Source organism: Bufo bufo, chromosome 5 (genome assembly GCF_905171765.1).
Source record: "Bufo bufo chromosome 5, aBufBuf1.1, whole genome shotgun sequence".
NCBI classification, from domain to species: domain Eukaryota; kingdom Metazoa; phylum Chordata; class Amphibia; order Anura; family Bufonidae; genus Bufo; species Bufo bufo.
In genome coordinates, this window is record NC_053393.1 from 35667951 (window position 1) to 35789846 (window position 121896).

A 121896-nucleotide genomic window follows, 5' to 3' on the forward strand; every position below is an offset into this window, starting at 1 on the left:
TAGCAGAAGCCTGAAGGTTTTGTGCCAATATTGACTGGGATTTGGAACTGTTCACAATTCCCTCTAGCTTAACTAAGGCCCCAGTTCCAGCTGAAAAACAGCCCCTTGGCATGATGCTGCCACCACCATGCTTCACTGTGGGGATGGTGTTCTTTTGGTGATGTGCAGTGTTGTTATTGCGCCAAACATATCTTTCGGAATTATGGCCAAAAAGTTCAACCTTGGTTTCATCAGACCATAACACCTTTTCCCACATGCTTTTGGGAGACTTCAGATGTGTTTTTGCAAAAATGTAGCCTGGCTTGGATGGTTTTCTTCGTAAGAAAAGGCTTTCGTCTTGCCGCTCTACCCCATAGCCCAGACATATGAAGAATACGGGAGATTGTTGTCACATGTACCACACAGCCAGTACTTGCCAGATATTTCCTGCAGCTCCTTTAATGTTGCTGTAGGCCTCTTGGTCGCCTCCCAGACCAGTTTTCTTCTGGTCTTTTTATCAATTTTGGAGGGACGTCCAGTTCTTGGTGATGTCACTGTTGTACCATATTTTCTCCGCTTGATGATGACTGTCTTCACTGTGTTCCATGGTATATCTAATGCCTTGGAAATTCTTTTGTACCCTTCTCCTGACTGATACCTTTTAACAGTGAGATCCCTCTGATGCTTTGGAAGCTCTCTGTGGACCATGGCTTCTGCTGTGGGATGCGACTAAGAAAATTTCAGGAAAGACCAACTAGAGCAGCTGAACTTTATTTGGGGTTAATCAGAGGCACTTTACATGATGGCAGGTGTATGCTGACTCCTATTTAACAGGATTGTGAATGTGATTGGTTAATTCTGAACACAGCTACATCCCCAGTTATAAGGCCTGGTTCACACTTGAGCGTTTTACAGCGCATTCCTACGTGCTGTAAAACGCTCAACAGGCGAAAACCCATGTTTCCCTATGGGCATGGTTCTCACCTGCGCATTTACAGCGCGTACGAACGCGCTGTAAAAAGCCCTACGCCCAAAGTAGTACAGGAGCTTCTTTGGGGCGAATTGTCACGCGTAACACCTCTGTTTTTCATTGGACGCCTCTGTGGTCAATCGCAAAAACGCGCTTACGACGCGCGTTTCCTATTTCTAAAAACACGATGTGAAAACGTCCGATCAAATACGCTCAAGTGTGAACCAGGCCTAAGAGGGCGTGCACACTTATGCAACCACATTACTTTTGTTTTTTTGGTTTTCTTCCCTCCACCTAAAAGATTTCAGTTTGTTTTTCAATTGAGTTGTACAGTTTATAGGTCACATTAAAGGTGGAAAAAGTTCTGAAATTATTTATCTTTGGCCTCATGCACACGGCCGTGCCGTTTTTTTGCCGTCCGCAAACTGCGGATCCACAAAAAAAACGGAAGCCGCCCGTGTTGCCTTCCGCAATTTGCTGAACGGAATGGGCGCCGGCAATGTAAATGCCTATTCTTGTCCACAAAGTGCGGACAAGAATAGGACATGTTATATTTTTTTTTTTTAACGGGGCCGCGGCTGTGTAGACTTTTTATATCCACTGTATACAGTTGAGGCCATTGAAGAACATATGGAGAAGTGAAACCTACACCCAGATAATTAAGGCTCAAACTTTTGATCTGAGATAAACATCTCAGATGTAATTAACCCCTTAAAAGGGGTGGTCTCATCTGAGACATTGGTTGATTATCGTTAGGAAATGCCAGCAATGTCGTACAGGTGCAAGTCCCACGTCTGGGATTCGCACCTATCTCCAGAATGGGGCCCTTGAAGTGAAAACTTTGCAACGCACATGTGCTGTACTTAGTCCACACAATTGTAAATGTATGGCATGGGTCTAAATCTAGCAGGAGCAGGGTGGCTGTCAGGCAATGCCGCTGGACCTGGGCTGTGTCTACTCAGAGGGACCTTTCATTAAGGAAGCGCTCATTACTATGCAGGAGGTGCGGCAAAAGTAGTGCTGGCTGTACTCACCGCTCCTTGTGGGTGCCTTTGGGGACAGCTTGATGCTAATGTCTGTAAAGCGCTGCGGAATACAGTAGCGCTATATAAGTGCATAACATAAATTCTGGGCGGTGTCCGGACTGCATAAAGGGTCAGCACGTAGTGCCTGTCAGTTCATAGTGCAGCGCTAAGCCCGGAAGACCAGGAAGCGGTGAGTGCAGGAAGACCGCTCAGGAGAGTGATAGCGCAGTGCAGAGGAGTCTGGGGGTATGATCTCAGGTCTGATGAAAAATATGTTAACGATAACTTAGGTTCACTACAGGATAAGCAATATATGTGCACAGTGACTCCACCAGCAGAATAGTGAGTGCAGCTCTGGAGTATAATACAGGATGTAACTCAGGATCAGTACAGGATAAGTAATGTAATGTATGTACACAGTGACTGCACCAGCAGAATAGTGAGTGCAGCTCTGGAGTATAATACAGGATGTAACTCAGGATCAGTACAGGATAAGTAATGTAATGTATGTACACAGTGACTGCACCAGGAGAATAGTAAGTGCAGCTCTGGAGTATAATACAGGATGTAACTCAGGACCAGTACAGGATAAGTAATGTAATGTATGTACACAGTGACTGCACCAGCAGAATAGTGAGTGCAGCTCTGGAGTATAATACAGGATGTAACTCAGGATCAGTACAGGATAAGTAATGTAATGTATGTACACAGTGACTGCACCAGCAGAATAGTGAGTGCAGCTCTGGAGTATAATACAGGATGTAACTCAGGAGAAGTACAGGATAAGTAATGTAATGTATGTACACAGTGACTGCACCAGCAGAATAGTGAGTGCAGCTCTGGAGTATAATACAGGATGTAACTCAGGATCAGTACAGGATAAGTAATGTAATCTATGTACACAGTGACTGCACCAGCAGAATAGTGAGTGCAGCTCTGGAGTATAATACAGGATGTAACTCAGGATCAGTACAGGATAAGTAATGTAATGTATGTACACAGTGACTCCACCAGCAGAATAGTGAGTGCAGCTCTGGAGTATAATACAGGATGTAACTCAGGATCAGTACAGGATAAGTAATGTAATGTACACAGTGACTGCACCAGCAGAATAGTGAGTGCAGCTCTGGAGTATAATACAGGAGGTATCTCAGGATCAGTACATGTGTGATGTAATACAATTATACTGTATATTATATATAAACTAGTATTTAAAGGGAACCCGTCACGTACTGCAGCTTTATCAGTGGTCAGCATGGTACAGAGCAGTTTTGTAGGAAATGATTCTGTAAAACTTGCATTTCATTCATTTGAATCAATTCTCCTTTTATGCTTAGGAGTCCAGTGGGCGGATGATTGACATTTATCTCTGCATGCAAAAACATACAATGAAGACTGTCAATCATTGAGTAGGACCGCCCACTGGACTCCTAAACACTAAAAGAGAATTGATTCAAGTGAATGAAACACATATTGTACGGCATCGTTTCCTACAAAACTATATCACAATCTGCTCTGTAACAATCTGCCTGCAGATCAGACACCATTTTTAACACTCTATGGCCTCAAATCATCTCTGCCAAGAGAGCAATACACATAAACAACATATAATCGAGACACACAAAAAATAAAGATAAAACAATCCGCCCTGTAACGCAGCTGAAGGATCGTCCCTTTTATAAAGGCTGCGTTCTTTGCTCTGGGGCCATAGCGTCGGGTAACACATGTGAGAAGATAGTGAGACGTGTTAGTGGTTCTGCAATGACCAGCCTCCGCTCTTCCGGTTGTGTCCTCATACCTGCTGAGGTCATTTATTATCATGTACATATGACAGAAAAAGGAAATTACAGCAATCGTGAATTACGCAGGGCAAAATAATATTTGGATATAGGTTATATACATCTATTTTTTAAACACTGCAAATAAGAAGAGTAAAATTGCAGATAAAACATCTTCCGTGAGCCCGGGCGCTGGATGGACCTCACAGGAGGATACTCTGGTCACCTGTAGTAGTCGCATTTTTGGCACATTTGATCCAATGCACGCTTATGTAAAAATGATGGTTAAAGCAGTATTGCAGTAAAGGCCCCACCGTACCAATAATGGGGGGCAGCAATAGTCACCTGTCTTTCCATGTATAAAATTTATAGTCTTGTAGAAATCTGGCTGAGAAACTCAGGGGCGGGGCTTGAGTTCAGGGGCGGATCTCAGACGTCTTGGTCAGCATTACAAGACCAACTAGGATGATGTCTGCCGCATAGACAAAGGCAAAATGTTTAATGTACCGTCACTGTCCCTTTAAAGTTATTGTTTCACACACTATAGCACTGGAATGGTGAAGAGTATGTCTCTGATGTAGGGAAGGACAGGATCCACTAAAAAGAGGAGTTAAAGGGTTTCTGTCACCCCACAAAACTCTTTTTTTTTTTTTGGGATAGTTATATTCCTTATAGCGCGATATAGGAGAATATAATGGTCTTACTTACTTTCATGTGGCCGATTCTTTAGAAAACGAAGTTTTATAATATGTAAATGAGGGCTCTACCAGCAAGTAGGGCGTCTACTTGCTGGTAGCTGCTGCAGAAATCCGCCCCCTCGCCGTGTTGATTGACAGGGCCAGCCGTGATCTCCTCCTCCGGCCGGCCCTGTCAGTATTTCAAAAATCGCGCGCCTCTGGTCATTCGGCGCAGGCGCTCTGAGATGAGGAGGCTCGTCTCCTCAGCACTCCCTCAGTGCGCCTGCGCCGATGACATCACCGAAAGAGAAGACGTCATCGGCGCAGGCGCACTGAGGGAGTGCTGAGGAGACGAGCCCTCATTTACATATTATAAAACTTCGTTTTCTAAAGAATCGGCCACATGAAAGTAAGTAAGAGCATTATATTCTCCTATATCGCGCTATGAGGAATCTAACTATCCAAAAAAAAAAATGAGTTTTGTGGGGTGACAGAAACCCTTTAAGTGTTGGTGGGATATATTTCAGGGGTTGTGTCCTTTTATATCATACCGCTAGGATATGCCATAAATGTCAGATAGGTGAGGGACCCACTCCTATTTCCAGAACGGGGCCCCCTGAAGTGACGGAGAGCACACTGCGCATGGAGTTCTGAAAATAGTTGAGCGAGTCCCGTAGTGGCTATTTTCGGAAGTCCCATAGTGGTGAATGGAGAGCGCATCGCGCATACAGTCGCCTCAACATTCACTCAGATGGGACTGCTGGAAATAGCCAGGCTGGGCTCAGCTACTCTCTGAATTAGGGGTCAGCTCACTTGAGCAGTGCACTGTCCTTCACTTAGGGGGGGTCCACTCTGGAGACAGGAGCTGTTCCCAGACCTAGCAGAACGCCACCAATGTCCGAGATAGGCCAACACCTTTAAATGATTCGAAATGTTTCTGGATATGTAGTCTATACACAGAGGATTAATGGTTATTTTCTAGGTAAAGATCACGCTCTACTTGCTCTTAAGCTTGATTGCACCTAATCATACATAGTACTACTTAAAGGGGTTGTCCAAGGCCGTGCCAGCGCCGCCTCCTCTTCACTGTTTACCTTCTCGCCGTTGGATCTGTAGCGGTCAGCAGGTGTAATTACACGTAACCGCCCCATTCATTTCAATGGGACGGATCGCTTCTATACACTTGTATAGGAGTGATCCATACCATTGAAATGAATGGGATGGCTTGGGTGTAACTACACCTGCTGACCGCTGCAGATCCAACGGCGAGAAGGTAAACAGTGAAGAGGAGGCGGCGCTGGCACGGCACGCGCCTTCTCTTCAAACGGCTGATCGGCTGGGGTGCCGGGTGTCGGACCCCAGCTGATCTGATATTGATGACCTTTCCTGAGAATAGGTCATCAATAAATATAACTTGGACAATCCCTTTAAAGGGCGTCTGTCGGCAGTTTTGTCCCTATGACACTGGCTGACCTGTTACATGTGCGCTTGGCAGCTGAAGACGTCTGTGTTGGTCCCATGTTCATTGCTGAGAAAAATGATGTTTTAATATATGCAAATGAGCCTCTAGGAGCCGTTACCTAGATGCTCTGCTCTCTCTGCAACTGCTGCAACCTCTCCAGTTTCAATGACAGGACCATGCAATGTAAATGTGATCATTAATCCCTGGCCCGATCAATCAAAGTGCAGAGGACGCGGCAGTTGCAGAGAGAGCAGAGCCTCTAGGTGTAATGGTAACGCCCCCGTTGCTCCTAGACGCTCATTTGCATATATTAAAACATCATTTTTCTGAGCAATGTGGACACATAGGAACATGGGACCAACACAGATGCCTTCAGCTGCCAAGTGCACATGTAACAGGTCGGCCAGTGTCATAGGGATAAATCTGCTAACAGGTGTCCTTTAAGAAAAACATGTACTAAGCTGGAATATTACAAATAACTGCAACACTGCTTTACGTCAAGAGCAAAACAAAATCAGCAAGGAAATGAAAAAGGGGGGCGTTGTTTTAAGGAAATTCTGAATTCGGATGTAATACCACCGCCCCTTCAGCAGAGGAGAGCACATCTTGTATCCTTATCCATGGAAAGAAAAGTCACCATATGAAGAGTCTGAAGAGTCTCGGCCACCTCTGGTTTATAATCCTTGTGAAGGATTAATACTAAATAATAATATAATATATACTTTATTTATAATGTCAATAAAATCTGTACAAACTTTGTATCCTAAGTAAGAAAATAGTTCAACCCGTGGCCGCAGCCAAATCCCTCCGTCTTCTCTTTCGTCATACGGAGCAGAGTGTGGCGATTTGCTGAACTTTGCCCATGTCTATTAAAAGCTGTTTCATGCGTCTCTTTAATTGCGGCAGCCTCGTCAGGGGGTCGGGGGGCTCCAGTTCCCCAGTGAAGTCCAGCCAGCTCTCTAGGACTTGGAGGGAATGACAGACGTTAATGTCAGGCAGGAAAACAGCCAAAAATGTCTAAGGCTACTTTCACACTAGCGTTTTTGTTTTCCGGCATTGAGTTCCGTCCTAGGGGCTCAATACCGGAAAAGAACTAATCAGTTTTATCCTAATGCAATCTGAATGGAGAGCAAACCGTTCAGGATGCATCAGTTCAGTCCCTCTTACGTTTTTTGGACGGAGAAAATACTGCAGCATGCTGCAGTTTTCTCTCCGGCCAAAAATACTGAACACTTGCCGGAATTAATTTACATTGAAATGTATTAGTGCCGGACCCGACATTAAGTGTTCCGGCATGCAGAGACCTTTAAAAATGCAAAAAAAAAATTTACTAAATTATACTGGATCAGTTTTTCCGGATGACACCAGAGAGACGGATACGGTATTTCAAAGCATTTGTCACATGGATCCGTCTGACAAATGCCATCAGTTTGCATCCGGATTGCTGGATCCGGCAGGCAGTTCCGGCGACAGAATCCTCTGCCGCAAGTGTGAAAGTACCCTAAAATTGTTAGGGATGGGAACTGCTGCCAGGACGTCCCTCATTGTCTTGTACACCACCGTGAGATGGCGGGCAAGAGACAGCATAAGAGGGTGAGGGAGTGGGAGGTGAGAGAGAGAGAGAGAGAGAGCGAGAGAGAGCACATGAGGGCATACAAGCCGGCGAGAGAGAGAATTAGAAGAGGAGGGATGGCAAGAGCGGGTGTATAACTGAGTGAGAAAGGGGGCGTACAAGAGGACGAGAGAAGGTGTACAAGAGAGCGTGAGAGAGGGGGGAAGAGAGAAGGCACAGCAGAGAAGATTTATAGGAGGGCACACACGATAGAGAGCATACAAGAGGATGAGAGCGGGTGCACAACAGGACATAAAAGAGAGCGTGCAAGAAACCACACAAGGGTGGACAAGGGGGAAAGAGAGCGTAAACAAGAAAGTGCAGGAGAGGGTGCAAAAGGTAAGACATGAGAGGGAGTACAAGAGGGCAGGCAAGAAGGCGAGGAGGAGCATACAGTACAAGAGAGGGGCAGTGAGAAAAGGCAACGGTATATGGAAGTGACAACTAGAGGATAAAGGTGTGAATGAGAAGAATGTGGAGGAATGGAACGCATGAAAAGACCACGGACGTACCATCTACTTCCTTCTCTATGAGGTCCATGCGGCTGGTGACCTCATTCTGGACACTTTCTATGTGGGTGAGAAGATTGAGCTGCCACTGGAGGTGAGCGTCCAGCTGCTCCTCTGCTGCTCTCCTGTCATTACACACGTCAGTCGATACCACCTGGAACAGAAGGGTTCATTAGTGTGATGGACGAGACGAGGGAGACGAGGTCGGCTGAGGAAGCTGGCTGACCGCTATCTAAAGGGCACGGCCATGTTACCCCAACTCAGAGGTTCACCCAGCTTCCCTTCTCCTATACACTGGACCAGGAACATGAGGTGCTGTTTGTGGGGGCCTCACACTGGAGAGCCGCTATGGCTGCGTGTGACACGGAGGGAACAGTGCGCTCATTTCTTTAACAAAAGGGCAACTGAACGCAATTTCCAATTTAAAAACATGTTTTAATCTGCCCAGAATTTCGGGTAATGCAGCATCCACTATGTCCAATTAATGGAGAAATAAAGAAGTTTTACCGTATAAACAGGTGACTAAAAAAAGTCATTATAAACAGATCAATATGACATTATCCAATTAAGGCTACTTTCACATCTGCGTTTTGAGATCAGTCATAGAATCTCAAAACCGGAGGAAGACGCTTCAGTTTTGTCCCCATTCATTGTCAATGAGGACAAAACTGAACGGGCCGGCGTGCACCAGAATGCATTCCGTTCCATTGAGTTGCATTCCCATGCCGCACACAAAAACACTGCAAGCAGCGTTTTTGTGTGCGTCTAGGGATACTGATTAAGAAGTATCCGGCGTAAAACACAATGTACGTCAATGGTGCCGGAACCGTTGTCTCGGACACAAAAGAAAACAGATCCAGCACGCATTGACTTACAACGGTTTTACTGTCGGACCCGTCTTGGTCATTTTAGAGATAATACAACCGGATCCGTTCAGATCAGATGCAGCCGGTTGTGTTATCATAACAGAAGCGCTTTTGCTGATCCCAAAAAAGGAGATTTTTGTAAAACTTACCAGTAAAATCTCTTTCTCGCTCTTCATTGGGGGACACAGAGACCGTGGGTATAGCTATGTCCTCTAGGAGGCGCTGACACTAGATAAAGCTGTTCGCTCCTCCCCTGGCAGCTATACCCCCTCCAGCCTGGAGAGAGAGCTTCAGTTTGTGTACAAGCCGTAGGAGAAGCAAGCCAACCAAAGAGAAGACACGGAACACCAACCATGCCAAGGGACCCAACGGGGTTCAAACCAGCAATAGCCACAACTGTGGCCGGACAACAATACTGGGTGGGTGCTGTGTCCCCCAATGAAGAGCGAGAAAGAGATTTTACTGCTAAGTTATACAAAAATCTCCTTTTCTCGCCCATATTCATTGGGGGACACAGGAACCGTGGGACGTCCGAAAGCAGTCCACAGGGAGGGAAAAAACCAGACCCATGGAAGCAAGCGTCCCTGCAGGCATCTAAGAACTGTCACCTGCAAGACCGCGCGGCCCAAGGCAGCGACCGTCGATGCATAAGTATGCACCTGGTAAACCCTTGTGAACGTGTGTAGGAGGACCCGTAGCCACCTTACACAACTGTGCAGTCGAAACGCGATTCCTCCCAGCCCAAGAAAGCGCCCACCGCTCTGGCGGAGTGAGCCGTGACACCTAAGGGCGGAACTCTGCTCCGGGCGCGATATGCCTGAGCTCTTGCAGGCCAAGCCAAACGTGCATTCGCCACCTCGGAGGCCGCCATCCCTAGCGAGAACCCTCCGAAGACAAAAAGGGTGTTCGTACACCAGAAGGGACTGGAGGCAGCCAATAATGATCAGAGCTCTGACCACGTCCAATAATGTAACTCCCTTCCGTAGGGAGTGAAGGAAGGACAATTTCTTCATTGATATGGAAGTCAGAGACCACCTTTGGGAGAAGAAGGAATGGGCCGGAGAACCACCTTATTCTTGTATAGAACCAGAAAGGGTTTTCTGCAAGAGAGCGCCCCCAACTCAGACGCCCGTCTGATGGATGTGATAGCCACAAGAAACGACTACCTTCTAGAACAGGAGCTGGAGTGAGATCTCCCGCAAGGGCTCAAAAGGGAGAAGACTGGAACGCTGAGAGAACTAATTCAGATAACCAAGGCGGTAAAGGACGGTACGGAGGAACCGTATGTGCCACTCCCAAAGGAAGGTTGTCATGGCACCAGAGAACCAGAGGATGGTGGAAGCTGCCCAAGGACAGAAGCACCAACACCTGACCCATCAAGGTACTAAGGCCTAAACCAAGGTCCAACCCTGATTAAGAAGGATAGGACCGTGGGGAGAGAAAACGGAGTGAGGGGATGTCCCGGCTGTCACAGAAGCCCAGGAAGGACCTCCAGGTCCTATAATAGATCCTGGGCAATGCAGACTTCCTGGCCTGAGTCATAGTGCTGATGACGTCCGCTAAACACCGTCTCCTCGTCAGAATGGCAGTAACAGTCACGCAGTCAGCAAAATGCTGATGTAAGAATGCACCTTGGGAAGAAGGTCGTCTCTGAGTGGCAGTGACCAAGGGACATCTCCTAGAAGGAGAACGAGGTCGGCGTACCACGTGCGACGGGGCCAATCCGGAGTGACTAGGATTTGTCGGAATGCCCTCCATCATGATCTCCCGTAGAACCCTGGGTAGGAAGGGAAGGGGAAAAAAACGTATGGAGGGAGAACTCCCGCCAAGGAGATATGAGGGCGTCCCCGCCGCATGCTTCCGGAACTCTTGCTCGGGAGAGAAAGGTGGAAGCTTTCGTGCAGATACCGTAGCACACCCGGACTAATGGAGGAGTCCCTGTAGAAGGAGGGATGTGGAGGCGCCACAGCCTACCAATCTGGACCGGAGCGTGCCTGGAAATGGAAGACTACTAAGAGAATACCCCGTGCAACAGATGAGGGAAGGTAGTAACGCAGGAACTACCAAGACATGCGGGGTGGCCATGAACCATGAGCCAGAGGAAGAAAAAGACAGGAGAAGAATAGGCTAGGTCTAAGCCCATTTCCCGTCTGAGACCGGCGCTATACAGAAGTAGCCAAGGAATAAGTGGCTGTGCAAAAACTCCGCCTGAGGAGGAAGGCAGGCAAGGGGAGTCACACCGTATTGCTAGCCCCAGCAGAGGGGGGGGGGGGGGGGGGGGGGGGTGGGCCACCCGCAGAGGCCACCGAATTTAGTGCTAGAAGAGTCCACCACCTGACAAAAGAGCTGTGCAGCAAGAACCCAAATATGTAGTGGTAACTCAATACCGCTCCCACAGTAGTAGCCGTCGCTTGCCCCGTCAGCGCAAAACTGAGGTTGAGGTCTGACAATCCGTAGAAGCCAGGTACCATACCGCCCCAGTTAAGTAGAGCTAACCTTAAAGACTCTACCTGGAAGGGCGCTGTAGAGGAGCAACTGCCCAGCCAGCGCTGGGCAGTTGGCGAGTCCTGCACCCCGTTGGAGTGCAATATATTGCACCTAAGTAAGGGGGGATGCATACCGCACACAATGTAACCAGTGAAAATGTCATCACGCCACCTATAGAAGGGGCTAATGCATATGGCAGGTACCGAACCCAGAGGAGATGCGATTCTGCCACCTACAGAAGGGCGCACGTATACGCCCGGCACTGAAATCAGTGTTATTGTACTTAGGCCACCTAGGCAGGGGACAGTGTATAGGGCCAGTACTGCATCCCGAAGAGGTGCGATTACTCCGCCCATGGAAAGGGGGAATGCATACAAGTACTGCAGGCCACCCTAGACGCAATCCTGGGAGACTGCTTCGGATTCACATCAGGGCCTGGATCCGTGATTCCTCCCCCCCCCCCCCCCCCTTAGACTGACCCTCTCTGGGGAGTGTCTGAGTGGGGGCCTGGGAGGAAGGGTGGGGGTGCAGGGATATTCGAGGAGAAAGATGTCCTGCTGTGATCCGCTTGCGCGCAGGTCTACCCCTCAGAATCTCGCCCCTGACCGTTTCGGACTGCACAGGTGGGGACTTATCAACCAAACTACCCAGGGGGTGGAATGGGAACTTCTAGAGGTCTCTCCACCAGATTGCGCAGGCGGTGCATTATCAACCAAACGACCCCGGAGGGTGGATTGGGAATGTCAGAGGTCAACTATTGAATTGCGCAGATGGAGAATTATCAACCAAACGACCCCGGAGGGTGGATTGGGACTTCCAGAGGATCTCCACTGGATTGCGCAGGTGGAGAATTATCAACCAAACGACCCAGAAGGGTGGATTGGGAATGACAGAGGTCCTCCTTGATTGCGCGGGTGGAGGATTGTCAGCCAACGGCCCCGGAGGGCGTATTGGGAATTCTGCAGGGGTCCCTGTATTGCGAAGGTGCATGCAGAATTATCAACCAAGCGGCTGTGTAGGGCGGACTGGGACTATGAGAGGTCCTCCTGTGACCGGGACAGGGCACGGGCCCAGTCTGGTACCGCACGGTTATGATGTGCGCTGAGGGGGGCGGGGGCCCGTATTGAATGTTCTATTATAATTTTATTTTTATTTTTTAACATGACTGGATTAAGTGGAGGAAGGGTTAAACCTTGAATATTAAGAACTGCACTGTTTATCTAACCCTTTGATGACCCTGTGCCGGCCTAATAAGAAATGGCTGGCCAGGAAGGGTTAAAAGTGCCTGAGACCAGGGCGGTACTCAGCTGGCTTCTGGGGGAAGGGACAGCTAGGCGGGAAGAATTCGCGCCAGCCTGCGGGCCCCCCCTCCCCTGGTATGAAGTTGCGGCCTAGTGCTGCAAAGCCGGGCCAAGTTAATACACGGCCGACTGTAAAAAGAGCGCCCTGAAAACACTGACGGACGGCCGGAGGAAAAGAGGGGGGCTGGAGCGGAGCATCCTGCTTCCGCACAAATCGCCCACACCGGCCGGTGGTGCCCGCCCCGGGAAGGAACAGACGCTAAAGCCTGCCGCTGGAACCTGGAGTCGGGCAAGGTAGCCAAGCGGAGTCCCCCATGCCCTACAAACACTCAGCGGCGCACGAGGCGACCGCGATAAGTTCGTGCCGGCATTAACCCTTTCGGAGCGGCGTGCTTGGCGCCCGCTTCCGAAAGGGGTGGAATATGGTGCTGGGTAGCGGGGAGTAGGAGCCACTACGCTCCTCTCTCTCCCGCCGAGTGAGCAGTCCTGAGGAGGAAAATTTTCCCTAGAGGCCAAACTATTAAGCCCCTATGAGCCGGACCTATGGAGGGGGATGAGGGGGACTGCCTGAGGGGTCTTGTGCATACCGCACACCAATAAATAAACGCCCCAGGCAGCCTTGTGTGTCCCCTGTAAGACATAAGTTGTGGCCTTGTTACTGCCCGCACTAGTTAACCCTTGGAAACTATGCCAAGGGGGAGGGAGGGAGGGGGTTAATACTTACCTAGTCCCGTGTACTCACCTCATCTTCTGTCTTGCCGCCATCTTCACCCTTCCTCTGGTCCAGCAGGGTCACCCCTTCAGCTACTGGCACCGTAGTGGCAGGACGCTGGAAAAGGGGGGCTTGGATGGGTGACCCCTTGGCTGGCGGGATGCAGGGGAGCTAGGCTGCCCTGGTCCACCTTGTCTTCTGTGGGGGAGGCAGCAGTGCGGGTGACCGACACTGGCGCAACTCGACCCCGGGAAAACAGGGAGGTGAGGCGTCTTGCCTCCTATTGAAAAAACGGAAGCTCTCTCTCCAGGCTGGAGCGGGTATAGCTGCCAGGGGAGGAGCTAACAGCTTCTGCCTAGTGTCAGCGCCTCCTAGAGGACATAGCTATACCCACGGTTTCTGTGTCCCCCAATGAATATGGGCGAGAAAAGCAAAAACACTGATGTGAAAGTAGCATAATACGTCTATCTACGGTGCTCATTCGCGGTCTTATTCTCCAGCGCCATGTTTTTGCTGTAGAATAAGTCCTGCATACGTTTTTTTTTTTTCCACTGCTTTCAATGACTTCTAGGCTCCTGTCCCAATGGCCAGGATCAGCTTAACCCACAATCAAAGGGGACTGCCCTCTTCAAATCGTGTTCACCTGATTTTCCAGTGATACAATGGAGAACTGGAAGACCCCTGTGTCTTCAGCCCTGGGAACCTAGAAAGGACCCAGCATGAAACAAGCTTCATACAGCCACGTCAATGAAAAAATAAAAAAAGTTATCTCTGCTGAATAAAAAGAGGGGAAGATGGAAAAATTCAATGCACCGTTAAGGGCTAAAACTGCGCGGGTATTAGGCTACTTTCACACTTGCGTTTTTGATGGATCCGGCAGGGCTCAGCAAAAACGCTTCCGTTACTGATAATACAACCGTCTGCATCCGTTCTGAACGGATCCGGTTGTATTATCTTTAACACAGCCAAGACGGATCCATCATGAACTCCACTGAAAGCCAATGGGGGACGGATCCGTTTTCTATTGTGGCAGGGAAAACGGATCCGTCCCCGTTGACTTGCATTGGGGGTCATGTCGGATCAGTCTTGTTCCGCATCCCAGGACGGAAAGCAAACTACAACATGTTGCGGTTTGCTCTCCGGTCTGGGAACGCAACTAAACGGAACGGAATGCATTTAGGAACATTCCGTTCTGTTCAGTTCAGTTTTGTCCCCATTGACAATGAACGGGGACAAAACGGAAGCGTTTTTTTTTTCTGGTATTGAGCCCCTATGACGGATCTCAATACCGGAAAACTAAAACGCTAGTGTGAAAGTAGCCTTAAGTAGGTAGAGGCATACTGCCAGCAGACATGACATAAATCTCCGTCCAGTGTCTCACCTGCTCCGTCCTCCTTTCTACACTGATATGATCTGATAATCGTCTTTTCTCCTCTGTGTAAATACTGCTCTTGTGACCGTCCACTATTACTCTGTTATTATCCCCAGACTTTCCGGTGTCGTTTGGCGTCTTGTTTTCGCCGCCGGAGACATGGGGCTTTTGGTAGCAGTGCTCGTTGGCTATATAGGTCTCTTCCGTGGCATCCAGCTTGTTTGTTGGCCCTCTAGGGTTCTTTCCACCTTTTCCTTTACTTCCTTCCCGAGGCTTCACTGGACGGGACCAAAGTCTGAGGTCAGGGTGGTCTGTGTTCCTGCAAGTCAAGTGGTGACACAAGGATAATAAAAACAAGGACTATTCGGTGTAATTAAAATGGATTCAGATTCATCCTGCACAACACAAGTGAACCAGACTCTTCATACGGATGTCAGAGGGAGGGATCTTCTACATGGGACCCGTTTATGTGAGCCAGCGCAAAGCATGTGTTTGACCGACTGTATGTAATCCTTTATTTCTCCTCTAGTGGCCACTGTAGGGAAAATGAGCAGCTGATGACAGTGTCTGAAAGAACACCTTCCCTAGCAGGGCATATAGACCCCATAAATGGAGGAGGGTCCCGTTATTAGCCATTAAACCTACACGCAAATTATAAAGGGTGAACGGGTAACAAAAAGCCTTAGGCCCCTTTCACACGGGCGTCGCGTGTGAGGGACGGATAGGATGCGGGTGCGTCGCGGGAAAATCGTGCGATTTTGTCTGCGAGTTGGGTGAGTTTTGTATGCGATTGTGTTGCGTTCTTCAGTTTTTTCCGCGCGAGTGCAATGCATTTTGCACGCGCGTGAGAAAAAACGGAATATGGTACCCAGACCCAAACCCGGACTTCTTCACTGAAGTTCGGGTTTGGTATCGGTGTTCTGTAGATTGTATTATTTTCCCTTATAACATGGTTATAAGGGAAAATAATAGCATTCTTAATACAGAATGCTAAGTAAATTAGGGATGGAGGGGTTAAAATAATAAAAAATATATATATTAAACTCACCTCATCCACTTGTTCGCGCAGCCCGGCTTGTCTTCTTTCTTCGCTATTATTTTCCCTTACAAGGCTATTTTCACACTTGCGGCAGTGTGATCCGGCAAGCAGTTCAGTCATCAGAACTGCCCGCCGGATCCGCCAATCTGGATGTGACTGAAAGCATTTGTGAGACGCATCCGGATGCGGATCCATCTCACAAATGCATTGCGAGAACGGATCCGTCTCTCCGCTTGTCATGCAGACAGACGGATCCGTCTTGTATCTTTTTTTCACATTTTTACCGGTCTGCGCATGCGCAGACCGGAAGGACGGATCCAGCATTCCGGTATCCTAATGCCTAATACATTCCAATGGGGAAAAATGCCGGCATTCAGGCAAGTCTTCCGTTTTTTTTTGCCGGAGATAAAACCGTAGCATGCTACGGTTTTCTCTTTTGCCTGATCAGTCAAAAAGACTGAACTAAAGACATCCTGATGCATCCTGAACAGATTACTCTCCATTCAGAATGCATGGGGATAAAACTGATCAGTTCTTTTCCGGTATAGAACCCCTAGGACGGAACTCAGTGCCGGAAAAGAAAACCGCTAGTGTGAAAGTACCCTAACCATGTTATAAGGGAAAATAATAATGATCGGGTCCCCATCCCGATCGTCACCTAGCAACCATGCGTGAAAAAAGCACAATATAGAGCTTGCTGCCATTTTCACGCAACGCACAAGTGAAGCGTGAAAGTCACCGCTCATGTGCACAGCCCCATTGAAGTGAATGGGTCCGGATTCAGTGCGGGTGCAACGCGTTCACCTCACGCATTGCACCCGCGTGGAAAACTTGCTTGTGTGAAAGAGGCCTTAGGCTAATTTCACACTAGCGTTTTTGCTGAATACGGCAGGCCTCAGCAAAAATGCTTCCGTTACTGATAATACAACCACCTGCATCCGTTATGAATAGATCTGGTTGTATTATCTTTAACATCGCCAAGACGGATCAGTCATGAACTCCATTGAAAGTCAATGGAGGACGGATCCGTTTTCTATTGTGTCAGAGTTAAACGGATCCGTCCCCATTGACTTGCATTGTGGGTTGTTCTGCCCAGCTGAGTTAGGGAATCATTACAGATCACATCTGCCAAAGTCTTTGTATTTCTCAAGTGTTTTATGTTGTTATAGCACCATCTAGCGGTGTTGAGTTGTATTACACTTTGTTTTCCTGTTACAAAGACTACTGCATTGTGGGTGGTGCAAAGCATTGTGGGAGTGCAAAGCATCCTGGGAAAGAGAAGTCTCCAGTCTTCAGGACACATCAGCAGTGCTCTCCTTTTGCATATCTCCTTCCTTCTTAAACTTCACCATCCTTGTAAAGCATATCTGGTAAGAGATCTACCTTTGTTTCAGTGATATTATGTTATGCAGAGCTGTTCAGCTAGTTGTAATTGTTACTCAGGGAGTTGTTACTACTGTTAGCTAGACATGTAATCCTATGTACAGGCAGCCATTTTACCATGTGCTTCAGTATCAATGTAATGTTATAGTACATGCTATCCATGCTTAATACTGATACATGTTATTTGTATTCTTGTAGTTTTACCAAACAATCCTGTTTTACCAATAAACAAGTTAGACTACAAAGAACAATCCTCTTATTTGGAAGACAGGAATGGTTTTCTGCTGAATATCAGACTGCGCACTGTGTGAACATGTATGAAGACAGAACATGGGTCATGCCGGATCCGTTTTGCTCCGCATCCCATGCCGGAAAGAAAACCGCAGCTTGCTGCGGTTTCATCTCTAGCATGGGAAAGCAACCAAATGGAACGAAATGCTTTTTGGAGCATTCCGCTCTGTTCAGTTAAGTTTTGTCCCCATTGACAATAAACCGGGACAAAACTGAAGCGTTTTTTTCCGGTATTGAGACCCTATGACGGTTCTGAATACCGGAAAACTAAAACGCTAGTGTGAAGATAGACTTGGGTGACGCGTCATTATCACTTACTGCAAAATCCCAAATTTTAGTTGCAATCCATGTAGTATCTCAGTCACGCCGTACACGTCGGCCAGGAGGTGGTGCGTGGATACAATCTTCTTAGCATTAAGGTAGGAGTAGTTCTCGTTTATGAAGGACAGACCGCACATGCGACCATTATTAAACCAGTCTCTGTCGTACTTGTATTTTGCGCTCCATCTCTGACCTGAAAAATTAAAGCCAAAGAAACGGAGATCATTAATCGGCAGCAAAATTAAACTACTGACTGAATCAAGGGCTTGCAGGCCACAAATATCCTACTTACCACTGAACTAGGTATCTGTGTGTAAAGTCGCCCATACACTTTATATAGTTGTCAGTCATACGCTTGTTCTGGTCCAACACCTATCTTTTCTCACTCTAACACATGCATGCCTGGCTCAGCTGAGCATGGATGTGTTCTGAATGGTAAGCAGGGAGAAAGCTGCTGCCAGATCCCTCTGATGGCAGCTTATTCTCCCCGAGAAAAGAAAATAATTGGGCATGTTGAAATCCAAAAGCCCAATCCTTATCTCCCTGACATCTGCCATCAAAACAGAGTCGGTCATTTCCATACAGAGTGAATGGAGCGGCAGCACACATGCTCGACTCCACGCTTGAAGGAACAGGGCCCCAGCAGTCGGACTCAGAGTTATCAGCTGTAATCTGTGATGAAATCCAGCAGCATGTGCTCATTTTCCCCACAGCGCCACCAAAGGGGAAATGAAGTATTACACAGCATGCACTGAAGTCAATGAGCTGTGTAATGCCTGGAAGCTTTTGTTGGAAGTCAGGAGACTCCTATTGTCCCCAGAGGTGGGGGTCCCTATGGATTTGTCAAATATGTCAGGAGTGGGAAAACCAACTTTAATTTTTTTTTTGCAACAGCCAAGACTGAATACAAAAATAAATTAAAAAAAACATCATACTGTGGAATATAGCATATGAAAGAGTTTTACAAAGCATTGTTCACAAGTTGCAGAATACAATCTACACAGGACTGTAAGCATAATGTAGATCGTGTGTTGTAGATTCGGCTTCTTTATCTCATTGCAATGCAAAGAGCCAAGGCATAAATCTATATGTCATCCATGACAAGCCTCCGTGCCGCCCCTTTTCTTCCCTCGGTTCAATGCAAATCCCATTCCAATCTGGGTGGGACGAGGCCGGACGGGGCGCATGCTGCCTGACAACCCCAATGAAAACATGGCACAAGAATCCTTTCCTCACCTGGTGGGTCGCTGCACACGTAGCAGATATACTGCTCGGGAATACTGTCTTCCAGCAGCCCCATGCAAATGCTGTGCTGCCAACATAGACATTCCTCGCACTACAAAATAGAGGAAATACAGAACGGTTATGTAATATGGACTCCCACTGCAAACAAATCCACACCGCATTATAAGTGAACATGTCAAATAACTATCACCCACGTTCTTATATTTCTAGTTATAATACTGTACATGATGTCAACCCCCCCCAACTTAACTGCCGCACCGAGAGGGTCCATAATTCTGAAGGGATGTTAATAACTAGCTTTAGACTCCACGGGAATGGTGTTATTGTGTATACAGTGAGCGACAACCAAAATGTTACCATTTAAAGTGTTTGTCCGGTTACTAATATTGATGGATAGGTCAAAATCAAATCTGAGGGGGTCCGACTGCCGGCACTCCGCGGCGATCACTGCGTTCTCTTCGCTGTTTACCTGCGGCGATGAGCAGTGTAATTACATCTCCTTTGTCTCATTCACTTGAAAGGGAAGTAGCATTTGTAGTTACACTCTGTCCAGGGAAGAAAACACAGCGGTCGCAGGAGTGCGGTCGCAGGATCGTCCGGGGTGCAAGCAGACGGACTCTCCCCGTCCAGTTACTGGACATCCCCTTTAACTCTAGGTCGGGGATCTGGAGCTTTGTTTTTCTAACATACATCCCCAAATCCCAGACAAAAGACTGAGTTATTAGGTTATATTATATCTATTAGAAAGTTACGAGTTCAACCTAAACAAGATTTTGGGCCTAAAACTGGAAGTGGACATTGACATTAGAGCATGAACGATCGCTGTTCTTGCCATTGGAGCAGAATGCAATAAATACCACAGACACAACAGGTCAGATCAATGATCGCTTTTCAGGTCTATTATCCTGGTTAAATGAGAGCTCTATGGAGCCGATGCTGCCCGTCCTTATATCAGCTGGCACCAAAGCTGAAGGCTTTTTCTGGTTGTATAGGGAATCCATTAGGAGGGAGGTCACTCCTGACGAAGTCCCTCAAAACGTTGCAAAGTGGAGTGCTACTGCCCCTGTCTTGAAGGAACTTGCCCAGAGAAAGAGATACTGACTGAGCGTACAGGTAGGACGCCATCTGATCCAGCAGAATGCTGCACACAAAAAAAAAAAAAGTAAGAACAAAAACGGAGTCTGTCAGAAGTTCTGATCCCTCGTAACTGCTGACAGCACTAGTTTTTACATGGTGTGCAACAATCCCGCAAGTGCCTTCCGGGCAGTCCATGCTAAGGTGCCCTCTGCTGCTCCCACAACCCCTTTAATCTGTGTGGCGGCTGTAGCGTTCTACATAGTTGTCACTCCAAGCAAAGGGGAGAGGCTGTATAGCAGCTCGACGCAGAGGGCACTTCAGCATAAGGGTCCAGGAACTTGTGGGCGCGGGGCCATTTCTGACCTATAGAGGCTGAAAATGTGTCAGGACCACGTCCAGCTGGAACAGCGCATCACATCTCTCTTTCTAACACGCCATACAGCTGTGCGGACGGGACTGGGTCAGGACCAGCTTTCAGCTTTGAAGCGAAAAACTATGAAAATTAACTTTTCACTAACAGCAAGCAGAGATAGTGAGGAATATATAATATATATATATATATATATATATATATATATAATATCGGGAACCCACCTGAATCATGAAGCCGTTCTCTTCGTCCATCTCGCACACACATCGGACGATCTCGCCGACGCCTTCCTCCTCATCCTGCGACTCCTCAAAGTTTGTAGAGTCGAATTCCTGATTGTACTCGTCCCCGCTGAGGATCAGGCTCTCGGTAGAGGAGTCCTCGAGGAATTCCATCTCAGAAAGGTCTGGTCAAAAAGAGACAGACAGCTGACTGCGGCGACTATTGCCAAGGCTACAGATAATACTGCGGCGACTAGTGCCAAGGCTACAGATAATACTGCGGCGACTAGTGCCAAGGCTACAGATAATACTGCGGCGACTAGTGCCAAGGCTACAGATAATACTGCGGCGACTATTGCCAAGGCTACAGATAATACTGCGGCGACTAGTGCCAAGGCTACAGATAATACTGCGGCGACTATTGCCAAGGCTACAGATAATACTGCGGCGACTAGTGCCAAGGCTACAGATAATACTGCGGCGACTATTGCCAAGGCTACAGATAATACTGCGGCGACTATTGCCAAGGCTACAGATAATACTGCGGCGACTATTGCCAAGGCTACAGATAATACTGCAGGAATGTCTAAGGCTACAGATAATACTGCAGGAATGTCTAAGGCTACAGATAATACTGCAGGAATGTCTAAGGCTACAGATAATACTGCAGGAATGTCTAAGGCTACAGATAATACTGCAGGAATGTCTAAGGCTACAGATAATACTGCAGGAATGTCTAAGGCTACAGATAATACTGCAGGAATGTCTAAGGCTACAGATAATACAGCAGGAATGTCTAAGGCTCCAGATAATACTGCAGGAATGCCTAAGGCTACACAACGGCATCCGCCACCTAAATGCAGCAGTGGTAGCATGATAGCGCATGCTGCAAAATGGTATCTGATACACTTAGTGCCGCACTTCTTCTACATTTTCCAGATCTCATCTTGCTGTCAATGAGGGCACACATGTGTTACCTACTTTCCTATTCTGATCACTCGCACAGACTATGAGAGAGGGAGAGCGGTTGGATACTATACAGGCCTCTCAGTCTCTGGATAGAAACAAGAATGTTTCTATTCAGTGACAGCAAGTATAGATCATAAAAATAATAAGGTACAGAGACACAGTAGAGGAGACTTATTAAGCAAAAAAACACCAGAATACGGGATTAGGTGCTGTGAGCCAATAATATTAGGAGTTTTAGACAGTATTTATGCCTTATTACACATAAATAGAAGAGAGATAGAGAAAGATAGAGATAGAGTGATAGAGAAGGGGATAGTAATACAGAGAGAGACGGAGAAAGATAGAGAGCCATAGATAGCAACAGAGAGAAATACAGAGAGAGGGAAAGAAAGAGAGGTAGATAGAAGAAAAGAAATACAGAGAGAGAATGAGAAAGAGAAATGAGACAGCGATAGATAGCAGTATAGAGAGAGGGACAGAGATAGAAAGATACGGAGAGAGATGTATAAAGCGACATATAGATAGAAGAATCAGAGAGAAAAATAGAGATTGATAGAGGAAGCGATAAAAATAAAGAGATAGAGAGACAGAAACAGATATAAAGACAAATATATATATATGAGAGAGAGAGAAACATAAGGAGACAGAGCAGAATCTGCTGGTGGATGGGGTTTTGCGCTTACTTTCTCCAGTAAGATCCACGGACAGGATGGCACACGGGAACTGGAAGGTGCTATCCTTCACTGCCAGCGTGTTGTTTGGGGCAGTCACGCTGGAGGACGAGCGGATGACTGGAGAGGAGCTTCTATCCAAGAACTCCAAGGAGCCCTCTTCATAGTCTGAATGTTCTGTAGAAGGAAGAAATCAGTCCTGTAACAATCCGTCCTTTTATACAGCTTATCCCACAGAAACGCTCAAAAATACACACAATTACCACATTTTGGCTGCTTTAATACGGGAATTTCTCGATTTTGGGTCGATATTCTCTTTAGGTTCAGGTCAAGAGGCTCACCGAGGTCTAGCCTCCAGGGTGCTGGAACAAAACTAACTCCTACTAAAGAAATAACGGAGGACTGCACCTTCCTATACATGCAGAAGTATCAACCCTATAAAATACCTAGCTCTTATTATAGGAAGGCACGTGCACATACTGACCACCAATGGGAAATATATAATAGTCCACAATCTGCATCCCCCACACAAGTTCCAACAGCCTCAAACCAGTACCTGCCCAGTACTTGCACTGGCTGAGTATTAACACACATTTTCGAACTGGATATTCGCGCAGGAAATCTGCAGCGTAATACAGTATCAGCTAAGTAGATGAGATTTTAAAAATTTTCCAGGTGGAAATTGACCTGCGGTGCTGATTCTGCAATGCAAAGGGAGAGATGTGGGGCAAATCCTCATCAAAATCCAGGAGCAGAAACGCAGCGAACTCTGCATACACTGCCGTTTGCATGCACCCTAAAAGTCCCATCTCCAAGCTATGTCCACCTTCCCAGCCAAGTATTTCTCCATAGTCCTGCTGAATCTAATATGAAAAATCAAGCAACTTTACAACGGGTCTTATTTAATGATTTCCTATCTTTATGTGCAGACAATGCGTCTCTGGAGCACGGTCCTGCGAGCCTTGCAGTCCTATACTTCCTTCCTTGTAACTGCAGGATCAGACTACGAAGTTAGTTTGTTGTCTGTTACCATGGAAACAAATACGTTTGGATGGGAAATGTGCAAACAAAACAAGAGAGTTTTAGTTTTTTTTTTATTCAAACCTGTGACAAAGTTGTTTCAATTTTTCTTTTATATGCATTGAAAATGGTTTGAAAACCTGGCCTTTAGGCATTTATGACACATCCATAGGATATGTAACGAACGCTGAAAATTCGTATATACCGCTTTAAGCAGAGAGGGCTGGCGGGTAATAAGAACACATATTAATACCTACTTTTCTTCTTCTTCTTTTTCTTCTTCTTCTGTTTGGATTTTGAGTGATCCTTCTCCTTCTTCTCTTTTCTCTCCTTATCTTTTTCTTTTTTCTTACCTGCTAGGAAAACAGAGGGTTAATCCCATGTCATACTGCTGGGATATGAGTGTGCATGAGGCCAAAAGCTGAGGAACACCGCTCTGTGCGCACCGGACGCTTAGGCTAAGTGCACACGATCAGGATTGTGTGCGGATGTTCTGCGCAGATTTGCCTGCGGAAAATCCGCACCGCAGTTCATGTACATTGTACTCTATGAGAATTTGACATTCTCATGCACACGATGCCGATTTTTTTTCTGCGCAGATTTTGACCTACGATGAGGATTTTAAAATCCGCAGCATGTCAATTTATTTTATTTTTCCTGACCGAATTTTCTCCACTCATTTCAAAGGGGAAAGAGTAAAATCCGCACCAATTGACACGGATTGACCGCACAGATTTCCCTGCGAACACCTGTGGATTTCAGGGCTTGAATACAAGGGCAAAGTTCACGCCCTTATTGCACCAAGGGCCTAATCTGCATATTATCATAATTCGGGAGCAGAGTCTCGGATCAACATAACAAAAACAGCATTATAATCAGCTATATGTCTATGCAAGCAGTTGGATAGCAAGGTTGTGGGTGACAGATTCTCGTTAACCCTTAGGATACCGAAGGTATTTTTTTTTTTCCGTTTTCATTTTTCTTCCCTATCTAGGTTATATCTACTGAGCTGTGTGGGGGCTCAGTTTTTGTCTGACAATCTGTAGTTTTTATTCATGCCATTTTGGAGTGTGTGTGACTTTTTGATCACATCTTATTAAATTTTCTTGGGTAAGAGAAGCAATGAATAAAAGGCAAATTGGCCATTTCGACTCTTTTTCCATGACGCCATTCGTGGTGTTGGAAAAATATTTTTATAATTTAGGCTACTTTCACACTAGCGTTCGGGTGTCCGCTCGTGCGCACCGTTTGAAGGGGCTCACGAGCTGCCCCGAACGCATCCGTCTGGCCCCAATGCATTCTCGGTGGAGGCGGATCCACTGAGAATGCATCCGCCTGCCAGCGTTCAGCCTCCGCTCCGCTCAGCGAGCGGACACCTGAACGCTGCTTGCAGCGTTCGGGTGTCCGCCTGGCCGTGCGGAGGCGAGCGGATCCGTCCAGACTTACAATGGAAGTCAATGGGGGCGGATCCGCTTGAAGATGACACAATATGGCTCAATCTTCAAGCGGATCCGTTCCCCATTGACTTTCAATGTAAAGTCTGAACGGATCCGCTCAGACAACTTTCACACTTAGAAAATTTTCTAAGTTTTAATGCAGACGCATCCGTTCTGAACGGATGCGAACGTCTGCACTATCGGAGCGGATCCGTCTGATGAAACATCAGACGGATCCGCTCCGAACGCTAGTGTGAAAGTAGCCTTAATAGTACAGGCGTTTTCAGCCGTGGTGATACCCATGATGTTTATAATATTTTTTGTTATTTATGCATTATTGCCGATCGTGGTCATTAGCCGCGTGTCTCTGCTGTTTGAAACAGTAGAGACCTGCCGCCATTGACGCCAGCTGCGAACGGGCGCCATGTCTGCCCATCTCTTGTACAGCGATTGCAGCGAAGGGTTAAGTATTGATGACCTAGCCTCAGGATAACCCGCATCCTCCACAGAACAGCTGAAGGGGACTGAAATGCAATACCAAGCATAGTCATTATATAACCATGGCGCTGTGCTTGGCATACTGTAAAAAAGTGGAGCACTGCAGCCCTTTCAAACAGCTGATCGAGAAGAAAGCATGACACCCACCCATACAATACCGATGACCTAATCTGAGGATAGGCCTTGATATTTAACCCCTCGAATAATTCTGTCTATCTTGGGAGTAAAGAGTCTGCACTGATATAACACGTCTTATCGTGACTATTAATCACAGTCACTGCTCCATCACAATGCCGCGCCTCTACATTTAAAGGGTCGGTTTTCTCATTAGATGGAATAGGTCAGTGCTTTTTCGACAATGATAAATATGTTAAAGGGGTTTTCAGGGGCTACAGATATTGATCACCTTATCCTCAGGATAGGTCGTCAATACCAAATTAGTGGGGGTCTGACAAGCAGCACCCCCACAGATCAGCTGTTTAGGGCTGCGGCAGCGCCGGCGGCTAGCAGAGTACGGATCAGAAGTTGAAGGCTCCTGCACGGTGTAGTATCTGGCACACTGAAGCTCTGCTCCTTGAATGGAAGCTGATCGGCAGTACTTCGGTTCGGCCTCTACACGGTGTATGGTGCTGTCCAGCTGTGTAAACTGTATAGATTCTGGCGCTGTCGGCAGCCCGTATCAGCGGGATGGTGGGGGTGTCAGGTACTCACCAATTGGAGACGGATGACCTGTGGACCTCTGGGCGATAGGTATTCATTACTTATTTCATGTATTTATATAGCACTGACATATTCCGCAGCGCTTTACAGACATTACCATCAAACTGTCCCCAACAGGGCTCAAATATAGGTCATCAAAAGATAAAACCCGTTAAGATAACACAATCCTCCTACTAGAAACTAAGGAGGAACATGAGAACATTACCAGCAGAAGAGGTTTTGTCTTCAGACTTAATTTTCTTCTCCGATTTAACGACTCCTGTGGATGATAAAAAAGTCCTTTCTGTTACTCCAGGCACAATGTCGTGCAAGGCTAGCTCAGCTGACTGCAACGGTACCTTTCACAGGACTCCTGCATAACAGAAACCGGCCAGATCCATCATGCTGCTCATAGACTTCTATATATGACGGAATGCAAAATGGAATGCCTCTTAAAGGCTTCTGTGGTGCATTCCGTCATATTCTACGATAACTGAATCCATAAGAGAATTGCCCCAGAATCCAAACTTGAAAACATCAAGTTTGTTCATCCCTGATCCAGAGTTACATCCTGTATTATACTCCAGAGCTGCACTCACTATTCTGCTGGTGCAGTCACTGTGTACATACATTACTTATCCTGTACTGATCCTGAGTTACATCCTGTATTATACTCCAGAGCTGCACTCACTATTCTGCTGGTGCAGTCACTGTGTATATACATTACATTACTTATTCTGTACTGATCCTGAGTTACATCCTGTATTATACTCCAGAGCTGCACTCACTATTCTGCTGGTGCAGTCACTGTGTACATACATTACATTACTTATCCTGTACTGATCCTGAGTTACATCCTGTATTATACTCCAGAGCTGCACTCACTATTCTGCTGGTGCAGTCACTGTGTACATACATTACATTACTTATCCTGTACTGATCCTGAGTTACATCCTGTATTATACTCCAGAGCTGCACTCACTATTCTGCTGGTGCAGTCACTGTGTACATACATTACTTATCCTGTACTGATCCTGAGTTACGTCCTGTATTATACTCCAGAGCTGCACTCACTATTCTGCTGGTGCAGTCACTGTGTACATACATTACATTACTTATCCTGTACTGATCCTGAGTTACATCCTGTATTATACTCCAGAGCTGCACTCACTATTCTGCTGGTGCAGTCACTGTGTACATACATTACTTATCCTGTACTGATCCTGAGTTACATCCTGTATTATACTTCAGAGCTGCACTCACTATTCTGCTGGTGCAGTCACTGTGTACATACATTACTTATCCTGTACTGATCCTGAGTTACGTCCTGTATTATACTCCAGAGCTGCACTCACTATTCTGCTGGTGCAGTCACTGTGTACATACATTACTTATCCTGTACTGATCCTGAGTTACATCCTGTATTATACTTCAGAGCTGCACTCACTATTCTGCTGGTGCAGTCACTGTGTACATACATTACTTATCCTGTACTGATCCTGAGTTACGTCCTGTATTATACTCCAGAGCTGCACTCACTATTCTGCTGGTGCAGTCACTGTGTACATACATTACATTACTTATCCTGTACTGATCCTGAGTTACATCCTGTATTATACTCCAGAGCTGCACTCACTATTCTGCTGGTGCAGTCACTGTGTACATACATTACTTATCCTGTACTGATCCTGAGTTACGTCCTGTATTATACTCCAGAGCTGCACTCACTATTCTGCTGGTGCAGTCACTGTGTACATACATTACATTACTTATCCTGTACTGATCCTGAGTTACATCCTGTATTATACTCCAGAGCTGCACTCACTATTCTGCTGGTGCAGTCACTGTGTATATACATTACATTACTTATCCTGTACTGATCCTGAGTTACGTCCTGTATTATACTCCAGAGCTGCACTCACTATTCTGCTGGTGCAGTCACTGTGTACATACATTACATTACTTATCCTGTACTGATCCTGAGTTACATCCTGTATTATACTCCAGAGCTGCACTCACTATTCTGCTGGTGCAGTCACTGTGTACATACATTACTTATCCTGTACTGATCCTGAGTTACGTCCTGTATTATACTCCAGAGCTGCACTCACTATTCTGCTGGTGCAGTCACTGTGTACATACATTACATTACTTATCCTGTACTGATCCTGAGTTACATCCTGTATTATACTCCAGAGCTGCACTCACTATTCTGCTGGTGCAGTCACTGTGTATATACATTACATTACTTATTCTGTACTGATCCTGAGTTACATCCTGTATTATACTCCAGAGCTGCACTCACTATTCTGCTGGTGCAGTCACTGTGTACATACATTACATTACTTATCCTGTACTGATCCTGAGTTACATCCTGTATTATACTCCAGAGCTGCACTCACTATTCTGCTGGTGCAGTCACTGTGTACATACATTACATTACTTATCCTGTACTGATCCTGAGTTACATCCTGTATTATACTCCAGAGCTGCACTCACTATTCTGCTGGTGCAGTCACTGTGTACATACATTACTTATCCTGTACTGATCCTGAGTTACGTCCTGTATTATACTCCAGAGCTGCACTCACTATTCTGCTGGTGCAGTCACTGTGTACATACATTACATTACTTATCCTGTACTGATCCTGAGTTACATCCTGTATTATACTCCAGAGCTGCACTCACTATTCTGCTGGTGGTGTCACTGTGTACATACATTACTTATCCTGTACTGATCCTGAGTTACATCCTGTATTATAGTCCAGAGCTGCACTCACTATTCTGCTGGTGCAGTCACTGTGTACATACATTACTTATCCTGAGTTACGTCCTGTATTATACTCCAGAGCTGCACTCACTATCCTCAGGTCGCTGAAGAACATTTTTCGGCCTTTCAGCTCGGCTGATAACAGGGAACAGCAGCGTACATTTAGCTGCACGGCATTGGGTCTTTAAAACATTAACAAATGGCGTCCTTTACCAATGTCCGGCTGCTTGTCTTTGTCATTCACTTTCTTCATTATCTTTTCCTGCAGGCGATCGGGCGGTTTGTTTTCCGCTGCAGTGGCCGATAACGTCACCGTCATTTCCGTGCTCAAGACGCCCGAGGACTTTTTCTTCTTGCTTCCTTTAGGCGGCTTCAAGTTGTTCGGCAAAGCCAGGGTGGTGTGTAAGGAAAGTGCGTGGGACTCCAGTGCTGCGAACGAGAGGACAAGGTCACTGATACTGGCGCCAATAAGACAACGGAAACAATCAGGATGGAAATGTAAAAAGGATAAAATACACACATTTCAAAAAATCGATTGACCCTTTTCGGTGTCAATCAAAACTGAAAAATATCAAAGATTTTTTCTACATGTTCCAGTTTATTTTCCACCTTCTCTCTACAAACCTAAGGTCAGACCTGTCTCTGGCTGTAAGGCAACTGGCTGCAGCAGAAGCCCTCCACCACTGCCCCTTTGACTAAGCCTGCTCCCCTCAAACATCTGCCCAAGAAAAAATGGAGGGATCACAGAAAATTAACATGTTCTCTGCAAATACTTCTTCTTCTGGACTATAATGAGTCATTGCTAGGTCACAACAGTTTTTCGGGACTTGGATATTGATGACCTATCCTCAGGATAGTCCATCAATATCTGATTGGTGGGGGTCGAACTACTGGCACCCTCATCGACTAGCTGTTAGACGGGGTTGCGGCGCTCGGGTGAGTGCTGCGGCCCCTTCCTCGACCTGGGATGTCTAGTCCATCGGTCACATGGCCTACGTGCGGCTCAGTCCCATTCAGGAGGATGGGATTGAGCGCTGTACTGGTATACGACGAAGAGGGCAGAGCTATGGCACCTTCAAAGACCTGATTAGAGGGGGTGCCCCCATCAATCTAACATTGATGAGTCACTAATAATGAATTCCAGGATCGGTCATTGATATAAGATGGGCAGAGGTCTGACACCCGGCACCCCTACTAAGCAGCCGCCGGGGCCATAGACTATACAGTGGATGGAGCCAGAAGCAGAAATCTCCATCCACTGTGTAGTTTATGGCGCTGGTGGCGGCCCGATGGCTGGCCATACATTTTAGATACAGATGTAGCAAACAATAACCTGAAACTTAACACATCAAACACACTGTTGCGGCAAACTTTTACCTGACACTTAACCCAACCAAAAATCACAGAAAACAGCACGTGACCATTTGCTGCAACTGCGTATTAACCGTGTGAAGTGGCAAGTTAACGTTTGCTACACCTGTAGCTATCGGTCAATGCTCGTTCGGCCAGCAGCTCTCTGTCTCAACCGCTCCACACAGATGCTTGTTTTGAATGGTGGGAGAAGGGAACAAGCCGCTGTCAGAGACACCCCTAGCGGCTGCTTATCCCCTTGAAAACAAAAGGATCAGGCTGACCCCCATCAGGAGTCGGTGGGTCCCCATACACATTAGATGCATTTAAATGCTCGACAACTGCAGGGTTGCTGTCTCCTTAAATTCCATAGGTTAAAAGGGTTTTCAGAGACTTCTATACCGATGACCTATCCTCTAGCTAGTTCATCATCAGTATCTGCTCGGTGGGGGTCCGACACCTGGGACCCCCGGCAATCAGCTGTTTGAGAAGGCGCCCGTGCTCGTCCTTCTCTGTGCTCACAGCGCCGTACATTGTATTCTATTCACTTCTATGGGACTGAGCTGCGCCTAGGCTATGTGACTGATGAACATGACATCACTGGCCTAGGGGAAGCTGCGAGACGGCCACAGCGCTACTGGGGGTGCCGCTGACTTCTCAAACAGCTGATCGGCGCAGGTCCAAGGTGTCGGACCCCCACCGAACAGATACGGATGACCTATCCAGAATAAGGGTCATCAGTAAAGAAGTCTCGGAAAACCCTTTTCACTATTAGACCAGACGAGGGAGTTCAATGCGAGAAACTCGCAGTGGGAGCTCCCGTTCTGACCTCTGACAGGATCACACAGCAGTACAATGATTCACAATGCTGTGTGTCCTGCGAGACCTGGAATCCAGTGGGTTACACTGACATAATGCCATCAGTGTAATTCAGTAGATTCTAGGTCTCTCAGGGACACACAGCATTGTAAATTATGATATTACTGTGTGACCCTGTCAGAGGAGCAGAGGTCAGAACGGGAGCTCCCACTGTGAGTTTCTCACATTGAACTCGCTTGTGTGTGTTTGGTCTTAACCCTCTGAGATACAGACGCAGATCTATACTCAGGTCGACCATCAGGGATCAGCAACCTTCGGCACTCCAGCTGTTCTGAAACTACAACTCCCAGAATCCTCCTTTCAATGTTGTGGGAGTTACAAGAACAGCGGACCAAGTGTGCATGCTGGGAGTTGTAGTTTCACAGCAGCTGGAGTGCTGAAGGTTGCTGATCCCTGCTCTATATGGTGATCAGTCTTGGAAGGAAGGCCCTGGAATCTGGCTGCAGAGGAAATAACATGACAGACCTGTACATGGAGAAGACGGGTCTGAGGAGCTGTACAACCACCATCCCATGTGCTCCAGGAGACCTCTCTCCTTACTATTAGAGGTCGTCCGCTATACCCAGCAGGGGGCCTCATCTGCTGCACCCTAATATATAGATACTGCACACGATACTGCACACAAGTATTCTGCCAGCAACAGCCGACTGCAGGGATACAAGGTGCTTCTATTAATGGTTTATAACCTAATTTCACCAAGTTCCCAGGCAAAGACATTAAAGGGGTTGTCCAACAAAAAATATTCTAGATTTTTCAAATCAGCACCTGGATCTGAACACTTTTGTAATTACGTGTAATCAAAAGTTGAGTATAGCCACTGAGTTATTCAATAAAATGTATATGTATAGCGCCACCTGCTGTTTGTTCTTTTTCCTATTTCACTGAGATGGCCGCACATGCTCAGTGTCATCCGTCAACTGCCCCCTGAGCTGTGATAGGGAGAGAACTGCAGCGAAATGGACACGCCCCCGAGCTGTGATAGGGAGAGAACTGCAGCAAAATGGACACGCCCCCTGAGCTGCAGCAGAAAGGACACGCCCCCTGAGCTGCAAGCTTGATATAAATCTAGCAGAGCCTCGAATGTGGAGATCTCTGGATCCATGTGAGGTACAGGGCTGGATCTGGTTTTGTTAGAAAGAGATTGTCATGTCCTATGTGATATCCAATTTTCATTTTTTTACATTAACCATTGGATAAGTATTTTTTAGGGAGTTCAATACTGATGACTTATACTGAGGATAAATATCAGGGTCTGTGGTGCTCCGGTGAGCGCTGCGACCTCCTCACAGCATGCAAAGCACAGCGCCGTCCACTGCACAGTGGCTGCATTTGGTATTGCAGCCCAGGCCCGTTCACTAGAGTTAGACCATGTGACCGATGAACATGACCACACTGGCACAGGAAGAGGCCGCAGCACTCACTGAAGCGCCGGTAGTCAGACCGCCATGATCAGATACTGATGACCTATTGTAGAGGATAGTCCATAAATACTGTAGTCCTGGAAAACGCCTTCAATGCCTTGTGAAACCTGAGAAAAGGCAGAAGGATGTAGCAGTGCTGAATTAGTCACTTGTCACTTCATGGACTGAGCCTTTCATCCCTCCTGATAATGGGCTGAGTCAGGGTTACTTACTACGTTTTCCTGCAGTCCTGTGTAAAATCACAGTGTGATACAGCGAGTTAGACCAAATGAAAAACACAGCTCTGCTACAGTCGACAAACCCGGGGCTGCTGAACCCATATGGAGCTGCCGAGTTGCTTGCTGTATCAATGTGAATCAAGTAAAGCACATTTCAGTTTTAGATGGTTAGAGTATCATAATATCCTCACAGCAGCACAGAGTGTCTACAGCAGCCGCCGCACAGGGTTCACGTATGGGGTTTTGCCAAGTGCATGAGGCTTAAAGAGGATCTCTAGCCTCTCCTGACAGGTCTTAGTAACTACCTGCATCCGCCATTAAATAGTAGAGCTGTATCTTAGATCTATGTGCTGTTCCTCTGTTATTGCTCCTGGAAATGTATGAATTGACAACTGCTTATCAAAAGGGCAGTTTCCCTACAGAGTCTTGTTCAGAACGCACAGACATATGTTGTAATGTATAGCCTTCTCAATCTATTATAGTTCACAGAATTCACATGCACAAAAAAAAAAGAAAGGGAAAAATTGCGCAAGAACGTGAAAAAAAAGAAAAATAAAGAAAAACAAAGCTTTAACTGCTCTTTTAAAAAAGGTAACAGACATGACAAAAAACATTAATGGGACATACAAAAATCCCAGAAGCAGCGCCTCTCTTATGCAAAGGAGGTGCCTGGTATTGCAGTTTAGCACCTCTGAAGTGAACGGAGCAGAACTTTGGACACGAAGCTGGAATAATCACCCCAAAAAGGGCCGCATTCTGAATGGGCGCGTCTAATTTTCCATCATCTTGTTAAAGGGATGGCAGACGACACCAGTGAGATGACGCAGAGAATGCACACAAACGTATTTTGTCCGTTTGTTTCTTTTTGCGGCCCGTATGCGGAACGAAAAAAAAAAAAAAAAGGAAATTAATCCCATGTGCATTCCGTATGTCTGCAAGTCCGTTCCGCAAAAAAAATAGAACATGTCCTATTCTGGTCAGGCATTGTTACAATGGGTCTGCAAAAAAACTAAACGGATGTAACACGGATGTCCTCCGCTTTTTTTGTGGACTGTAAAGGTCCATTCACACATCCGTAAAATGGGTCCGCATCCTTTCCGCGATTTTGCAGAACAAGTGCGCCTGGACCTATTCATTTTCAATTGCATTTGCGGATCCGCACTTCCGTTTCGCAAAAAAATAGAACATGTCCAATTCTTTTCCGCAATTGCGTACAAGAAAAGGCATTTTCTATGAGAGTTCCGGCGATGTGCGGTACGCAAAATGCGGAATGCACATTGCCGGAGTCCGTGTTTTGCGGATCCGCAAAAAACGCATACGGACGTGTGAATGGACCCTAAAATACATACTGTCACGTGCAAGAGCCCATGAGCTGAGGCCCATGGGTCCGGATCTCGAGACCCACAACACATAGCTGATTTGGCCGGGTACGATGTGGCTGGTGCCCCGTTTCCCTGGCATTGACAGAAGGGGAACGTAGCATTATATGGCAACCAGTTAGCTGAATGGCGCTCCTGTAATAAACAGGCGTCTGGCGTTCGCCAGAGATGGCCACTAGTCTTTGATGGCTCTCTGCTCTGGCTCATTGGGGGGGCGCTACCCTTTTAAAAATGTATTCTACAAGATTACGCACGGTAAACATAGGGTCAGACCTGCAGGCTGCCCAGTGAGCACAGGAAAAACGGTGCGGCCGCCCACAGCGACCATCAGGTTAGAAGAAGCCAATAAAGTCTTAATCAAAGACTCAAAACGCCGACCACCTAAGAATCGGGGACAGTGAACCCCGTGAGTATATTCCCTACGGAAACAGGATCACATTCAATTTCGCAATATTACAGAAGAGACGATCAGTCTTCCATACAGGATGCACATCACGTGGCAGTGGGAACTATAACTCCCACAATCCTCCTCCATCCTTCCTTCTACAGCACGTGCTTTTAGCACCAAGGCCGGCAAATCTCATGTACAATCAATGGGCTCTTTTTTTTCCCCTCCTGCACGCGAGATCCGCGCAATAATGGATGCCGCTATGTGAAGGCTGAGGAAGCGGTTAACCCTTTGTTGCATCTCGCCTTTTAGAAACCGCTCGTTATAGCTATGGCGACAAAATGAGGAGCTTCACCCAAGAAAGCCTGAATTGGTCAATTCCTATTAACTCGTTCAGGTCCGTGGAGTGAATATCAGATTTCCTTCCAGCACGCCCCAATAGGAATCTCCTCTTTGAGTCAATATTCTGGCATCTCTGTGAGAAGACGGATAGTTCTGCCTGGTCCTTCCAGCGATATCAGCTCCGTGGTAAACCTCGCTAGCGGACTGATTATACCCTGATCTACGTCTCTGAGGATTGTGTTCTACAAGGGGATGATTCTTCTGGGCCTCATCTTAGGTGAAAAAGTGGAAATTGTAAATCAGAATTATTCCTCCTTCCAGACGTCAGTCTTCTGAGGAAAAGACCGCACAGGCAAAGCCAGATGCAGCAGCACATTCAGAAAGCCTGGGGCCTCGTATAGACTTAACCCTAGCATACTACTTCATCATCATCATCATCAATGCCTATTGGTCTCAGGATGCCAATAAGATGACACATGAATTCAATCCAAGACTCCACTGGGCGAAAGGACTTTTACTCGTTACTATTCACATGCTAGAATAAGAATTTGAGGCAAAAGAAACCAAAAAAAAAACACTGAAAACCACGAAGAAGAAAAGAAAGAAAACGGCTAATGAGGTTAATGACCTTGAAAGAAGAGAACGTTGTATTCTACTGAGGTATGAAAGAAGAAACCTCTAAGAAGAATTATAGGTTGTAAGAAACTCCTCAACGAATTGCCTTCATGTTGATCTTGCCACCTGGAGACCATGTTTTTTGGCAGAATCTTCTTCAAGCTTCTCATGTGTTTATCTCCTTCTATTCACTCTTCTCTAATGAGTTAGGTCTTCTCATAATTAGTCCAAAAATGTCAAAGGTTTGGCAAGGATCCACTTGATTGATTACTTATGGACCATGGCATCAAAAAAAAAACAAAAAAAAAACCAAGGCTTTAGGGTTCCCAAGTCACAAAGCAGCAAGTCTTCTCCAGGAGAACAAAACCTTAGGAGATACTCTGAACTACCCTGGATCTAACTAAGGCTTTCTATGTATAACATCTTAACAATTCTTGTGCGTTGTGCCCAGACTGGACCGTTCTTCTCGATATAAACACTTCTTCACATCTTTCATCCTTCCTCATCTCCGTGTTCCTTGTATCAGCAGGCAAGTATCCTAAGAATAAGTCAGACCTAGGTGTTGTCTTGTCTAAGACATTGGTGGCATATCGCTAGGATATAACACCGATGTTAGATAGGAGCGTGTCCCACCTCTGGGACTGGCTCCTATCTCCAGAAACAGGGACCTGAAGTGAAGGAGAGTGCACCACGTTACCCCTAGTTTGCTACGGGCAAGCGCGCTCAGCTATTTTCAGAACTCCGATAGCAGTGAATGGAGAGCATCCCACGCATGTGCCGTGTGCTCTCCTACACTTCGGGGGACCCAGAGGCGGGATCCACTCCTATCTGACATTGCTAGCATATTGTAGGGATATGCCACCAATGTCTGAGATGACACAACCCCTTTAATACTATATTAAAGGGGTGGTATCCATGGGGTGATCAACTGATCACCCCTAGTCCCACCCCCGAGTAATACAAGGTTGGTTTGAGTATGCCAGAATGGGAGTTGCTCAGATTAGCTCATAGAGGGGTGTTTCCGGAGCTAGGAAACCCCTCTATGATGTATATATGCCCTATAAGGCCATATGGGCTAGGGGTCTGCTCACGTGTCACCCCTTTAATATATTTCAGTCCAAACTACAACCACTTGTAGGTCGTTTATCGGTCACAATTAATAGGTCAGTGATATCCTGAATCTGGAAAACCCCTTTAACATGCTTTACATGAGCAGAAGACAACAAGTGGTGGAGGAACCTGGAACACAGATGTAGTATGCAGAGGGTGACGAATCAATGAAACTGGGCATAGAGGCAGCAACCAAGCACATGAAGGGGGGTGCGAATGTTAAGCACAAAAAAAAAACCTTTAACTTTCAGTCCGCCAGATACGGTCATTTTGGATGTTGTGCTGTGTGGTTGCTTCTAGATGACTTTTTCCCTTTCAGTGTTGCACGTCACAGGTTAATGTCACGTTTCATTAAATGATTTATATATGAAACAGAGATTAATGACAATAAGGTGAGGTCTGGAGGACAAATCCTAATAGTAGAAAGTCGCGCATACCTAAAGAACAGACACGACACAATGCAAACACATCAAGGCTATAGACATGTGTTAGTGCTGCAATGTTTAGTACGTCATTCATTTCAGACCCCCGATATGGAGTCTGTTGTTGATGTTTTCCATGTGGCTGTGCCCCTCCGAGTAATCCATGCTGGATCTTTGTGTCCAGGGTGCTGCTGTCTTCTCCCTGTAAACTGCCTTGTGTGCGCGCTTCCTCCCTATCTAAAGCCTGTGCGAGTTGTCCTTCATGGATGTTTTCCCTGCTCTCCACACTCTGATCTGCTGTGTGCAACATTCCCCTACCCCCGCATCTCAAACTTTATTCACACATCAGTGTTTTCCACCAGTTATTGTGAGCCAAAACCAGGTGCAGGTCTGAAACACAGACCAGGTGCAGGTCTTTTCCCTTATAACTTATCTCGGTGTAGCCTCTGCTGCTGGTTTTGGCTCACAATTAGTGTTGAGCGAACTTCTGTTTTAAGTTCGGCGTCTAAAGTTCGGCTTCCGGTTAGCGGAGAATCCCGATATGGATTCCGAATTCCGTTGTGGTCCGTGGTAGCGGAATCAATAATGGCCGATTATTGATTCCGCTACCACGGACTACAACGGAATTCGGAATCCATATCGGGATTCTCCACTAACCGGAAGCCGAACTTTAGACGCCGAACTTAAAACAGAAGTTCGCTCAACACTACTCACAATGACTGATGGAAATCAGAAATGAGATGTTTATGGTATGAACTGTGGATGCTCCATGTGCAGTACAGCAAAATATTGCGGGCTCCTCTGACACGCATGTTCCCCTTGTATGATTCTAGTATTGTACCAGGAGACCCAACTCCTCACAGTGCAGAAAAAGTGAACTGCAGCTGCAGCCCCCCCTTCACTCTAAAATGCTTTTATTTGCTGTGCAAAAATGTATGTGAAGAAAAATGGCATTACTGTTGGAAAAGTCACTTTGTAATACATCTTATGTGTACAAAGTTCGATGCATTTACTTGTTCTGCTGATTAATGCAGTAAAATATATTATAACTGTATACTTTAAAGGGGTTATGTGAGTATACACTTTTCCCTTTTCCTATGCATCCCCTGCCAAGTCCTGCAACTTAGGGCTCACTCAGAAAAATGTAAGGACTCTGTGCCCGTGCTGCGGTCTGCAATACACGGGCAGTCATGTGCACTCAGTGGTGTGGAAGCGAACCCACTGACTTGAACAGGTCCGCGATTCACAAGATACAGCAAAAGATAGGACATTTCCTATCTTCTGTGGTGTGGACACACGAACCCAAAAGCACACGGAAGCGCTTCATACTGCTTCTGATCCTTGCCTCCGCTCCACAAAAGATAGGACACGTCCTATGTTTTGCCGTAATCTTGCAGATCGTGGAACCATTCAAGTCAAGGGGTCTGCATCGGCAGCACAGAGTGCACATGGTTGGTGCCCATATATTGCGGACCCGCTGTTTGCGGTCCGCAATACGGGCACGTAGCCCTTACGGTCATGTGAATGGGGTCATATTAATATGCTTGCACATGGGAGAGTGGTTTTGTCACTGCGCCCTCTGACATCATGACCAGGCCTCTCATGATGCCTTCCATCATAATCTCCGGCTGAATGGTCATCATGACCAGGCCTCTCATGATGCCTTCCATCATAATCTCCGGCTGAATGGTCGTTATGACCAGGCCTCTCATGATGCCTTCCATCATAATCTCCGGCTGAATGGTCATCATGACCAGGCCTCTCATGATGGCTTCCATCACACCATAATCCCCGGCTGAATGGTCGTTAATAATCCCCGGCTGAATGGTCGTTATGACCAGGCCTCTCATGATGCCTTCCATCACACCATAATCCCCGGCTGAATGGTCGTCATGACCAGGCCTCTCATGATGCCTTCCATCACACCATAATCCCCAGCTGAATGGTCGTTATGACCAGGCCTCTCATGATGCCTTCCATCATAATCCCCGGCTGAATGGTCGTTATGACCAGGCCTCTCATGATGCCTTCCATCACACCATAATCCCCGGCTGATTGGTCGTTTTGACCAGGTCTCTCATGATGCCTTCCATCACACCATAATCCCCGGCTGAATGGTCGTTATGACCAGGCCTCTCATGATGCCTTCCATCATAATCCCTGGCTGAATGGTCGTTATGACCAGGCCTCTCATGATGCCTTCCATCATAATCCCTGGCTGAATGGTCGTTATGACCAGGCCTCTCATGATGCCTTCCATCATAATCGCCAGCTGAATGGTCGTTATGACAGACCCATGTGATCTTGGAATGGGTTGGTCGACGCTCTCAGTCAACAAGTAGGGTCGGCCACTGCTTGTCATATCAAAGCTGTGTGGGAGGAAACAGCAAGGGGATGATGGGGGACGTAGTGGGCAAAGTTTTTGGCCCAGGGAAGGGTGTAACAGGCATTTACATTTCTGGCTGATCTCGCAGAGCACAGCAATATGGGAAGTGTTGTGGCTGCAGCTCATCTACGCCCACAAGTTTGGGAAGTTCGAACACGGAGCCTGAAGTGAAGAGGACGTGAAGAGGAAAAGTGAACAGGTACGCTATTATGCTGTGTGGGAGACTAGACGAGGTTTACACAATTAAATGGCATTTTTCAGAATCCTGCACAACCCCTCTAACTGGATATTATACTGGATCATTTCAGCTGCATGTATGCAATCGTTAGCTAAATAGATTTTAAGAGAACTGGTATAATTAGCATGTTGCCGGTCATAAAAGAGCTCGATGTGGCTGATGACCTTAAACTAAAATGTAACATTTGCCAAGAAAACTTACTTTTCTGACCAATTAGACATCATTAAGTAATAGAAGAAATGCTTTACCTGTAATACTATACATAGTAGCAGAGAAAAAGATGCAAACATGGCCGGGCACCTACCCAAATGTGCGGAAGCGTTCCAAGGCTTGGGATGTGCTGTGCTAGAAACAAGCCATGTGCTTGTAAAAGGCAAAGAGTATTACCTGATGACGTCGAGGCTATTCTGCCATCAGCTATTGCTTTTGGAGAATAGGTTATCATTTGTAAGGGTTCCTTTTCTTTAGTGGGGCAGTGGTAGGTGGATTCTGGGATAATGGGAGTTTTGATTTCCACGTTACGGCTTAGGTCAAGTGGTTCAAGCGTCTCCTGAGGCACAAAGGCAACATCGGGTACTAGATAAACAAAAGAATGTGATAGAGTATTACAATAGGACGTCCTGCGGGACACACGGCATGACATTCTGCTGATTACGTCGGGAAAGTCTTTGGTGGGTAAAACTAGAACTGGGAAAGCGCGTCTGCAGAAACAGCAATATTAAAAAACTCTTCAAGAGAGTGGTGAAGGGACCGTTTTCTTTTGCCATGTCAATTTAAACGTGTCAGGCCACAAAATACTCATTTATTGATATTTTTCTTCATTGTAAAACAACAAGCAAAGTCATAATAGTTTCTTACCACTCTCAAAGACTCAATAATAATAATGAATACAAAAAATTATAAATAATAATAATAATAATAATAATAAAAAAATAATAATAATAAGTCATATTAAACATATACAAAACAGGTGCAAAAATAGGTAAATATTTTTACATTACTCTCTCTCCCTCCATCCAGAGAGAATCTACAAAATAAACTAAGAACATCATACAAAAAAAAAAAACTATGGTTTATAATGTCAAAAATGATCTGGTGTTGAAATACATTGTAAATGTGTTTTTTTTGTTTTTTTTTAAACCCCCCCCCCCCCCCCAAAAGACTATAAAAAAAACTGGAATAGATGTAAAAAGAGCTGAAAAATGTAAAATTATAAATTATTCAAGCAAAAAAATAAAAATAAAAACAGAAACTGGCTTTAAAAATAAGTTGAAAATATCTTTGACATTATGGAACTGGTGTAAAAGAGGTTGAAAATATATTTTTATTATTATGAACAAAAAAAAGCTTAAAAGACTAGAAACGTTATAAAATGAGGTAAATTATTAACCAAAAACGTCATACATAACAATCTGAAAACAGGTGCAATATAAAAATTGTTAATATTTTTAAATCACTAACCCAAAAATCAAACAAAAATAAATAAATCTGAAACTGGTGTAAAATACATTATTTTATTTTCAATGATTTTCAATGATACACCCGCCGCGCGGCGGGTGTATCAGCTGTGAGGGAGGAGGGGCTGGGGGCCGGCATCTGCTTTTATAATGACAGAGGGACCCGTGCAGTGACTGTATTCTACTACACGGGCCCCGCTCACTGTATATCATCGTATCTGTAATTGTTAATTGTTATGTATATAATCGGGTAATCAGCGCCTGTATACTTACAAGTACAAGCGCTCGGTAGCAGAGAGGAGGCAGGACGGGAGGACGGGCGCTGGCAGCGTGAGTCACTACGTCACGCGCCTGCGCCGCCCACTTTATGAATGAAGCAGGCGGCGTGGGCGCATGACGTAGTGACTCACGCTGCCAGCGCCCGTCCTCCCGGCCTGCCTCCTCCCTCCTCTCTGCTACCGAGCGCTTGTACTTGTAAGTATACAGGCGCTGATTACCCGATTATATACATAACAATTAACTATTACAGATATGATAATATACAGTGAGCGGGGCCCGTGTAGTAGAATACAGTCACTGCACGGGCCCCGCTGTCATTATAAAAGCAGATGCGACCCCCACCCCCTGTATTGAGGGTCATTCACTACAGGGACACTGTTATGGAGGGGATCTGTGGATGACACATAGCATAAGATGCAATATATGTGTCATCCACAGATCCTCATAACAGTGCCATCCAGAGACCCCAATAAGAGTCACCCACAGATCCCCCATAACAGTGCGTCACCCACAGATCCCCCATAACAGTGCGTCACCCACAGATCCCCCATAACAGTGCGTCACCCACAGATCCCCCATAACAGTGCGTCACCCACAGATCCCCCATAACAGTGCGTCACCCACAGATCCCCCATAACAGTGCGTCACCCACAGATCCCCCATAACAGTGCGTCACCCACAGATCCCCCATAACAGTGCGTCACCCACAGATCCCCCATAACAGTGCGTCACCCACAGATCCCCCATAACAGTGCGTCACCCACAGATCCCCCATAACAGTGCGTCACCCACAGATCCCCCATAGCAGTGCGTCACCCACAGATCCCCCATAACAGTGCGTCACCCACAGAACCCCCATAACAGTGCGTCACCCACAGATCCCCCATAACAGTGCGTCACCCACAGATCCCCCATAACAGTGCGTCACCCACAGATCCCCCATAACAGTGCATCACCCACAGATCCCCCATAACAGTGCGTCACCCACAGATCCCCCATAACAGTGCGTCACCCACAGATCCCCCATAACAGTGCGTCACCCACAGATCCCCCATAACAGTGCGTCACCCACAGATCCCCCATAACAGTGCATCACCCACAGATCCCCCATAACAGTGCGTCATCCACAGATCCCCCATAACAGTGCGCCATCCACAGACCACAATTAGTTCAAAACCCACCAAAAGCACACCTTTTGGTTCAAAATATTTTTTTTCTTATTTTCCTCCTCAAGAACCTAGGTGCGTCTTATGGGTCGGTGCGTCTTATAGGGCGAAAAATACGGTATATATAAAATAATTTTTTTAAACCAAGACAAAAGCTGTATAAAAATGGAAATGATGTAAAAGGAGTTGAAAATATTTTTTAAATAAATCATTAACCTAAAAAAACTTTAAAAATGTTGTAGAGAATCAGTTGAAAATTATTTAAAATATAGCCATAAAATTGTGCAAAAAAACACAACTGAAAATTATGTAATATAAGCTGAGAATTTTTTTAAATCATAAATAAAAAATCTGAAACTGGTGTCAAACGAGATTACATTTTTTTTAAATTATTAACTCAAAGATTATATAAAAAAAAAGAAAAAGCGGAAACTGGTGTAAAATGCATTGCAGATAGTGAAAAACTATTTTTTGACCCTGACCGAAGGGCACGCATGAAATGTATTAATTACCCTTAGGTATGGAAAGGTCTTGCGGAGTTTCTGTGTAACTTAAAAGGCTTTGTCCCTCACTGAAAGGCATGCGGAGAACGTCACCAGAGGTTTCCGATGTAAGGCGCCGCGATCTTCGCCTTTGGTTGTTACGCCCAGAAGGCCGAGAAAGATTTGAGTTGTGCGGCGTACCTATAAAGAAAGAGCTTTCAATGATTATGAAGTGGAACAAATAATCTTTGTCGGGTAAGTAAACTAAATTAGATTTCCAAAAAAGAACATGCACAAAAAAAAATAAAAAAATCTAATCGAACAAATTAATTACAATTTTCCAGAAAAGAAACCATCACCTCAAAGATAAAAGAGCAGAAAGTCAAGATGAAAGTAAAGTTTTACCTAAAGTTAGTAGAATAAACAATTGTACATCTCGTAATCTACACAAATAACGAAACATAATTCACATTACTATAAAAAAAAACATCAAAAATAAAATTATTCAATGCATAATATTAAAAAATAACCCTGAAAACTAAAAAACGGACACCAGGAATGGCCTACCATTGTTCTAAATATTGCACTTTTTTTATAATGTAGCAAATAATGGATACTTTGTATCTATTCCATGTTTTTGTTTTTTACTACAATTGCTACAGTTTGGTTTCTAACTACACGCGGTCCATCGCAGCCAATACACAACATGGGTCCATCAGCTAATGTGTGTTGAGGTCTTCTGAAAGACGGATCGGGCATGTTGGATTCTACAGCTAGATAAGCTATGAAAAGGCATGAGAGATTTGGGACAAACTCCTTCACAGAGGCAGATACAAGTTAACTAGGAAGCCTCATCCTAAGGAGGGCTCACATAGCCCAAAACAACTTCCTGCTAGTGCTATGAATCCGATACTGGGTGTGGAGAGGCGCTAGTGCACCTTGGATGGTTTACTTCATTAAAGGGGTTATCTGGTAAATGATAATGATGAGCTACCCTCAGAATGGCGGGGATCAGCCGTTTCAGGGAGCTCTGGGGAGCGCAGCCTGCTGTGCTTGGTATTGCAGCTCAGCTCCATCCACTTCTATGGCGCTCAGTTGAAGATGTGACCGATGTATAGTGGGAAGATGCCGTGGCGCTCACTGAGTGCCCAACCTCTTCTTACAGCTGATCGCTGGGGGTCCTGGGGGTCGGACCCCTGCCACTCTGATATTGATGACCTATCCTGAGGATTATCAATATCTATTCCTGGATAACCCCCTTAAGAATTTTTTAGTACTTTGGCAACTGTGTGTTACCAGTTGGGGCCATGTCCTTACAGTCTGATATTGTCCAAGCAGTGCTGCCAGTATAAGACTGTGAAGGGACACGCTCCTCTGACAAGGAGAAAGGCAACATCTACTTGTCAGTTTGTTCTAGGAGGAATAACAGAGTGAGCCACAAAGCAGAGCTCCAAGTACAGATGCTCCAGAATGGTTATTACATGGACAATGCTAAACCTGACCCGTCAGGAGAGGTGACAGCCATGCTTATATGTGACCATACACTTTAAAGAAAAATGAGCAGAACCAGACAATTTTGGCCGACTAATGTTATGGTGGTGTCCAGACTCTAGACGGGGGGGGATCAGACAAGTTTGATTACAACATGTCCGATCCTTTTATCCCATGGGAAGTGTCAAGCAATCAGTTAGGGTAGTTTTACAGCTCGGATTATCAGATTTGGCAGGCTGTTCCAGAAGAGACCAGCCTGCCAGAGTTCACCGGATCTGGCCTAGTCGGATACGGCCATTCACCGCCGGACCCTTTGATTATAACGGGATCTGGCTGTTTTCCAGCAAAATACTGGACAAAAACGGTTGCATGCCGGCTGAAAACCGACACTTATGCCAGACAGCAGCCGGATCCCCTTATAGTCAAGGGGATCCAGCCATGAACATTGAACCTGATAAACGGAGGTGTGAACCTACCATTATTACCATCGCCCCATTCATCAAAAAACATGCATGCTCGGTCCAGGGGGTCAGGATGAAGAGCTGTTTGGCAGACAGGTAATAAAAGGTGTTGTGCCACCTGAGATACATTGCTAGGAAACCACACCTATCTATAGAACAGAGCCCCCAAGATGAACGGGCGCGAATCGCGCATGCACAATGTGCTCTCTATTCACTACAATGGGAGTTCCGATAAAACAGAAGAGAATGGGAAGTGCTCTGCGCATGCACAGTCATCTCTCCATTCAGCGCTATGGGAATTGAGGAGATAAACTGCTATTTTTGAAACTCCCACAGAAGTGAATGAAGGGCGGCCATACGTTTGGATCGCTCTCGTTCATTTTGGGGGCTCTGTGCTAAAGAGAGGAGCAGGTCCTAGAGGTGGGACCCACACCTATCTCGCATCGCCATGTGCCACCAATATCTCCGATGACAGAACCTCTAACATCATAGGGTGACTTCACGTCTTTCTGTACATTATATACCGCCCTGTAACCGACCCTGCAATTCAACTATAAAACACTGTCTGAACACTTTTTATTGCGACAGGAGGAAGGAGATTGGATACAAATGGCAGATCCTCGCCTTGGTTTAGCAGTGGGTCAGTAATGGATAATGACGGGGACTTTTTACACCCTGAGGCCTCCACAGACTCCTGTTTGTCTTTCTTGCTGCGAGACTTCCCGGAAGACAAAGATGGCGGCAACAGCAAGGGTTTCGCTGCCGTACTAGAATGGCATATATCTGCTTCAATTTGACTCTGGTGTTTGGGAGTAATGGCCTAGATGGAAAAAAAAACATAAAAGGACAGTTATATCTGCATTAAACGGGGTTCAAGGCTTAGACAAGAGATATCCTATGAAGCAGAGAAGTGAAGAGCAAGAATAAAAGCCACAAGTAATAGGGATTTAAAAAAATATTACACTTAAAAATAATCTACTGTAAAAGAAAAAAAATGGCGTTTTATTGATTACTTTTAATGAGTAATTTTATTTGTAAAAGGGTTTTCCTGAATTACAATATTAGGACAGGTCACCAATACCTGAAGGGCTGGCAATCCTCCAATCAGCTAACTGACGGGGACAAAGCTCTGTACATTTGATATTGGCTGTGCCTGGTATTGCAGCTCAGTCCCCTTCACTTAAAGGGGTTTTCCACTAAGTATGTTCTATATCATGCCCCCCACCTGCCTACTTAAAAAAAAAAAAAGATTTATACTTGCCTGCTCCACATCTCTCCAGTCCTCCGCTGTGATCTTCCTGTCCCCACTCTGTTTACATCTGGCGGTGCATGGGCATAGTCACATGCACAGCTCCAGCCAATCACTGGCTTCAACAGTGATGTGGTCACAAGCAGCATGTCACTGCTGAAGCCAGGAGGCGGGCTACGGCAATTACAAAAAATACAATCATTACCAGAAAACCCCATTTAAATGAGACTGAGTTGCAGTGAGCGGTCATACCAGGAACAGCCACCCCAAAAATGTATGGTGCTGTGCCTAGTAAACAATGGCACTCGATGGAGCTGGTCCCCCAACTATTTAATATTCTAAGTATAGGACACAAATATTGAAGTCCCAAAAAACATTTTAGTGTTAAGAAAGAAAGCCAGAAAGAAAAACAAAGAAAGAATGAAAGAAACAAAGCACATAAGAAAGAAAGAAAAAGCACGAAAGAAAGAATAAAAATGAAAGAAAGCCAGAAAGAAGACGAGTAAGAAAGAAAGTAAGCACAAAAGAAACAAAGCAGAAAAGAAAGAAATCACAAAAGACAGAAAAAGAAAAAGCACAAAAGAAAACAAAAGAAAGCCTGAAAGAAAAAATGAAAATTAAAGAAAGCCAGAAAAAAGACACGTAAAAAAGAAAGTAAGCACGAAAGAAACAAGGCACAAAAGAAAGCACAAAAGAAAGAGAAAGAAAAATAAAAAGCACGAAAGAAAGAATAAAAATGAAAGAAAGCCAGAAACAAAACACGCAAGAAAGAAAGTAATCTCGAAAGAAACAAAGCACAAAAGAAATAAAGCACGAAAGACAGAGAAAGAAAAAGCACAAAAAAAAACTAAAAGCATGAAAGAAAGAATGAAAATGAAAAAAAAAAAAGAATAGCAAGAAAGAAAAAAAAAAGAACAAAAAAACAAGAACAAAAGAAAGCACAAAACAAAGAACGAAAGAAAAAGAATGAAATAAAAAAAAGGAGGAAGGAAAGACATAGGCCCCTTTCACACGGGCGAGTATTCTGCACGGATGCGATGCGTGAGTTGAACGCATTGCACCCGCACTGAATACCGACCCATTCATTTCTATGGGGCTGTGCACATGAGCGGTGATTTTCACGCATCACTTGTGCGTTGCGTGAAAATCGCAGCATGCTCTATATTCTGCGTTTTTCACGCAATGCAGGCCCCATAGAAGTGAATGGGGTTGCATGAAAATCGCAAGCATCCGCAAGCAAGTGCGGAAGCGGTGCGATTTTCACGCATGGTTGCTAGGTGACAGTCTATTCACTGTATTATTTTCCCTTATAACATGGTTATAAGGGAAAATAATAGCATTCTGAATACAGAATGCTTAGTAGGTGGTCAATTGAGGGTTAAAAAAAAAAATTTAAAAAAATTAACTCACCTTCTCCTCTTGTTCGCGTAGTTCCCGGTCTCTTCTTTACTTCTCAAAAGATGAACTATCGGCTAGGACCTGTGGTGACGTCAGATCACATGCTCCAATCACATGGTCCATCGCCACGGTGATGGACCATGTTATTGGAGCATGTGATCTGACGTCACCACAGGTCCTTTAGCCCACAGCTCATCATTAAAGAAGTAAAGAAGAGACCGGGAACTACGCGAACAAGAGGAAAAGGAGAGTTAATTTTTATATTTTTTTTTAACCCTCAATTGATCACTACTAAGCATTCTGTATTCAGAATGCTATTATTTTCCCTTATAACCATGTTATAAGGGAAAATAATAACATCTACACAACACCGAACCCAAACCTGAACTTCTGTGAAGAAGTTCGGGTTTGGGTACCAAACATGCGTGATTTTTCTCACGCGAGTGCAGAACGCACTACAATGTTTTGCACTCGCGCGGAAAAATCCCGGGTGTTCCCGCAACGCACCCGCACATTTTCCTGCAACGCCCGTGTGAAAGAGGCCATAGGAGGGGACTTTCAAAACACTGCACAACCACGGAAAACACAAAATAAAGCATCACAGTGAACCGTGGCCCACTTTTACCTCCAGCACAGGTCCAATAACACTCTACAAATGAAACGTTACGCCGTAGAATTATTTACAACAGTTTAGATAAAGGGGTTCTATTTTGATTGATGAAAGCTATCCGCACACAAGACTATGACACGTCACCATATCACTGAATTCTGACTGTACACGTGGCCATTAAAAATAAAATTTATATACTTTGAAAATTGAACAAGTATTTGTGTCTCTCTGAAGTAATGCAAAAATGTAATCAGAAAAGTTATTCAACTTAAAAAAAAAAAAAATAATAAATGAAAAATTAAGACGACAGCATGTAAATGCTACAGCGGTCACTGTAAGCCAGCAGGTCGCTGGAGAACCAGCAATAGATCAACGGTGTAAAGAAGGAAGGAGACGTTTTTTGCTTCAACTTTTAGAACATTTGTAGCTGTTTTTACATAATTAAAAAATTTTTGGATAACCCCTTCAGCTGTTCTGCTCATGCATTTTTTTAACCCTCCCAAAAATTTAAGGCTACTTTCACACTAGCGTTTCTATTTTCCGGTATAGATATCCGTCATAGAGTCCCAATACCAGAAAAAAAAAACACTTCAGTTTTGTCCCCATTCGCTAGTGTGTAAGTCGCCCAACTGGAACACAGAAATAACACAACATGAAATAATAACATCCCATACACTTCTGAATAAAAAATACTCTCAAACCTATTATAGGGGTTAAAGATCCACTGTATATGATGGGATGTCCAGAACTGGAACACAGCACCATGCCCGTCTACAGGTTGTGTGTGGCATTGCAGCTTAGCCCTATTTCCTTCAGAGTTGCAATACCAGACACAACAAATGTGGGCAACTGTGGCGCTGTTTTTGGAAGTCATGTTAAAAGTCATGTGCCACCGCTTAAAAGGGATTTTCCAACCTCAGTTTGTTTGTTCAATTACTCCCCCACCCATTGGAACCTGCCAAGGAAAGCTCACCTACCTGCTCCCCGACACTTGGTTCTAGTTCTACGGGTTCACCACTGTTCTTACTGGGCTTCGGTCCTGGCATGTAAACTTGCGGCACGGGCAACAACTGACCACAGAGCTGCCATGTTCTCAAGCGGCACGTGACCCAGCAGTGACATGCCACTTCAAGACACCGTGAAGACCGTAGTAGACCTATGGAGCCGGAACCAAGCGAAGGTCCCGCTGGGTGGGTGGATTATTTCAAACACGTTGAAGTAGGGAAAAACCCTTAAAATAAGGTTTTAATTTAAGACGCAGATGAGAGAGGGTCTGTAAAACAACGGGACCATCCTTGTTCCTAGAGTCATTAGCTTAGCTCTTAGGTAGTCGACTACACAGATGCGTAAGACTGGGCAGTTTTGGCAGCCGTTGCCTCTGATCCTTCATCTGTCCTTTTGATTCCTGGCCCTATTTCTTCATCAAAGGGCTCATAGTGCTGGTTAAGGTCCAAAAACAGACTCATCAGTTAAAAAAAACAAAAAAAAAAAACACAATGGATGATACCAGGAGATAACGCTTCAGTATTTGACCCTTCAAGCTACAAAAAAAAAAAAAAAGGTGCATCGCGTTTTGACATAAATACATCAAATCCAGGAATCGGCAGGATATGAATTATAGCCACAACATGTCAGCAAACACGTTTTATTGCACATCAACTACATGAAACGTTGCATACATCATCAGTTCTATAGAAAGTGAGGTCACAGGAAAATGACAGTCATGTCCTTTTAGAAAGTACAGTAAGACAAAAAATAACACATCCCCCCAGTGTACGACCTTCATGTGCTGTTTATGTGGTGGATTCGATTACAAAAAAAACTAACTTTATCAGTTCAATATAGTATCTACCGTTTTGAGTATACGGTTCCTATACAGACTTGGTTTAGAGAAGTTTTCTCAATTTCACCCATCCCCCGCAGCTGCTCTGGTCCCTGCTGCTCCGCACTTCCTGGGCTCAACACACAGGAAATGACTTAGACTGACCGTTCAGCCAATCACTGGCTGAGGCGGGGTCACTGCTGAGCCCAGTGACTGGCTGACAGACAGACCAGGTCCAGGAAATGGAGAGCAGTGGCAGTAATAGTAGTATCAGAACATAATCGGGGATCGGTGACATGAGTAACTGATTCCCGTTTAAATTCCTGGAAATCCCTTTGAAGACTAGAAACAAACACTGGGTAGTCTGATCCTACAGAAGGGCAGATACAAGAGAGTAAGGCTGGCTATCCGCTTTAGGTAGCGATCAGATGAACCGTGGATTGCCTGACCGCTATTCCTTCCATATGCAGGATTGGTTAGGACGATTGTGCCAATCAAATGCTACTTCCTGTGCCCCCTCTTCTTCTGTCTAACCCAAAGACAGCAGGTTGCACCCACAAGTTACAAAGACCACAAAGCAACAGTTGTCAGAAAGACCTGTTGGATTCCTGGGCGACCGCATTCGCCATCATTGGCAGAAACGGGCAGCTTGACATTTGCAATCTTAATGTTGCATCACTGTGGAGACCTCACACCAAAGCTAAAGCTTTACTTTAAAGGGTTTTCCCGGAAGTTAAATAATGATGACCCATCCTCAATATCAGATCAGTGGGGGGGGGGGGGGTTCGACTCCCAGGACTGCAGCCAATCAGCTGTCGAAAGGGTCTGCAGCACACCACTGGCAACATGGCCTTTCTGCAGCTCAGTCCTATAAGTAAATGGAACTGAGCTCCAAGCACAGCCACCGGATAATAAATGGCAGTATTAAAGGGCTTGCCTGGGTTTAGCAATGAACCCGGACATATCCCCATTTTCACCTAGCCAGTCCCCATTATATGAACAACGGAGGATTTCATGCTCCGCACAGGGCAAAGGCTTTTTTTTTTATGTACCAGGCTCTCCAAGGGTAAGCTAGCAGTGAGCCCGGTGACGGAGGGAGCGCGAGGGGACAGGGACGGAGGGAGCGCGAGGGGACAGGGACGGAGGGAGGGCGAGGGGACAGGGACGGAGGGAGGGCGAGGGGACAGGGACGGAGGGAGGGCGAGGGGACAGGGACGGAGGGAGGGCGAGGGGACAGGGACGGAGGGAGGGCGAGGGGACAGGGACGGAGGGAGGGCGAGGGGACAGGGACGGAGGGAGCGCGAGGGGACAGGGACGGAGGGAGCGCGAGGGGACAGGGACGGAGGGAGCGCGAGGGGACAGGGACGGAGGGAGCGCGAGGGGACAGGGACGGAGGGAGCGCGAGGGGACAGGGACGGAGGGAGCGCGAGGGGACAGGGACGGAGGGAGCGCGAGGGGACAGGGACGGAGGGAGCGCGAGGGGACAGGGACGGAGGGAGCGCGAGGGGACAGGGACGGAGGGAGCGCGAGGGGACAGGGACGGAGGGAGCGCGAGGGGACAGGGACGGAGGGAGCGCGAGGGGACAGGGACGGAGGGAGCGCGAGGGGACAGGGACGGAGGCAGCGCGAGGGGACAGGGACGGAGGCAGCGCGAGGGGACAGGGACGGAGGCAGCGCGAGGGGACAGGGACGGAGGCAGCGCGAGGGGACAGGGACGGAGGCAGCGCGAGGGGACAGGGACGGAGGCAGCGCGAGGGGACAGGGACGGAGGGAGCGCGAGGGGACAGGGACGGAGGGAGCGCGAGGGGACAGGGACGGAGGGAGCGCGAGGGGACAGGGACGGAGGGAGCGCGAGGGGACAGGGACGGAGGGAGCGCGAGGGGACAGGGACGGAGGGAGCGCGAGGGGACAGGGACGGAGGGAGCGCGAGGGGACAGGGACGGAGGGAGCGCGAGGGGACAGGGACGGAGGGAGCGCGAGGGGACAGGGACGGAGGGAGCGCGAGGGGACAGGGACGGAGGGAGCGCGAGGGGACAGGGACGGAGGGAGCGCGAGGGGACAGGGACGGAGGGAGCGCGAGGGGACAGGGACGGAGGGAGCGCGAGGGGACAGGGACGGAGGGAGCGCGAGGGGACAGGGACGGAGGGAGCGCGAGGGGACAGGGACGGAGGGAGCGCGAGGGGACAGGGACGGAGGGAGCGCGAGGGGACAGGGACGGAGGGAGCGCGAGGGGACAGGGACGGAGGGAGCGCGAGGGGACAGGGACGGAGGGAGCGCTCCCAGGGACGTGCGTTGCTTCTGATGCCTGAACGGCCGCCGCTGCATCTCCCCGTCGTGCGGATGAAAACATCCGACGTGCGGGGGGGGGGATATTTGGGGGCAATAGCAGGCTGCGAAGGGAACTATCCTCCCTAGCATTGCGGGTGATGCTAGGGAGGCTTGTTCTCATCACAGCCTGCTATTGGCTGTCCCTGTTTTTTTTCATCTGCATGACGGGGAGATGCAGAGGCGGCCTTGCCGGTATGAGAAGCGACACGAATACCAGGGAGCGAGGTAAGCACAACCTCTGTGAGGGGCCCGGGCATATGGGGGGGGGGGGGGGCATTATAGAACTTGGATAACCCCTTTAATGTGTGAGATACCTGATTAGGTTACTTAGTATTAATGGGAGGCACACTGAGGTTCAAAATTAACAACATGTGCCTCACATTAATTGTAAGTAACCCCATCATGTACCTCCTCACATAATGGGCAACATGGAGTTAATGTGAGGTACATGATGGGGTTATTTACCATGAATATGAGCCAAATGGAGGTCCAAACTGATAAAACTATGTGCCTCACATTAATAGTAAAAAAAAAAAAAAAATGCAACAGCACTCTGCAAACCAAATAAAGTACAATAATGCATCCCCTGAATTTAATAGAGGCCATTTTGGCACCAAAAATGATAAAAAGAAGAGTGGACCCAGTATGCATGTGGAACCCGCACTCCCTGAATTTTATGGTGGTCGTCATGGCACATAACAGGTAGCATTTAGTGTTAGGTTCCCGTCTTACAGAGATCGCCTTGACGTGTGGCAGAAGGGGCCCAAATAATTTTGTACAAAATGTATTTGCCAAGAGTCTCAGATTTGCAAAATAAGCGTAGCATTAGCACCAGAATACTTTCTATTACTAAGGCATTATTGTACTTTATTTGGCTTGCAGAGTGCTGTTGCATTGTGTTTTTTTCCTTTGTGTTTCTAGCCATGGCAGCTTGCACCTGCGCATTGGGATGGGCTGACCCCTTTTTCTTCACATTAATAGTAAGAAACTCCATTATGTACCTCACGTATTAACCCCATACTGTCCATTATGTGAGGAGGTGCTTGATGGGGTTACTATTAATGTGAGGCACATCATGGTTTTACTAATTTAGATTAATAGTAAGTGACCCCATCGAGTACCTCCTCACATAGGGCAATCGATACTTAACAAAAAATGTAAAAAAAAAAGTACTCACAAATTATCCCAATTTTTTTGTTGTTGCGTGGTTTCAAGTTGGTATTGAGTATTGCAATACATTTCTTGGTATCGTGACAACTCTAGCGCCATTGCACTTCCGGGTAGCGGTGCACAAACAGTCTCTGCTCCAGAAGAGGAAACAGAGAAGCGGCGCAAGTGCAAGATTGCCAGGGCCAGTCTAAATGTCCGGCCCTGTCATCACGCGGTGAGGGGAGCGTCCTCAACTTTGGGAACGCCCCATCACAGGTCTCGAAGCTTGCTTAATGAGACAAATCAATTCGTATCAGGTCATCAATATTTAAGTCCTGGAAAACCCCTTTAAGGCAACATTGGATACTAACTGTATGACGGGGTATAAACATCCAAAATGCGGAATAAAAATCCTGTAACTATAAATCAGTCATACTAAGAAAGGGGATGGCTTCCTTTTTTTTTTGCTTACCTATGCGTTCCCTTATAAATCAATGTAAAAGAAGCATGTTTAAGAATTATATGGCTCAATTATTACTCTGTATAAACCCCCCTCCCTCCACAGCGAGGTACAAGCAGCGGACATTCACATTTTTGCAAACCTTGTGGCTCAATATAAATATCACATGAATATCACATTATTTTCAAGACATAGCACCAGAAGCGAAAAACGATCTTTTAAAAAAAATTTTTTAAATGAGATAAATGAAGAGATTGAAACAGCAAACGCGACAGATGGTGGTTCCAGGTCAGCCACGGGGTCAAAAGTAACGGTTACAAAATAAATTATGAAATATTTTAAAATATTTGTATACCATAAGAAATAAAATTCACTTTTTCCACTGGTAATCCTATAACAGCAAAAAATTATAATATATTAGGCTACTTTCACACTAGCGGCAGACTTCTCTGGCAGGCTGTTCTGGCGGGATCCGTGCTGCCGCTAGTGCACGTGTGCCACCGGACTACCGCTCCGGCCCCATTGACTATAATGGGGGCGGGCCGGAGTTCCGGCGGCAGCACGGCAAACATGCCGAGAGGCAGCCGTAATAAAACTACGACATGTCATGGGGCCGGAGCGGTAGTCCGGTGGCACACGTGCACTAGAGGCAGCACGGATTCGGCAGATTGTTCTCCCGCCGGAACAGCCTGCCGGAGAAGTCTGCGTGTGAGTGTGAGAGAAGCCTTACCCAGTAAAAACGCCCTTTTGAAGGCAGCCACGATGACAATATTAAAAGATTTTTATTTTTTGCCCAAAAATTTTAAAATTTACTTTAAAAAAAAATGGCAGTATCAAAGAACTGCATTTCTTTCTTGTATGGCTTTGTTTTTGTTTTTTTTAGAGTAAAAATAGTTTCGTTATTCAAATAGTTTCAAAAGAAAGACGATTAAAAGGTTAAAAACATTTAAAAAAATAAAAATGCAAAAAAGTCACAGTGCACTGATTTATGGAAATTTCTTTTCTCCCCGCTATAAAGAAACAAGGAACACTTCTCTGGGGGTAACATTTATCAGCACTCCTTGTCCCCAATGGATTATTCCCAAGGTTTTTTTTTTTAATTATTATTTGATCATCCAAATGGGAGTCCCCCCCAACCACTAACCCTTCCCTCGTGTATTGGCTTGCATTTAAATTAACATATTAAAAAGGGGTATTTTTTTTTTTTTTTTTTTACAGAAACAGCGCCACTCTTGTCCACAGGCTGTGTCTGGTACTGCAGTGTAGTCTTATTCAACAGAAAACAGCTGAGCTACAAAAAAAATAAAGTGGCTTCCAATGTATGTTATGTAACCCGATGTGCTTTACGTTGCTAGTGCCTTGCACATATTTGTCCCTGCTCAGAGGAGCTTACAATCTAACGGCAGTAAATACAATATAAAGCGATGTCCACCCTTTCGCAAACATTTGTTTCATTATTTCAATGCAGCTAAAATGAAAACGAAGCGACCCGATAACTTCAAAATTTCAAACCTCTTTTTTAATCTGAAGATCGTGTGTCTCCATGGTAACAGACAACAAACAATGTGTAGTCTGATCCAGCAGACACACTTCCTTATCTCTGCCCTTTACTTCTGGCTACACAACCACTGGGACCCTCACTGACCACGAGAATGCAGCGCTATAGTGCAAATCTGGGACCCCCTTCTCCATTCCCTGTCTATAAGATGCCGAGTACAGCGCTCCGCTATCTCTGGCAGTCCTATAAGTGAATGGCGCGGTGGTCACGCGTGCACACTACCACTCAATTCACAAAAGGGACTTGGGGAACTCCATTCTTGTGATCACTGGGGTAGGTGATGAATTTGTTCCTGGGGCATCGTGACAAGAGACAAAAATATAAAATAAAAAAATATTCTGGAGGCAAAACATAAGCAACAGATTTTCTACTTCCCATGAATGCATAACATAATTATACATGATTCCTTCACATAGATCCATCCACGTGATTTGACATAGGACTTAAGGGGCGAATATTAATAATAAAAAAAAACGTTCCAAATTTTTACATTCTGCATAAACCACCTGTGACATTGCCGTATTTGGGATCTGACATCATTGTCGTTAAAGAATACTTCGATTTTTTTTTTTTTTTACTTTATGTTTTAAGCATTGCTCCTATTAGGGATGAGCGAATCAACCGGATGAAGCATCCGAAGTCGATTCGCATAAAACTTTGTTCCAATACTGTACGGAGCAGGAGCTCCCTAGAATGTATTGGCTCTGATGAGCCGAAGTTATTGCTTTGCGAAGTCTCGCAAGTCTTCGGGTAATAACTTCATAAATTAATTTGTACTGTAAAAAATCATTTCCCGAACTTGGGTTCGGTTCCAAGTGGTACCTTGGAAGCAATAACTTCGGCTCATCGGAGTCAATACATTCTAATACTGTGCGGATGTTTCATCCGAAGTCGATTCGCTCATCCCTAGCTCCAATTTTAGAGTTTAAATCTGCATACTTGAATACTCTGATTCACCTACTGTATACACGCAAGTCACGCGCATTATAAAGAGGGGTAAACATGGCTGCTTTCTTTTAAAAACCGTGCCACTCCTGTTCCAGGTGTTGCATTGCAGATCAGCTCCATTCACTTCCATGGAGCTGAGCTGCGATACCAAACGTGGGCTGTTTTTGGAAGAAGGCAGCCATGTTTTAGTAACCTTGGACAACCCCTTTAAAATTCAGCTGGCTGCCAGACATCTTCGATCTCCAAAAAAAAAGCTGCTGGTTCAGAGTCTGTGCTCGATTTTGATGCACTGCGGGACATGGCTACTTATTAAGGAGGCTCTGTCACCATGATCAAACCTATTAAACCAGGCTTATAGCCCGGTAGGGTTGATCATGCTGTCCAAAACGATACCTTGTCTTACCACAGTAGGTGCCAGCGTTGTGGAGAAATGTGTACTTTTATTGTTACGCAGATTAGGACTTGGCGCACCAAGAGGCGGGCTGTAGCAGTTTGAGCACCACGGAGTATGCATGCCTCTATAGCCCAACCCCGCCACTTAGGTTGACCGTGCTAGACATCACGGCAAGCAGCTCAAATTCCCAGTGCGCAGTTGCCGGGTTTGGTCTCATTTGCGCAGGCACAAGAACTCAGGTTGTCCAAAGTTTCTACAGTGGCAAGACAGGCATAGTTTTAAACAGCATGATCAACCCTACCAGGTTATAGGCCTGGTTTAATAGGGTTGATCATGGTGACAGAGCCTCTTTAATATAAAAAAAAAAAAAAAGTTTCCCAAAAAGCAGTGCAACTAAGCAGCCACCCTAATCCTTTCTAGTGGTGGCCAGGAGGTAGAAGATATGGCATAACATAGTAAAAGACAAGTAAAGCACAGTATTGGCTGATGTATAGGTGGATGATCAGAAGGGTGAGCGACATGGGGCCAGACGGGCGATACAGGGTAGACATACGGCCTTCCACTTGTGCAGTTGGAAAGCTTTTGCACCGGAAACAGGCACTGGTTTAAGGTTCAGTAAGGTACAGCCCTGATGTGGGTCCACACTCGCCCATTTCATACCTCTTCCTGCTTTGCAGGCTGTTCGGTGGCTTGCTGCTTCTTTTCTGCGTCATCAAGTACCACGGCTTTCGAGGCCAATAAACCTTCAAAGAAAAAAAAAAAGGAAACCTAGTAAAATCTTGAGACAAGGAAGCGATAATCTCATTGTATCACACAACAGTGATCCTGTGACGGGCGGCAGTTTGATGGCGCCACATTTAGATCCGCCATTGATACATACTCACATAAATGACATCTAGACAGAGGCCACGTCCAATAAGAGGCGTATGAAACAAGACATTAGACGGCAACCACCTGATCCAGATGATTGTTTCACTATCTATGGGCACTGCGAGACAACGGCTGGTGCCCAATATTAGGGCCAAAATAATAAGTAATTCACACAAGACCCTTTCAGAAGTCAGGACATTCGACAACCATCTTGCTTCTCTTGGTTGCTTTAAGCAATCCAAAAATGCACCTGAACCTCCCTTCCAAAAAAAAAAAAAAAGGTTAGAACCTGAAACACGCCGTCTATACGGTCTATACCCTAAAATATATGGTTTACCTAATATTTTAAAGGGGTATTCCAATTCGAAGTTATCCCCTATCCACAGTATAAGGGCTAACAGAACGTTGGGGGTCCCGACACCCGGCACCCTTGCTGATCAGCTGTGAAGATGGTGCGCTCAGTGAGCGCACGCGCTGTCTTCCGTCTCTCACTGTAAAAGTGGACCCAGCACTCGTGCACTGCCAGGACACACTGCTCATTTCACTGGGCACTTGTGTAATGCCTCACTTCTCCAATGGGGGCACTGCAGGGAAATTGAACACTACTGTAAATCCCTACAGATTACAGCTGATCACCCGGTGACAACATGGGGCCGGTTTATCTCCTGGGTATTCTTACAAAAATATTATGCGGACAAGCCCTTTAAAAGAGTATACCTATCACAACACCTGTCACATGCGTCAGCAAGAGGTGGCCAGGGTTAAGGAAACACTGTAGAACAACCTGCTTGGCTTGGTTTCAGCGACCCTGTCCATGTCTGGCATCTACATACCATGGGTATTCTGATCGCAGCCATGAAAGCCCGAGATGGAAATTCCCAGTTGAACGCAGACCATACTCACCTGCTCCCTGTCCCCAATCCTGTAAACTTCTGGATGGACGGGGTCACATGTGCCACTGAAGCCATGATTGGCTTCAGTGGTGACGTGCCTCCCAGTGGCACATTACTGCCAGGTCATGTGCTGCTTTGACACATGTCACCACTGAGGCCTGGCATTGGGCCCATCCATGCAGAAGTTCACATTTTGCTGCCCACAGTTAAAATTGTCCCAAAACTAGACAACCCCTTGAAGCCTGCACTAACGTCTGAACCAGGGAGGTTTCGGAGACTCTTCCTGCACAGGATAAGACGGTACCTGTTATTTTGTTTAGCCGGGCACGCTTTGCTTGGAAGGTGCTGGCTTGGCTGATCTTCCTCTTCAGTAACACCTCATCTTCTCGAGACTGAAGGGGCAGCTTGGGAACCTCTTCTAACGCAATCTCTGAAAACCAAGGCATTTTTTATTAATTCATTTAGAAAACAAATGATACAGAAATAACAAAAAGCACCATTTCTAGGATTAAAGATTCCTACTGAAAGGCACAAGTAGAAAATGTCTTCCTGCGGGAGATAAAGCAAACTGGACGCAGGTAAAAGGCTGACAACACTGAAATAAAGGGGTTAACAGCAGGGAAAACAGGCGGCAGGGAGCTCAGAGGAGATTTAAAATAATAAAAGAACCCATTCCTCCCCCAATTCCCCCGGGTCCCTGCTGGTCTAGGGAAATACCCTCTCAGCTCATCACTGGCTGCAGCAGTCACCCGCCTCAGACATTTGCTTTGTGTCAAAACAGGACCAGGACCCAGGGAGCGAAAGAAAAGGAGCGGCGCGGGATCGGTGAGGAGCGTATCGGCTATTTCATTCTTGTTTTAACTCACTCTGGGCCAGTCGCCAACTTTTTCCCATACTGTAAAACCCTTTTAAAGGGTTTTCCCCATTTTATGAAGTGACGACACATTGCTAGAATATGACATCACTTTATGATCGTGGGGGTCTGACTTTTGGGACCCCCAACAATACAGAGAATGAAGGGGATGCAGGGCTAGCAGGGTTTATTTTTTAACCAGAGCTCCATTGTGCAGGGATGCAGTACTAAACATTTTTTTGCGTTCCGTATACGGGCCGTTTTTTGATTCATTTCAATGGGTCCGCAAAAGATGTAGACAGCAGTCTGTGTGCTGTCCGCATCCGTTGCTCCGTTCCGTGGCCCAGCAAAAATTATGAGGCATGTCCTATTCTTGTCCGTTTTGCGGTCAAGAATAGGCATTTCTATAATGGGCCTCCTGTTCCGTTCCGCAAATTGCAGAAGGCACACGGGCGGCATATGTTTTTTGCGAATCCGCAATTTGCGGACCGCAAAAAACAACACGGTTGTGTGCATGAGCCCTAATTCTCAGGATCAGTTTGCTGGGTCTATCCATTTGAATTTGAATTCCCCTTAAGGGTCTATTCACACATCCGTGTGTGTTTTGCGGATCCACAAAACACGGACACCGGCAATGTGCGTTCCGCATTTTGCCGGCACTAATAGAATATGCCTGTTCTTGTCCGCAATTGCGGACAAGAATAGGGCATGTTCTATTTTTTTCGGGAACGGAAATGCGGACCCGGAATAGCGGACCATAGAAATGAATGGGAATTGCGGATGTGTGAATGGAGCCTTAGGATTAGCCTATTTGGGCGGGGTTGTCTGGGTTCAGAGATGAACCCGGACATATCCCCATCTTCACCCCTCCAATATGAGCATCGGGGCATTTCGTTTCATTTTTTGGAGATCCGGCGATATACTGGGCTCTCCATGGGGACTGCTCGGCAAACGCTTCCACCTAGCAGTGAGCTCGGTGACGTCACCGGCACTAATGGGCGGGCTTTAGCGCTACCCTAGCCTGTAAAACAGTGACGTCAACGGGAACACAGCTGGGCGGAAGTCTCCTCCTAGCAGTGTGCTAATGCAAACAAAAAAGCCTGAGCATGAAATGCTCCGGTGCTCATATCAGGGGGGGCGGAGGGGTGAAGAGGGGGATATGTCCGGGTTCAGCTCTGAACCCAGACAACCCTTTTAAGGTGCATGCATAGGACCTAACAGGCAGTCCTTTGTTATGCCCTGTGATGTAATGGTAAAGAATTCTCACCCTGAAAGAGAAATCCCATCCTTATATGCCACAGTCGATATAGACGGCGACACCTCAAAGTGTATCGGAACCAAGTCTAAACTTGGCAGTTGCAGCAGCAGCACAGCTGTGTTTTACAGCCACACTCCCGCCACACTCCTGGAGATCCCAGTGACATATATATCTGTCGCTGAGCAGGATGAAGGACCTGCCATCAGTTACTGGTCATTATGGAGCAGAATGAGAACTTCAACGACATAATGGAAACATAAGAATGGTTGGTACCCAGGGTCCTGCTCGACGTCGGCTCCTCTTCCTTGTGGAACAGTTCCACCGCTTTACCGATAGGGACATCTTCCTTCTTTAAAGATAGTTTGTGCATTTTCTTCTCTTCTTTAGTGTCTTTATTGCTGTTCACACTTGTCCTTGGTTTGTTAGAAGACTTGCTCTTGACCAGTACAGCAGCTGCCTTGACTAATGCAATCCAGTCCTAGACAGAGAAAGATCAGATGACAGCTATAGGCATGGAGGCTTTTAGCTTTAAAATGGCGTTAATCCAAAAAGAGAACCCCTGTCCATATTCCCTATAATGGCAGATGGGTGTCATAGTGGGGGTGTAACCTCCTGGAGAACAAGAACGGAGCCGGACCTGAGGCCTGAAACGAGTACTAAACAAAGATAACCTTTACGCTTCGTGTACAGACAAACCATTACATCCATTCAGTCCTTAAGTCCCAGTAATGGTCCGAAAAACTAGATTTTATATCAGGACAGGGAGGCGAGTATTGCATTAACTCTCGCTTTACTTCTACCATAGCAGCAAAGAAAAAACAACATTGAGGGTACAGAAACCATGGTAACAACCCCTCCCCTCAATACCAGTGTATATAAGGTACTCCCCCTGCACCTGCCGGCCGGACTTCTAACATACTGGCCATTCGGCCGCTCGGTCTGTGGCGCCATCTTACCTCAGGTTCTTCTCCTCGGGCGCCATCTTGGTCCCGGGCTTCTTTTCCTCACCGCTGTCCTCTTGCGCCTGAGATCTCGCGGGGGGGGGGGGGTTCCGTTCAACGCGCCGGCTTTTCTCCTGCATCTTGGACATTGTTGACACACCCCTGGTCTTCCCGCGTCTATCTTCGCGCTTCTACCACCCACAACCCTCTTGCGGCCCTGCGATTGTGCTCCTGCTCTATTGCCCAGGTCGACTCCGTTTTTTCTTCCTTCTCCTCTGTGTCCTTTTGTCTGTGAGGTGACTTACCTCCAGCATTCAGCTGCCATCATGTCTCAGCCCCCCCCCCACTACGCTGCCCTTACCAGCCCCTGCTCCCAGAATCCAGGCTTCTCCATCCCCCAGGAGAGTGTTGGAGCCCTCTGCTGCAGAGGCTCAAGTATTGGCCTTACAACAGTCAATTTCAAATGCTATCATGACGGCGATGGGCTCTATGTCCTCCGTCCTCACACACTCCATTTCCCAGGTCCTAGTAGCCCAGCCTCACGCTGCACACACTTACAATTGCCACAGTTGCTAACTCCATCTGCCTCCAGAAATCGCATGACTGATGGCTCTGCTCCATCAATGGAAAACGCGCTTGGTTCGCGTAAAAGAGCCTGTTCGTGCCAGGCAGAACGCGCGCGGTTATGGAAGTCGGAGCGGTCACAGCCGGAGCCTGAGTCCAACTCAGATAGGGAGTCCGAGGAGGAGGCGCAATTGCATTCTCTGCATGATTCAGAGGAGGATTTAGCCGATATTGAGGTGGATCCAACTCCCCAAGCTAACCCTTCCCCGAGCCGGCCGCCTACTGGCGCCTACCCGGATGTAGCGTCAGGATCTGCTGTTTCCCTTATGGATCCGGCAGGGGAACCGCTATTTGACCTGGACTCACTACACCATCCCCGGTCCTCCGAGTGGCTCCAGGCCACACATGTGGCACAATGTATGGAGGCCATGATGCGTAAGCCTCTTAATAAAGAGGCCCGTAGCAAATTACGGGCTGAATGCCCACGGCCACTTATCCCGCATAAAATATGCGACACGCCAATAGTGGATCCCAAGATGGTACAATTTTTGGCCAAAACTGGTTTTAACCCTCGCATCATGACTAAGGATCCGCATCTATAGTGATCCGAAACCGGTAGATTTTTTGCATTGCTGTACGTTGGTTTTTATCTGCACGGAATTTAATAAAGCCTCAAGTATTTTCAGTGAAGCTGGACCGTCTTTCTTTTCATTTTGGGATTTGCTGTGCGCCAAGGTTCAGGGCGAGGTCCGGGCTCCTGGTCTCCTGTGGATGAGCTTTACATTCTCCAGTGTTGTTTTTAACCCTCGCAAGGGTTTAGATTCCGCTCTGAGGGCATGTCAGGGAGAGCTCCTGGACATAACTGGCCCCCTTGCGAAGATTTTTGACATGGCCGAGTCCGCTAAGGCTGGCGGCAAGCAAGTGGACCCTGAAGAACTCAGGGGATGGATACAGAGAGCTATCTGTATAGCCGGAAACGTAAACACGTTGCTCGCCATAGAAAGGCAGAAAGCGATTTTGATGAAGATTGAACCTAATCTGGCACTATCGGAGGCTGGCAAAGATGCCCACGGTCTCCTATTTGGGGATTCTTTCATTAAGGAGCTGAGTAAATACGTTGGTGCTTTTACGGCTCTCGACAAGGCGCAGACATCTGTGCGCAAGGTGTTTCCCAATCGTTTCTCCGCCAGGGCCGGCAGTTCCCGGGGCCGCCTGTCCGACCGGCCCTCTGTACACACCCGAGGTTCGGGTAGAGGCTCCTACGCATAACAGGCATCTCTCCAGGATCAACGCCACCAGCCCGCTTTTTTCCCATCCAAGGGCGGACCAGGTCGATCCAGAGGGTTCCGTGGAAATCCAGGTGCCAGACGTCCATATGGCGAGTCCCAACCCTCTACTTTTTTCCGTCGTTTGCATCGGGGGCAGACTCCGTTTCTTTTCGCATGCGTGGGGAGGTGTCACCTCCGACCCATGGATACTGTCCACAGTCAGAGGTTTCGAGATAGATCTCGTAGCGAACCTGGTAGGCCTGTCTCCTCCACACCCCATGGTGTTGTCCGGTCCAGCACAGACACTCGTTCACAGGGAGCTGACAGAATTATTTCACAAAGGGGCGATAGAACTAGCCCCCACGGATCACATGGGACTTGTCAGCAACATCTTCTTAGTGCAGAAAAAAGGAGGCCAAATGCGCCCGGTGATCAACCTCAAATCTCTAAACGCGTTTGTTCAGTACCACCATTTCAAAATGGAGGGAATCCACCTCCTAAGGGATATGCTTCTCCCTGGTTCCCGTAGATGCTTACCTTATGGTTCTCGTAGCTCCCTGCTCCAGAGATCTTCTTCTACGTTTTCTCTGGAACGACCAGGTTTGGCGTTTCACGTGCCTCCCATTCGGGCTCTCCTCCGCTCCCTGGTGCTTCACCAAGCTAATGCGCCCAGTAATGGCTTGGATTCGCAGCCGGGGAGTGCAATTAATTATCTACCTGGACGATATTCTGTTCATGGCTCACACTCCCTCTGTCCTCCAGGATCATTTAGAGATGTCTATGACGCTCATCACCAACCTGGGTTTCATTATCAAATCGGGAAAAATCGTGTCTAATTCCCTCCACGTCCATGGAGTTTCTGGGGTTCACCATAGACTCCGTTGCTCTGACACTCAGTCTCCCCCAGGCGAAGGTACGAGCTATTCGCAAGGAGTTCCCCGACGCTGCCGCAGGTATCCCTGAGACACCTGGCACGGTTAATAGGTCTTTTGGCATCGTCCATCCAAGCGATTTTTCCCAAAATTGCACATCTACGAGCGGGGGTGTCTTATGCCGACACCCTCGTTCTAGACGAGGAAACCAGACAGGAATTGATGTGGTGGATCCACAATCTCTCGGTGTGGAATGGCAGGGCGATCTTCGGGGCTCATTGCAACGGCGTCTCCACCGGAGGGCCCTGGTCTCTGCATGAATCGCGACTCCACATCAACGCTCTGGAGCTCCTGGCGGGCTCTTTAGCAATCCGGAGTTTCGCCAACACCACAGTCAGAGCCTGTATCAGGCTCCGTATGGACAATGTGTCGGCGGTCCGAAACGTGAATTGCATGGGCGGCACACGCTCCTCCGTACTGACACACTTACCGAGAGATTTCTGGGATCATTGCTTGTCAAGGAAAATCATGGTGGTCGCAGAGTACCACCGGGCCTCCACAATACTCAGGCAGACTGGAGTTCGCATTTCATGACCGACTCCAGCGACTGGAAATTAGACGTGACAGTCTTCTCTGCCGTTTCATCTCGATGGGGCCCTTTCTCCATCGACCTTTTTGCGCCACGTTTGAACGCACAACTTCCCAGGTTTTTCAGCTGGTGACCGGATCCGGAAGCGGTGGACGCCTTTCTCTAACAGTGGTCAGGGTCCCTCATGTACGCGTTCCCGCCGTTCGCGCTCATCCCGAGGGTTCTGCTCCAGATTCGGCGCCAATCTGCCGAACTGGTTCCGATTCTGCCTTTTTGGAGAATCCAATCGTGGTTCCCCCACCTGTTAGAATTGCTCGTCGACGAGCCGGCCCTTCTGCCCGTTCACCCTCACTTACTCAAAGGACCAGCCGGTCAGCTACACCCGTTGCTCAGGTAGGGGTTCTACAACTCCTCGCATGCAGGGTGTCGGGGGTCCCTGGAACGTCACGGGCGTTTCGGAGACGACTAGATTCTTACTGGAGAGTGCATGGGCTCCCGGAACTAGACGAGCCTATCGGGCGGCCAGGGATTCCTGGGCTCACTGGTGCTTCACTCGGGATCTGGATCCCGTTGAGGCACCTGTAAATGCCGTTTTACTTTTTCTGTCGTTTTTGTTCGAAGAAGATAAAGCGTACCGTACTATCAACCTTTACAGGTCCACAATCTCGTCTCAACATGGTGGTTTCGATGGATGCCCAGCGGGACAGCACCCTCTAGTCTGTAGACTGCTCCGAGGTTCTCGTCTTTCCCGGCCACCGAGACCGCGTTTCTCGGCGACCTGGGATGTGTCTACGGTTTTGAACTTTTTCATCGCATGGCCGTCTAACGAACAGTTGTCATTACGACAGTTGTCCGCGAAACTGGTCACATTGTTTTGCCTGATCTCTTGCAAAAGAGTGTTGGATGTGCGGGCTTTGGACCATGACGCCCGTGCGTTTACTCCAGAGGGAGTTACGTTTAATATCTCCCGACATACGAAAACTAACATCCGTTCTGTGTCTTATCCATTTTTTCCCTCTTCACCGCAGCTGTGTCCTGTGGCTTGCCTACAAGAATATGAATCGCGCACGCTTGGATTACGCTCTTCGGCTCATCCTCATCTGTTCATCTCTTTCCGCAGACCTTTCACCCCAGTCGCCAGCGTTACACTCTCACGCTGGGTCAAGTGGATCTTATCCCTCTCGGCGGTTGATGCTTCCATTTTTACCGCACACTCGGTTCGGAGCGCGGCGGCCACGTCCATGACTGTCTCTGGTGCGCGCTTGGAAGATGTCATGAAGCTAGCAGATTGGTCTAGACTCTAGGGTCTCCACCTTCCGTGAATTCTATTTTCGGCCACCGTCTCATGCTTTTTCCTCTGTGGTGGCTCGACTTTAAACTTGCAATATGAGCCTCCGTGTCCTGATATAAAATTACATGATTTTCTTATTAGATGACGTAAAGTCATGATTTTATGAAGGACACGGAGGCGAGTATTGCCCCACCCCTCTTGCTGACGCTCCCTGGTTGTCCTCCTTGATTATCGGTATAACTCCTCAGCTATTTTGAACCCGGTTAACCAGTAACAGTGCTATGTGTGATACTTTTTCCACTTGATTTCTCAATGCTTCCTTATCAATTGTTTTTCTTCATAGGTTGAAGATGTCAGGTCTTTGAGGACATGCTCCAGCATTCTTTGCTTCTAGTTCCGGTTTTCCCTGTTCTTGCTTCCAGTTGAGGAGGTCTCAGACGAAGTTCTCCAGTCGATCCGGTTGAGTTGTCAAGAACATGTTATTTCACTTCCAGTTGGTCTCAGTTTGAATTCCTGGCAGTACACAAAGAAAGAGGAGGATCCCAGTGGGAACAGACCTTATATACACTGGGATTGAGGGGAGGGGTTGTTACCATGGTTTCTGTACCCTCAATGTTGTTTTTTCTTTGCTGCTATGGTAGAAGTAAAGAGAGAGTTAATGCAATACTCGCCTCCGTGTCCTTCATAAAATCATGACTTTACGTCATGTAATAGGAAAATCATGTAATTTTTGTACTTACCGTAAAATCTGTTTCTCTTCCGTTCATTGGGGGACACAGGCTTGACCTTGGCTATAGCTATTGCCACTAGGAGGCAACACTAAGCACAAAAGTGAGAGCTCCTCCCTCCAGCTACACCCTTCCTACAGGGACTAAGCTAAAACAGTTAATGCAAAAGCAGTAGGAGAAGCAAAAGAAAAAATAGGAAAACCAAACAATGTACAAACCTAGAATGAGCAGGCCACGATAAGGGCCGCAGCCATAGAAAATGGGTGGGAGCTGTGCCCCCCAATGAACGGAAGAGAAACAGATTTTACAGTAAGTACAAAAATCTAGTTTTCTCATCCGTATCATTGGGGGACACAGGCTTGACCTTGGGACGTTACAGAGAAGTCCCAGGGCCATAAGGAAGAAGCTCTCCGGCCAATCAGAGAATCGCCGTCTGCAAAACTCTACGCCCCAGAGAAGCGTCAGAGGATGCAAAAAAGTGTGTACTCTGTAAAACTTGGAAAAGGTGTGTAAAGACGACCAGGTAGCCGCCTTGCACACCTTAAGGGCCGAAGCCTCATGATGTACTGCCCAAGAGGCCCCCACTGCCCGAGCAAAATGAGCAGTAACCCGGAAAAGCGGGGCCCTGTCACTGATGTGGTACACTTCCACAATGGCCAAACCAATCCATCGGGAAATTGAAACTTTGGGTACAGCCAGCCAGCCGTCGTCTCGGTCCCTCTGGAATGACTAATAGAGAATCCGTCTGTCGGAAAGAGGACGTCTGAGACAGATAGATGCGAATGGCCCGAACCAAATCCAGAGTGTGGAGCGACGGTTCACGAGGATTAGATGGGGCAGGACAAAAGGAAGGGAGAATGATCTCTTCATTGAGATGGAATGCCGACATGACCTTCGGAAGGAAGGAGTGGACAGGGCGAAGGGCCACTTTGTCCTGGTGGAGGATAAGGAAGGGAGACTGATAGGAAAGAGCCGCTAGCTCCGACACCATACAGATGGAAGTGATTGCCACCAAAAAGGCCACCTTTTAGGACAGGAAGCGAAGGGACACCTGCTGAAAAGGCTCAAACGGAGAGGACTGGAGAGCGCTGAGCACCAGATTAAGGTCCCACAGATTTAACGGAGGACGGTAAGGGGGCGCAGCGTGTGCCACCCCCTGCAGGAAGGTCTGAACCGCAGAAAGCGAAGCCAGGCTTCGTTGAAAAAGAATGGAAAGGGCCGAAACTTGCCCTTTGAGGGAACTGATAGCCAGCCCCAAGTCCATGCCCGACTGCAGGAAAGACAAGAGTCGAGGCAACGAGAACAAAATGGGAGACAACTGGTGGCGTTCACACCAACTAAAGTAAGACTTCCAGGTCCGGTGATAGATCCGGGAGGACGATGGTTTCCTAGCCCGAATCATGGTCTGGAAAACAGCATCCGAGAAACCCTGAGCCCTTAGTACGTCGACTTCAACAGCCATGCCGTTAAATGTAGCGACCCTACATTCGGGTGGAAGATCTGTCCCTGCGACAAGAGGTCCCTTCAAAGGGGTATACGCCAGGGTTAGTCAGCGAGGAGGGAGACCACGGATGCGTGCCATACTCTGCATGGCCAGTCCGGGGCCACGAGAATGACGGGCAGACCTTCGGACCTGATTTTTTGGAGAAGACGCGGAATGAGCAGAAAAGGAGGGAACACCTAAGGAACAGTGAACTGCGTCCACGGGATCACAAGGACGTCAGTCGCCCGAAGATCCTTGGACCACAGAGCTCTCTACCATGAGGTTGAAGCGGGAGGCCATGAGATCCACATCCGGCCAACCCCATTGCTCGCAGATCGCGAGAAAGACCTGTGGATGCAGAGCCTATTCGCCGGGATCGAGTCTCTCTCGGCTAAGAAAGTCGGTGATCCAGTTGTCGACGCCGGGGAAATGAACTGCCAACAGAGCCGAAACATGGCTTTCCGCCCAGGAGAGGATGAGCGCTGCTTCCGACATGGTTGCGGGGCTCCGGGTGCCACCCTGGTGGTTTAGATATGCGACTGCCATGGAACTGTCGGATTGAACCCGAACTGGATACCCCCGGAGATGGTTTGTCCAAGAACCAGAGAGAGACAAAATCGCCCGCAATTCCAGAATTCCAGAATATTGATTGGAAGTTGGCGTTCCTCGCGGGACCAGAAGTCCTGGACCAAGAGATTGTCCAGAACTTCCCCCCAGCCCCGGAGACTGGCGTCCGTCGTCGTCAACACTATCCAGCGGAGGGGAAGGAAGGAGCGGCCCGACGTCAGCATCGGATACATCAACCACCACCGAAGGTCTCGGCTCGTCGGGGCAGGGAGACTGATGATTCGATCCAGGGAGGCTGGGGAATGGTCCCAAATGGACAGAATGCACCGCTGAAGAGCCCTGGTATGGAATTGAGCATAGGGCACTGCTTCGAAGGAAGAGACCAAGTGGCCCAGAGCCCTCATGCACTGGCGAATGGGAAGAGGCTGAGTCTGCAACAAAGGGAGAATCTGACGACGGAGAGCGGAGAGTTTGTCCGGGGGCAAGAAAATCTTGGCCCGATCGGTGTCGAACAGCATGCCCAGAAAGATCAGCTGCCGAGATGGATGAAGACATTACTTTGATAGGTTCAGAACCCATCCGAAGCGTTCCAGGGTGTCCCGGACGATGCACAGGCTGTCCACCATTGCCTAGAATGACGGACCCTTGATCAGGCCATCGTCCAAGTACGGAATCGCTACTATCCCCCTGGTATGAAGCAGAGCCATGACTGAGGACACAATCTTGGTAAAGACTCTGGGAGCTGTGGCAAGACCGAACGGGAGGGCCACAAACTGGTAATGAAAAGGTCCCACTGCCACCAAAAGGGCCGAAGAGCGGGCCAAAAGCCTGGCCGCGTCCAGAGAAGCCTCACAGATGTAAGAGCTGGCGTGGGAAAGTTGCACTGCAATATCCAAAAGTTCCTCCGGGGAGTCCCCAGAGACGAGGCCCTGAAGTAGTTTGCCCACTTGGTCATAGCCTTACTAACCCATGTCGAGGCAAAAACCGGGCACAGGGCAGTGCCAGCTGCTTCAAAAGAAGATTTGGCAAAGGATTCCAATTTCTTATCCCTTGGGTCAGAGAAGGAAGCCCCATCTGCCATAGGCAAGGTGTCAGAGTCCGCAAAGGTCCTCTTGAGCAGGAGATGGGTAGAGTCAGAGAAACCAGTGCGAAAAATTCGCATCAGGAAGCCAGATGAAGGAGGGGGAAGCATGGAGAACTCATGCCCCGCCCCCATAATGGAGTCAGCCGCCTGCAAAAAAGAAAAAGGAGCGCATCAACTGACTCCCCAGGACTCTCCCCCACACCCCCAGTACAGCGGTGGTGCCGCAAGGAGCCCTGGCCGAGAGAAGATGCTGGCCGGGGGAGATGTATCCGCAGCAAGCGGATCGGAAGTAGGCCGCAGTAGAAGCTGGGGCCTAAATTTACAAGCGGCCCCGGCAGAGGAGAATAGCAGAACTCTGCATGAAACAGGTGGCGGGCAGGCAGGCAGGCGGCGCTAGGGGGTGTTGGGGGAGGGTTTGGTTTAGGGCCCAGAAAGAAGCTTGGAAAGTAGAGGGCTTCCCTTCACCCCACCCCCACAGGAGAGATGACATGCAGCTGTGAACTCTTTCCCGCCTAGGGGGGACAAGGCTTCGTGGGGGCCATCCTAGCAAGTAACCTGTGAAGGGGGAGGGGGAAGAGGGGGACTTGGATAACGGAATACTTACCCGTCTGGTGTCTTCTGCCCCCCTAGTTCCAGCCAGGTCACCACCTTCGGTGTGCGGCCCCTTGGGGAGGGCTGCTACACCGGAACAAAGAGGACTTGTCGTGGGCGGCCGTGGTGACCCGAAGGCTGGCGGGATGCAGAGACTTTAAGAACCTCTGGTCCACCTTGTCTTCTGGAGACCGGGAAGGAGCAGCGGGTTTGGGGACCCCCTAGTCTACTGTCTCCTGGGTGGGAGTGCAGGCAGCTAGGACTGCCCGTAATCCCGCTAGAAGAAAAATAAATATAAAAAAAAAAAAAAAATCAGCAGACCTGCAAAGCAGGGAAGTCTGCCTCCTACGGACACTTAACTTAACCCATTTTAGCTTAGACCCTGTAGGAAGGGTATATCTGGAGGGAGGAGCTCACACTTTTGTGCTTAGTGTCGCCTCCTAGTGGCAATAGCTATACCCAAGGTCAAGCCTATGTGCCCCAATGATACAGATGAGAAATCAACAACATTTGTATGGCATGTGGCCCTGGGCTTTAATCCTGTGCCATTGTCAATGAAAGGCTCTTGCAATAGGGCAGGAGCCGGGTAGGTTGTTAAAAAAAAAAATTTTTTTATTATTATTATTAATGCAAACTGTGTGAGTCCTGATAAAATAAAATCACTTTTAGTCACTTTTCCTGCCTAATCTTCCAAAGATGAAACAATGCGGCATCCTCTCTTTATGAATCCATAGCATAAAGTGCAACATTTCATCAATTGCCGCACAAAATGTGTCATCTAGGACTAGGTTCTATGTTGCCATTGTGGCCACTTTTATAAAGGAAAGACAATTAGGTTCCTTTTTGAGAGAGTTAGGGCTCTTTCACATGAGCGGATGCCGTGCGGGTAATCCGCTGCGTGAAAGAGACGAGCCCCGCTCCGGACAGCAGAGACACGGAGCATTAACATGACTCGTAATGCTCTTTACCCCTCTCTGATCTTTTTACTACAAAATCACAGTGAGATAAAGTTGTCACCGTGATTTTGTAGTAATAAGGTCACAGAGAGGCAAAGAGCATTATCAGTCATGTTACTGCTCCGTGTCTCTGCTGGTTTCCGGAACGGCGCTTGGCTCTCTTTCACGCAGCGGATTCCACGCACGGGATACACTCGTGTGAAAGATCCCTTAGGCCTCTTTCACACGAGCGAGTTTTCCGTCCAGGTGCGATGCGTGAAGCAAACGTAAAGCATCCGGACTGAATCCTGACCCATTCATTTCAGTTTTTCAGACATGATTTCTGCATTTAGAAAAAAATCGCAGCATGTTTTATAGTAAGTGAATGGGGCTTCAGTGAAAAACGGAAAACATCCTGAAGCGAGGAGGCTAGGAGATGTAGATTGTTATTCTTCAAAAACTGACTGCTCCGGCGCAGTAAAACACTGAACGCAACTGCAGACAAAACTGACTGAACGTGCGTAAGAAACCATTCGTTTTTACCTGAACAGACCCTGAGACATTCCATAATCATGTGAAAGAGACCTAAGGGAATATTTCAATTCGGTAAATACGGGCAGACGCTCCCAACGCCAGGTGCATAACAGTGATCCCAGAGTGTTGAAATTTGCCGGCAGAGAAAGTGTTAATACTCCCAGAAGAGGAGGGGGATCGACAAAGAATTCTACTCCAGAGAGATGCAGAGCTCCACTTGTCCAGGGACGGCAAGTAATGGACAAGTTCCATAGAGTTCGATGGTATCGCAGTGATTGGAGCCGAGGAAGGTAGTGCCGACATATTTACTTTTCCTGCCTGCTCCAATCCAGCACTGCACCTCCTTCCTCTCCCTTGGCTGAAGCACTGATATCCCACATACCACCCAGCCAATCAATAGCCTCAGTGGTGTACATCCAAGACCACTGAGGCCAGTGATTGGCTGCAGCAGTGTGTGTGTCACCACTACAGCCAAAACAATATGTCACTGGCGGCAGCCTGGGGAGAGGAAGGAGGTGCAGCACTGGATCGGAGCAGGCTGGAAAAGTGAGTGGAAGTGTTTTTATTATTTTATCAGGGACAAGAACATTGCATTAACAAAAAAAGTTAATAATAATAATAATAATAATAATAATAATAATAATAATAATAATAATAATAATAATAATATGCACAACCCCTTAAAGGGAATCCTGTCACTTGGTGCACCCCTTCTCCTCCTCCTTCCTCTCCTCGATTGACAAGGCGAGGTGAGATGAGTATGCATGTACCTGCCCCTATCTATCAATCAAGATGTCAGAGGGAGCAGGAGCAAGGGTGCACAGAGTGGCTTGAGCCCACCCTCATTGCACTTAGCTGCTCATTTGCATATGGATTAAAAGTATTTTGTCTCTATAATGAAGCAATGGATTGCTAAGTGAAAAGTATCATTACACTCAAGCTGAACTAGCCCTACAAGGTTCCGTGAATTTTCAGTTTTTTTTAGATACCTATAAAAAGGCATAAAAAAAAAACACAGCCCTATGTGTCACAAAAAGCACTAAAACAGGAAACAAAACCTCTAAAACATGTCTGATCATTAAAGTGTTGTCCAGCAGAGAAAACTGTTCTGCAACACAGGCAGAGTGGGTTCAAAAATAAAAGAATTGATATTCGCCTCTCCACCGTTCCTGCTGGTCGCATCCTGAAGCGCAGGAGATGGCGGGAAATAACCACTCAGCCAACCACTGGCCGGATCAGTGACCCACCGCAGCCAGCGATTGGCTGAGCAGGTCATTTCTTGTGCATGAAGACAGACCAAGTAGTAGAGATTATTGAGGACCCAGTAAGCGTTGGAGCGATAGGGTGCTGCGGAGGGAAGCATTGCTTCTTATATGCTTTTAACCCCTTCTTATCCCTTTGCAAAACATTTTTCACTGCTGGACAACACCTTTAGAGCTCATGCACACCACCGTATGTATTTTGCGGTCCTCAAAACACGGATCCGCCAAAAAAACGGGTGACATCCGTATTGCAACCCTTTTTTTTTTTTGCGGATCCATTGCAAAAATGCCTATCCCTGTAGGCAAAACGGACACAAATAAGACATGTTCTATCTTTTTTGTGGAACGGCCATACAGAAAAAAAAATAACAGAACGACACAGAAACAGAATACGGTCGTGTGCATGAGCCCTTAAACAGATAAGAAGGGGTCTTGCTATTAAGGGTTGGAACGACCCTATATCCCCTGAATGGTAACGATGCCCTGAATGTGGAGGACTTGGTGCTGGGACCCCCCACAATCAGCGGTTATCGGAGAAATAGCTGCTGACCAGTCATTCCTCCTGCAGAAATGGCCATTCATGTAATGCACTGCAGAGGGGCGCCGGCTGGTTGTAGTGGTTCTCCGCTCAGGTGAATAGAGGGGGATCCTGAGCAGGATATCTCCCTTATTACATTCGGATGCCCTAACAAGACTTGAACTGGGATATATAGCAGGCCACTCTATGGGTCAACTTCTAGGATCACTGGATTCCGGAGTAAAGGATTACCTGGCCTCTTGCATCTTCTGGCATAGACTTAATGTGCATCTTCTTCAGGCAACGAATAACCCCATCGTAAAACTGCACAGTGTAGGTTCCTAAAAGGGGTGAAAAACATTTACGATTTCAGATGGGAACCGCTGAAAAGGCAGCATCAATACATAAAACCCAACATCTCCTTATAGTGTAGACAACAGAACTATTTCTACCCAGGCTTGGCGATCGGGCAGCAAGCACTGTAGGGGAATTGTAGAATTACATGGCCGCCATTTAGAAACTACTCCTTTGCTAATCCAGTGATCATGATTGACAGCAGCAGAGTTACAGTGCCTTACAAAAGTATTCACCCCCCTTGGCATTTTGTTACATTACAGCCTTAAGTTCAATGTTTTGTTAATCTGAATTTTATGTGATGGATCAGAACACAATAGTCTAAGTTGGTGAAGTGAAATGAGAAACACTGCCATGAAGACCAAGGAACTCTCCAAACAAGTAAGGGACAATGTTGTTGAGAAGTACAAGTCAGGGTTAGGTTATAAAAAAATATCCAAATTTTTGATGATCCCGAGAAGCACCATCAAATCTATCAAAACCAAATGGAAAGAACATGGCACAACAGCAAACCTGCCAAGAGACGGCTGCCCACCAAAACTCACGGACCGGGCAAGGAGGGCATTAATCCGAGAAGCAGCACAGAGACCTAAGGTAACCCTGGAGGAGCTGCAGAGTTCCACAGCAGAGACTGGAGGATCTGTACATAGGACGACAATAAGCCGTACGCTCCATAGAGTTGGGCTTTATCGCAGAGTGGCCAGAAGAAAACCATTACTTTCAGCAAAAAACAAATAGGCACGTTGTAAGTTTGCGAAATGTATGGAGAAAGGTGCTCTGGTCTGAGGAGGCTAAAATTTTACTTTTCGGCTAAAGAAAACGCTATGTCTGGCGCAAACCCAACACATCACATCACCCAAAGATCACCATCTCCACAGTGAAACATGGTGGTGGCAGCATCATGCTGGGGGGACTGGGAAACTGGTCAGAGTTGAGGGAAAGATGGATGGTGCTAAATACCGGGATATTCTTCAGCAGAACCTGCACCACTCTGTGCGTGATCTGAGGCTAGGACGGAGGTTCACCTTCCAGCAGGACAATGACCCCAAACACACGGCTAAAGCAACACTTGAGTGGTTTAAGGGGAAACATGTAAATGTGTTGGAATGGCCGAGTCACAGCCCAGATCTCAATCCAATAGAAAGTCTGTGGTCAGACTTAAAGATTGCTGTTCACAAGCGCAAACCATCCAACCTGAAGGAGCTGGAGCAGTTCTGCGAGGAGAAATGGGCAAAAGTCCCAGTGGTAAGATGTGGCAACTGCTCATAGAGACTTATCCAAAGCGACTTGGAGCTGTGATTGCCGCAAAAGGTGGCTCTACAAAGAATTGACTTTAGGGGGGTGAATAGTTCTGCACATTGACTTTTTCTGTTATTTTGTCCTATTTGTTGTTTGCTTCACAATAAAAATAAAAAATAAAAAAACATCTTCAAAGTTGTGGTCAGGTTCTGTAAATTAAATGATGCAAATCCTCAAACAATCCATGTTAATTCCAGGTTGTGAGGCACCAAAATACGAAAAAAGTCAAGAGGAGTGAATACTTTTGCAAGGCACTGTAAATGTTAGTGACCAAAGTTTGCTACCATATTGCCTGTGGCCATTGTAATTGTAAGGCACTGAGACTCCGCTTCCAGGAAACCTAATATTTATAATGTTGTGCAGGAATGGGTTAGAAAAAAATAAATTAAGAGAAACTGCACAAGAAATATTTTGTCCCATACCACAATTATCTATACAGAAATAGGGGCACATTTATTGCTTTAGACATTTTAGAATAAAGCCCCGTAGCTGGCGGTCGAAGTTATGACTAGGCGCCGGCCTCTACATAACTTTGGTGCATCCAGCGCCAGTTCTAAATGAGGGCCAGCTTCCGAGCGGTCTAACATTTAGACCATTTTCTACGCCGTCCCCTTCCCCGCCCACAATTTTGGACCTGGCATGAGCGGGAGGCGAAGTCACAGATAGCGCCTGAAATACGTCTAATAAATGACCCCCATATTCTCCATGTGATCCAGTAGATCAGCCATGCCCCCCTCCGGTGTCTGGCTGTAAGACAACTGGCTGCAGCAGGAGCCTCTCCCCTTGGAATTGTTCCTTAGAGATTTAGGATCACAGAGATGTTTTTCTTCTGTTTATATTTTGGGGCAAATAAACGAGAAGAAGAAAAAAAAAAAAAGGTTTTCCCAAATAGGTTTCATTATCTGCCGCAGTAGAATTTAAAGGCAGGAACCCAATATATCCTGAAGGGGTGATAAGCTCGTGTTACAATGTGGAATATTTGTATTCAGGGCTACAAACCTTCCTTGTTTATGGCTTCGATCTTGGCAGGATAATATCGACAATCCGTCCAACGGGCTAGAACCTCTTCTCCTTCATTAAAATCCTATAGAATTGAGTCACATAGTGAGTAAAGGTCCCCCCTGCTCACATGCATCCTAGGTTTAGCCAAGCATGCATGTATTTTCATTTTCAAAAGTGGTGAAATTCCCTGTCAGGCACTTCTGGGGACAATCAATCTCCTACCAGAACAAAAGGCTCTGGAGATGAAATTTAACTTGCCTGATTCTTCACTCCCTCAACATCATCAATCAGGAGTCGGGAGGCCCCCATACACATTAGTAAGTCAGCCGGCTCTGCTGAAACAGCACGCCGGCATGGCCACCACATAGTGGACGGAACCTTCTGCTTCTGGTTCCATCCACAGCTATGTTTCCAGCGCTGCCGTAAACAGATGATCGTGGGGGTGCCAGGTGTCAGACCACAACCGATCTCATATCGATGACTTGGGCTACTTTCACACTAGTGGCACGGACCTCCGGCAGGCTGTTCCGTCGGGTGAACAGCCTGTCGGATCCGTCCTGCCGCTAGTGAACGTGTGCCCCCGGACTGCTGCTCCGTCCCCATTGACTATAATGGGGGCGGAGGCACGGCAGCGCGCGGTGAGAGGCTGCCAGAATAAAACTACGACATGTCCGACATTTATTCTCGCCGTGCCTCCGCCCCCTTCCCTATTATAGTCACACGTTCACTAGCGGCAGGACGGATCCGACAGGCTGTTCACCCGACGGAACAGCCTGCCGGAGGTCCGTGCCGCTAGTGTGAAAGTAGCCTCATCTAGAGGATAGGTCATCAATATCTAAAAGGTGGAAAGTTCCTTTAAAAAAAAAAAGACATCTTTCTATTCCGCTAAGTCGGATAAGGAGGGGTAGCTTCATGTAACTCAAAGTTTCAGGACAGTATCCAAATCAGGTGAACGGTGCAGGAATTACAACAGTTTGCATATGTGCCTCCCACTTGTTAAGGAACCAAAAGTAATGGGACAGAATAATAATCATAAATCAAACTTTCACTTTTTAATACTTGGTTGAAAATCCTTTGCAGTCAATGACAGCCTGAAGTTTGGAACGCATAGACATCACCAGACGCTGGGTTTCATCCCTGGTGATGCTCTGCCAGGCCTCTACTGCAACTGTCCTCAGTTCCTGCTTGTTCTTGGGGCATTTTCCTTTCAGTTTTGTCTTCAGCAAGTGAAATGCTCAATCGGATTCAGGTCAGGAGATTGACTTGGCCATCCCAAAACATTCCACTTATTTCCCTTAAAAAACTCTTTGGTTGCTTTTGCAGTATGCTTTGGGTCATTGTCCATCTGCACTGTGAAGCGCCGTCCAATGAGTTCTGAAGCATTTGGCTGAATATGAGCAGATAATATTGCCCGAAACACTTCAGAATTCATCCTGCTGCTTTTGTCAGCAGTCACATCATCAATAAATACAAGAGAACGAGTTCCATTGGCAGCCATACATGCCCACGCCATGACACTACCACCACCATGCTTCACTGATGAGGTGGTATGCTTAGGATCATGAGCAGTTCCTTTTCTTCTCCATACTCTTCTCTTCACATCACTCTGGTACAAGTTGATCTTGGTCTCATCTGTCCATAGGATGTTGTTCCAGAACTGTGAAGGCTTTTTTAGATGTCGTTTGGCAAACTCTAATCTGGCCTTCCTGTTTTTGAGGCTCACCAATGGTTTACATCTTGTGGTGAACCCTCTGTATTCACTCTGGTGAAGTCTTCTCCTGATTGTTGACTTTGACACACATACACCTAACTCCTGGAGAGTGTTCTTGATCTGGCCAACTGTTGTGAAGGGTGTTTTCTTCACCAGGGAAAGAATTCTTCGGTCATCCACCACAGTTGTTTTCCGTGGTTTTCCGGGTCTTTTGGTGTTGCTGAGCTCACCGGTGCGTTCCTTCTTTTTAAGAATGTTCCAAACAGTTGTTTTGTCCAGGCCTAATGTTTTTGCTATCTCTCTGATGGGTTTGTTGTGTTTTTTTAGCCTAATGATGGCTTGCTTCACTGATAGTGACAGCTCTTTGGATCTTATCTTGAGAGTTGACAGCAACAGATTCCAAATGCAAATAGCAGACTGGAAATGACCTCTGGACCTTTTATCTGCTCATTGTAATTGGGATAATGAGGGAATAACACACACCTGGCCATGGAACAGCTGAGAAGCCAATTGTCCCATTACTTTTGGTCCCTTAACAAGTGGGAGGCACACATGCAAACTGTTGTAAGGCTGGGTTCAGACCTGAGCGTATTCGATATGCGCTGTTTACAGGTGTTTTTATCGGGCGTATTTTGGGGCGTTTTTGTATTTTGGAAACGCACGTCGTACGCGCATTCTTGCTATTGACCACAGAGGCGTGCAATGAAAAACAGAGGTGTTACGCGCGACAATACGCCCCAAAGAAGCTCCTGTACTTCTTGGGGCGTAGGGCGTTTTACAGCGCGTTCGTATGCGCTGTAAAACGCTCATGTGAGAACCATGCCCATAGGGAAACATTGGTTTTTGCCTGTTGAGCGTTTTACAGCGCTTAGGAACGCGCTGTAAAACGCTCAGGTGTGAACCCAGCCTAATTCCTACACCGTTCACCTGATTTGGATGTAAATACCCTCAAATTAAAGCTGACAGTCTGCAGGTAAAGCACATCTTGTTTGTTTCATTTCAAATCTATTGTGGTGGTGTATAGAGCCAAAAATGTTAGAATTGTGTCCATGTCCCAATATTTATGGACCTGACTGTGTCAGTAAGTACAGTGTGAGGACACTTACGACGTCCTCCTCATCGTCCCTCAGTCCTTCTTTTCGCAGGGCAGGTCTTTCGAGAGGACGGATGCGGGTGCTGTCCCAGTGAATCCACTCGTCGTATCGACTGCTCCAGCGTTCAAAGTGAACCAACATCTTCCCCTCTTCGTAGTCCATTTTCTCTATCTTGGATGGATACCTAAAGAAAGGAAATCAACACCATCGATGGAGAGTCCAACAAGCAACGCCACTGTTACATCATTTAACCCCTTCCCGATTGATTTTTCCGTTTTTTTCGTCTCTTACTCCCGGCCTTCCCGCGGCCATAACTTTTTCATTTTTTTTTCCGTTCACTTAGCCATATAAGGGCTTCAACTTTTGCAGGACGAGTTATACTTTCTGATGACATCCTTTAATATTATACGATGTAGTGGGAAGCTGGAATCACTACGTTCCTATAGGCCTGATAGGAACGTCAATATGGATGGGGAGTCAGAATGGAGGGGGCTGTCCTCTCAACCACACCTCTTTTGGTGAGGGGAGATAAAAATAAGAGACCATGGAAGGCGAGTGCAAGATTGAGTGAGGGGTGTAAACTAACCACACGCAGTTACACCCGCATCAAGTGCTAGAGCGGTATGTACGAGACACAAACAAATGGCTCCCGCGATCTCTGTGCAGGATCCGTTCAGTCCCCATGGTAGCAATTGTTAACAGTTAAAGTCTGTGATCAGCGTTATTGCCAAACGCAGACTCTACTACTGCGTCTCTGCTGTGTAAAACTGCAGGCACCCTGGAGGAACAACAGATGAACGGCACAAACAACAAGATGAGACTTCTCGGATGTCAATCTGAGCACAGCACAATAGACCCACGGCCAGATAGGAACTCCCTGTACCATAAATCACTATGATGCAGTCAGTTCAGATCAGGGGAGCCACAGTCAGTCCAGGAGATGCGGCTGACACATAGTCCGTGTTTCCCGGACCGAGCGCGGTCATGTGAAGCAGCCCTAACAATAGTTGGGTAATCTGAGCCATCTTTGCTGTTTATAAAAAAGAACCCTTATGGAACCCATTATAAGTCAATAGGATCCATTTAAAAACTGATCCGTCATACTGGTCATGGAATCATTACAAAAAGGAAGCCATGACTGTAGTGTGAACAGAGCCATTCCTTGTAAGCTATTACAGTTAATACCCATGATCAGCCAGCAGATGGCAGCATAGGAAAGTATTTACCAATTAAACACTAAACCATAGAAAATGCACAAAAAATAATTAAAATAATAAAATAAAAAAATAAATAAAATTAAATATCCCAGTGACTCTTCTTATAACCTTTTAATGACCAAAGCCTTATAGGGGTTGTCTGGTCATGGAGTCGACAACTAACCTTTTCACCATGAGAACATCAATCACCTGTCCGTGGGCGAACTGCTGCTCCGTTCCAGGCCGCTGTTTTGTTATGGGGCAGAGGTTAGGACTAGGGATGAGCGAATCGACTTCAGATGAAACATCCAAAGTTGATTCGCATAAAACTTTGTTTCAATACTGTACGGAGCGAGCGAGTGCAGTCACTCCCGGCCCGGCCACCTCGTCTGAGTTTTACTACAAGCTCATAGGATATACAGGGTGCGCGCACGCTCGCACAAGCATCCTCCCTGCCCTGCTCGCTGTGCCTTCAGCTCTGCCCCCAGCAAGCAAGGAACCGAGACCCCAAGAGCCTCAAGGGAGCCTGTAAATAAGGAGGTGAGACAACCCCTTTAAAAAGGCATCTGTCAGCAGTTTTGTCCCTATGACACTGGCTGACCTGTTACATGTGCACTTGGCAGCTGAAGACATCTGTGTTGGTCCCATGTTCCTATGTGCCCGCATTGCTGAGAAAAATTACGTTTTAATAGATGCAAATGAGCCTCTAGGAGTAACGGGGGCGTTACCATTACACCTAGAGGCTCTGCTCTCTCTGCACTTTGACAGGACCAGGCAGTGTAAACGTCATCACACCTGGCCCTGTCAAAGTGCTGAGGGCGCGGCAGTTGCAGAGAGAGATGAGCCTCTTGGTGTAATGGCAACGCCCCTGTTGCTCCTACAACAGGGATGAGCAACCTCCGGCCTTCCAGATGTTCTGAAACTACAACTCCCAGAATGCTCCATTCACTTCTATGGGGGTTGTGAGAAGAGCCGAGCATGTTTGCATGCTGGGAGTTGTAGTTTCACAGCAGCTGGAGTGCCGAAGGTTGCCGATCGCTGTCCTAGAGGCTCATTTGCATATATAAAAACATAATTTTTCTCAGCAATGCGGGCACATAGGAACATGGGACCAACACAGATGTCTTCAGTAGTGTTGAGCGAACTTGTGTTTTAAGTTCGGCGTCTAAAGTTAGGGTTATGGAAGTATCCCGTTATGGATTCCGCTACCATGGACCATATCGGAATTTAGAATCCATAACGGGATTCTTCGATAACCTGAACTCGAACTTTAGATGCCGAACCTAAAACACAAGTTCGCTCAACACTAGTCTTCAGCTGCCGAGCGCACATGTAACAGGTCAGCCAGTGTCATAGGGTTAAAACTGCTGACAGATGCCCCTTAACTACATGAGGGAAAAAAAATTCTCATTTTATTGTTTGGGTCACTAGAGATATCAATTATGTATCTTTTTTGTTTGTTTTTTTAATGTAAATAAACGCATTTACAATTCTATTAATTATTGGATATTTTTTTAGTCCCACTACGTAAGCTGACCAGGTTATCTTCTGCTCGCTCATATAATACACTGCAATAATTCTGTATTGCAGTGTATCATAGGCATCTGTATGCGGCCCATTGTCAGGCCTCAAGGTGCCATAGCAGACCCCATAGCCAGTCGCCTTCGTTTGCGCTGGCGACTGAAACCGAATAGTCTTTAGTGATGAATCCAGGTTCTGTTTGGGATCCCATGACGGTCGGGTTCCAGTATGGAGGCCTCGTGGTGAGCGCTCCTGTCCTGCCTTTGCTGTGGAACGACACAACACACTGCCCCAACTGCTGGTGTGATGATCTGCGGACAGTCGGTCACCCCTGGCAGTGATACGAGGGACCCTAACATCTCAGCGGTATGTGCAGGACGTCCGGAGGACACGTGTGTTCCTCTCATGGCAGAATAATGATCTCCCGCACGCAGGAACGTCTCCTCTAGACGCCAGCGCTTCCTTGACTGCTCGCTTGTTTATTGGACCAGCAATTGCTAAAGGGTTAGGCTACTTTCACACTTGCGGCAGAGTGATCCGGCAAGCAGTTCTGTCGCTGCAACTGCCTAACGTATGCCAACTGATGTGTCCTGATCTGTCTTACAAATGCATTTAAATGCCGGAGCCATCTTTCCGGTGTCATCCGGAAAAACGGATCCGGCATTTATTTCTTTCAAATTTTTTTCGGTCTGCACAGGATGGATCCGGCATTCCAATATTTTGAACTAATACATTCCTATGGAAAAAAAAGCCGGCATTCAGGCGAGTCTTCCGTTTTTTTGGCCGGAGATAAAACCGTAGCATGCTGCGTTATTATCTCTGTCCTGATCAGTCAAAAAGACTGAACTGAAGACATCCTGATACATACTGAACGGGATACTCTCCATTCAGAAGCTATTAGGCCCCTTTCACACGGGCGAGTATTCCGCGCGGATGCGATGCGTGAGTTGAACGCATTGCACCCGCACTGAATCCGGACCCATTCATTTCTATGGGGCTGTGCACACGAGCTGTGATCGCGGCCCGGCATCTCTTCTGTCTCCTTCTTTGCTGATTGCAGGAAAAGGACCTGTGGTGACTTCACTCCGGTCATCACATGATCTTTTACCATGGTGATGGATCATGTGATGGACCATGTGATGACCGGAGTGACGTCACCACAGGTCCTTTTCCTGCAATCAGCAAAGAAAGACAGAAGAGATGCCGGCTGCGCGATCAAGTGGACTAAGGTGAGTTTAATTATTTTTTATTCCCTCCAGTGCTATTTTACTATGCATTCTGAATTCAGAATGCTATTATTTTCCCTTATAACCATGTTATAAAGGGAAAATAATACAATCTACAGAACACCGATCCCAAGCCCGAACTTCTGTGAAAAAGTTCAGGTTTGGGAACCAAACATGCGCGATTTTTTTCACGCGAGTGCAAAACGCATTACAATATTTTGCACTCGCGCAGAAAAATTGCGCATGTTCCCGCAACGCACCCGCACCTTTTCCCGCAATGCCCGTGTGAAAGAGGCCTTAGGATAAAGCTGATCAGTTATTTTCCAGTTTTGAGACCCTAGGACGGAACTCAGTGCCGGAAAAGAATAACGCTAGTGTGAAAGTGCCCTTAGTCTTCTATCCTATTAGAATTAAAATGGAGAAATGCATAAAGAAATCTTCTAGGCATGTCCCAGGGTATCAGTCAAGTCTCCACTGCTCCTCCTCACTGTCCTGCGTCTGGTGATAAGACAAGTGGCTGCAGCAGGAGCCTCCCCGCTCTGCTTCATCTGCAGGAGGAGCCTCCTCCCGCTCTGCTTCATCTGCAGCAGGAGCCTCCCCGCTCTGCTTCATCTGCAGCAGGAGCCTCCCCGCTCTGCTTCATCTGCAGCAGGAGCCTCCTCCCCGCTCTGCTTCATCTGCAGCAGGACAAAGAGATTAAGCTCCACCGCACCCAGATGGGCAGGAGATGCATTTATCATGGCCTTTGTGCCAGTTTTCTGACATCATAAATCTGACAAGCGTCATTTGCTCAAAAATGTTGCAGCCGTTTTGTTTTACGCTGCTCGTGCCACGTTTACAGGAAAGGCTTGAAAGATTTTCAGATTTATGCCATGGCACAAACCTAAGGCTACTTTCACACTAGCGTTCGGGGCTCCGCTTGTGAGTTCCGTTTGAAGGCTCTCACAAGCGGCCCCGAACGGATCCGTCCAGCCCTAATGCATTCTGAGTGGAGGCGGATCCGCTCAGAATGCATCAGTCTGGCGGCGTTCAGCCTCCGCTCCGCTGGCGGACCCCTGAACGCAGCTTGCAGCGTTCGGGTGTCCGCCTGGCCGTGCGGAGGCAAACGGATCCGTCCAGACTTACAATGTAAGTCAATGGGGACGGATCCGTTTGAAGTTGACACAGTATGGCTCAATTTTCAAACGGATCCGTCCCCTATTGACTTTCAATGTAAAGTCAAAACAGATCCGTTTGCATTTTTTTTTTTTGTTCATGGTAATGCAAACGGATGCGTTCTGAACGGATCTAAGCGTTTGCATTATAGGTGCGGATCCGTCTGTGCAGATACCAGACGGATCCGCACCTAACGCAGGTGTGAAAGTAGCCTCAGCCAGTTATCTGCTGGCATATAGTTGCCTTTCTGGCACGCAGACTGCCAGATGATGCAGAAAATGTAGTCAGAAGCCCGCACTGATTTAGACTGGTATGTGAAACAGCAGTCTTAAGAAATTCCCCGTGTTGTCAGCGGGATGTCAGAAACATGCAGAAAATTTGGCGGCCTGACGAAGAGTGGGAGACGATCGTCTCTGGTTTACTGTTCCTTTAATTATACTTCTCAGACTATTAAAGGGGTTATCTGAGACAAAAAAAATGTCCCCCATATGCCCGGGCCCCTCACACTGATTCTACTTACCTGGCTGCCTGCGCCGCTCCTGGTCCCCGCACCGTCGCTGCTGCTTCTCCCCGTCTTGTATGGACCAGGGAGCATCAACGCTGGACGAGGGACCAGTAGGGCTCAGTGCTGTTCTCTGGTGAAAGTCGATTCACGCTGAGCAGAAATGATGGGCGCCAACGATGTTGGAGACATCCAGCAGAGCGCTATGTATCAGCCACTGTTGTCGCCAGGCGGGCCTTTGGTGGTGGTAGTGTTACAGGGTGGGCAGGTGTCTCTAGTCAGTACAGAACTGCCCTACACTTTATAAACGGTGCAGTGACAAGCCCATACCACGTGAAGAACATCATTAATCCAGTCATTGTCCCTCTGCATGAACAACACAGGCCTAATGTCATCTTCATGGAGGACAATGCACCAGCTCATCGAGGTCGCATCATTAGGGAACGGCTGCTGGAGACTGGGGGACCTCAAATGTCGCCGTGTAGAGGCTCGTAACTCTGCACCCCAGAACCTCAATTGCCTGAGGGACGTCCTTCAAGAAGTGTGGGATGCCGTGCCTCAGCGGACAATACATCGACTTGTGAACAGCAGGAGACGTCGTCCTCAAGCTGTGATTGATGCTCAAGGCCACAGGACAAGTTATTGAGACACTGACATTTTTGTGGCCGTATACCCAGCACTGGTGTCGGCTTTTATTTCAATAAATAGTTTGAGACGAGGAAATCACCATTGTATGCTTCTACTTAATGTACGACTTTCATGATATAATATCACTGGAGCGGGAACTTTTTATGCTTTTTATAAATTTCACCCGAAAGCAAAATATCCCTAACTTTAGTAGTGTATATCTATCCTGGACAATCCTTTCAAAGGAGGGGTTTCAGTTTGATAAAAGTAACGCTTTATTAATGAAAAATGTCAGCTTTCTAATATAATAATTGTATTGATTTCTCGCCATCTTTAAAACCTCTGCTTGAAGTCAGTGAATGAAAACATTAACAGATCTAGTCATTCTCTAGCTGAGGGTTTGTTACCATTGCATCCAGTTTGAACAATCCTATGTGAGCTTTACAGTCTGGACTCCACTTTGCTACATTTCACCTGCACCAATACATTGTAGCAAAATATCAGGGGACCTGCTGAGGTTTAGCTCACAGAGGGCAAAGGCGTATTTGAATACATATATAGGGGCCCCCAAAGTTCTACAGTGGGGCCATAAGCCCAATAGACTGGGAAACAGTGAAAGACTTCAGGGGCTGGCCAGAGTCCTTGGAGCACTACGGCAGCCTTAGCCACTCCCCCTCCCCTCTGACAGGGCTAGACATACTATAGGTTCCAGGGGAGAGGGCGTGGCTAAGGCTGCTGGAGTGTTCACAAACAGGTGCTCAAAAGCCTCTGGCCATCCCCTTGGTGCTTCAACTAACTTATTAATAAAAGGACAGTTTTGTCTGGAACCATGCATCATACAGATATTAAATAAAGCTTCGTTTTCATAAGCATGATCAACCCTATTAGATACGGTGTCCGGCTTAATAGGGTCGACCATGCTGATGTATGCTCTTTAAATCCCACACAAAGGCCATGAACAACAATGATCTGTTCATGGTGGGTTAAGAAATCTCAGACGGCCCCTTTAAAGGCTACGTACGTTTTTGCAAATAATTTTCCTATTGCTCGATGCACCTGAACATCCTTGCAAAAATGCAAATGGTTGCCATTAAAAATGTCCTACTGTTTAGGGTCTACAGCGGCTATGCAGACTTATAGATCTCCATGGCAACCCAAAATTGTCTGTAAATAGAAATTTTTCAGTCATCCTCTCAATGTAATAATAAATTGGCCACATTACGCAGTAACAGAGGAGGTGGGGGTCATCACATTAGGGTGTGTTCACACAACTCTTATCTTGCTATGGCTTCTGCCGCAATTTTCCTAATCTCAGTGATACGGCAGAGGTTTTTGTAAAAAATGTCAAAATTAAGCCGAAAGCTGCAAAAAAATAAAAAAAAACATTTTTATTACTATTCCATTCTGAGGTTTAAGAAAGCGGAGGGAGCTGAAAGGGACGCGTCATTAAAAAATAAATTGTATCGCATATTGACAGCCGATATATGAATATTCTATGTCTTTTTTTTTAATAAAAAATGCGTGGATGGTTTCCTGGATATCATTTAAGGAAGTCTCTCATTGCATTCTACTTCCTGTCCCAGCTCTTACCTCCCTCTTTGTTTGAACTTTTAGCACAGCAGACCGTCTCCCTTAACTCTCTCAGGCAGACCATCAATGCGGCCAGACCGATCAGAAGAACAATAGACCTCATGTGGTTATCCTAATTCTACGCCTACTATTATAATAGGAGATGCCTTCTTCCCCTCACAGCAGCTGTAAACTGACAAATGGATTACCTCATCTGTAAAGGAGGCCTTATCATTTGTACTGACCGCTACAAAAAGGACAATTCTTTGTATGCAATTTTCAATAGCATAGTACTGCCTAAATAAGAAAGAAAAACAGCCAAAAATTCTATAAAAATGATTTTAAAAAAAAAGTGTTGTTCTCTATGCATATACCCCTTTCTGATGGAAACACTTCATTTTATTTATTTTTTTGTCTGTTCCCCGCCAAACTCCTCTTCTGACATGCAGTTTTAGAATGGAGTGGGTGGGCAGACACGGGCGAGTGATGTGACCAGCTGTGGCCACCCACTGCACTCCCTTACGCTGTGCCGATATCTACAGACTTGGACTAAGATTGCCCCCCATATCACCACTGGCGAGATGGGGGTGGTCTTTAGATCCTTGTGAAAAGGATATTTTGCTACCTCTTGCACTGCTGACTACAAGGAAAACAATAGAATCAAGGAAAGGGTAAAACCCAATCCATACAAAGGGTAGATACTTTAGTCCCTATATATATGGACGTCCTGTTGGTTGAGCTCAAGTGTCAACTCTTGAAGTGTGGTTAGTACTAAAGCAACATTAAACACAGAAAATGCACAAAAAGATAATAAAAAAAAAGAAAATCAGTCCTTTCTCGCTTCCTTTTTGCTTGGTCCTACTATGCCTCATATTATAATTAAAACCCAGAGATATATTTTAAAAAAATCTTCTCTCTGGGTCTCGGTAGGTCAGCCATGACTACCCTCCTCCTCCTTACTGTCCTGTGTCTGGCTGTAAGGCAACTGGCTGCAGCAGGAGCCTCCCCACACACAAACCTAAAAGACCCTAGAGAGAAGATGAGCGAGTCCTGGCGGCGACCACCACTGGGATTCTTCCCTCTTGTCTACACATCTGACCAACTGCACCGAGCTCCAAAAGGGTCTTCTGTTTTGTCTTCAATTTAGAGTAACTGAAGGATCAGCGGCCAAGAGGTCAGATGGTCCAGTTACATCATATAAAGTATATATTACTATATTTTTTCGCTTTATAAAAGACGCAGGTTTTTGAGGAGGAAAATAAGAAAAAAATATTTTTAACCAAAAGGTGTGCTTTTGGTGGGTTTTGAACTAATGGTGGTCTGTGGTATAGGGGCATCTGTGGATGACGCACGCTTACGGGGGCATCTGTGGATGACGCACTCTTACGGGGGCATCTGTGGATGACGCACTCTTACGGGGGCATCTGTGGATGACGCACTCTTACGGGGGCATCTGTGGATGACGCACTCTTACGGGGGCATCTGTGGATGACGCACTCTTACGGGGGCATCTGTGGATGACGCACTCTTACGGGGGCATCTGTGGATGACGCACTCTTACGGGGGCATCTGTGGATGACGCACTCTTACGGGGGCATCTGTGGATGACGCACTCTTACGGGGGCATCTGTGGATGACGCACTCTTACGGGGGCATCTGTGGATGACGCACTCTTACGGGGGCATCTGTGGATGACGCACTCTTACGGGGGCATCTGTGGATGACGCACTCTTACGGGGGCATCTGTGGATGACGCACTCTTACGGGGGCATCTGTGGATGACGCACTCTTACGGGGGCATCTGTGGATGACGCACTCTTACGGGGGCATCTGTGGATGACGCACTCTTACGGGGGCATCTGTGGATGACGCACTCTTACGGGGGCATCTGTGGATGACGCACTCTTATGGGGGCATCTGTGGATGACACACTTATGGGGGCATCTGTGGATGACACACTTATGGGGGGGATCTGTGGAGGACACACTTATGGGGGGGATCTGTGGATGACACACTTATGGGGGGGGGATCTGTGGATGACACACTTATGGGGGGGATCTGTGGATGACACACTTATGGGGGATCTGTGGATGACACACTTATGGGGGGGATCTGTGGATGACACACTTATGGGGGATCTGTGGATGACACACTTATGGGGGGATCTGTGGATGACACTGTTATGTGGGGGGCCGGCCACCAGCCCTTCCTCCCTCTCCGCTAATACATCGCAGGCCGCGCTGTGCATCATAGCGGCCAGCAAAGTATCAGTGACAGATAAGTAAAAATGGCAGCATTCGCTTTATAAGACGCACTGCCATTTTCCCCCACTTTGGGGGGGGGGGTGCATCTTATAAAGCGAAAAATACGGTATATCCTTTACAACGTCCATTGGCATTAAGAAATCGCTTTGCCAACCAGAGAACCGCATATTACAGTCCCCAAACCTCAGCGACATAGGACCACGTCATTTTCCACCTTTTGGACAAGAAGAAATGTTTGTTTCTTGCTGCCCTACTGCATGCCGTTATATGGCTTTTTTAGGTGAAGGTAGATGTATTAAGTCTGGTTTAATGCAGAAAGTTTATGGATTTTTTTAATTTAAGATATTCGTTTTAACTTGAGGACAAATGCAGAAGAAAGAAAAAAATTCTGCCTTTTTTACACTGTTCACTACAGATCCTTACAATTACAAAAATGCTATAAAAGCTGAAAACCTTTTTAAACATTAGCCTTGTGACGCCAGATTCTCCCACCGATACCATCTGCAGAGCTGAGTGAGGGCTGACATTGAGCCAGGGCAAGTGGCACTGTAGTTTGTATTGGTACCAAGTTGGGATATATACAACTCTTTTAGGGCTGCAGTAAGCGATTATTTTAGAAATTGAGTATTCTATCGATTAATCGATTATTCTAATAAGAAAACATGAATTAATAGACTGTTTTCCTTTAAAAAAAAACTCATCAGACCCCCTGCCATCAGTCCCCAACACCCTTCGTTCCCCCCTTTGTGATCAGCCAAGTGCTTCAGTTCCCCCCTCAGTGCCATCGGCTCCTCTATCCCCCAGAGCCATCAGCTCTCCCCCACCCCAGTGCCATCAGCTCTCCCCCGCCCCAGTGCCATCAGCTCTCCCCCGCCCCAGTGCCATCCTCTCTCCCCAGCCCCAGTGCCATCAGCTCTCCCCCACCCCAGTGCCATCAGCTCTCCCCCACCCCAGTGCCATCAGCTCTCCCCCACCCCAGAGCCTTCAGCTCTCCCCCACCCCAGTGCCATCAGCTCTCCCCCACCCCAGAGCCAGCAGCTCTCCCCCACCCCAGAGCCAGCAGCTCTCCCCCACCCCAGTGCCTTCAGCTCTCTCCCACCCCAGTGCCTTCAGCTCTCCCCCACCCATGCCATCAGCTCTCCCCCACCCCAGAGCCATCAGCTCTCCCCCACCCCAGAGCCAGCAGCTCTCCCCCACCCCAGTGCCTTCAGCTCTCCCCCACCCCAGAGCCAGCAGCTCTCCCCCACCCCAGAGCCAGCAGCTCTCCCCCACCCCAGTGCCATCAGCTCTCCCCCACCCCAGAGCCAGCAGCTCTTCCCCACCCCAGAGCCAGCAGCTCTCCCCCACCACAGAGCCAGCAGCTCTCCCCCACCCCAGTGCCTTCAGCTCTCCCCCACCCCAGAGCCAGCAGCTCTTCCCCACCCCAGAGCCAGCAGCTCTCCCCCACCCCAGAGCCAGCAGCTCTCCCCCACCCCAGCGCCTTCAGCTCTCCCCCACCCCAGAGCCAGCAGCTCTCCCCCACCCCAGAGCCTTCAGCTCTCCCCCACCCCAGTGCCTTCAGCTCTCCCCCACCCCAGAGCCTTCAGCTCTCCCCCACCCCAGCGCCTTCAGCTCTCCCCCACCCCAGTGCCTTCAGCTCTCCCCCACCCCAGCGCCTTCAGCTCTCCCCCACCCCAGTGCCTTCAGCTCTCCCCCACCCCAGAGCCAGCAGCTCTCCCCCACCCCAGAGCCAGCAGCTCTCCCCCACCCCAGAGCCAGCAGCTATCCCCCCCCTTGAGCCAGCAGCTCCTCTCCACTCCCCCCCTTGAGCCAGCAGCTCCTCTCCACTCCCCCCCTTGTGCAAGCACCTCTCCCGCCCTACCTTGTGCCAGCAGCATTCCCCCCCACCCCCCCCTTGTGTCAGCAGCATTCCCCCCCACCCCCCTTGTGCCAGCAGCATTCCCCCCCACCCCCCCTTGTGCCAGCAGCATTCCCCCCCACCCCCCCTTGTGCCAGCAGCATTCCCCCCCACCCCCCCTTGTGCAATCATCTGTGGAGTGTCTGATGGCCCCCTGCTGGAAAGGCGAGTATTGCGGGCCAGCGTGAGACCACCGAGCAGGAGTAATAGCAAGCGCTTCACTCCCGCTCTGTGGTCACGTGACACAAACGAATCTTCGATGCAAAAAATTTGCATCGAAGATTTTTTTTTGTGTCGAATTACTCGATTCAATCGAGTAATTCTTTCAGCCCTAAACTCTTTAATCACTTTTTATTAAAAGGGGTTCTCTGGGAATTTAATACTGATGACATCCTCAGGATAGGTCACTGATATCAGATTGGCGGGGGTCCGACACCCCCGCCTGAAGACAAAGCAGCGCCGGTCTCTTCACAGCTTACCAAGCACATTGCTCGTATGGCCGCTGTGCTTGGTATTGGAGCTCAGTCCCATTGACTTGAATTGGGCTGAGCAGAGGCCTTGTGACCGATGTATGGAGAGGCCTAGGAAGAGGCCCAACGCTCACGGGACACTGCGGCCTCTTCCAACAGCTGATCGGCAGGGGTGCTGGGAGTCAGAAGCCCTCCTGAGGTTTAAATCCCATTTTTAATGGTAAACATATTATTTTAAGAATGTTTGATGATTATGTTTCTAATTTTCAATGTCACTATCTATTCTTAAAAAAATAAAATAAAAAAATCTGAATATTTGCCATTTCCACTGTGCCCCCCACAAGAGGCTGGCACTTCCTGTTCTGTAGGGATCTCTTCCCAGCAGTCCTCTCATTATCATCACAGGTAGGATTACAGTTCCAAGTATAACATTAAGGCTACATGCACACGACCGTATGTGTTTTGCGGTCTGCAAAAAAAAATAAAAAAACGGATGACATCGTATGCCATCTGTTTTTTGTTGCGGATCCATTGTAACAATGCCTAAAACTGACAAGAATAAGACATGTTCTATTGTTTTTGCGGGGCTACGGAATGGACATACTATCCACAAAAAAAAACGGAACGGACACGGAAACAAAATACGTTCATGGGCATGTAGCCTTATCGATAACACAGGATTCAGCATTCACAGTAGCTGATGGTCCACAGCCTGCACAATGACTTCCGCCCAACTCACAGAGCATGCCCACAACACTCTCACATAGAAGCTAATAAGCCATCTCCACAGGTTCCTATGGTCCGATGCCTACTGTACAGAATGTCTCTGAATACCGTTAATGGAGCAGAGCAACAGCTCAGGCAAGATGGACGCCCCCCGTAATCATGAACAGAAAATAGAATTTGAAAATCCTACAAGCGGAAGATAAAAACATATTAACAAAAAAATATATAGTTCCATATAATAAAAAAAAAAGTGAAACAAAGGAAAAAGGATAAAAACCAAAAGTCTGACTACTGGAGGAGACCCAGATTTCCAGGACCGAGGTCCTAAATCCTCTATACCACATCACTGTGTTTATAGAGTGGCAGTCACACAATCTCCTCCTCAGTGTGGTCCTTAGTGGTGGACTCGGGACCCCATTTTATTGATCGGGAGGTCCCAGCAGTGGCGTGTCTTTTCATGGTTTGTCACAACACCCCGGTCTACACTAGAGTACACAGCACAAAAACAGCAAGAAATAACAAATGTGAATAATAAAGCTGCCGGTACCATTTCTGCAGGTAGTCCTGCGCCTCCAAACGAGCGCCAACCTCAAATGTGATTCCAGGGCGAACCGGAGGCTTCTTACTCATCTTAGAGTCTTCTCCTCTCCCCCCAACCTGCGGAGTAACAAAAGCAGTCAGTAATCAGAAAACACTTGGATACGGCCCCGTCGTCTATCAACGCTAATGCACGAGGTAATGATAAACCCCCCCCCCCCCCAATTCCTGGTCAGCCACGTAATTAGCAATGTTGTCAGTTCCACCACAATCTGCCTGGTGGGTCTGTGGGGACTACTAGATGTCTCCAAACTCTTCATCTCATCCCAGCGCTTCCAGTGGAGCCCTGCAGCCTAACGATATGTAATGGGGTAGATTCATTATAACTGGGGAGCAATTTTGGCAAAAATGTCATAGGTCATGCCCCCTTCCCACAAAGCCACACACCCCTGTCGAGCTAGGTGCCAAGGATTTTCGGAAAACTAGATGCCAAATTGTGTAAAAAATAGACAATTATGGGAAGGTCTAGGTGGTTTCACATTAGCAAATCTCTTGTCAGTTGAGGGTAATGATAACTATCACTTAGCTTCATTCTGGAGAAAAAACACTTTTAATCCATATGCAAATGAGCTGATAAGTGCAGCGAGGGCGGGCCCAAGCTAGTTTGTGCACCCTTGCTCCGTCTGCCAACCCCATCTCACCTGGCCCTGTCACCTTCGCAGTCAAATTAGCATTATTATTATTATTATTGATTTTACAAGTATTTTGAGCTAAAACATTTTTGTAGTAGGTTTTTATTAAAAATTTTGCATCGAAAAACTAAGATCATGTTTTGTCTCTGTCAGCACCTCCCTTTTCTTGAAAGGGCACAGTCATCTCACCTGGCCCCGTCAAGGAAAGGAAGGGGCTGTCAGAGGAAACAGATGGAGAAAGGGTAGACAGAGTGGCTTTGGTCTCCCCTCGGTGCACTTAAAGGCTATGGACACCTTTGGGGGCAATTTATTTTATTAGTGCATTGAACTCATTATGAGCTAAAAATAAAAAATGTTTACAATTGGTCTTGATTAAAAATATGGAGCCATTTTCTCTGTACAGGCCTGAGATGCTCTATTAGCAGAATCAGAATTTTCTATCTGCTCTGTCAGACAGGCTCCTTATCTCTGCTCTCTGACATTATAAACACTCAAAGCCCAATCCTTATCTTATGGATAAGGATGTGAATTAAATAAGTGTTTATGACCTCTTAGTAATTTAGAGACCAGGGTTATTTAGATGACCTGCACAAAGTGAAAGTAGGGTGTACACATCTAGAAAAACAGTTATCCCTTTGTGACAGAACGGCTCAATATTTTTTATATAGAGAAACTGAAAAAATGATTTATAGCCCCTAATGAGTAAAATGCAATCAGAAAAAAAAAAATATATATATATATATTATTCCAGTAGCTCACCAACAGGCACTTATAGAAATGGTAGGCAACACCCTTTGCCCTAATGAACTGGTTCAATAGAAAGGAAAAAGATTGGAGGGCACTCAAAATATCTGGATGTCACAGGGAAAATTCAATATAAAAGCCTTTCTGGAATATCAAATATTAAAAATAAAAAAAATTAAAATCACAAATAAAAGGGAAAGGTAGGTATTTATAACAAGCTGATTGTAATTGTATACTCACTCCTAATTAAGATAAGATAGAAAACAATGATCAGCACATGCGTACAAATCTACGAATGTCCATGATTTGTATCAATTGCTTGATATATATATAGATATATATATAGAGATATATATATAGCGCAACATATACAACCATCACTTCATTGAAATTGGCAATGTTAGAACACTGTAAAACAATATAGACAAAATACAAAGGTAAAAATAGTCCACAAGTGAATAGGTAATATTAAAAAAAATCTATAGAATACTCTATGAAACAATAGGCAGATCAATAGTAGATTGAGAGGGTATGTATCAAGTAGGAAATGATAGTCCTATTCCTTTCTGCAATAGAATGTTGTGCTCTTCTTATGTGTTCACATTGATTTACTTTGAGGGCTTATCGATTGTCCTTTCAAATGCCGGTTGAGCTTCTGGCTCCAAAGTAGCGATAAGTTCACCGTTTTATTTCTCCTCTTTATATAATCACGCAATCCATAACTATTTGTCTGCAAATATGTTTCTATTAACTTTGTTTCTCCTTTGATGTTAATAAACATGCATGTTAGTAGCTACATTACCCGTCCATCAACCCGGGATTATGTGGGAAGCGTGTCGGTATATATATCAGTCGTCCTTTACAGGTTGCGCTGCATCGGCGTCTCACGTGGCCGCAGCAAAGAGATGTATCGCAACAGGTAGATCTAGCGCGGCAGTCCTCCGGCGGCTGCGCTGTATCGGCGCCCCACGTGGTGTAAAGTTTTCGCCGTTCTACCCTGCGCTTGGAAGTAGATTGTTAGTTAAAGTAGCAGAGCGCTCCTGTTACCCGATATGGCAGTTGTATTAAATCCGATCTCTGGTAATTATGGGCGCAATATCTCCAGTAGACAGTCACAGTCGCGTTTCAGGGCTTACTGCTCCTTCATCAGTGGTCTATCTGATCTTAATGAGGAGTGAGTATACAGTTATGATCAGTTTGTTATAAATACCTACCTTTCCCTTTTATTTGCGATTTAATATTTTTTTAATATTTGATATTCCAGAAATAAAGGCTTTTATATTGATATTTTGAGTGCCCATAAAAAAAAAATAATAATAATTGTCCCCGAAGGTGAACATCGCCTTTAACAGCTCGTTTGCATATGGATTTAAACTAGTATTTCTTTCTCCAGAATGAAGCAATAGTTGGAGACAAATTTCCTTCAATAGGAGTCCGCCAGCAGTTTTGACCATACTAAATTGCAAGTGCCCAAGAGGCGGAGCTTCACTGTGAAGTTTTCCCTGCATTGAGCTGCGTCACAGCCCCTTCCTTCTGCTCTGAGTGACAGCTGTAGCATCCAATCACGAGACCACTGCACTGTGGGGAGGGTCTGTGACGTAGCAGATATTCACTGTGAAGTCTGCTTTCTAGGAAAATAAAATTGCTGCCTGCTGCCACCACTAGGGGGAGCTTACGAGTAGATTCTATACAGTGAACTCTAATAAAATGCATAACGGTCTGCTCCCCCTAGTGGTGGCAACCGGCAGCTGCTATGTATGCCAAATAGTACAATTACCGGTAGTTTTTTTACAATTTGCCATTATTAAGGTTTCAAGTAAAATATTAACAAAATAAGCAAAGAGGGAGGGGGAAGTGAAGGAAGGGGGGGGGGGGGGGGGGGGGTAAGGGGCAAGACTGATTACCAAAAACATTCAAGTATAAGGCAGTATTACATATGACTATCAAACAGTCCAGACAGACGGGAAGAAACATTACACAAGTCATCAGGGGGCTGTTCCAAAAAATGGAAAGAACAAGCGATTTCTCAAAACTAATTCACCCCGTGAGGGTTTCCTGAGACGGAGGGAAAGCGAGAGGGGCGGGTGGACAAGCTAGACCCTCGGCCTACCTAGTGTGTGAAGACACCCATAATGAAAGTAACTGGAAAACAAAAAAAGGAGGAATCTCAGAAAGGGATCGGTGCCGAGACCACAACAGGATCTTTTTTTTTTTCAGTGCAAAATTTTTAATAAAAACTTCCTACAAAACTTTTTTTTGCTCAAAATACATCTAAAATCAACAATAATAATAATAATAATACAGCTTTGACTTCAAAGGTGTAAGGGGCGAAGGCAAAAGAGGCAGTCATAAGTGGAGAAAGAGGATATGGCGGTATATTACATGTCTTCACTCGTACTGCTGATCTGTGCAGACTTTACTGAAGGAAATTTCATAAAATAATAGAAGACCACCATTACTTTTCTGTTCCATCCCCCACTGCCCGTGCTCTGGTGGTCCCCACTGTTTATTTTACATTAGCTGTACATCCACATGATGGCTATCCTCAGGGTAGGCCATCGATATCTGATCGGTGGGGGTCCGACACCCGGGGAGCTATTTGAAGAGGCCGTGGGGTTCACCTGAGCGCTGCAGCCTCTTAGCAGCGTACCAAGCACAGCGCCGCCCGTTGTATAGAGGCCGTGTTCGGTATTGCAGCCCAGAACCATTCACTTGGATATGAGTGAGTTGTGCCTACTAGGCCGTGTGACCGATGAACCTGATGTCACTAACCTAGGACGCGGTGCGAGTGCTGGACCCCGACTGATCAGATACTGATGACCTACCCTGAGGAAAGGTCATCAACATTAACACCCCCTTTAATCTCGGACCTCAGCAGCCACATGCCGTACAGTGACTGGCTGCAGAGGTCACCTCTGCTTGTGTGGCCAATAATAACCTTGGGAAAATAACCAAAGCCTGATAGGGACGACTGGAGCACCACTGCTGCGGGAGATTTCACTGGTCAGCACTGGGCGCTTCTTTCATTTCTTGACCCTCAAACAACCTTTTTAAGCAGTGGAGGGCTTGTATCAAGACTGACGCTCAGCACTTATCCGCAGTCTGATCCGGACGCCCAATGTTCAGGAGTGCTGTCTCCACCATGGCCTAGGGGACAAGCATGCACACTGCAGTCCTATTCAGAGCCTGGGACTGTGGATCACTATCCTGCAATGTACCTGTCCGTCCCATGGTCAACCTCTGAGCCGTTCTAAATGGAGGAGACGGGCCCCCGTTTCTCCTGATCAATTGATAACATCACTCCCATCATTTAGCGTCCCTTACAAGGGAGCTCCAGCTGTAATATCCTTGCATATCAGGGACATGGGCGAGGTGCTGCGAGGGCCACGTGACTCCACCGGCATCAGGAAATCTGCACATCTTTTCATTTGCACAACTTCCTCTACTGCCTGTTAGGTAAAGCCACTTCTGTTCCCTAAATCTAAAGACTGGAGGCGCCTCTAAAAAGGCAGGGGACTGAAGTAAGGTGGCAACAGCCTGAGGCGGATTTCAGACTCCGAAGGACAATGTCGCTGAGCCGCAGCCCTGACTATGCCAGTGCCATAACACAGCAGAGCCGAAAAGCAGCCATGTCCATTGTCTGAATAGAGTGGTGGTCGAGCATGTGCAATACAGCTCCATTCAAAGTCTATGGGACTGCCGCTGATCACTGAGCTCGGATATCTCCAAGAGTTTGCCTGCAACAGCAGAGCGCGTGCCTGACCGTCCCGCTACTCGTCATCAGTCCCATCAATTATCCCATGGACAGGTGACAAGCTACCTTTTTTGGACAACCCAATCGGCCCCTTCGTTGTGCTGAAGACTGGGAACTCAAAAAACAGAAACAGCTCCAAATCCCCTGCAGACACAGGACAATAATACAATTCTGTCTGCCTGTCACCACCACTAGAGGGAGCTCCCTGCGTACTGTAAATGATCAGGTATGCAATCATCTCTGAAGCTCCCCCTAGTGGTGGCAGTGGCCAGACTGAATGTTACCAGTGCACTCCACGATTTCATTAAAAAAAATGAAATTCCAGCTACAAAAAGTTATCCCCTATCCACTGGATAGGGAAAATTGTTAGATTAGTGGGACCACCACCCATCACAAAAATGGAGGTCCCGTGCCCACAATGTTCGCCAATGCGACTTGGAATTTACAAATGGCGACAAGACTTTTCAGTTCAGTCCATTTGCGACTAGACCCGCCGCCGCAGCTCTGCAGCTGAATACAGCGGCGGGGCACAGGAGATGATAGTTCTCTGCCCCGCCGCCGATGTTCTTCTCAGCAGCGCAGTGGAGAAGGAGTCTCTCCCTCCCCCCTGTGCTGCTGCTGCCGCCGCCAATAGGGGGAGAGACGGGAGGAGAAGGGGAGGGGCTGTGGCCACTGCGCCACCAATGAAGATAACTGACCTGTTAATACAAATACAGGAGGCGGGTTCCGAAATCAAATAGCCGGCACCCGACCTCTATGACAGGGAGCTGCGATCCGCTGCAGTTAACCCTTCAGGTGCGGTACCTGAGGGGTTAACTGCAGCGGATCGCAGCTCCCTGTCATAGAGAGGTTGGGTGACGGCTATTTGATTCCGGCACCCGCCTCCTGTATTTGTATTAACAGCTCAGTTATCTTCATTGGTGGCGCAGTGCGCCCCCTTCCCCCCCAACACCCCAGTATAATAAACATTGGTGGCGCAGTGTCAATGAGGGTTAAAAATAAAATAAAAATAAAAATGAACTCACCTCCTCCAATTGATCGCGTAGCTGCCGGTCTCCTGCTCTATCTTCAGGACCTGCGGTGACGTCACTGAGCTCATCACATGGTCCATTACCATGGTGATGAATCATGTGATGTACCATGTGATTAGCACAGTGATGTCACCACAGGTCCTTTGACAGGTCCTGAAGAAAGAACAGGAGACCGGCTGCTACACGATCAATTGGAGGAGGAGAGTTCATATTATTTTTTTTAACCCTCAATTGACCTTCTACTATGCATTCTGTATTAAAGAATGCTATTATTTTCCCTTATAACCATGTTATAAGGGAATATAACACAGTGAATAGACTTTCATCCTAGCAACCGTGCGTGAAACTCGCACCGCATCCGCACTTGCTTGCGGATGCTTGCGATTTTCACGCAGCCCCATTAATTTCTATGGGGCCTGCGTTGCGTGAAAAACGCACAACATAGAGCATGCTGCGATTTTCACACAACGCACAAGTGATGCGTGAAAAGTGATGCGTGAAAGTCACCACTAATGTGCACAGCCCCATAGAAGTGAATGGGTCCGGATTCAGTGCGGGTGCAATGCGTTCACCTCACGCATTGCACCCGCGCAGAAGTCTTGCCCATGTGAAAGGGGCCTAAGGGTGAATAGGACAAGGGTTCCAGCCCCTAAGCGGGCTAAGGCCCCATTCACACGAGCGAGTTTTCCGCGCGGATGCGATGCGTGACGTGAACGCATTGCACCCGTACTGAATCCGGACCCATTCATTTCTATGGGGCTGTGCACATGAGCGGTGATTTTCACACATCACTTGTGCGTTGCGTGAAAATCGCAGCATGCTCTATGTTGTGCATTTTTCACGCAATGCAGGCCCCATAGAAGTGAATTGGACTGCGTGAAAATGGCAAGCATCCGCAAGCAAGTGCGGATGCGGTGCGATTTTCACGCACGGTTGCTAGGAGACGATCGGGATGGGGACCCGATCATTATTATTTTCCCTTATAACATGGTTATAAGGGAAAATAATAGCATTCTTAATACAGAATGCATAGTACAATAGGGCTGGAGGGGTTAAAAAAATAAAAATAAAAAATGTAACTCACCTTATTCCACTTGTTCGCGCAGCCGGCATCTCTTTTGTCTTCTTCTTTGCTGTGCACAGGAAAAGGACCTTTGATGACGTCACTGCGCTCATCACATGGTCCGTCACATTATCCATCACCATGGTAAAAAAAGATCATGTGATGGACCGTGTGATGAGCGTAGTGACGTCATCAAACCTCCAGCCCTATTACTATGCATTATGTATTAAGAATGCTATTATTTTCCCTTATAACCATGTTATAAGGGAAAATAATAAAATCTACACAACACCTAACCCAAACCTGAACTTATGTGAAGAAGTCCGGGTTCGGGTCTGGGTACCAAACATGCCGATTTTTCTCACACGCGTGCAAAACGCATTACAATGTTTTGCACCCGCGCGAAAAAAAAAAAAACGAAAACATGGAACACAATCGCAGTGAAAACTGACTTATTTTAGTGTCAAAATCGCACCATTTTCCCTGAACGCATCCGGCCCCAATCCGCAACGCCCGTGTGAAAGGGGCCTAATAGTAAGTGAAAAAAAACCAAAAAAACACAAACACTAAAAATATTAAGTTTAAATCCCCCCTTTCCCAATTTTACATATAAAATATATAAACAATAAATAAATAAACATATTACATAGCGCTGCGTCCAAAAAGTCCAAACTATTAAATTATTAAAAAATATCTCCTATGCGGTAAGCGCCGTAACAGAAATAAATGAATAAAAACCATGCCATTTTTTTTGTCACCTTGTCACCCCAAAAAATAGGATAGGACTGTTCTATTATGGGTCGAACGTTTCATAAAATGCGGAATGCACGCGTCTTTTTTTTTTTTTTTTTTTTGCGTGGTATTGAGTATCGCCATACTTTTTTATGGTGACGAAAGCGAATCAAAGTTTTTGTATCGAAACAACCTTCGCCGATCTGATAGGTGTAGCGTTGTCACGATACCAAAAGTTTGATTCGGTTTCGATTTGGTGACTAAAAATTTTATTTGGCTCCTAAATTTTTCAGTTCAGGAGCCAGTGGCTACTAGGTATTTTTTTTTAGTCTGTAGCACTGCACCCACCCCCCTTTTCCATGGAGCAGCGGTCAAGCATGCGCACTACACGTCCACCTAAATTCTATGGGACTGGAGGAGATAGCTGTGTGCAGTGCATGCTCGATCGCTGATCCATTCACACAGGGGGATACAGGGCTCCAAAAGTAGTGACATGTTCCCTTTAAGATTATGGGGGCAGTTGCGACACCTATAAGCAATGCAGAACCAATCCTTCACTCACATCATACTGTACCCTGACCTGGTCATGAGGGGGGCGCTATAGGGGGTAATACTGCTAAGTCTGCATACTCTGATAATGTGGATTTCCTACATTACGGTATTTTGTCAGAGACCCCTCACCCGCTCTATAGCGGGTGCTGTTCCTGCTCTTACACCCGCCTGTATATGTCACCATCTACCCCCGAGCTTTTTATACATCTTGTGTCATGTAGTCTACAGCAATGACATGTCCTGGGCGGTATGTACAGTATGTAGGACCAGTGCTACCTGTACAGTATAGAGACGCTGCTGGTACCATGACCAGTACCTGTAGATACATCAGCACTGGACGTCCACTAACAGCACACACAACTGAACAAAAACTGAATGAAATCTGCTGTGTGTGAACTCAGCCCCAAAGCAGACGGGAATCCTGAGAGTCTGAAGGAACTCACTTTACGGTCAGTCACTGTCTCCTTTTGTCATACAATGTGACTCTCCCTCAGACACTCTCTTCCTTCATTATACATGTTCTCCCCCTCACTCTATCTACACGCTGTCACTCTCTCCCTGTCAAATGCTGCCGCTCTCCCCACCTGTCACACGCTGTCCCTCTCCCAAGCTGTCCCTCTCTCCCCCCCTCTCCCAAGCTGTCCCTCTCCCAAGCTGTCCCTCTCTCCCCCTCCCAAGCTGTCCCTCTCTCCCCCTCCCAAGCTGTCCCTCTCTCCCCCTCCCAAGCTGTCCCTCTCTCCCCCTCCCAAGCTGTCCCTCTCTCCCCCAAGCTTTCACTCTCTCTCCCTCCCCCAAGCTGTCGCTCTCTCTCCCTCCCCCAAGCTGTCCCTCTCTCCCCCAAGCTTTCACTCTCTCTCCCTCCCCCAAGCTGTCGCTCTCTCTCCCTCCCCCAAGCTGTCGCTCTCTCTCCCTCCCCCAAGCTGTCGCTCTCTCTCCCTCCCCCAAGCTGTCGCTCTCTCTCCCTCCCCCAAGCTGTCGCTCTCTCTCCCTCCCCCAAGCTGTCGCTCTCTCTCCCTCCCCCAAGCTGTCGCTCTCTCTCCACCTGTCACATGCTCACCGTCTCTCACACAAGTAGGTGTTACCAGTTGGGTTGTGTCTCTTCACAGTCTTCATTTCTCTCTAACCCCGTCACGGGCTCGCTCGCTCTCTCTCTAACCCCGTCACGGGCTCGCTCGCTCTCTCTCTAACCCCGTCACGGGCTCGCTCGCTCTCTCTCTAACCCCGTCACGGGCTCGCTCGCTCTCTCTCTAACCCCGTCACGGGCTCGCTCGCTCTCTCTCTAACCCCGTCACGGGCTCGCTCGCTCTCTCTCTAACCCCGTCACGGGCTCGCTCGCTCTCTCTCTAACCCCGTCACGGGCTCGCTCGCTCTCTCTCTAACCCCGTCACGGGCTCGCTCGCTCTCTCTCTAACCCCGTCACGGGCTCGCTCGCTCTCTCTCTAACCCCGTCACGGGCTCGCTCGCTCTCTCTCTAACCCCGTCACGGGCTCGCTCGCTCTCTCTCTAACCCCGTCACGGGCTCGCTCGCTCTCTCTCTAACCCCGTCACGGGCTCGCTCGCTCTCTCTCTAACCCCGTCACGGGCTCGCTCGCTCTCTCTCTAACCCCGTCACGGGCTCGCTCGCTCTCTCTCTAACCCCGTCACGGGCTCGCTCGCTCTCTCTCTAACCCCGTCACGGGCTCGCTCGCTCTCTCTCTAACCCCGTCACGGGCTCGCTCGCTCTCTCTCTAACCCCGTCACGGGCTCGCTCGCTCTCTCTCTAACCCCGTCACGGGCTCGCTCGCTCTCTCTCTAACCCCGTCACGGGCTCGCTCGCTCTCTCTCTAACCCCGTCACGGGCTCGCTCGCTCTCTCTCTAACCCCGTCACGGGCTCGCTCGCTCTCTCTCTAACCCCGTCACGGGCTCGCTCGCTCTCTCTCTAACCCCGTCACGGGCTCGCTCGCTCTCTCTCTAACCCCGTCACGGGCTCGCTCGCTCTCTCTCTAACCCCGTCACGGGCTCGCTCGCTCTCTCTCTAACCCCGTCACGGGCTCGCTCGCTCTCTCTCTAACCCCGTCACGGGCTCGCTCGCTCTCTCTCTAACCCCGTCACGGGCTCGCTCGCTCTCTCTCTAACCCCGTCACGGGCTCGCTCGCTCTCTCTCTAACCCCGTCACGGGCTCGCTCGCTCTCTCTCTAACCCCGTCACGGGCTCGCTCGCTCTCTCTCTAACCCCGTCACGGGCTCGCTCGCTCTCTCTCTAACCCCGTCACGGGCTCGCTCGCTCTCTCTCTAACCCCGTCACGGGCTCGCTCGCTCTCTCTCTAACCCCGTCACGGGCTCGCTCGCTCTCTCTCTAACCCCGTCACGGGCTCGCTCGCTCTCTCTCTAACCCCGTCACGGGCTCGCTCGCTCTCTCTCTAACCCCGTCACGGGCTCGCTCGCTCTCTCTCTAACCCCGTCACGGGCTCGCTCGCTCTCTCTCTAACCCCGTCACGGGCTCGCTCGCTCTCTCTCTAACCCCGTCACGGGCTCGCTCGCTCTCTCTCTAACCCCGTCACGGGCTCGCTCGCTCTCTCTCTAACCCCGTCACGGGCTCGCTCGCTCTCTCTCTAACCCCGTCACGGGCTCGCTCGCTCTCTCTCTAACCCCGTCACGGGCTCGCTCGCTCTCTCTCTAACCCCGTCACGGGCTCGCTCGCTCTCTCTCTAACCCCGTCACGGGCTCGCTCGCTCTCTCTCTAACCCCGTCACGGGCTCGCTCGCTCTCTCTCTAACCCCGTCACGGGCTCGCTCGCTCTCTCTCTAACCCCGTCACGGGCTCGCTCGCTCTCTCTCTAACCCCGTCACGGGCTCGCTCGCTCTCTCTCTAACCCCGTCACGGGCTCGCTCGCTCTCTCTCTAACCCCGTCACGGGCTCGCTCGCTCTCTCTCTAACCCCGTCACGGGCTCGCTCGCTCTCTCTCTAACCCCGTCACGGGCTCGCTCGCTCTCTCTCTAACCCCGTCACGGGCTCGCTCTCTCTCTAACCCCGTCACGGGCTCGCTCTCTCTCTAACCCCGTCACGGGCTCGCTCGCTCTCTAACCCCGTCACGGGCTCGCTCGCTCTCTCTCTAACCCCGTCACGGGCTCGCTCGCTCTCTCTCTAACCCCGTCACGGGCTCGCTCGCTCTCTCTCTAACCCCGTCACGGGCTCGCTCGCTCTCTCTCTAACCCCGTCACGGGCTCGCTCGCTCTCTCTCTAACCCCGTCACGGGCTCGCTCGCTCTCTCTCTAACCCCGTCACGGGCTCGCTCGCTCTCTCTCTAACCCCGTCACGGGCTCGCTCGCTCTCTCTCTAACCCCGTCACGGGCTCGCTCGCTCTCTCTCTAACCCCGTCACGGGCTCGCTCGCTCTCTCTCTAACCCCGTCACGGGCTCGCTCTCTCTCTAACCCCGTCACGGGCTCGCTCTCTCTCTAACCCCGTCACGGGCTCGCTCTCTCTCTAACCCCGTCACGGGCTCGCTCTCTCTCTAACCCCGTCACGGGCTCGCTCTCTCTCTAACCCCGTCACGGGCTCGCCCTCTCTCTAACCCCGTCACGGGCTCGCTCTCTCTCTAACCCCGTCACGGGCTCGCTCTCTCTCTAACCCCGTCACGGGCTCGCTCTCTCTCTAACCCCGTCACGGGCTCGCTCTCTCTCTAACCCCGTCACGGGCTCGCTCTCTCTCTAACCCCGTCACGGGCTCGCTCTCTCTCTAACCCCGTCACGGGCTCGCTCTCTCTCTAACCCCGTCACGGGCTGTCTCTCTCTCTAACCCCGTCACGGGCTGTCTCTCTCTCTAACCCCGTCACGGGCTGTCTCTCTCTCTAACCCCGTCACGGGCTGTCTCTCTCTCTAACCCCGTCACGGGCTGTCTCTCTCTCTAACCCCGTCACGGGCTGTCTCTCTCTCTAACCCCGTCACGGGCTGTCTCTCTCTCTAACCCCGTCACGGGCTGTCTCTCTCGCTAACCCCGTCACGGGCTGTCTCTCTCGCTAACCCCGTCACGGGCTGTCTCTCTCTCTAACCCCGTCACGGGCTGTCTCTCTCTCTAACCCCGTCACGGGCTGTCTCTCTCTCTAACCCCGTCACGGGCTGTCTCTCTCTCCGTCACGGGCTGTCTCTCTCTCCGTCACGGGCTGTCTCTCTCTCCGTCACGGGCTGTCTCTCTCTCTGTCACGGGCTGTCTCTCTCTCTGTCACGGGCTGTCTCTCTCTCCCTCTCTGTCACGGGCTGTCTCTCTCTCCCTCTCTGTCACGGGCTGTCTCTCTCTCCCTCTCTGTCACGGGCTGTCTCTCTCTCCCTCTCTGTCACGGGCTGTCTCTCTCTCCCTCTCTGTCACGGGCTGTCTCTCTCTCCCTCTCTGTCACGGGCTGTCTCTCTCTCTCTCCTCCATACCCGGTCTCTGCCTCTCTGTCATACACTTTTCTCCATCTTATCGACCGTCTCTCCCCCCGTACCAGTCATCACCCCCTTGATGTCACCATTCTCTCACCCCGGCTTCTCTCTCCCGTAAGTCACGGTGCACACCGCTCAGCCCGTGAAGGACACGGCGTCTCCTCTCGGATTTCGGGGTGTCTCACTCTCCGGGGAGCCTCATCCTTCCATTAGCAGCTTCTCCGGCGGACTCCCACCCGCAGCTCCCAGAGAGCCCACTGAGCGGCCGCCAACCAATCACGCGATGCCACGTCAGAGGTCGGACGTACTACATCCGGGTCAGCGCATCAGAGGGAAAAGCGTACTCCGCCGTCTCCAAGGTGAGTCACACGTGACTTCCGGCGTGGCTGAACTATTTTGCGTTCAGGTCAGCAGCGTGGTCATGTGATATGAGGGGGTTGAGTGGGCGGGGCTAATAGAACTGTGAGAAGAATGGTCTGGTCACATTACAATGTATCTAAATGTAACAGCTGATAAAAGAGCGTCAAATCATTATAATAAATACAGCGATGCATCACGTGACTTATGCACAGCTTTATTCTTGTCCATAGGGCAAAACCGGTGACAGCCATTATGGTAACTGTGCCATACCTCCCTGTGGCCCTCAAATAAAAGGGCTATCCAGGATTTTGATATTTCTAGTCATCAATATTAAATCATTGGGGGTCAGAGTCCCAGCGTCCCTGCCGATCAGCCGTTCGAAGAGGCCACAACGTTCCGCTCCGTGGGTGCTTCGGTATCTTCCTAGGCCATTGCCGTCACGTTCATCGGTCACGTGAGCTAGGCGCGGCTCAGCCCTGTTCAAGTGAATGGAGTTGAGCTGCGATACCAAGCACGGTCGCTATTCACTGTGCGGCGCTGAGCTCGGATAGCTGCGAGTAGGCCTCAGCGCTCATGGGAGCTCTGGTGAGTGGCGCGACCTCTTCAAACAGCTGAATGTTGGGGGTACTGGGAGTCAGACCCCCGCCGAGGATAAGCCCTTTAAGGAGATATAAAGGCGCCATACAAGGTAGACCCGTGTATGCACCTTAAGGGCACGGTTCCATTGTGGCGCAGTTTTATATGCACACAGGGGGGTCATCTACAAACATTTTACACCAGTTTTTCGTCAAGAAATTCGATTCATTCCAAATTCATTTGTCACGAATCGCGATAAATCAGGTATATCCAGGCCAATCTGCATAATCATATTCATCCCACTGTGAAGGCTTGGAGCTTAAACTGCAGGGAGAGGGTATCGCTGTGTACATTACGTTCTGGGGCACCCACATTCATAGTTAATCCATTCGGTCGGTACTCTGCCGTCAGTATTACAGGGAGTTGTAGCTTATCGCCATCTACATCACTGTGCAGGGCACCAAAATTCATAGCTAATCCCTTCTGTTAGCTGGGGAATTACTGTGCGTCAGTATTACAGGTCAGTAAAAGCGTCAGGTCGAATTTATAGCCATGGACTTAACTGTGCAGTGCCCCAAGATTCCCCTTTTGTTAAACAAGCTACCACACTTAAAACTTAGCTTTTAATATTTATCTAAAATATACACAAAAGACCCTCCAACATAGAACAAAATAATGAACAAACATACAAAATGGAGCAATAGCGCTGGGTTAGTACTTTATAATAGGGTTAGTGTATAGCAGGGATGGGGCCTAGTAGTAAGCTATGGGCTCTCTCTCTATAGCTGACCCTCTCACTAGGGTATAAATAGTGAGAGGGTCAGCTATAGGGAGAGAGCCCATAGCTTACTACTAGGCCCCATCCCTGCTATACACTAAGTACTAACCCAGCGCTATTGCTCCATTTTGTATGTTTGTTCATTATTTTGTTCTATGTTGGAGGGTCTTTTGTGTATATTTTAGATAAATATTAAAAGCTAAGTTTTAAGGGTGGTAGCCTGTGAATTTAAGGATTAGATTAATATAAGATTGCCACCTTATATTAATCAATACCTTTAGACGCGTTGTAGTCTGTACTGCGATACCCTTTTGTTAAACAGAAAGAAAAGCATACAGCATCCTTCAGTAAAGCCAAACACCTGTGCGCGCCCCTGCAGGAGCTGTGTCCAAATGGTTCCTTGGTAGAACAAAATAAAAAAAATGGAGGCAGCGCCATTAAAGTAGTGGAGAAAAAGAATGTTCTTTTAATGCTTGCTGTAGCAGTCCAAACACATGCTTTTTAATCCCTTCTGTTAACTGTACAGTCGTGGCCAAAAGTCTTGAGAATTAGATAAATATTGGAAATTGGAAAAGTTGCTGCTTAAGTTTTTATAATAGCAATTCGCATATACTCCAGAATTTTATGAAGAGAGATCAGATGAATTGCATAGTCCTTCTTTGCCATGAAAATTAACTTAATCCCCAAAAAAACCTTTCCACTGCATTTCATTGCTGTCATTAAAGGACCTGCTGAGATCATTTCAGTAATCGTCTTGTTAACTCAGGTGAGAATGTTGACGAGCACAAGGCTGGAGATCATTATGTCAGGCTGATTGGGTTAAAATGGCAGACTTGACATGTTAAAAGGAGGTTGATGCTGGAAATCATTGTTCTTCCATTATTAACCATGGTGACCTGCAAAGAAACGCGTGCAGCCATCATTGCGTTGCATAAAAATGGCTTCACAGGCAAGGATATTGTGGCTACTAAGATTGCACCTCAATCAACAATTTATAGGATCATCAAGAACTTCAAGGAAAGAGGTTCAATTCTTGTTAAGAAGGCTTCAGGGCGTCCAAGAAAGTCCAGCAAGCGCCAGGATCGTCTCCTAAAGAGGATTCAGCTGCGGGATCGGAGTGCCACCAGTGCAGAGCTTGCTCAGGAATGGCAGCAGGCAGGTGTGAGCGCATCTGCACGCACAGTGAGGCGAAGACTTTTGGAAGATGGCCTGGTGTCAAGAAGGGCAGCAAAGAAGCCACTTCTCTCCAAAAAAAACATCAGGGACAGATTGATCTTCTGCAGAAAGTATGGTGAATGGACTGCTGAGGACTGGGGCAAAGTCATATTCTCCGATGAAGCCTCTTTCCGATTGTTTGGGGCATCTGGAAAAGGCTTGTCCGGAGAAGAAAAGGTGAGCGCTACCATCAGTCCTGTGTCATGCCAACAGTAAAGCATCCTGAGACCATTCATGTGTGGGGTTGCTTCTCATCCAAGGGAGTGGGCTCACTCACAATTTCGCCCAAAAACACAGCCATGAATAAAGAATGGTACCAAAACACCCTCCAACAGCAACTTCTTCCAACAATCCAACAACAGTTTGGTGAAGAACAATGCATTTTCCAGCACGATGGAGCACCGTGCCATAAGGCAAAAGTGATAACTAAGTGGCTCGGGGACCAAAACGTTGACATTTTGGGTCCATGGCCTGGAAACTCCCCAGATCTTAATCCCATTGAGAACTTGTGGTCAATCCTCAAGAGGCGGGTGGACAAACAAAAACCCACTAATTCTGACAAACTCCGAGAAGTGATTATGAAAGAATGGGTTGCTATCAGTCAGGAATTGGCCCAGAAGTTGATTGAGAGCATGCCCAGTCGAATTGCAGAGGTCCTGAAAAAGAAGCGCCAACACTGCAAATACTGACTGTTTGCATAAATGTCATGTAATTGTCGATAAAAGCCTTTGAAACGTATGAAGTGCGTGTAATTATATTTCACTACATCACAGAAACAACTGAAACAAAGATCTAAAAGCAGTTTAGCAGCAAACTTTGGGAAAACTAATATTTGTGTCATTCTCAAAACTTTTGGCCACGACTGTAGATTTACTGTACGTTAGTATTACAGGTCAACGTTAGCGCCAGATCTAATTTATCACCGTGGACTTAACCGTGTAGTGCCCCAAGATTCAAGTAGTGGCCCCATGACAGAGTGGGGATGGTGGCAGAGACAGTGACTACAAAAAAAAATAAGAAGGTAAGACAGCAGTACTTACTGAAAAAATTCAGTATGTCCATTCTGTGGCGGTGCCTGCAGTGTTGGGACCCGGCCTGTTGGACCCCCAAAGTAGCAAACAAGTAGAAATAATTTCCATATTTATTTTGACCAGACAAGCAGCAACGTTTCGACTCTGTGAGTCTTTCTCAAGCTTAAAGGGGTTCTGCAGTTTGTTTAAACTGATTATCTATCCTCTGGATAGATCATCAGCATCTGATCGGCGGGGGTCCGACACCTGGGACCCCTGCTGATCAGCTGTCAGGGACAGGACTCATCCCAGGTTAATTTGCATATGTATCAAATCGTTTTTTTTTACACAATAAAAGCACACAGAGCTATAGGGACTGGATATTGCGGATGTGCTAGCGGCCATCTAGCAACCCATGTCCTCAGCTCTATACACAAAATCCTGGTGACAGCTTCCCTTTAATATTATTATTATTATTTATTATTAAAGCGCCATTCATTCCATAGCGCTGTACATATTAATACACACTTTATGTGCACTGATCGCTGTAATGAAAAAAAAAATTAAAAACACAATTCGTTGTTTTATTGTCACTTTTTCCCTCCCAAAAATTGAATAACAGTGATCACTCATACGTACCACAAAAATAGTACCAATAAAATCTAAATTTCATCCCTCAAAATACAAACCCTCGTACAGCTCTGTAGACCAAAATATAAAAAAGTTATGGCTGTCAGAAAATGGTGATGGAAAGAAAGTTTAGATTTTTTTTTTCCGAAAGGTTTTTATATATTTTTTAAAGTAGTAGATCAAGAAAAAGGTTATGCAAGTTTGCTATCGCCGTATTTGTATCGAGCCTCAGAATAAGGACGTTATGAGATTTTCATTTCAATAGTTTTTATTAGGTTTTTTTTTCAATTACACATACAATAGTCAGCCACATCTGGTACCAGACGTGTCTCATACCTGCGCTGAAATACTCAAAGGATGTACATAACAAAGTATCCTGCGCAGTGGTGTGTACATCTGTTGATATGATCGGACCTTCAGAAGGCAAAACATATGTAAAGCAACAAAACAAGGTATAACAAGTCAGATCTATATATAAGGGCCATACCTGAGTGATAGAGATAGAGATAGCGAGTCCAGGACCATTGTATGAAGGAGGGTTAGCCCATAGATCCGTATGTACTCTTCAACCACAGATGCCATGTATGGACTGTAGAGAGTTAAACGACATGATGGCTGGAGTTAGTGCCCTCTCATATTGGCATGTAGTGGTGACGGTAGATAGCACCTCTTCTACTGAAGGGGCTGTTTGTTCTTTCCAGTGTCTAGTCAGGCTACTTTCACACTGGCGTTTTGGTTTCCGTTTGTGAGATCCGTTTCAGGGCTCTCACAATTAGCGGATCAGTTTTGCCCTAATGCATTCTGAATGGAAAAGGATCCGTTCAGAATGCATCTGTTTGCCATTGATCAGTCTCCATTCCGCTCTGGAGGCTGCTTGCAGCGTTTTGGTGTCCGCCTGACGATGCGGAGGAAAAAGCGGATCCGTCCTGACACACAATGTAAGTCAATGGGGGACGGATCCGTTTTCACTGACACAATATGGCACAATAGAAAAACGGATCCGTCCCCCATTGACTTTCAATGGTGTTCAAGTTCAGGATAGAGGATAGAATCCGAAAAATTTCTACCCAATATGTCCCAAGTTTGGGGCAGGACCATAGGATATGCATCAGTGTTCCTACGTGGCCACAAAGTCTCCAGCACATTGGAGAGGTCGTAGGATATATCCTGTGAAGTCTATCAGGGGTCATATACCACCTGAGAAACTTTTTTATCCCCGCTCAGTGGCGTACCGCCAATATAGGCAGACAACGCAGCTGGGGGCCCAGAGCGCATGGTGGGCCCCGCCCAGGCACCTCATACAGGTAATACTTAGCCCGCTCCCCGACACCTGCGTCGCTGATGCCCGCACGGCCGCCACTGCATCCCCCCATTGTGCGAATGAAAACATCCAGCAATGTGGGGGGCAGCCAATAGCAGGCCACGATGGGTGGGTGACGCCAGGAAGGCTCATTTCCTTCACAGCCTGCTATTGGCTGCACCCCCTTCCCCCAGGCATAAGTATTACCTGTATGCGGTGCCGGGCCTTTTGGGGGGCATAATATGGGGTGGAATTGGAAAAAAATGCAATTCCTCCACCGTTTTACAGGTTTTGTTCCTATGGCATTCCTTTTGCGGCAAAACTGACCCATTCTCTGGGTCAGTAGGAATACAACGGGGAGGGGGAGGAGCCAGGGCAGTTGGTGGGATGGGCCATGGGTGGGTAGTTAGGGGGCCCAATTCAGATTCTTGCTATGGGGCCCAATGATTTCTATGTACGCCCCTGTCGCCGCTTCATAATGCAAACTACATTTACAGGTCAAGTTGATTGTTCGCAGAGCAGACATCCACTGCTCTGCTTCAAAAGTACACCCCAGACCCCTTTCCCACTGCTTGTATGGTCGAGATTTACAAAAGGAAGTGTGGAAGTCAATTAAGGTCCCTTTCACACTAGCAGCAAGGAGCTCCGGCAGGTGAACAGCCTGTCGTATCCGTCCTGCCGCTAGTGCACGCATGTCCCCGGACTGCCACTCCGTCCCCATTGACTATAATGGGGGCGGAGTTAGTCATAGTCGTACTTTTAGTCCGGCCACCTCTCGGCATGCGCTGCCGCCGGAACTCCGCCCGCCCCCATTATAGTCAAAGGGGCCGGAGTGGTAGTCCAGGGGCACGCATGCACTAGCGGCAGGACGGATCTGACAGGCTGTTCACCCACCGGAACAGCCTGCCGGAGTTCCTTGCCGCTAGTGTGAAACTAGCCTAAGCCATATATATGTCGCATGATCTTAGTCCTGTTTTGGAGGACTGCCAATATTTGTGGGTGTCCTGCACTAATTCCCGGGTATTTAGTGTTGAGAAAGTGCCTTATTTGCAAATATAAAAAAAAAAAATCTGCGTTAGGTAAAGAATATGTTAAGGTTCAGATAGCCTGACGGCTAATGGGTTCCCGTTTAAGGTCTATTTTAAAATATAACATTTATTTAGTATTCTTTAAAATTAACGGGAAAAAGAAAAGAAAAATATTTAAAAGTTCAAATGCTCTGGTGCTTGATAACAGTAATTGCTCTGTTTTCTTATATCCACTGCTTGTATTTGCAGTCTCTAGCTTTGATATGTCTACAAATCTATCCAGAGGAGTTGATCTAACTGAATTTCCCTGCTTCAGTTTCGCAGGAGTATGGCGAGATTAGTCACTGTCAGTCCCGCATCATTATGGATAGAGTGTATGTAGCTCTATCCCTTGTGCCTCTTATGGATAGAATGTAACTATTTGTCACGGCTAACCCAGTGTCTGCAGCTCACCGGGGCCGGACTACAAGCACACCGCACTGATCTAAAACCTAAGATTGCAGCTCCCCCGACATGTTTCACCACAGATGTGGCGTCTTCAGGGGCTATGGAGCTACTAACAACACGATCGTCCTCTGATTTACCCTTTATATATCACATGGGTGGGTCGTTAACTTACCCTATCACCAGTGATTCGCCGGCCCATGCCCGAAATTGTATGTGGGTAAAACCATACAAGAGTTGAGACGCACGATCCACGATACGAGTGTCTATGCGCATGCGTCCACACTCTGTCATTTTCGAGATCTCCCCATCCTCTCCGCTTATTTCACCAGGTTAAAGTTGAGACGCATGTGTGTATACTCCGATTATTTTCTGAGGTGTTCCTCCTACGCATGCTCAACCAATTAGTCTATCAGTTTGCCAGATTCTCCCAGGACCATTTTTGGGTGCATTCAGTGTCTCTATTGTAGGGAATTGACAGGGTTAATCTCACCTTCTATATTCTTATTCCATATCATCCCCTTCTAATTCTCTCCACATTATATTGGAGGGATAAGATTATTTGCACTTATTATCCATTTTATTAGCATAGGGACCTGGGAGAATTTCAGCATATAGATGTAAATTTATGCAGCTTTTCCTAAATTATTACCTTATTATCCTATTTGTTTCTGAAGGATTAGGAGAGCTGCAACATATAGATATAAACTGGTACTATTTTCCTGGATGAGGAAATAGAGGGTGGAGGAGAGGTACCCGAGTGGAGGACATGGGGATATTATATACTATATTGGAATATTATATATTCATAAAAGATATCACAGTCATCCTGTTCAAGGGATCTATTATTACTGTTATTTCAACTATTGAGTTTTATGTCCTTCAAGGTAAACTAATCCCCTCAATCCTCAAAACTACTCCTCCTGCCGTACTTAGGAAAATACGCACACTCCGAATCCAGATCCTGGATCTAACCTATTTACTGTATACTTTATTTTAGTTGAGTGCACACTGTACTCTGAAATCCTACAAATTTATTAACCATTATGGTAATTGGCCTAACTGTTTTTCTCTAAAAACTTCCTTTTATTCCTTGTGTTTTATTTATTTATATGTGTATACAAGTACTTTAGTCTATTAGGATTCCTTTTTCTATACAGATATAATTTAATGCTAGATGAATGCCGTGAATGAAAAGCCCTCATTCAGTCCGTGAGGACTCATCGTATTTAATCTGTCAATCCAACGGGCTTCACATTGTAGCAGTTTTTTGTCCAAGTTCCCTCCTCTTGGTCCCATGGATACCTTTTCTATTCCCCAGAATCTTAGTATCGAACTCTGGTTTCCATGTATGTATTTAACATGTCTGGCCAGAGGGGTGTCTTTATCTGTTTCAATGGTACTTAGATGTCCTGAGATTCTGCGTCTCAACTCTTGTATGGTTTTACCCACATACAATTTCGGGCATGGGCCGGCGAATCACTGGTGATAGGGTAAGTTAACGACCCACCCATGTGATATATAAAGGGTAAATCAGAGGACGATCGTGTTGTTAGTAGCTCCATAGCCCCTGAAGACGCCACATCTGTGGTGAAACATGTCGGGGGAGCTGCAATCTTAGGTTTTAGATCAGTGCGGTGTGCTTGTAGTCCGGCCCCGGTGAGCTGCAGACACTGGGTTAGCCGTGACAAATAGTTACATTCTATCCATAAGAGGAACAAGGGATAGAGCTACATACACTCTATCCATAATGATGCGGGACTGACAGTGATTAATCTCGCCATACTCCTGCGAAACTGAAGCAGGGAAATTCAGTTAGATCAACTCCTCTGGATAGATTTGTAGACATATCAAAGATAGAGACTGCAAATACAAGCAGTGGATATAAGAAAACAGAGCAATTACTGTTATCAAGCACCAGAGCATTTGAACTTTTAAATATTTTTATTTTCTTTTTCCCGTTAATTTTAAAGAATACTAAATAAATGTTATATTTTAAAATAGACCTTAAACGGGAACCCATTAGCCGTCAGGCTATCTGAACCTTAACAATTTAAATCCCGGGTCCGAAGGGTCCCTGAAAGGAGGTAAAGAATATGTTTCTTTCAGTTGTTCAAAGGTAAGTAGCGATCATCAGTAATGCCTTTCTACACCCATTTCTAGATCCTGGATATGAATACTCAGGTATTGCAGGGGTACTGTTTCCCAGGATAGCCGAGATTCCCCTGAGGTTTTTAAATGAAAGTCCCTCCAACATTGTTATGTGGTTTGCGTCAGTGGGGAAGCATTCCCTATCGAGGATGGCCTTTTTGTGTGTTCGAAGGTGAAAGACTAGGTTATTTTCTATATGAATCCAATTTGTAACATCCCCCCTTTTCCATCGAGAGATCATCTCTATTTGTATCGCCATGTAGTATGCCTTAACATTTGGTACTCCAATGCCTCCGTACAGTTTATGTTTAGTAAGTAGTGAGTAGGCTATTCTAGGTTTACGGCCTGCCCAGATAAATTGTGAAATGCAGTGTTGGATATCTGTGAAAAATCTGGCAGGGACCTGTATGGGAAGGGGTTCTGCAGTCTGTTTAAACTGATGATCTATCCTCTGGATAGATCATCAGCATCTGATCGGCGGGGGTCCCGGGTGTCATAACCCCGCCGATCAGATGCTGATCGGCCACAGTGATGGGGGGGAGAGGGGGCCCACTGCCACCAATGATTTTAATACTGGGGGGGGAGTGCTCACTGGCCACCAATGATTTTAATACCGGGAGGAGGGGGGGAGGACGCACTGCCCACCAATGATTTTAATACTGGGGGAGGGGAGGGCTCACTGCCCACTAATGATTTTAATACCGGGGAGGGGGGGGTGGGCGCACTGCCCTCCAATAATTTTAATACCGGGGAGGGGGGGAGGGAGCACTGCCCACCAATGATTTTAATACCGGGGAGGGGGGGAGGGAGCACTGCCCACCAATGATTTTAATACTTGGGAGGGGAAGGGGGAGGGCGCACTGCCCACCAATGATTTTAATACCGGGGAGGGTGCACTGCCCAACAATGATTTTAATACCGGGGGGGGCACTGGGGGCTGATGGAGAGGCACTGGGGGCTGATGGAGAGGGTACTGGGGGCTGGTGAGAGGCATAGGGGGCTGATGGAGATGCACTGACTGGGGGCTGATGGAGAGGCACTGGGGGGCCGCTGGTGAGAGGCACTGGGAGCTGATGGAGAGGCACTGGGGGCTGATGAAGAGGCACTGGGGGCTGGTGAGAGGCACTGGGGGCTGATGGAGAGGCACTGGGGGCTGATGGAGAGGCACTGGGGCTGGGGAGAGGCACTGCGGGCTGATGGAGAGGCACTGGGGGCTGATGGAGAGTGTAACGGATCTCCTGGCACCCCGACTGGGTACCTCCGTTGATAGATGCCCCTAGTGCTTCCCGAGGACTCCAAGCACTCCGCTCTTCACCAAAACTACCACAGGAACCAGGAACAGGAACAGCTCTTACAAGAGCTAGTAGATATAGCCAGGGGAGTATAGCAAATCTTCAGTGTATAGCAATCCCCAGTGTCGATCCGTTACCCAAACACCAGCCTCAACATGATGAAGGGTAAAACAGGAACTCTTTATTGAAGATCAACTCAGTATATATACAGTTCAAGAAGTCTAAAAACATAATGCAATCAACCATGAACAACATGCAAACAGACATCTTCACCCCCTCCATAATGAATGAATAGGAAGAGAGGAGACACTTGTGATGGGATTATCTCCTGAGTGTATTATAGGGTGATCTACTCATCTAGGAGTCGGCTGCTATTATAATCAACTATCTTAATCCCATCACAAACACAATCAGTGGGAGTCTCAGTGCAGAGTTAACCCTTTTTGTGTTGCTGAATCCATACCATGCCCTTTTAATGGGCAGTAGGAAATATGTGGCATATAAATTACACACATAAATTAGGGTTCATAGTTCCTTGTAACCCCAAAAGGTCTTAGGGGGTCTCCATAGTTCTCGGTCCATAGTCTGTAGGAAGGAGGCTGGCCCTCAGGCTTCTCCAGCAGCCCCAGTGACGGTTCAGTCCGTCACAGAGAGGCACTGGGGGCTGATGGAGAGGCTACTGGGGGCTGCTATGAGGCTACTGGGGGCTGCTATGAGGCTACTGGGGGCTGCTATAAAGCTACTGGGGGCTGCTATAAGGCTACTGGGGGCTGCTATGAGGCTACTGGGGGCTGCTATGAGGCATGGGGCTCTTATCTGAGGTCTGATTGGGGGTCATTCATATTGGGGTTTGAGCTGAGGTCTTATTGTGGTCTTATTAACATTGGGGATATTATTGGGGCTGTTAGCTGAGGTCTGATTAACATTGGGGGTCTGATTGGTGGTCTGACCTGAGGTATAATGAAATTTTATTTTTTTTCCGGAGCAGCTTGGAGAAAAAAGGCCTAACAGTCTCCCACACTCCTTCTGCCCAGCCAAGCCTGTCAGCACCCCTGAGGCCAAGTCAGCCAGCACCCCTGAGGCCAAGCCTGCCAGCACCCCTGAGGCCAAGCCTGTCAGCACCCCTGAGGCCAAGCCAGCCAGCACCCCTGAGGCCAAGCCTGTCAGCACCCCTGAGGCTAAGCCAGCCAGCACCCCTGAGGCTAAGCCTGTCAGCACCCCTGAGGCTAAGCCAGCCAACACCCCTGAGGCCAAGCCTGCCAGCACCCCTGAGGCCAAGCCTGTCAGCACCCCTGAGGCCAAGCCTGTCAGCACCCCTGAGGCCAAGCCTGTCAGCACCCCTGAGGCTAAGCCAGCCAGCACCCCTGAGGCCAAGCCTGTCAGCACCCCTGAGGCCAAGCCAGCCAACACCGCTGAGGCCAAGCCAGCCAGCACCCCTGAGGCCAAGCCTGCCAGCACCCCTGAGGCCAAGCCTGTCAGCACCCCTGAGGCCAAGCCTGTCAGCACCCCTGAGGCCAAGCCTGTCAGCACCCCTGAGGCCAAGCCTGTCAGCACCCCTGAGGCTAAGCCAGCCAGCACCCCTGAGGCCACCCTGTCAGCACCCCTGAGGCCAAGCCAGCCAATACCCCTGAGGCCAAGCCTGCCAGCACCCCTGAGGCCAAGCCTGTCAGCACCCCTGAGGCCAAGCCTGTCAGCACCCCTGAGGCCAAGCCTGTCAGCACCCCTGAGGCTAAGCCAGCCAGCACCCCTGAGGCCAAGCCAGCCAGCACCCCTGAGGCCAAGCCTGTCAGCACCCCTGAGGCCAAGCCTGTCAGCACCCCTGAGGCCAAGCCAGCCAGCACCCCTGAGGCCAAGCCAGCCAGCACCCCTGAGGCCAAGTCAGCCCAGCCAGCACCCTGGGGCCAAGCCTGCCAGCACCCCTGAGGCTAAGCCAGCCAGCACCCCTGAGGCCAAGCCTGTCAGCACCCCTGAGGCTAAGCCAGCCAACACCCCTGAGGCCAAGCCTACCAGCACCCCTGAGGCCAAGCCTGTCAGCACCCCTTAGGCTAATCCAGCTAGCACCCCTGAGGCCAAGCCTGTCAGCACCCCTGAGGCTAAGCCAGCCAACACCCCTGAGGCCAAGCCAGCCAGCACCCCTGAGTCTTCAGAACTGTAAGTAAATTATATATAAGGGGAGCTTATAATATGAAAGAGATGACATATAGCGCAAATTCCAGTTTTTGTTTCCGTTTTATGCTGCACTGAAATATATATATATATATTTTTTTTTTTTATTTTTTTTTTTGGGGGGGGGGGGGGGGGGGGGTCGGGGTGGCAGTGGATCTTGGGTGAGTTCCCACACTTTTTTTCCCAGGATTTAACCCCTGGAGTGGTCCCGCAGTCTGGGCGGCAGTACTGACTAGTCCTACTGGCCGGAAGTGGAGAAGGCTGACTCGGAGCGTACAGGGAAGCTGCGCGTTGCTGGAGTGTGGGTGGCTGGCGCGCAGACGTACGGTTCAAGTGGCTGAGCTGAGGGCTGGCTCTGGCTGACTCTGGCTGGGGAGTGGGGACTGTAGCGGTGTGTCCGAAGCCCATGTACGGTATTTAGCCAGGATACCAGTTGGCAGCTGCATTATTTAATAGTGTGGTTGATGGCAAAGACACAGCCACCTATCTTCTCCTTGCTCAGAGTCGCCTTCCGTTCTTCCCGTTGTTTCACTGTGGTCGTCGTTCCGCTCAGTTCCACATCTCGACACTGTCACTGTCACTGTCACTGGCTACTCCTGTTTCCCCTCAGCACGGTCGGCGGCGTCTCCTGCTCGCTCCTCCTGACCGGGGTGTAGTCCCCAGCAGCTTGTAACCTTTTTTACCGGAGCCGTTCCTGAGCTGTTTATTTCTGAAGATAGCTAACAGATGGTTAATACATTTGTGCCAGTGTAGGAAATGTATGAATCTAAAGGTCTGTGTATTAAAGAAGATTGTTAAATTGTACAGGGGTCTGTAACACAAGAAGGTGAAAGTACATATCGTGGGGTGTGTATGTGTATTACACAGAGGGTAGGGATATGTATCTTGTGTAGTTTGGGTATTAGGGAGAGTAAGGGGTATATATCTAGTGCTGATACAGAGCGGCTCTTCACCTACACGTGTATCAGCACTAGATATATACCCCTTACTCTCCCTAATACCCAAACTACACAAGATACATATCCCTACCTTCTGTCTAATACACATACACACCCCACGATATGTACTTCCACCTTCTTGTGTTACAGACCCCTGTACAATTTAACAATCTTCTTTAATACACAGACATTTAGATTCATACATTTCCTACACTGGCACAAATGCGTTGCCAGTGACCAACTGTCTGTGCTCAGTCCTACGCGTAACCGTCGCAAGTGCATGAGGAGCTGCGGATGTGGCGGCGAGGTCCGAGAGGTATGTGGGGGTGGGAGATCCGGAGGGGGGGGCCCATAAATTTTTTTTGCTATGGGGCCCACCCATTTCTAGCTACGCCCCTGCTCTCAGCCACAGATAAGCTGCTCCCCTAACAAAACCACACCATAGAATATGGCTGATGCCACCACTGAGTCTAAGAAGGTCTTTAGGAGCATCCCCTGCACTCCAAAGGACCTCAGTCTCCTCAACAGATAGAGTCTGCTCTGACCCTTTTTGAAAAGAGCATCAGTATTATGGATCCAGTCCAGTTTGTTGTTCAGGTGAACACCCAGGTACTTATAAGAGTCCACCACCTCAATGTCCGTTCCCTGTATGTTCACCGGATCCAAAGCAGGGGGCATTTGTCTGCGGAAATCCACCACCAGCTCCTTGATTTTGCCCGTGTTGATCTGGATCTGGTTCAGCTGACACCAGTCCACAAAATCCTGTGTCCCCTGTCTGAACTCTGAGTCGTCCTCACATGTGGTAAGGCCGACTATGGCAGACTCATCAGAGAACTTCTGTAGGTGGCAGCCTGGGGTGTTGATGGAGAAGTCTGCAGTGTAGAGGGTGAAGAGGAACCGTGCCAGCACAGTTCCCTGTGGTGCCCCGGTACTGCAGATCACCTTGTCGGAGACACAACCCTGAGATTTAACAAACTGTGGGCGTTCTGTGAGGTAGTCGAGTATCCAATGTGACATGTCCACTCCTGCCATCTCCAGCTTGTCCCTCAGAAGTACAGGTTGGATGGTGTTAAAAGCACAGGAGAAATAAAAAAAACATGATCCTCACAGTGCTTCCAGGCCTCTCCAGGTGAGTTAGAGCTTGGTGTAGGAGGTAGATGATGGCATCATCCACCCGGATGCCAGGCTGGTAGACAAACGGCAGTGGATCCAATGAAGACCTCACCAGAGGGCGAAGATGGTTGAGAACCAGCCTCTCGAGGGTCTTCATCAAGTGTTAGGTCAGCGCTACCGGCCTGTAGCTGCTGAGGACTGAGGTCTTTCGGGTGTGAGGTCTTTGGCACTGGTACCACATAGGAGGTCTTCCACAGCTGTGGAACCTTCCCCAGCCTCAGGCTTGTGTTGAACATGTGACCCATAATGCCACACAGTTGGTCTGAGCAGCACTTCAGGAGCCTGGAGCTGATCTGGTCCTGCAGCTTTACGCACCTTGATTTTCTGTAGTTCCTTCCTCACCTAGAGTGTGGTGAAGGACAAGGTGGGCATGTGGTGAGGAGGGTTAATGATGGAGTCCTCTGGTTTAGAGGGGGAGAGTGGTGGTAGGTTGCTAAGAGGTGAACAGGCAGTGATGGTAGTGGTGGGGGAAGAAGATGGGGGGGTGTTTGTAGCAGCATGGGGGATTGGGTCAGGGGAGGGGTGGGTAGTCACCTGCAGTCTGGATTTGACCCAGTTTGTGACCTGAGATGGTTTACAGGCTTTTCCAGACTCCGCGTGTGTTATTCTACTGCAGCTGGTCCTCCATATTCTTCCTGTAGATGGTTTTCCCCTCTCTGATCTTCCTTCTCAGCTCCTTCTGCACAGTTTTAAGCTTCTCCATGTTTCCAGATTTAAAGGCTCTTTTCTTTTTCTTGAGGAGACCCTTTATTTCTGGGTTAATCCAAGGCTTATTATTAGAAAAACACTGTACCTTCATGACTGGCACAGTGTTCTCCACACAGAAGTTGATGTAGTCTGTGATGCAGTCAGTAATGTT

The 121896-nt window shown here is 47.5% G+C and overlaps 1 protein-coding gene across 4 annotated transcripts; it reads right to left on the reverse strand.

Moving 5' to 3' along the window:
• Window positions 1–6013: 6013 nt before the first annotated feature.
• Window positions 6014–106240, reverse strand: PHF20L1 (PHD finger protein 20 like 1). 4 transcript variants are annotated; one of them, XM_040432125.1, is made up of 22 exons: window positions 106074–106240; window positions 93021–93130; window positions 79333–79504; window positions 76513–76597; window positions 74113–74201; window positions 60908–61112; window positions 58828–58953; window positions 57421–57503; window positions 45469–45664; window positions 42923–43093; window positions 39896–40084; window positions 28974–29189; window positions 26217–26270; window positions 23615–23710; window positions 22350–22514; window positions 20701–20882; window positions 19021–19120; window positions 17782–17977; window positions 14760–15069; window positions 14022–14081; window positions 8016–8166; window positions 6014–6856 (listed from the first exon to the last, which is right to left on the reverse strand). In XM_040432125.1, the coding sequence occupies exons 2-22, from the start codon at window positions 93101–93103 to the stop codon at window positions 6714–6716; spliced, it is 3072 nt and encodes a 1023-aa protein (XP_040288059.1). In that variant the 5' UTR covers window positions 93104–93130; window positions 106074–106240; the 3' UTR covers window positions 6014–6713. The 4 variants fall into 4 exon arrangements, with proteins under 4 accessions (XP_040288059.1, XP_040288058.1, XP_040288060.1 ...); XM_040432124.1 differs by having other exon boundaries at window positions 23615–23713; XM_040432126.1 differs by lacking the exon at window positions 14022–14081 and having other exon boundaries at window positions 23615–23713.
• Window positions 106241–121896: the final 15656 nt, after the last annotated feature.

Excerpts from the sequence above, each read along its gene's own strand:
- PHF20L1 (XM_040432124.1), bottom strand. The coding sequence starts at position 93,103 with ATGAGTAAGAAGCCTCCGGTTCGCCCTGGAATCACATTTGAGGTTGGC. Across the intron at positions 76,598-79,332 it reads GGGACGATGAGGAGGACGTC|GATTTTAATGAAGGAGAAGA; the intron begins GTAAGTGTCCTC and ends TCAATTCTATAG. Across the intron at positions 6,857-8,015 it reads CATAGAGAAGGAAGTAGATG|TCCTAGAGAGCTGGCTGGAC; the intron begins GTACGTCCGTGG and ends ATTCCCTCCAAG.